The sequence below is a fragment of the Pistacia vera genome, unplaced genomic scaffold (genome assembly GCF_008641045.1).
Source record: "Pistacia vera cultivar Batoury unplaced genomic scaffold, PisVer_v2 Contig1144, whole genome shotgun sequence".
Lineage (NCBI taxonomy): Eukaryota > Viridiplantae > Streptophyta > Magnoliopsida > Sapindales > Anacardiaceae > Pistacia > Pistacia vera.
In genome coordinates, this window is record NW_022195187.1 from 410,238 (window position 1) to 522,731 (window position 112,494).

Below are 112,494 nucleotides of genomic sequence, written 5' to 3' on the forward strand. Positions count from 1 at the left end.
ATTCTTTTTTGAATAATTTTCTTACCCCCCTTTTCAAATTTACAAAAAACACTCTAGCAGCAAAAACTTTTAAACTTAACAAAATAACCCTACCCACCCCAAGTCACTGTCGGAAGCTAGCCACCACTGCTGCGGCTGCAAAATAGTGCCATAGATCTGGCAGTGATGTCGGTAGTGCCATAGATCTGGCCATATCCAAGATGTGGCTGTGAAATAGCCACAGATCTGGCCATTTCACGGCCAGTTGGCCATTTCTGACAGATCCATGGTCGAAAAAGCACCTCATGTGCACTGCCCTATCAGGTCGTCGTACACGTCATTATGGTGACTTTTGGAAGCCTCCAGCTGCTGTCCACGATGGCTAGCGGTGGTGGCTAGTTCTGGGAACAATGACATATCTATAAATATGACAATAACAAGGACAATGTCGTTCAAAATTTTAAAAGTGAGGACAAAAGGATTGCATGAGTAATTGAGTGTGTTTGCAAATCTAACAAATTAAGGCTAATTTGGACCAAATACTCAATTGTTTAGGGACAATATGGGAAACAAAATTAGATTACCTTGGGTAAGTTTTAATAACACCCCCTCCTAAGGTATTAATATTCCCAGCAACTTACCCCCAAATGCCATTGTTTGTCATAAAGATTTCGGAATAATTTTTTACAAATCAACCAACATCATCTTTGCTCTTAAAAAATTACCCTAGTTACTCAATATTACCCCCTCGACATGGGCCCTAAATATTAAATATTTGAATTAAAGCAAAAGTTAACTGACTCAATTTCATAATCCTCCAAGCTCTCCTAATGAGAAAGTATGCACGTATAGCTCGAATCCAATCTTGTGCATAAATAAAGACTCCACCGTCTAAGAGTAACAGAGCTACGAAATGGATGAATACATGACCCGCGGTACTAAAAGATGAGTCGGATGCAACAGTGAAACAGGTATAGCCAAACATCTCTGCTATCAAGAATTATCTTACTGATTTATCTTCCACCAACTCAAGATATCAAAGTTATGGTTGTTCTCATCTTCAACGTCTCCCGTAAATATTTATCCAACTCATATTTGGGCTCCAGAGCATGTCGTCCAGCCCTTTGTTGATAACATAACCTTCGTAAAGACTTTAGAAGCAACATTTGCATCAGTAACATCAATCCCTCTTGCAACTTGATTGCTTACTTGACTGCCACTAGGACTAGTCCTTACGCAAACTGTATTCCTCAACTAAAGAGAACAAAGTGTCATTCACTTTTTTTTCAGCCTCTCAACATCACACACATCATACGCATATCAATAGCACAATATCATATTCTAACTTGTGCCTAGGATCCAATATCACGGCTGAATATCATTAAGTTGATATTATCACATTTGCCCAATATTATCATGTTTTGCCTTCATCTTAGCTGCCATTAAATGTAAGCCAGGATCATTACTATTACTTGTGTATTTATCTCAACCCAATGTCATATATCACTTCATGTATCCATTAGAGGTAACATAAAGAGAGCCAGACACACGTAGTTTGTATCATAAAAACTTCCAGAAAAGGCAAAAAGTATCGAGCATAATCCCAATCATAGACGTAGCAAACCCCTTTACCTTTCCTCAATAATAGCTCATCTTTATACTTAGGGTCTTGAATTTCCAATAACTCAAATGCTATTTGAAATTTTAAAGCCCCCCCACAGCAAATAAATGAGATTCCATCTTGTTTCTACATCAAGAACTATAAGACTTTTAGTTTCCACTTTTTCTGGCTCCACACACTCCTTAAACCTTTGTAATCTTGTTGAGAAACCTCACATACCCCACTACAAAATGAATTCTAAATATTGAGTCATTCACCTCTTTAACCCCTCTTTAACAGTTGACTCAACAAATGTGCAGAACATCTCATGTGAAGAAATTACAATTCAAGACACTTCCATTCCAACGTTCTAACGATGCTTAAAGATAAGTTATTCCAACCATATTACAACTTGTATGCCAACAGTCTGGTGAACACCTTAGAAATACCCTAATCAATCAAACATTTTCAATTGACTGCCAATTTAAACCTTTATGATTGGTAATTGGACAAAAGTTTAAAACCGTTTGTTCAGTTTCCTATCATCAATAAAGTGAGCCGTAAGACACATGTAATTAAGGTTTTGGCAAGAAGTCCACATGTTAGTGGCCAGACAACACTATGAGAATACTTACTAAATGATTCTTCAACTTTTGTCTCTCATCGTAATAAATTTTCAAACATCTCTAGTCAGAGTTTACAACTAGGTACTTGAAACCTAGGTTGTGCAATACTCTCATTCGACGAAACCCCTCACACTCCATTATCCTAAAGGGCACTCATTAGTAATTATCATTTTAGCTATAGCATCCCTAATCAAATCCTAATCAAGTTCTCAAGCCAAAAGTAAAGCGGAGGCAAGTAGCTGCCAACACCACTTGAGTGCTCACTCGAGTGCTTTGAAAGACTAAGGTTCTTTGTTTCTTGTCCACCACATTAAAGGGTATTTTTACACTTGCTGAGTGTTTACGTAGAGAAGTACGTAGTACTACTTTTGGTTGAACAACACATAGAGACCCACAATAATTACATGTAGTTGTCGTATATCCTTATTCTCACAAGGGTTTTTAGTGAATGTCCCACATTTAGAAGCATTCTTCCTATAGTAGAATTCACTCGTTTGGGAGCTGTAGGGTCATGGAGGCATAACTCACATGAGTTTGGAGTAGGATTTTGACCTTTTGTCACTGAGATTGACATATTTGCCATTGCCAACCAACCCACCCCCACAAGTGTACTAGTATTTTCACCGGTGAGGACATCTGCAATACATACAAAGGTGTCAAAAATATCCATAATTGTGCTTCTTTACTCATTCATCCCTAAATAAAACATACTCTAACAACTCTACTTGGAACATAACAAACAAAACACCCTTAATGGCAGGTTCAACATATTATAAAGCAATAACATCATTTAATTACTCAAAGCAAACATCACCAACTGCTATACAACTGCTATATGGTAACTTTGAACTGGCAATAGCTTATACTTACACTGCCAAACTGCTGTCATGTCAATAAGTTTGTCTTCTTCTTTAGAATGTTATATACTGGGTAGACTTGGATATTATTGGTACATTTAAATAATTTAATATTCTGTCTAGCTATTAACACAATAGCACAAGCATTTATTGGCATATTCTACCATTGGCTAAAAATATCTGACTTGGATGAAAAAGTTGATTAGCATTTCTACCCTTTTGCTAAAAATCAATTCTCTTCTTGACATCTATCAACTTTTATAATTAAAAATAAAACCAAAATCATGAAACTTGTATCTTAAGAGGAAAAATCATTGAAATCGTTTGTTTTAAGAAAATACTTTCATTTAATATTTTTTATTTTAATAATTGTTTGTTTGATAAATACTAATACGAGGAAGTAATCACACGACGAGATGATTTTGAATCTCAAGAAGAAAGAAAGAAAGTTTCAAATTTGAAATCAGCAAAAAGAGTATAAACAAAATCCTAATTAAGAAATTGGGGAAAATTAAAAAAAATAATAATAACACTCTAGTTTAAGTTTGAAATTGGGAAAATGGGTGCAATAAAAAACCCTAATTAATTTGAAATTGGGAGAAATGGTGTAATAAAAACCCTAATTAAGTTTAAATTGGAAGAAAGGGGTGCAATAAAAATTCTAATTAAGCACGTTGTTTGTATATTAGAGATTTTAAAAATGATAACATGTATTTAAACATTGTTTCCCTAGGTCCGTATATACATAAGAAAGTACAGTTCAACCGGTTAAGTTGCCCTAAAGCCCAGCCCACTTAAATAGCGACCCAACCCAACACCCAAGATAATCGGATCATGAATGAACTCCACACTGACCAATCACGTCTACGTTCAACCAATTCACCGTAATTTCTGTATCCTATATAACCTTCCTTTTTCACCCCAACGCGTTCCTCTCTTTTCGTAACTTTTCAATTCCTCGTATTTTATTTCTCTTGACTTGAGAGGTACGCTCAACCCAAACATAGACTTTTTGGTTCTCCTTTGTCTTCTTGTTTCATCTTTATATGTAGAATTGCCTAATTTTTTTTTTTTTTTTTTTAAGTTAATATATCATTCTCTTCTCTTATGGGGGGTGTTTAAATCATATAATGTTTTACTATATAGGGATGTTATATTAACGGAAAGATAAATCACTTTGATGATTATTATGAATGTTTAGAAAATGTGTTTGGTTGGGAGGATAAATGGGTGGATATGTTATATAGATTACTAAATTACCTTCCTTTTTAAATATTAATATAATATTATTTTTTGGCCATAAAAAACTTTAATTTGTAATAAAATCATCTCCACCCACCCCAAGCCATTGCCAGTAGCTAGCCGCCATAACTGTTCGCTACCGGCAATTGACGAAATGATACACAATTGGTCGTATATGGTCGACCGTGCGCCGGCAAAGCCAATTTTGACCATGGATCACAAATCCATAGTTGTTTCACGGCCAGATCTATGGTCATTTCACAGCCAAAGATGTGGCTGTGAAAAGGCTAGATCTTCGGCTATGAGATGACGGCTGTTTCAAGGGCAGATTTGTGGCCATGAAACGACCAGATCTATGACTTTGAAACAACCATAAAAACGACTAGAACTAGCCATTTTCGGCCATGGTCCGAAAAAGGCTTTACCAGCGCACAACTGGCCAAATCCTGCTGGTCATGAATCATTACGGTGACTGAAGTCGACGGTCGACGGTGGTGAGTAACAGCTGGCAATTGTCTTAGATGGCCGAGGATATTTTGTTAACTTTTAAACTTTTTTATACCTGAGGTGTTTTAACTAGGGGGCTAAGCTAATTGTTATTTGGTAGATATTTGAGGGCAATTGTGTCCGATATGGTTTTTAATTAAGGGCAAAATAGGTATAAAAATCAGATTACTCATCAATCTTTTTATAACACCCTTGGGGGAGGGTATCAGATTAGCCTCTACATTACCAACAGTAAACACTATTTGTAATAAAAAATATCCGTAATATTTTATTACGTGCAAATCAAACACCGGAATCTTGTAAAATAAACGAAGATTACCGCCGTGATCTTATATGCTCCTTATCAAAACGCACCCTATGATACATATCCCCCACCATTGTTATTCCTAAAACAAAATTTTAGAAAATAAAATTAAAAGTCCGGAAAAAATTGAAGCTAAAAAAAATCCTTACAAATAATCCTAAGAAAATAATTGAGTCAAACAACATAAAAAATATAGACTAAGATAGCTATCAATACTTAGAAGAAAAACGTAACAATAAATTTATATGTGAGTATAAAGTATAAACAAACTCATATATCAAATTCCATTGTCATAAAACAAATAAAAAATGTGGGAGATAATAGTGGAATGTAAAAGACTTGTAAAGAATAAAAAAAATTAAAGTTAATATTTATAATTTAAAATGGAGACAAATTTGATATTATAGACTTTAATAAAAAGTTTATTAACGGGATCTCATGCTAATTCTAAAAGCCCAAAACACAACCACAACTGAACCTGTATCTCGTTTTATAGCATTCATGATTAAGAACATTTTTATGAAATTCTTGATATAATCTCTTTTTTTTCAGATTTAAAAATGAAAGAACAAATTTATATGCAATTTTATAAATGATATCTATTTGATAACGTTTCAACAACGGCTTTGATGACTTATATAGGAATTTAGTAGTTTTCTTGGTATTCAATTTAATCAATGAATTTTACTTGTAAATTTTCTCTTAATATTGTTATTGATTCTTTCTTTTAAGTCAATCCAAATACGAGAGTGACATAATAACCACTTTCTCTGCTTGGTTGTTCAAAACACTTGAAACAAACCAAACCCCCCTATGTTCTGACTCTGAACCAAACCCATAAATTTCAACTTCCCTCAATGAAGAAGAAGAACAACATCAACAAAACTACAATCCAAACATCAAAATTCCCAAAACCTATCTCACAAAACATTATTGTCCTAACACTACTAATCTCACTCTATTTCTTTCCCATTTCCTCTTCTGCCCTCCAAATACCACCTCCTCTTCCCATTTTACCCATTCCCTCATCGTCCCAGCTCCAATGGCAGCTCTCTTCTATGGCACTCTTCCTCCACTTCGGAACCAACACCTTTACGGACTCGGAGTGGGGTTCGGGTCACGCCGATCCGAGTGTCTTCAACCCTGTTGGACTGAATGCTTCTCAGTGGGTCCAAGTGGCCAAGGAGGCCGGGTTTAACCGTGTCATACTTACTGCGAAACACCATGATGGATTCTGTTTGTGGCCAAGTGAATACACAGAGTACAGTCCGAAGTCTAGTAAGTGGAGAAATGGGAGTGGTGATGTTGTTGCTGAGCTGGCAATGGCTGCTAGAGAGGCTGGTGTTGCGCTTGGGCTGTATCTTTCGCCGTGGGATCGCCATGAACCATGTTATGGCAAGACCTTGGAGTATAACGAGTTCTATATGGGGCAGATGACTGAGTTGTTGACTAGGTGAACTTATCTGAGTTTTATTTGAATTTGGAATGATTGTGGCTGGATTATCGAGTTTTCTACTGAATTTCTTGTTATCTGGTTTATTTGATTTTATCTTTTTTATGTCTGTTTGCAAGTTACTTAAGATCGATCGCGTTTTGGTTAATTTTTGTTCTGCATTGTGATTCTGTAAATTTAATGGATTTTGGTCGACTGGGTTGTTTGATTTTCAGCATTTTGAAGCTTTGCTTCCATTATGAAGATTTGCATTAACTGTATTTCCTAGGAATGGTATTGTCAATTGGTTTGTTTAATTAACGAGAATTTATCAAATTGATGGAGGGTTTAATGATAGGTGAATTTGTTTTGTTTTTTCACATCAGTTGAGTTGACATTTGTATCAGTTGATTGTATTTTCAGATTCTTACAAGTTATTTGGATCAAATTTTGCTTAAGAAGATATGGTTATTTGTTAATTTTGTTAGTTTAGAATAGGCGATTTCTTTTGGGTGACTTCATTCTCTTGGCAGTTCATTAGATTATTCAGAGTTGAGGAGAGTGGTTTATTTATTTATTTATTTTTGACATGGAACAGGTATGGAGAGATCAGGGAGGTATGGTTGGATGGTGCAAAAGGTGAGGGTGAGAAGGACATGGAGTATTTCTTTGATTCTTGGTTTAGTCTCATTCGTCAACTTCAGCCTGGGGCTGTCATATTTTCTGATGCTGGTCCTGATACCAGGTGGATTGGAGATGAGGCTGGTGTTGCTAGCTCCACTTGCTGGTCTCTTTTCAATCGGAGTTCTGCTACGATTGGTGGTACTGATCCTGGGTGAGTTCATTTTCATTGTTCCTAACCTTAGAGTAGTATTAGTTGGGATTTCTAGCTTTTAAATAGATGGCATTTATGCAAGTCATAACTCACTTAAGAGTTCCTATCTTGGTAACAATCCTAATATCTAGTTCAAGAGTCGTTATTTGGTTAAAACCTGATTGCCATCCATGATATGCTAACTACAAGTCAGATAGCCTCCATTCTACCTCATGGAGGACTGAAGGAGAGTGGGGAGGATGTTGGGGACAACCATTATAGGCTTTCTAACTCTGTGTAGAAAATTCTTCTGCTTGCATCCGAGCTTCTGGTTCGGATGTAATCCCCTGGTTCTTATGTTTGATGACTTCTTTGATATACTGATACCCAGAGTTTTACATGTAAACATCTTGTGCACTTCAGAGATTATAATTTATCGACACTTGCACCATGCTATGAAGCAGGCTTATTGTTTCAGCAATGTTAATTCTGATTAAGAACTTATAGCATACAGAGATGATATGGGGCGCTATGCTGCAATAAAAGAAAGGTTGATCTTAGTGATCAGCTTTTAATGGTGGTGTTATTTTCTTAAAATAATCATCAATTTTGAAAGATCAGTTGAGACTGCCATAAGGCCTTTTCCTTAGTCGTAGAACATTCAGTCTTTGAATGAAGAAACTTTGTGAATTGTTAGGTTCCTTCAGAAATTTTTTCTTCTTGCCTTCTTTTTAAGAATGGAACAAAGTATTAGAGGTTCATTTTCTTTTTGTTTGGCATACTAACAGATACTCTCAGGGGGGAGACCCACAGGGTCATGACTGGGTACCTGCTGAGTGTGATGTTTCCATCAGACCTGGCTGGTTTTGGCATGCATCAGAAGCTCCGAAGTCAGCACTGAAGCTTCTTGACATATACTACAAATCAGTCGGAAGAAACTGTCTGTTATTGCTAAATGTACCTCCAAATTCTTCAGGCCTCATCTCAGCTGAAGATATACAAATACTTAAAGAGTTCAGTGAGCTTCAGAGATCCATATTTTCCCATAATCTTGCTGAGAATGCTCTTGTTAGTGCTAGCAGTACAAGAGGAGGAAGTAACCAATCTCGGTTTAACCCTCACAATGTCCTGAAAGAAGGTATCTACTCCTACTGGGCTCCTGAAGAAAATAAATGTAAATGGGTGTTGTCCTTAGACCTTCAGGAACCGGTATCTTTTAATGTTTTACAAATTCAAGAGCCGATTCACATGGGACAGCGTGTTATTGAGTTTCATCTGGATATCTTGAATGAAAAAGGGAAATGGAAGAAGCTGATTAATGGCACAACAGTTGGATATCAGAGACTGTTGCAATTTCCTACCATTAAAACTCAGCGGTTGAGGCTTGTAGTTGACAAGTCTCGGGCTGATCCTCTCATTTCTTATTTGGGACTTTTTATAGATCCATTCTGTGTTGTGAGCAACATGTCTGATACAAGCTCACCAACATATGATACTCACATTATTCGGCAAACTGTTGCCACAATGTGGCAATATTTAGCTTCTTCATGGAATTCACTCTCCATGATCTCTGTGTAAAAATTACAATTTATAAATTATAATTGATTTCCCCAAATGTTGTGATCAAGAGTATGTCATCTCTTGGGGATTTGTGGCATTTACTTTAAACTTCTTTTAATCAGAAAGGGTGGAAATATTTTGTTTCCATTACTGGACTGTGTTTATGGCAGATTGAAACATGGCTCAAGCCCAACGTGGTTGTGTTATGTGATTGAGTACAGTGATCATATTGTATGGGCAGATAATTATGCAGTGGATTACGAAATAAAATGGCTACCTTCTGTGAGATCCCAAAAGTTGTGGGTATTATAACTTGTATATACTAGTTAATTTGTCATATCGTTTGTTATTTTATTTCATTATTATGTGACAGTAGTCAATTAATACCATATCATTTAGGATCTGAAAATTGGATACATCTTATTACTCTTACAAATATTTCAATCGAATGGATTAGACAGAAAAATCATCTCCAGAGCTCCAAGTACAAAATAGGAACAAAATCTCTCTAGTGTGATAGCCGACCAAACATAATTCACAGGATCAACAGCTTAAAATGTTTACTTCACACATACAAGATAATAAAAATCTACCATTTCTAAAACTATCTATCACCTTATAAAATTTGAGCATGATAAACAGATAAAGTCAAATTCTGGGATGCCAATAGATATTCAAGTTACAATAAGCTATTAAGTGGTGACAATAGGTACTTCAGATATTACCATCAATCTCAAACATATTGAAAAGGCAGCTTTTGATTTTTGATTTTTTTTTTTTTTTTTTTTTTGGTTTTTTCACCAGGTGGTTTTTTGTGATATCACCTTGCTGGTCACACTGCATTGAGGTTTGGCAATCACTTTATTAATGTAGCACATTTACCCACCTCTTCATGTACCATTTTTTGCGGTTCAATGGATAGAAGGCAGCTTTTGTCTCTCATATCAGTCATGTATTGACATTATGAAATAAATAATGCATTGCCTATCAAGTCAGCACCAGAAAGTAGAATTCCTGCAGAAAAAAGGCAGCAGCAGCACAGTTTATTTGGGAAAAAGGGAGATGACCATACTACTCTTCAATGAAAATAAGTAATGCATCCAGATTCCCACTACGAGAAACGCATATAATACCATAGAAATATATTCAACTTACCAACCAGAAACTTCAAGTTATCTTGACATCTCGAAGGAGCCGAGCAGCCATTGAGCCGTATCTTCTAACTTCCCAATCACTAAGCTTCCCATTTGGCAGTTTTGTTACCAGAACAGAATCTTTCTCGTTTTCACCACCAAAACTAACCATCTTATCCACCACATTACTACTTTCACCAATCATGTCCTCGTGTTTTGTTTCTTTTGTCCCAACTTCAATTTGCTGATTAATTTTCTGAGCTGCACTTTCACTGTTCCCACCTGCAGACTTCACTCCCATAATGTAGAGTTGAATACTTGGATGCTGGTACTCACTGTGCATCTGCACGGTGTGAAGTAGTTAGCCCAAAACCAAAGAATAATGGACACAAATATGATCAACCAGCTAAGTTCTCATTTCTTATGATCTCGTCTTAGCTCAGATCTAAGGGCTGTTCCAGAACATCAAAATTGGGTACCTGGTTCGTTTTCAAAAATGCAGGGTACACCACTAAGTTGAAAATTTTCTATTTATAAGTTAGGGAGGATCAATTATGGCTGTCTACGCTCTTACTGAACCACCAAACAATCTTTCAATTCTATTAGATATCTTCCATTATACCCACTTGTTTTCCCCTAATCAGTTATTTGAAAGCCAAACACACCCAAAATAAGAGAGTTTGAAGGGGACAAAAGAAAAGGACCTTGGTCTTTGGAACAACTTTCACATCAAAGTTGCTTTTCCACATGTTAAGCATTTGCTCATGGACACTTGTAGAGCGAATCTCGTACCCCAACTAGAAAAATAAAATTATTATAGCATCGAATGAATTTATTGACAATAATTCTTTCAAAAAAAAAAAAAAAAATGCAGAAAATACATTTACTTCAAACATTATACCAGAATTGTGGTTTTGGGTCCTGATAAAGCGAATATTGTCTGTAAAAGTGGTTCCAAGAGATGCTCTGCATAAACCTTAGACAAAAGAAAGTTTGAAATCACTGGCTTGGTTGAAATGGTAATAAGTAAAGAGTATCAAATCATATTTATTTGTTTATTTATCTTTTGCTCTGCACAAAAACACGTTTGTACAAAATGCAAACATCCAAAAGAACTTACAACATCAGTGCCAATGATATAGTCAAAAGGTGGAGTGACAGCCCTTATATGATCGTCGTTTCCCCAATCCAATTCTGCAACCTGGATTGAACCAAACGAATCTACAGGGCACAAAATTTCCAAGTAAGATTCAAGGTAAAAAATAATTTGGTAGCTCCAAGTATAACTCACTATATCATAGCTACTAATCCCACTGCAAATTTTAATTCAACATTAATATAATTATAGTGAAACAAACATTTTTTTTCAACAAAGTACAGCAGCATCCCAGAATTTTTTAAAAGATGACGAAAACATAATAAAATACAGACGTGACATGAGAAAAGTGAAATTTCATCCACACCTGAACCAGGATTCATCTGGCTGATTCTTGAAGTATTACGTTCGATGTTTCTCTTTAGCAATGGCAAAACCTCAATTTGGTCTGTTGCAACAACGTCACATCCTAACAATGCCATCCCTGGAAAGCCAAATCCATGTCAAACAAACACCATCCTGCCTAATGGAGCTAACTATGCCCATTTCAAGCAGAGAGAGCATATATATATTGAGTAAGAAATGCCTAAATACAGCAATATAGAAACTCACCAAATCCAGCAACTCCACAACCTGCCCCAAGTTCGAGGACACGTTTTCCTTTAAGTTTAGATGGGCAAAACCTTCCCTTTCGGCAGTTCTTTTCCTGCATGACCAAATAAGAGAAGGTTCACAATTACAAACTCAGCAAAATTGCAAAGAAACACAGAGAGGTTTGTAACAAATGAGTTATATATTTAACAAGTTAATTCATTAAAATCATTATACAGGATCTAATAGATGAACAAATTCCAAAGATTTAATGTTACGACCACCTTGTCATTATGCTTCCTGCTTCCCATACAAAAAAATTTAAAACTAAGGAAAAAGACAACATCAATAGTACCTTATTAAGCATAGTTGGGATCCTTGGGGTGACTTTCACCATGCCATTGCACTCATTTACCAAAGTTTAAGAAACCCACAACTTACCTTATCTCATGTGACTAAATTCACCTACATATATAATTAAATTGAAAAAGCCCAACAGCCAGAATTGCATAGAATTTAGTAAGTGCGCAGTGAATATTAAGTAAAATGATCATACAAAAGAAAAGAAAAATTACCAGAAATTTGGCAAACACCACTGATGCATCCCAAACTGTAGTTCCTAAATGCCTGGAATTCGGATTCTACCCACATTCACAAAAAGAAATTGCCGCTGTCAGAGAAGTAACTAATAGATATACATAAACATTAATATAAACTAAACTGTGAAGTTGATTCTTGGGAAGCAACTGAAAAGCAGGTAAATTTACAAAATTGTCTCAAAACTCATCCAATATTCCAAACATAAAACAACTCTTTTAATTGAGAAAACAGCTTTTGACTTATACTAGTAAACAAATTTACAAACTACTAATATAGAAAATTTAAGTTGAACTAAGGGAAAAAAAATTACCTGAGAAAAGTGAAGTTGGTGGCCCAAGACTTCAAGGGTAACTTCAGATGTGGTAGGAGAATTCAACCTGATGCAGCAAAATTAGAAAGCAATTAATTGAGCGATGGCGCATAAATGTATATAAACCGTGAATCAATGAATGTATATAAACCGTGAATCAGTGAAAATCTACAAAGTCAGTCAGAAATTATAATTATGAGTAGGCATGATAATGAATTATACCTGTCTGCCTCCATTTGGTACTGAAAGAAAGGCTTGTGATTATGTTGATCTCTCTGGTTTTGTGCTTTCAACACTGTAGCTCTGCTTCTGCAGCTGCTTCAGTTTTAATGAAATAACGATTAACAAAGAGTTTGGCTTTAATGTACTATTTCAAATAGTACTGACTACTGAGTCTGCTCCGGGTATAACCCGCTTAAAAAAGGGGTTGTGTTTGTGTAGAGTTAAAAGCCCATTTATTCCAGTTTAAAATTTAAAAATCAATAATTAAAATCTCTTAATCTATACGTAAAGGAAAATAATATAGCCACCGACGATAATGCACCGAATGACGTGATAAAATCTTGACCATTGATTAATTTTAACTTAATATTAATTAACGATCAGAATTTTGTCATATCATTCGATGCACTATCGTCGGTGACTGTAGCATTACTCATATATAAAACTCTTATCTTTGTATAACAAATATTTATTATTTGCATTAAAATCTATAATTATTATAATCCCTTGAAATTGGTAAAAATTATATAAATGTGTTATAAACAAATTGAACAAAGTAAATTAGTTAAATGAATGATTGATTTTTACTTGTTTATTAAAATTATTATAAAAATCATTTCATATCACCCGTTAATAATTGTCTCATATAAAAATTTAAAGCAAGGATATAATTAAATAAGTGAGATGAGTTGCCTTTGTTTATAACCGTGACACAAATACATCTAAGGCTATGCAAAACCGGGTATCTGAACCAGTTTTGCCCGAAAAACTAGGTACCCGAATATTCGGGTACCCCTAAAAAGGTACTCGAAAACCAAACTGCTTTTTAAGGTACTTGGTTTTCCGAGTACCTGAATATTCAAGTCGGTTTTTGGTAACCCAGGTTATGACCCGAATTTGCATAACCTTCATTCAATTTTTATTTTTTACATTGCAATTTGCAGATACAATTCCTTCCATATATTACATCAACTTTTAATTTAATACCTTAATATACTTAAGATTTAATATACATTAAACATCAAATTTTTTGCAAACAAATATAATTCATAATTTGCAAAAAAAAAAAAAAAATAAATGGAGAAGAAGAAGAAGATGATGAGTAATTAAAGTCTTTTTACACTTGTTTCACCAAAAAGTGAATAGAAAATAAGAAATGAAAAATCTCTTTTGCATCTAATCCACCAAACATAATACTACAACAACAAAAACTTGTAAAAAATGGCAAAATGCCCCAGAATCACACCAGCAAAGAGCAAACTTTCAGGATCACTACCACCCAAAAACCAGCATCACTACCATCAAAATCAACCCTGCAATTCACACTTTACTGATCATTATAAGCATAACCCAACAAACTTTACTCATCATTATAAGCAATTCAATTAAAGTAAAAGGGTTAATTTGTCATTTGAAAAAGGAAAAAGGTAATGAGATTGCATATTCTACCTTCCAAAGGCTGCACCAATACAAAATGTCATAGAGATGGTTTGAATCATCAATCATGTAGATGACCATGACTGCGAGTATTCTCCAATGTCGTAGACGAAAATTCTACGTAAAGATAAGAAATAACATAATATAAGTAATGGTACAAAAGGGAGTCAATAAGTAAGATATAAGTTATAAATAAGGGGGCGTTTGGATTTTATAATGTTTTATTATAGGGGGATCTTATATTAACGGAATAAAAAATCACCTTAAAGATTACTGGGAATATTTATAAAATATGTTTGGTTAGTTCGAATAAATTGGTGAATAATATGTTTGGTTGGGAGGATAAATGGGTGGGTATGTTATATAGATTATTAAATTGCCCTCATTTTAAATATTAATATAATAGTATTTTTTATTATTCTTTTTTGAATAATTTTCTTAACCCCCAACTTTTCAAATTTAACAAAAACACTCTAGCAGGCAAAAACGTTTTAAACTTAACAAAAATACCCCTACCCACCCCAAGTCACTGTCGGAAGCTAGCCACCACTGCTGGCGGCTGCAAATAGTGCCATAGATCTGGCAGTGATGTCGGTAGTGCCATAGATCTGGCCATAGCCAAAGATGTGGCTGTGAAATAGCCACAGATCTGGCCATTTCACGGCCAGATTTGGCCATTTCTGACAGATCCATGGTCGAAAAAAGCCTCATCGGTGCATGACTGGCCATATACAGTCGGTCGTACACCATTATGGTGACTTTTGGAAGCCTCCAGCTGCTGTCCACGATGGCTAGCGGTGGTGGCTAGTTCTGGGAACAATGACATATCTATAAATAATGACAATAACAAGGACAATGTCGTTCAGAAATTTTAAAAAGTGAGGACAAAAGGATTTGCATGAGTGAATTGAGTGTTTTGCAAATCCTAACAAATATAAGGCTAATTTGGACCAAATACTCAATTGTTTAGGGACAATATGGGAAACAAAATTAGATTACCTTGGGTAAGTTTTAATAACAGCCCCTCCTAAGGTATTAATATTCCCAGCAACTTAACCCCCAAATGCCATTGTTTGTCATAAAAGATTTCGGGAATAATTTTTTTACAAATCAACCAAACATCATCATTTGCTCAATTTAAAAAATATTACCCTAGTTATCTAATATTACCCCCATCGACATGGGCCCTAAATATTAAATATTTGAAATTAAAGCAAAAGTTAACTTGACTCAATTTCCAATAATTCCTCCAAGCTCTCCTTAATGAGAAATTATGCACGTATAGCTCGAATCCAATCTTGTGCATAAATAAGAGACTCCACCGTCTTAAGAGTAACAGAGCTACGAAATGGATGTAATACATGACCCGCGGTACTAAAAGATGAGTCGGATGCAACAGTAGAAACAGGTATAGCCAAACAGCTCGTGCTATCAAAGAATTATCTTACTGAATTTATCTTCCACCAACTCAAGATATCAAAGTTATGGTTGTTCTCATCTTCAACGTTCTCCCGTAAATATTTATCCAACTCATATTTGGGCTCCAGAGCATGTCGTCCAGCCCTTTGTTGATTAAACATAACCTTCGTAAAGACTTTAGAAGCAACATTTGCATCAGTAACATCAATCCCTCTTGCAACTTGAGATTGCTTACTTGACTGCGCACTAGGACTAGTCTTACGCAAACTGTATTCCTCAACTAAAGAGAACAAAGTGTCATTCACTTTTTTTTCAGCCTCTCAACATCAACAACATCATACGCATTATCAATAGCACAATATGCATATTCTAACTTGTGCCTAGGATCCAATATCACTGCATGAATATCATTAAGTTGATATTATCAACATTTGCCCAATATTTATCATGTTTTGCCTTCATCTTAGCTGCCATTAAATGTAAGCCAGGATCATTACTATTACGTTGTGTATTTATCTTCAACCCAATGTCATATATCACTTCCATGTATCCATTAGAGGTAACATAAAGAGAGCCAGACACACGTAGAGTTGTATCATAAAAAACTTCCAGAAAAGGCAAAAAGTATCGAGCATAATCCCAATCAGTAGACGTAGGCAAACCCCTTTACCTTTCCTCAATAATAAGCTCATCTTTATACTTAGGGTCTTGAATTTCCAATAACTCAAATGCTATTTGAAATTTTAAAGCCACCTCCAGCATCAAATAAATGAGATTCCATCTTGTTTCTACATCAAGAACTATAAGACTTTTAGTTTCCAACTTTTCTGGCTCCACACACTCCTTAAACCTTTGTAATCTTGTTGGAGAAGACCTCACATACCCCACTACAAAATGAATTCTAAATATTGAGTCATTCACCTCTTTTAACCCCTCTTTAACAGTTAGACTCAACAAATGTGCAGAACATCTCATGTGAAGAAAGTTACAATTCAAGACACTTCCATTCCAACGTTCTAACCGATGCTTAAAATAAGTTATTCCAACATTATTACAACTTGTATTGCCAACAGTCATGGTGAACACCTTAGAAATACCCTAATCAATCAAACATTTATCAATTGACTTGCCAATAGTTAAACCTTTATGATTGGTAATTGGACAAAAGTTTAAAATCCGTTTGTTCAGTTTCCAATTATCATCAATAAAGTGAGCCGTAAGACACATGTAATTAAGGTTTTTGCAAGAAGTCCACATGTTAGTGGCCAGACAAACACTATGAGAATACTTACTAAAATGATTCTTCAACTTTTGTCTCTCATCGTAATAAATTTTCAAACAATCTCTAGTCAGAGTTGTACAACTAGGTACTTGAAACCTAGGTTGTGCAATACTCATCATTCGACGAAACCCCTCACACTCCATTATCCTAAAGGGCAACTCATTAGTAATTATCATTTTAGCTATAGCATCCCTAATCAAATCCTAATCAAGTTTCCAAGCCAAAAGTAAAGCGGAGGCAGAAGTAGCTGCAACACCACTTGAGTGCTCACTCGAGTGCTATTGAAAGACTAAGGTTCTTTGTTTCTTGTCCACCACATTAAAAGGGTATTTTTTACACTTAGCTGAGTGGTTACGTAGAGAAGTACGTAGTACTACTTTTGGTTGAACAAGCAAGCATAGACCCACAATAATTACATGTAGTTGTCGTATTATCCTTATTCTCACAAGGGTTTTTAGTGAAATGGTCCCACATTTATGAAGCATTCTTCCTAGTAGTAGAATTCACTCGTTTGGGAGCTGTAGTTGGTCATGGAGGCATAGAACTCACATGAGTTGGAGTAGGATTTTGACCTTTTGTCACTGAGATTGACATATTAGTGCCATTGCCAACCAACCCAACCCCACAAGTAGTACTAGTATTTTCACCGGTGGAGGACATCTGCAATACATACAAAGGTGTCAAAAATATCCATAATTTGTGCTTCTTTACTCATTCATCCCTAAATAAAACATACTCTAACAAACTCTACTTGGAACATAACAGAACAAAACACCCTTATAATGGCAGGTTACAACAGTATTATAAAGCAATCAACATCATTTAATTACTCAAAAGCCAAACATCACCAACTGCTATCAAACTGCTATAATGTGTAACTTTGAACTGGCAATAGCTTATACTTTACACTGCCAAACTGCTGTCAAATGTCAATAAGGTTTGTCTTCTTCTTTAGAATGTTATATACTGGGTAGACTTGGATAATTATTGGTACATTTAAAATAATTTAATATTCATGTCTAGCTATTAACACAATAGCACAAGCAAATTTATTGGCATATCTACCATTGGGCTAAAAATATCTGACTTGGATGAAAAAGTTGATTAGCATTTCTACCCGTTTTGCTAAAAATCAATTCTCTTCTTGACATCTATGCAACTTATTATAATTAAAAGTAAAACCAAAATCATGAAACTTGTATCTTAGAAGAGGAAAAATCATTGAAATCGTTTGTTTTAAGAAAATATACTTTTTAAATAATTTTTTTATTTTAAATAATTGTTTGTTTGATAAAAATACTAATACTATGAGGAAAGTAATCACACGACGAGATGATTTTGAATCTCAAGAAGAAAGAAAGAAAGTTTCAAATTTGAAATCAGCAAAAAGAGTATAAACAAAATCCTAATTAAGAAATTGGGGAAAATTAAAAAAAATAAATAAATAACACTCTAGTTAAGTTTGAAATTGGGAAAATGGGTGCAATAAAAAACCCTAATTAAGTTTGAAATTGGGGAGAAATGGTGTAATAAAAAACCCTAATTAAGTTTAAAATTGGAAGAAAAGGGGTGCAATAAAAACTCTAATTAAGCATGGTTGTTTTGTATATTAAAGAGATTTCAAAAATATAATAAAAATGTATTTAACAATGATCAATTTGATGGTCCTTAGTTAGAAAGCTCAAATTAATCAGCAAAGCCCGTATATACATAAGAAAGTACAGTTCAACCGGTTAAAGTTGCCCCAAAGCCCAGCCCACCTAAAACAGCAACCCAACCCAACACCAAGATAATCGGATCATGAATGAACTCCAACACTAACCAAAATCACGTCTACGTTCAACCAATTTACCGTAATTTCTGTATCCTATATAACCTTCCTTTTTCACCCCCAACTCATTCTCTCTCTTTTCGTAACTTTTCAATTCCTCGTATTTTATTTCTCTTGACTTGAGAGGTACGCTCAACCCAAACAATAGACTTTTTGGTTCTCCCTTGTCTTCTTGTTTCATCTTTATATGTAGAATTGCCTAATATTTTTATGTGTAGTGTTGTTTGCTTCAATTCTGTGATCATGTTTTGTTGGGGTTTTTGTAATCTTGTTTCTTTATTAATCTATAACTGGGGTTTCATGTTTATTGTATTGTTAAATAGAATACATTTGCTTTCTTTTTGTCCTACTCGCATTCTTTTGTGGCACCTGGCAGTGGCATTGATGTTTGATGCTATATATTTGTTGCTCACAAATTTAGGTTTTAGCAATTTGGTACATGTTAGAGCCTTAACAACAATTTTAGCGTGTTTTGTCTGCTTATTGTCAAATTTGCTTGGTGTGTGTAAGCTTGCACATTGCACATTTTTTTCTTCAATTGAAGTGGGTTCGGATTTTATAAACTGGAATTAGGTGTTGGCTTTGTATAAGAAGAGAGGGTTCTCAAGTAAATTTTGTTGCTTTATGCTTGTGAAAGGTGTCTGAAGCTTAGGTGATTAATTTTAACCGTTTGAAGGAGAACTTGAGTGTTCTACTTTAAGAACTAGTTGGATTTCGGATTTCTCCATCCACATATGTTGTGACAGTTTTATATTTCGTTTTGAGAATGATTGATTTTCATTGAAACTTTGATTTTGTAAGTGTAGAGAACTGACATTAAAATGTGATGTTCTGTTTGAAGCTTAGTGATGGAGACTTTTCTCTTCACCTCTGAATCTGTCAATGAAGGGCACCCTGATAAGCTTTGTGATCAAGTTTCTGATGCAATCCTAGATGCTTGTCTCGAAAAGGATCCTGAGAGTAAAGTTGCTTGTGAGACCTGTACCAAGACAAATATGGTTATGGTCTTTGGTGAGATCACCACCAAGGCCAAGGTGGATTATGAGAAGATTGTCCGTGACACTTGCAGAGGTATTGGATTTCTGTCCGCTGATGTTGGCCTTGATGCTGATAAGTGCAAGGTGCTTGTCAATATTGAAGAACAGAGCCCTGAAATTGCTGAAGTTGTTCATGGCCACCTGAGCAAGAGGCCTGAGGAAATTGGTGCTGGTGACCAAGGTCACATGTTTGGATATGCAACTGATGAAACACCTGAGCTAATGCCGCTGACTCATGTTCTCGCTACCAAACTTGGAGCCAAACTTACTGAGGTGAGAAAGAATAAAACTTGCCCATGGCTGAGGCCTGATGGGAAAACCCAAGTGACTGTTGAGTATCGGAATGAAGGTGGAGCCATGGTACCACTGAGGGTCCATACTATACTCATTTCAACTCAACATGATGAAACTGTCACCAATGAGCAGATTGCAGCAGACCTCAAGGAGCATGTGATTAAGCCTGTGATTCCAGCTCAATACCTTGATGACAGCACAATCTTCCACCTCAACCCATCAGGACGTTTTGTCATTGGTGGACCACATGGGGATGCAGGGCTTACTGGTAGGAAGATCATCATTGACACTTACGGCGGCTGGGGTGCTCATGGTGGTGGTGCCTTCTCGGGCAAGGATCCTACCAAGGTGGATCGCAGTGGTGCTTATATTGTCAGGCAGGCTGCAAAGAGTGTGGTTGCTTCAGGCCTTGCACGACGTTGTATTGTGCAGGTTTCTTATGCAATTGGTGTGCCAGAACCGTTGTCTGTGTTTGTGGATACTTACAGTACAGGAAAGATTCCAGATAAGGATATATTGGCTCTGATTAAGGAGGACTTTGATTTCAGGCCAGGGATGATCTCAATCAATCTTGATCTGAAGAGGGGAGGCAACTTCAGGTATCAGAAGACTGCTGCCTATGGGCATTTTGGCCGTGATGATCCGGATTTCACCTGGGAGACTGTGAAACTTCTCAAACCTAGCAACGCTTAGAGCCTACTTACTGAGTTAAATGCTTTTCTGTGACAAGTTTTGTTCTGTTCCATTTCTTTCTTTTTCCAGACGAGGGAAGCATTTATTTTAATGGGGTTTAAATTTTATTTCTTTTCTGGCCAGGAATTGAGTAATGATTAGAGTTTAGAATTGCAGCTGAAATTGAGGTTTTCAGAGGCCATAGTATATTAGGGATTTGTTTATCTTTTGTCATTAGCCTTCACTTGACAGAAGCAACAATTCCTGACAAGCTAGTTCTCTTTTTCTCTGCTGATATATTTTACATTTTATTTGAGAATATAACGTTAGGATATTTGCTGTTACTGTGGTTATTTCCATAAAAGCTTAAGCCTCATACGACTCATACCAAACGGTTAATTCCCTAGACGACATAGAAAAATAACCAGTGTTTTGAGAGGATTTTTTGATATTTTTTTTCAGCATGAATAAACGTATATAATAATATAAACTCCTTTTAAAGATATATATATATATATATAAATTGGGGGTATTTTATTTTTTTAATTTCTAAAATTTCAATATGGTTATTTTTAACCCCGTCCTTAATTTAGGGATAATTGAATTGATCCTCACCAAATAATCAAAGATTTTGGCGGGCTATTTCGAATAGAGCGGGTAAAGTAGAAGAATGAATCGATCAGTAGATTTACAGTAGCTTCAACCCTTCAACAGTTGAACGGAATTGGGTCATTTGTTTCTGTGGATTAATTTAGAGTAAGCAAAGGCAACAAAGCCCCGAAGATCAGAAAATGGAAGATAATAAAGCATTAACAGTTGTGTGTTCAGTTTTAGGCATGGACCACACAAATTTCTGCTACAGGGTTTGTTCAGTGTGTGAGAGGACTCTCCCCGAAAACCCGTCTTCTCTCTGCAAATTTTGCAACTGCAATAACAACAATTCTGTCTCCTCTTCCAAACGTCTCTTCCGTCTCCTTGTAAGTATCCTTCTTCTTGGATAGATAATTAAATGTTTATTTGGTTTAAGTAATGATAGGCTTTTTGTTGGGCTGATTTTGACAGATTTCTATAGCAACTGACACAAAAGTGAAGGTGGTGATATGTTTTGATCGGGCTGCTAGGGTTTTGTTCGGTTGCTCTGCTGATCACTTCTTTGATTTTGCCAAGCTTCACCCCTTTGCTGGTAATTTCTATTTGATTTTTTTAATATTTGTTGAGAATTACATTCAGAGTGTTTTATAACTCTTGGGCATGAATAATAATCTCTCTTTTTTGTTGTTTCTTCATTTAATTAAGATTTCCTTATAACAAACAATAATCACTTTGGATATGAGCAACTAGAAGTTTGAATTTAAAAGGTTGTATTTATATAAAACTAATTCCAGAATTAAAGAAACAAAAGGCAAATTTGCATTGTGGATATTAAGTGAGTGGAATAGAAATCGAAAGCAGGGAAAGGAGACAACGAATTGGGGTTAAGCGTTTCAATTTTCAGTTGATGATATGGTGAAATAAATTTTGTTTTTGTTTGAATTTGAATAAAAAAAAAAAAATAATAGAAAAAAAAAATAAAAAAAATTTAAATTTAAATATATCAAAATAAAAATTTTTTTTTTTTTTTTAAAATATTTAGTTAATTAAACACAAACTACTTTTTGTTGCATTATGTTAGAATCTATCTTTCGATTTAATAATAGATTCTAACCCTAGAAAACCATGGGACTGTTGTCTGGTATCAAGATCTCTAATAGAATTATCAAAGTTATGTTTTACTGATATGATATTACAGATTCTCAATAATATTTATCAAGGGAATACTACTCTCTGTTTCTGTCATAATAACAGCTTCTCATAAAAACATCATCAGAAGATGGATTTCAACACAGTGCAACAAAAAAATAAGGTTTTGTGCTGAATTGAGTATGACAAATAACATTACGGAGAAGATAAATCAAGTGTCTAAGTCATTAGAGTTGTAGAACTTAATACCAAAATTGTCTAATTCGCAAAAATGCAGTTTGTTTGACCATTCAATGATCAAGTTAAAAATTGAAACCCTGTTCCTAATTTATTTTTGCAGCTACCTCTCCCCACTTTCTTTTCTCTTTGTTCTCTGTTTTACTTCGCTTGTGTAACAATGCACTTGCCTTTTTCTTTCTTTTATTTTGGTGTGGGGTCACTTTTGACACTTGGCAGACCTGACATTACCAATCTTTAATCCATCGACTTTGGAGATGGTTATATAGCTAAAAGGTCTGATTACAAATCTTCCGTTTGTACATGTTTTAAGTGTCTTTTTAACAAAGGTTCTATGAGGAGTCGCTTTCATTGTCATTTCAAAGCCAATTGTGATGCAATGTTATAGTTTTCAAAGCTTGCATTCTAATCTCAAGACTTTTGAGTGTTCCATATGAGAATATTGACATTGCGCAGTTGGGGCTTCTCTAGTTTTGACCCTTTTCTCATGGAATTCCTTATGCAGCTGTGACAGCCAGTAAAGTTCTGCAGGGAGAGATGTTTAAAATGACGTTCACCAAACCAAAGAATGGCAATGCACAGCATCTGCGTGTCACAACAGTTGTTCCTTTGAGTTCGGGTTTCAGGCCAGCAATTGAGATATTGAGAGAAAAGTATGGGGTAAGAGTTGGTCCTTGATTATTGCTGTGAAATATTGAATGGATATGTCGATTATTAAGTACTCTTGTAATACATTTTGTTGATACTGGTTATTGCAATTTCTAGTCTCAGTTGTTAATTAAGCAAATTTTAATCAGTCTTTGGTACTGAACGTTTCCATTGAAATGAGAATTTATGATGTGAATGCTCATAAGTAAAAGCATATTCAGTAAATGTCAGTCATTGGCTGTAGATAATGAATTGGATTCCTCATAAATATCGATAGCATCTTGAATTGCTCTTTGTTATGGTGGGAAATATGATAAAAGATTTGTTTTATTATATCAGGGATTAAGAAAAATCTTTCTGTAGCATCTATCATTTTACATGAGATTCGAATAAAAGAGATAAAGTTGTTCTGTAAAGTCATTACGGGAAAAACGGTTATGCTAAAGTTTGATGCAATAAGCTGAAATTTGTAGTTAATGACACTCGTTTAGATAGGTTCACTGTGCAATCTTTTATACTCATCTACTCAGGAAGCACGAAGATTTACATTTAAATTGAATACACCGGAGACAAATACAAGAAATTAACATGTATAAAATGATTGCTGTGAATAAATATTAAAAAAACCAATTCCAGCCAAGGAACTTTGGAAGTATTGCTGGCAGCAAATTCTTTTAGGTCAGCAGGTGGCAACCATAGTAGACCTATTCATTGCCTGGACTTACCATTCGAAAACCTTGTATGTAAGGACAGGTGAATTGAGGCTATCATGTTCGATAAATACCGTGTTGTGTCTTTGGCATGGCGAGTTGTCCTTGCATCCAGCTCCTTAGCATGTGTAGTGAAGCTTTTGGCTGATCCATGGGAACCATGTGGCCGGCATCGTGAACCTTGAGGAAAGAGAGAGGGCCATGGCTTTTCATTTGCCCTGCATCTGCGCCATCAACTTTGAATGGAAGAGTGGGAGCTGCTCCGAAATCTTTTTGCCCAGACCATTCCATTGCATGAACCCACTTTGAATTTCCTGTCAAAATTAAAATAGATTATGATCATAGATGCTCTAAATGTTGTTAAATGACTCCAGGGACTTCTGGTAAAACGGTAATGCTTACCAAGCCAGTTGCATATAAGGTCATACTCTCCAGCATAAATAAGCGCCCTGATGCCATCCTCAAGAAGGGCTGGAATTCCAACTTCAAGATTCCTCATCCAGTCCACCAGCATTGCTTCATATACCCTACTGCTGCAGGAAACAAAGTCTATGTTTCCGACTCCGAGGGCTTCCCTAACTGATTCCTGGTTCAAGAATGTCTCCATGTTCGAGAAGTCGTAGCACAAGTCTCTGTCACATTTCCTTCTAATATCATAATACTGCAAATCAAAGAAATAAAAAGATCTCATCGGAATTGAACTTGTTTTAAAATAAGGTTTCAAGAAGAAAAATTAAGTATATCTTTTGTTCTTTCTTACATTCACATCTCCTGCTATCCTCATGATCCTGTTAAATATATTGTTACAAACAACATATGAAGCAGAGCAAGCATCTCCCCCCTCAGATTCTGACAAGGTAGATCGAAATGATTTACTAAATGAAAAGGGAGAATAATGCAATGGAATTGAACTTGAACTTAGAGAGGGAGAGGAATTCATACCACAAGTTTTTATTGCCTTTTCACAGGTTGGAATCACCTTCAGGAGGCTCTCATAATCAGATTGGTTAATCAACCTCATGTTCAAAGCATAATCCGGGTATGCTTTGTACTGGATTTCAGGATTAGTCAAGCCATTGCCAATAGCAAATCCCTGATTCAACAATTTAGGGTTAAATCCAACCCTCAAAACTCAAAAGGGCAAATACAGCAACGAAGTATAAATGCTACACAAAAATTTGAGAGATACCTTCAGGTTAATATGAATCCCCTCCTTCGCTTTGTTTCCTCTGTGAACCCGAGCAGCAAAAGCAGGAATGTAATGCCCAGCATAGGATTCTCCAGTAATGAAAAAGTCATTCATAGCATACTGAGGACGCTCTTTGAAGAAAGCCTAATGTTGAAGAAATAACTAATTAAGTTAAGAGTGTTGTAAATTTGAAGTTAAAGATCCCGTTAAAATAGTACTTAAAAAGTCTGGAGATGAAATGGACCTGCAAGAAGTCATACAAATCGTTGCTAACACCATCTTCATCGTGACGAATGTCGCTCTCGTCTGAAGTATAGCTGAAACCAGTTCCAATTGGCTGGTCCACAAACAGAAGATTTGATACCTGCCAACATCAAATGTTTATATATTCACTTTTGGCACCAAAAAAACTTCTTCTTTTACCATGTCCATAAAGGAAGACATGCTAGCAGAGGTTTGTATTACAGAAGACTATCCAGATAATCTTATTAAAATTTTACCGTGTCCCAGCCATAGTCATTCCACACAAGAGACATATTGTTTGCAATATGGTAAGGACCATTTTCGTAAAACAAAGCCAGTTCACTGCTACATCCTGGACCGCCTGTAAGCCATATAACCACAGGGTCTTTTGTGCTATTTCGTGACTCAAAGAAAAAGTAAAACATCCTGCAAATGATCAGATTTTGAGGGAAAGAAGACAAAAGGTCAGGGTCACCTGTAAAATACATATTTCATTAGTTATATGACAGCATTAATTATATGACAATTTTCAGCAAAATTGTTATGTTGAAGCTATTTCATTGACACATACAAAACAAGCCAAAAATCCGTTTAATGGAAGAAACAAAATGACATTTGGGAACTCCTTAACTTTTTAAACTGCAGAAAAATTGTTAAATGCAGCGACTTTTTAATTCCTCTTTTTTATCTTTATACAAAGTTTTAAGTTAAAAAACAAACACTAATACACATTACCCCCAAAAAATATTTATAACCAACTGGTTTCTTTGATTGATTATGCTTTCATAGTCTCAAAACCAATTTATATTTTGATAAAAAGCTGAGGCCATACCTTGCAGCTTGAGTGTGAGGAAGCTTGTAATACCCAGCATGGTGACCAAACTCTTGAACAGAAGGCTTTGGATCACCAAGAGGATTCAAACTGAATTGCTTTTCAACAATCTTTGGAGCCATAACTGAAGTATCAGCTAAAGCAGTGTTGATATCATTTTTGGGAAACAAGTTCAGCCCTCTTATGAGCTTTTCCGCCTGGAGTTTTGGTAAGTAGGGAGTTGAGAATTGTGCTGCATATGAGAATGATAAAATGAGGCAAAAAGTAAAGAAGGAAAAGAGTAAATGAGAGAAAGAAGAAGATGATGCCATTGTTGCAGGCTTCATTTTGGCTATGGAACCAACTCCAGTTTATTTGGGAATATATAGACTTTGAACCTGATAAAAGGGAAGGGGAGAGAGAGGGGGGAAGAAAGTTAACCGTCAAGTTGTTTATCTACACTTAAATTATTATTATTCATTATAATTTATAATTATGGTTTTGTTTTCTTTTTAACTTTTTCTTTTTCTGCTTTAGCTCAACTACTAACAAAGCAAATCTTTCATTATGATTTTGAATCATGAATTTTGCTTGAAAATTAAATTCATAAAAATTCCCCTGCCTTGGAATTGTGAATAGTGTGAAAATAATCATAAGCAAGGACTTTTACAGTAACTTTATTATTAACTATGGAAGTTTCAGTAACCACTCTCCCCCACTAACTGGATTACCTCTCTCTTTTCACCTCTCTTCCCACCAATTCAGAGTTATTTCTTTTACAAATAAATATCAATTAGAATTGATACGCAAGAAACAGTTCGATAGTTTTATTTATTTCTTTCTTTCTTTTGCTCTCAAAATTTTGGTACTATTCCAAGATCTCATCTTACAAGTCAATTTAGTAGGTAAACACAATAATTTAACTACCCCATTCATGATTAAAGAATGTCAATACCAAAGTGCTTTTCTTATTTTTCATTTCAGTTTTGTTTTAAGAAAACTGATTTCACACAGAATCTACAGAACTTGAAATGAAGCATTCATGAATCATGATGCATATCTGCATTATATTTAGAAATTTTTTTTAAGTTTATTCTTTGAAAGCAAGGTTAAGGTTTATACTTTATACTAGTAGCAACCTTATCCAGCAATAGGAAACTATTCCTTAAACTCAATCCAAACATTTTATTACAGAAATAACTTGACTTCAAAGGTTAGACATCAATGCTAGACATTGATTCACTGTCTCGTAATTCTTACATTTTTCATTGATTTAAATATAGAAATAAGAAAAACATTGTCTTTTAAGAAATTAATAAGCTTAGCATTAATGGTATTAATTTTTGTGTAAAATAAAGCCATTGTCATTTCTGTTTTTTCCTCTTCATCGAAAACTCTACATTTATAAAGCAAGGGACATGAACTGATGGACATTGTTTCATCAAGCATATAAAAGACTTCCAGTAAATAGAAGGTTCCTCATTTTATTTATTATTTCAACGTCATTTTGTTCTGCATAAATGTATAGACAAACATTAACCTATAATTGTTGTTTTCAAAACAATATATTGAAAAAAAAAAGAACCAAAGATTAAAAGAGAAAGGTAGGTGGTTTAGATATGGAGGAAGTGTTTGGCGTGCAAGACATGAATTCTTTAAAACATTCAGACGCAAATGATGGAAGTGAAAATTAATCAAAAGCTATAAGTGCTTATGAAATGGAACCCACATGAAGGAAACTATCAAAACCACTTGTCTTTACTCAAAATACTGGAACAGTTACTTCGGAACAAACTAGATCATCCCTGTCACCACTCCCTCTGGACCCACTAATCAACTCTTCAACAAACCAAATACCTCTAAAATTTTTTACATTAGAGAAAAAAAAACCGAGAAGCATGAAAATATTGTCTAAACCTCTTGATAGTTTTAAAAGCAGTCACTAAATCATAAGACTGTCGAGAAAAAACTCTCATGAAAATGCAGTTTTTCTAGTAATGAATCTCATTCTTCTTTTGGTATCGAGGGTGTCTGAGTCAGTTTGTACACACTTCAACTAGTCTCCCAAGATCCTGAAGTTAACGGCCAAATAAGCCTCAAATGATTATCCCTTATTAGTAGTTGTGGGGATTCGAAATTTACAAAAAGATTGGGAGATTAATGATCCCCTTACATCAATCCTCTAGTGCTACCAAAGAAGCCCACAAGTTCTCCATTGATAACCACCGAAAATTTGAGAGAAGTAATACAACTAGCAATCCAAGAGATCAAAGTAATAGGGAAGCCAAAATGATTGAGGATTTCAAGAAGAAAACTCCAATTAATTGAGTCATAGGCCTTCACCAAGTCAACTTTAACAGGGCACCTTTTCTCCTTGGTCAAGAGTCTATTACACAAATTTAAAAAAAAAAATTCTCATTCTTCCAGTTTACAATATATTTCTCTTTATTTGATTTAGTAAACTTAAAATATGAAAATTTGGCTGGCAGAAAATTCAGAGGCTGATAGATGATGTCAAATTGTTAGATGTCAATGACCAACAAATGTGCAAAGTTATGGACGGTGTATATTTTATGTTTATCCCATGAAGAGACATTAAGCTCTGAACCAATAAATAACGTATAGAGTTAAAAAGAAGGAGATTGTCTAAATCTATCTTTTACATAAAAAAATCAAACACTTTTAAAAGGATTTATCGTTATCAATATCAATCAACCCATGCATCTTTGTATAACTTCCTTGTTAAATCTCTAAAACAGAGAAAGTAAAATCTTTTGATATTCAAATGCGAGAACAAATGATAGTTAAACTGAAAATCTTTCCTCGTACTTGGCAACGTATATATAAGGAAATAACAACTTTTGTTTTGCTCTTTGCTAAAGCAAAACTTTAGGTGTCCGAGAAGCAGCTAAAGTGGGTATATTATTTAGAAATCAAGGAGTGATAAATGCACAAAAATATATTGCGGCTTTATGTGTATTTAAAAACCAACGAGAAAATTAACAAAATGAAATGATGCATGAGACAACAATGCAACGTGAAAATTACTCATGCTTGTTATAAAACGTGAAGAAAGAATGATAACGTTTAAATTTTGTAAAAGTAAATTGTTCTTTTGTAAGCAATTTCCCTTTTGATGTTCTTTATGATGAAAATGGTTTCACACCAAATGTAAATGTACGAAGAAACTTAAAATTTTAAGTTGAAATTGTGCAGAAACAAATGTTGTGTTAGTTCGCGTCTTGTGTATTATAAACAATTAAAATGAGTTATTTTTACAGAATATTTTGGGTCGATTCTGTGATTGTTGTACCTTTTGCAACCAAGGATGCAAAGGGCATCAACAAAATCTTTCTGGAGATTATGAGCTTCTTAACTGAAAATAAGTTGGAGTCTAGGATGTTTGCTGCTTTTAAAGAAAATTTAATATTCAGAATATGAATCAAGAGGCGAAGGGTGGCGCGGAAATATTAAGTTTTTAAGTTTAGCGAAGGTGCTTAGACTTTGAAGTTTGAACGCCGTAAATGCTTTTGAGATGTGATTTGATTTTAGTCTTGGAAGCAAGACGTTTCAAAAAGAAATCTAAAGTTGGATATTTTGTAAAGGCATTTTGCCCAAATCTAGTTGAGCAGATTCTTGTCGTCTAGCAGAATTGAATTAGAATTAGGTAATAGGTATTGACATAGATGAAAACACAAAAGCCACGTAATCTAAATTCCAATGGATAAATATAGACCAAACACACAGATTACATTGTTACAAGAAACCCCAAAAAAAAGTAGAGAATAATACTACACAAATAACCCTCTCTCACAATCTAACATGACAGTTCGTAATTGATCAGTTTATAATGAATCCCACATGAGTCTGGCATGAATCCCACATGAGTCTGGCATGAATCCCATTACTTAATTACAAACTGACCAATTGTGAACTGCCACATCATAGTTATGAAAGAAAATTTGTAAGAAATGGTTATTGGTGTAATATTACTCAAAAGTAAGTGAGACACCAAACGTGTTTAGGTCTAATATGATTAAAACCCAAATAAGCTTGGCCCCGCACGCCATACTAAGCTTATCCTCCGCCAGCCCTGGAGCTTAAACGGACCAGAGTCCTAGATAGATCCAACAGGACCGTGTTGAGTTTATATATGTCACTTAACTACTAATAATAAGAAAAATAACACTCTTAAGTTTATATATGTCACTGAACTACTAATAATTAGAAAAATAACAAGCGACAATTCACTAATATGGTTAATTTCCACTCAATCATTAAGAATAGAAGGAAGACACAACATGTCTAATCTTATTACTATGTTACAAATCACCATCAGATGATTACTTAATGATCGATCAATATTACACGGATAGCAGCTAGCTAGTTTGTTAAATGCTGCTTTGCACATACAAAAATATTTTCTCAGTGTTCTTTCTTGGTGTTAGACTGGAAATTATAACCTTTATCATGAGGATATATGCACATTAATGTACTCACATTTTTCTACACTCTGACGGACAAATGAGACAAGACAGAGTTTAGTTATGACCTAACTTTGGCAAGTCGGGCCCTTATTGCTTCTAGTTCTTCCTCGTCATCAACACCCTCAGCAATGGCTTCCTCCTGCGATAGTCAATTAAAGTTCAACAATCATGAGCTTCCTTAGAAAGTAGAAAGGAAAACAAATGGGGAACTCACAATATGACAGTTGTGTCACACATACCTCTTGTGCAGTTCCTGCTGTCTGAGGAGGCTGCTTCGCCTTTTCCTTTCTGACTGCTTCAGGTAGCTGTGCAGCAGTCTCACCTGCAATTGCTGTCAAGACCTGATCAACTTCTTCTTCTATCTCTTCTTCTATATCATCAAAATCTAGTGCTGAATCAACAGCATCATTCACAAACTCCTCAATCACCCCAGCCTAAAAGATGAACAATGATAAATATAAGCCATCAGTGTCCAATTAAAATACTAGATGGAACAGTCAAAGAAATTTTATGTTATTTCTTTTTAAACTATGAAAGTAAAGGGTTCATTCTTATTCTTATCAAAATTTGAACTTCATACTTAAGCCAGTGGTACAGATGCTGATAGTCCTATGTCATTCATCCAAGTCAAAATTAGCAGAAGGTTTTGGTTTCTGGAATCAATTACTATCGCTCAATACTGGTACTTAGGAGAGGAAATATAAATTTCAGTGACTAGCAAATACACAAGAGATGATGGTCTGAGCACAACAATATTGCTCTGATTTATACTGATAAAAACATATACTCAGTTAACACAATAACACAAGAGCACTTGACTTGTGGGAAGCATAGGAGTTTCTTGCTGTAGATCTTGTGGAGCTTAAATGACAGGAAACATCTTATCACAAGCAAAGAAAGCAAGAAGACAAGAATTTTGCAGAAGACAAGTAAACCATATAGACATTGAATAAACTTGAGAAAAACAATAAGTCCTCAAAGTATTTTAGACAAGGCACTGGATGTTGAATATCTAAAAAAGTATGGCCATTTCAGAAATAAAAAAAGTTCAATTCTTCAGAGCTATACAGATTAGAGAAACTGAAATTTAAGTGGTTGCATGTGCCAGTAAGGTTAGATAAATAGTTTATATGCTTTCTTTTCTCTTCTTCTTTTCCTACACAAAAGCCAAGATAGAAGGGCCTGGGTATCAAAAAAATAAAATATAAACTGGCAGGCTAGGGTGGAGAAAGCATAATCAATGGTCACATCTAACATATACATAGCAAGCTTAAGCACACAGCAGAGGCCATAATGCAATCCAAGAATCTATAGCCTCTGTAGCATTACTCCTAAATGCTTCGACTAATGGAAAACAACCTAACAATGGTAATTAAACTTCCGATACAAACTTTAAACGTATCCACATGTGAATGATTGAATAACAACATATCAAACTAAAGGATCAACTTACTCCACATCATCTTTCAATTAATTAAAATGAGGGAATACAAGAACAAAACCTCTGGGACAACCCAGCTTCGATACCAATTAGAAATACCATTAATTCCAAAAACATAAGTGATAGGAAATAACCCTATAATAGATTAAAACTATAACTCAGACCTAACAGTATAGTCCAAACAAAAATTCTTGAGATAATCCGTCCATTCTTCGCTGTAATATAAAACATCAGTAAGAAAAGGTACCTTGGTCATTTCTTTGCTAAACTCTTGCATTGTGACAGCTACTTCTGGAGCCTTCATAAGGTTATTGACAAGCTTCATAACTTCAGCACTTTTTTCCAAATGCCCCACAGTTCGGGCAATTGCTGCAATAGTAACCAAAAACTAAGAACATTAAAAGTTTAGGGAAAGTTTGAACAGACCAACAAAATCACCCTGAAGAAACAGGTTAGGAAGGAAGTTGGCAACAAATTTAAAATTATTGAACAAAAAAGAAATAGGATTTAATTTGCACAGAAAAATATATTTTAGTTGCTAAAGTGTTACATGAACTATTGTGGCTGCAACAATACGCATCATCAAATTAAGTAAGAAAACAATAAGATAACAGATGATACAACTCTTTTAGGTTTTCAATTCGTCAATCTAAGCATACTTAGCTGCTATAAGTTGAAGATAGGCAACGTTAAAGATACAACTACACTAGAGTTCTGAATAATATGACATATATAAGTAACTTAAATTTGATTTTGGTATTAGAAGTCTCCATCCATACAATACAACTAGCCACAAAATTGATCCCTCCAAGATATAAACAAGAAGAACAATATCATTGTGATTTAATACGGACAATATAATCTCAGTAGAGGTGCCAAGGTAGATCCTATCTGTCACAGGTAAAATTTCTTTAGAGCAAAAAGTAAAACATCAACATAGATGAGTGAAGCAACATACCGACACTTTCCCCAAGGTGCATTGATATTGAGTTCATTTGGGCCTTATTTTCATAAAGACGGTTCACTGTTCTTTTAGAATGCACAAGTTCCTTTGCAAGTGCCTGAAATAGGCAATGCAACAAAAAGAAATTCAAAACATCAGAAGGCAAGAAAGATGATGCAAATGTACTTTTCCCATTTAACAATAATAATATAAACACAATTCTAGCAATGAGTTAAAACTGAACAGCCAGTTGCACAAATATGAATTGTTGTCTTAATCAGTAAAAATATCTACTTCATAACACGACATGAAAATTTTGCTTAGAACTATAGAGAAAAACATCCAAATCCACAAATCTTAGCCTAACACTGTAAATGTAAATTGTGTGTGTTTGTGGCAATCCTACCTAGATCATTCGGTCTAAGTTTTATCCCAAAACATTATTTGAACTTTTTCGTATATATAACATTTCAGTTCCTTTTTTATGCTTTTAGTAATCAAACTATGTTATTAACTAGGCATAATGTTTAAACATGGTGAAAAATAAGTTAAAATTAACAAAATTTATCCATTCTCTAAAGAAATGAAGTAAATAGTACCTTGGCAGAGACCATGTCGTTTCTCTTAGCAGCATCTTTAATAGCTTTCTGTACATTTCTCTCTTCTCTCTGTATATCTAAACAGAAAATTACCCGTTAATAAAAAGCCTAAACTAACCCTACCCAAAAACCCACATTCTCGATCCAGTACCACCTCCACAACAACCCCCACAACCCACCCCCCACCCCCACCCCCCCGCCAAACAACAAAAAAAAAAAAGCCCAGAAAAGAAGAACTTTTATTTTAAAAAAAAAAAAAAAAGAACTAGATTATAGAAACTATTAATTACCTCGAATTTGGCGCTCAATGTGTCGGCACTCCTGACGAAGCTTACGTTGCCAATCTCTCAATTGCTGTTGCGGGTTTGGCTTTGGCTTTATTATGTTCATCACTTTCTCCATTCCTCTCTTTCTCTTTGTTTATCAGATCTTTCGAAATTCAAAGTCCTCCTTTTCTTTCTCGTAAATATTTTGACAACGGGTTCTGGTTCAGCTGTGTTAAGATTAAATTTCTTTAAAACCAAAAACGAGATCAATCAGATTTTTAATTGTTCAATATAGTCGAAGGATGAATACTTGAATGCACTCCAATATATTTTAAGTATACATCAATCAGATTAAATTTCTTTCCTGATTTGGACCTTTTGGGCTTTATTTTTTCTTTAAAAAAAAAAAAATTAAACGGGCCTGTAGGCATTTGATTGGGCTTAGGCTTGATCTATAATTAATTATGCTAAGATGATTTTTATACAGTAGAACATTATGATTATGAGCCTTTTTATAACCATAATGTTAAGAGAAATTAAATTTATTATTATAAGGAGGTTATAATTTAATAGAGGTATAGTTACAAGAATTATTGTTTTAATTTCTTATTTTATAATTCATATTTTAGTAGAATTAGGATTTCAATTCATTGTTTTAGTAGTATTAGAATAACACGGAATGGATATCAAAGAATCATTGTAAAATTGAGCGATCAGATTCGACAACTTTACTATACTAATCAAATAGATATTAATGTCTTCCTCAATAATCCAAATGAGTAACTAGTCATGTATGTTTTAACTGAAAAATAAATCATTACTAGATTTAGACAATAAGAGAAAGTAGATAATCTTGAAGATGATAGTACGAAAATACCTAAAAATTCATGCCAAGAAGCTCTAAACATGCTTGGGAGCTAGAAATATTTTGGTTTCAATAAGAAGGTGTCCATTCTGATGACTTATTATGTACCCGTAAGATAAAAGATGTGGTAACAACTCTAAAGTATAAATCATTGTCTCAAATAACTTTAAATAAATATTTTATTTCATCATAAACCTTTAATGTAATATAGTATATATTTTTTGCAATATGTATATAATTATTACTATGTAGAGGCAAGTTCCTTACAACAGGACCTAAAAAAATTATAACTTATTACAATGTGAAATTTATTTTTATTTATAACTAGCTCAAGTTGAGACCAAAAGTTTTTATGACTACATAGAAATTATTCTTATATAGAGTATTATTATATAGAGATTCTACCGTAGTTTTAATTTAGGGCATATGCACATATTAATTCATTTTAGGAAAGTAATTAGCAGTTGATGATAATTTATAGAGTGATAGATACCAAATATTATAAAAGTAAAGAAATGTTTGTCATCTAAAAACATTGAATCAAGTGACAAAATTGACAAGTTGTAGGNTAGTCGAAGGATGAATACTTGAATGCACCCCACTATATTTTAAGTATACATCAATCAGATTAAATTTCTTTCCTGATTTGGACCTTTTGGGCTTTCTTTTTTCTTAAAAAAAAAAAAATTGAACGGGCCTGTAGGCATTTGATTGGGCTGAGGCTTGATCTATAATTAATTATGCCAAGATGATTTTTATTCCGTAGAACATTTCTATAATTCAATTAAATTTATTATTATAAGGAGGTTATAATTTAATAGAGATATAGTTGCAAGAATTATTGTTTTAATTTCTTATTTTATAATTCATGTTTTAGTAGTATTATGATTTCAATTAATTGTTTTAGTAGCATTAGGATAGCACAGAAATGGATATCAACGAATCACTGTAAAATTGAGTGATCAGATTCGACAACTTCACTACACTAATCAAATAGATATTAATGTCTTCTTCAATAATCCAAATAAGCAACTAGTCATGTATGTTTTAACTGAAAAAGAAATCATTACTGGAATTAGACAAGAAGAGAAAGGAGATAATCTTGAAGACGATAGTACGAAAATACCAAAAAATTTATGCCAAGAAGCTCTAAACAAGTAAACATGCTTGAGAGCTAGAAATATTTTGGTTTCAACAAGAAGGTGTCCATTCTGATAACTTATTATGTACTCGCAAGATAAAAAATATGGTAACAACTCTAAAACATAAATCATTGTCTCAAACAACTTTAAATAAATATTTTATTTCATGATAAACCTTTACTGTAATATAATATATATTTTTTGCAATATGCATATAATTATTACTATATAGAAGCAAGTTCCTTACGACGGGACCTAAAAAAATTATAACTTATTACAATGTGAAGTTTATTTTTATTTATAACTAGCCCAAGTTGAGACCAATAGTTTTTATGACTATATAGAAGTTATTCCTATATAGAGTATTACTATAGAGATGTTCTACTGTAGTTTTAATTTAGGGCATATGCAAATATTAATTCATTTTAGGAAAGTAATTACCAGTTGATAATTTATAGAGTGATAGATACCAAACATTATAAAAGTAAAGAAATGTTTGTCATCTAAAAACATTGAATCAAGTGACAAAATTGACAAGTTGTTGGCCATGGCCTTTGATATTTTTTTTTTTTTTTTTTTTTTTTTTTTTGAAAGTGGAGTGTCGACCAGTTTATGCTACCTTAATTTATCAACATAGTCAATTAAACACTCTATAAACTCAAAGGACCAAGGAAGTATAATGTTATTAGAAATGTGTGTGCTTGACACTTGCAAAAATTCTTGCAGAAGTTTCAATTTTATCTCTGCAACTGCTATTACTGGAAAAGAGATGCTCCAGAACGATTCAGGTATGCAAATGGATATATTATAATGACGTTGTGTTTATTGTTTCTTCATCTGTAAGCTCACTGCTGATAAGGTACTTGACCTAAAACATAAACTATCCTAATCCCTCAATAATTTACAAGGAATCTATGGACACCCAACTAATTTCCAAAACTCCATGTCCGCCCTGTACCTAAACCTTCATCTAAAGCCATAGCATAATTTATTTATTCCTGGATTAGAAATTTAATTACATCAATGATACGTTTTCTAAAGTGGAAAGGCCTACATTAAAAAAGTGTCCTCTTTCTACTTTTCAAATAAGGTCAGTATCAAGATGTCGTAGGGTTAGCTTTCTTCTTTTTGATTCAAAGGCCAACATCAGATTGTCAATCGCAACTGATATTTACTCACTAAACATACAGTAATTATTGTTGCTTTAAATTTCTCGGTACGTAAAAAGAGTAAACGATTTTTTTCCACCAAGTTATGCCTTAATGACATTTTTCTATTCAAAAAGTTTCAAAATATTACTTTTTCATCCAAAATTTATATTCCATTAAATTAAACTCAAGTAAAATACAGAGCCAAATTTAATCATTTAAAACCATAAATTGATATCACTCGAGTTTTAAAAATCAGCAGCACATGCATGCGCGCTGTTTGTCCTATAACGTTTGCAAATTGAAAATCTTTTGCTTATGCAATAACTTTGTTGTTATTAATAAATAAACTCTGAATATAATGTATGCTTTTGTTAATAGTTTGAAAATACGTGACTGAAAGTAGTTTTCAAAAAATCTTGATAAAAGATTTCATGAAAGCAATGTTTTTGTTAGGCCAATTAATCAACCATGAAAGAACCCATCTTGATTAATTAAGCATCAATATTGTCACACTTGAATATAATTAAAGTGATGGAGATGCTTTGCTTGGGTAAAGGGTAATTAAGCATTTAAGCAAAGTGTGAATTATATTTTAATATATTGGTGACCATTAAGGTTGTATTATTAAAGAAAATGGGCCCCGAGAATCTGTTTTAAGAATTTCATTTACCTTCACAGAGTCTCCCAATATGATTAGATTAGGCTTTTATTGGACAAAATGATTTACTTAATTATCACTATTATTTCAACTTTTTAATTAGTATTGCAAAATGATTTTACAAGTAAAGTAATATCCATTGTATATAACCTAAGAGATTGTTATGACGGTTTGCTCATTTCATTGAGTTCTTGGGTTCGAATTTTAAGGTCACCTACCAAATTATGATTTACCTGATCCTTTGGACTCGTAAAGTGTTCAACAGACTATGAGAATTAGTTGAAATATATACAAGCATGCCCAAATATATATATATATATGGTCTTTTGGGCTCATAAGATGTTCAATAGACTATGAGAATTAGTTGAGATGTGCACAAGCATGCCCAGATATATATATATACACACACACACACATTGTATACATTCTTGCTTTTTCTCTCATCATAATCACACAAATTAAGCACAGATGAAGGAGTCATTCAATGAGAGAATTCAATCTAAATAGCATTAATTTTGCTCAATCTTTTATTCTTATATATGATCTTATCCCTATTATCACTATTAAATCAACTTTAAAATGTCTTTTTCACGGAATGAAGGGAGTTTAAGGGAATCGTATATGATCTAAAACAATCCTAATCAAGCTTAGAATAAGAATAAGAGATAATTAGTCTCAATATAAATCATAAGAATGCTAATTAATTTGAACATGTTTGATTTTACAAGTAGAATAACATAAGTTGTATATGTTGTTGCTATCATAATCGTATATATATTCTTTTAAAAATACGGGAATTAGGTATAGAGAAAATTAAGCACAAATCAAGGAGTCATTTAATGAGAGATTAACATATAAATTGCATTAATTTTGCTCAATCTTTTATTTTTATGATCTTATTTCCCTATCAATACAAACAAGTCATAGAAAGATCTTCGCTGGGCTATCCCGTATCTTGTCATTTTCTGTGGAGACCTTACTCTAAACAGAATTAAATACTAATCTGAAATGGAAATATAATTGTTTTGTAACGTCTCAACCACCATACTGTATAACTTCAATATTTTATATATGCAGCGTGGAACCTCATTATCAGTTCGTTGATGACATTAAATTACTTTGTAATATACAAGGTGGTTGAATGGAAGACAGTGATAAATGCATTAAAGAGGTAACCTCCATTAACGAGTAATGAAAAAATTAAGAGGGCATTTTCATGTACATCCAAAAGATTGATCTCAATAACTAGGATGCAAGTTAGAGTGATTTTTAATTACAATCTGGATTCAATCTGGTTGTGGTTTATAGCAATCAACATATTGTTGTATGTGTTTTATTTTTCATGCAAAAAAATTGTATGAAATCCGACATTTTCACTCTCTTTCTACAAATTATGCCGACAATGTCATGTTCTTTTCTCAAACTTCAATGTTCTAATTTTCTGTTTATAGGATGGTTGAAATAATTCGTACGTATTTGCAAATGTTAATGTGAACATTAATAAAAAATATTTTGGGGCCATGTATTCCATAAAGGTGGGCGATAACATGTATTTTCTTGCTTGAGAGTGCCTCTTTTGTAGACTAGTTGCTATGGAAAATAGAAAACAAAAAAGGGTTGTGTTGGACTTTGGACGGCCATGGGCGATGTCCTACGTGATGGGGCCACTTGGCCGACACTGATGCTTACATATTGATTGACCTTTCATAAACCCTACAATTTATTGGAAGAACCCTTACCGGTTATTCTTATCAGAGTGTGAAACCAGATATGATGTAGTCATGCAGAGGCAATCTTAATCATATATATCGACAACGCCTTGCTACTTTCAATCTTTATTTATTTATATTGATTTAAAAGCTTAAGCTCATATACATCTTCATGTACTAGCAAAGCTAAAACAGTAAACGTGGCCTATTGAACTCTCGACAATTCCAAATTATTAACCAATTTGTATTATAGGTATGTTGTGTGAAAGAAACTTGGCGACGATTATTCTTTTTTAAAAGTAGTTGTTGATGAGACAAAACAAAACACAAATAATTATGTCTTGAATATAAAACAGATGATTATATCTAATATATGAGGCATTTTATGTCACCATTTAATTAACCCAATAAATAAAGACTAATGATGTCATATATCTCATATTGTGTGAACATGAATTTAGATTAATTTATGAGTTTCGATCACACCTCAACAAAGTATATTTATTTTGTGGGAAGAACAATTTTTTTTTTATTTATTTTTTTTTTTATGACTAGGGGTATTCGGGACAGTGTATGTGCATCTCAACTAATCCTTTAGGATACTGGCCGAGTAAAAATCTCTAATGGTTTCCTCTATTAGCAACCGAAGAGGCTAAGGACTTGAACTCAAGATCTCTTAAATAATATACATAAAAGTCTCTTTCGATTACCCAGAGGTAATTGGAAGAACAATTTTTCATCAAACTAAAAATAAATTCGAGAGGTTATTATATGTGTGTGTGTGTGTTATATTCAGGGAGTAGTAAACTTAAGTAAGCTTTCCCTTAAAAAAGCAAGGAAAGATTTCATAGTGTGAGAATCTTTGAAGGGTGCACAGTTTCCATTAATTTCTTAAAAATATGTGAACATTCTTTTAGCCAGTCGGTGTATTTTGGTCAACAACTCCACAAACTGATCTAACATATATAAATTATCTGTACGAAGCACTGGGTCTAAAATCCGGCAATATCACATGGTACAATTATTTGGAGCAGAGAAATAAATTAAATTTCATTTTCTACTGCCATAACCCATAAGCAATCCCATTCTGGATCGGTTAATTTCAAGCACTTGGAAGTGCAAATGTTTTTGAAATTGATCTCAATATCTCATATTGTACGCCGCACAGTACTGGTATTTGAGTATCATAAATCCAACAGCACCAGCCACCAAGAAGCCAAATTGTCAATGACTTCCCCAATTGAAAATTATTCTTTATCTTTTCTTATCATAAAAAGCATAATTAGGTGACTTAATGATGTTTCTTTATAGTTATCCATTGTACGTTGTCATAAAATTATATCTTGTTGATGCTTTGAAGCAACCATGGTTGCCGACCGAGCAGCAACGCACCCCATCTTTTCAGGCTAAATGTCCTGATTGATAGCTCTGGAGAAAATATGGTAGATGCCATTTTTACGCCTTCAAGAATTCCCTTCCAATTGACTGCTTAACTTACTTCAAATTTTTTTTGGCTTCTTTCTTATTCAAAACTTTTAGTCAAACTTAAAAGGTGTAGTTGTTTAGTAGGTTTCATTTTGCTGTTTAAATTATCGACAGAGAATGAGAAAATTAACAAAGTATTTGACTCTGAAATCTGAACCCACGGTCATTGTCGCCGTATAATAGAGACTTGATCAGAAGTTGCCACATACTTTAGAAGCCCGTACGATTATATGGCAGCAGCATTTGGTCAAGAGGCATGCGCAGTTTATTCTTAATTCACAAGCAGTTGAACAAGTTTGATTCATGTAAATCTTGATTCAACTGCTTAATTTGTCCACGCATATATGGTCCCTTTTGAAAATTAAGTGAAGAGACAAAAGCTCGATAAATTCTATGATGGAGTTAAATTAACGATATGCATGATGGGCAGATTGCGTTTATTAATGAGAGCGTCTCTTCATTGTAAACTATATATGAATTATGACATTCCATTCCAAGTGGGCATCTTAATGAATACAGAATTCAAACGAAGAATAACAGAGGCTTTTGGTGGATACTGGATAGGATTTGGGTCCATCTGTTTATTAGAGGTTTGACTACAGTATTTTATATTTCAAAAACATATTAGAAAAAAAAAAAAATTTGATAGTATGGTCAATGTAATCTTAATTGGTTCTTTTATAAGCATGCTTAATTAGCAAATAGTTGTAAAGTAAGGTACAAACACCACAACAATAGTGAGCTATTTAGACCATCTTGTATTTGGTGTATTCTAATATTGTCTTTAGAAACCACCCCTAGGTGATCCGGTAAGATGATAGTCAATTTTGGGTGTATTATTCAAAAAAACTTGAGTTTGATTTATTTCAATTGTTAACAGAGATGAACACTAGAGGGTATACCTAATTATTAATTTCAAGACTTAAAAGATTAATCGATGTGCATGTAAGTTAGCCTGAATACCCTTTGTCACAAATATATATAATGTTTACCAACACTAAAATGTCTTTGTTATTTCATGGTTAATTGTGTTTTAGTCCTTTTGGATCACGAGGCTATTTTATGGCATAACAACGAATGTTTCTATTTACTTTTAGTGTAAAACAGTTTTCTATAAGAATAAAAATAGGTTTAACAAATACTTCTCACAAACGCTGACGTGGTAGTTCGTAATTGATGAACTCGTATTTAGATAGATCAAATCACCTATTACGAGCTGACACATCACGTTCATAAAAAAAAAATTAATGAGAAAAGTTTGTGAGTATAATATTAGTGTTTCTATGATACTCTAGCCATCTTCATTTATAGTGATTTGACATGAACGATCATTTCGATTACACCAAGTAAAGAAGAAACCAAACCCATTAAATATCTCTCCATAAAATTTTTTCTTTGCTTCTCCAAATGAGCAAACTATTAACTAATAAAATTTCCCACAGTAAGGATTAAAAAAAAAGGCAAAAAAGGATAAAATATAACCACAAGTTGAGCAATCTTTCCCCTAATTTATCAACAATATTTCAGCGTTTTGTCACCAAGTATAACTCCCCATCAACTAACTTATCACCTTATTTCTTGAGTGGGGCCTCAGGCCTCCTATTTATACCAAGTGTATCGCCATGCTTTTCTTTCATAAACACATACCTAGCTTCAATTCTTTTGCCTCCAATAGTTCAATGCGTAATAAACATATGGCCCTTCACTTCACTATCTATCATCATTTCTCCTTCCACTGTTTCATGGCCCCCGTTCTCTATCTCATTCTCACTCTCATTCTCACAGTTTCTTCTTCAAGTAGCACTGTTCACGGACAACCTTCACCGGGCTACTACCCTAGCTCCAAAATCAATTCTTTAAGTTTTGATCAAGGATTTAGGAACCGCTGGGGTCCTCAGCATCAAAGAGTAGACCAGGGCGAGTTAACAATCTGGCTTGACAGAAGCTCAGGTCTTACTAATTTGTCCTGTGTTCTACTTTAATCTTATTCTATTTTATCCTTTTGTTCAATAAGTACAGTAGTTGATGTTCTTATTTGCTACATTTTGTAAACAGGAAGTGGGTTCAAGTCACTTCGTCAGTACCGTTCTGGTTACTTTGGAGCTGCTATCAAGCTCCAACCCGGTTACACTGCTGGAGTTATCACATCTCTCTATGTGAGAAGGATCATTAACATGTTCAATTTATGATAAATGAATATAACTCAGTAATAATTTTTATCTAATTAATTGAATTTCCATGGTGCTATGTGGTAGCTTTCGAACAACGAAGATCACCCGGGGAACCACGATGAAGTTGATATTGAGTTCCTTGGAACAATACCTGGAAAGCCCTATACTTTGCAGACTAACGTATACATAAGAGGAAGTGGTGATGGAAATATTATTGGACGAGAAATGCAGTTCCATCTCTGGTTTGATCCTACTCAAGACTTTCATAACTACGCTATCCTATGGACCCCAAGTGAAATCATGTTAGTATCACTTTTACTAATTAATAATTCACTCTTTTCAACACACTTAATTACGCTATTATATATTTCTATTCTCTGTGTATCTCTACATGCATAACTCTTTCACTTTAAATGCATGAATGTGTATTTGGTATGATTATCATAATAAAAATAATAACATACAACTAATAAAATGTCGTATTATATATGGGCATCTTTTCTTGCCCAAGATGAAAGTCAAAGGGAAACTTTTTTACAAATCATTAATAAATCATTTAAAAGGAAGTGATTAAATAAAAAATCTTGTTGGTTTCTAAATTTGGCTGGGTTTCTTCTTTTACAAACTTGTCCACAATGTGTCAAAACAGATTCCTGGTGGATGATGTGCCAATTAGAAGGTATCCAAGGAAGAGCGATGCCACATTTCCTCTAAGGCCAATGTATCTGTATGGTTCAATATGGGATGCGTCATCATGGGCCACTGAGAATGGAAGGTACAAAGCCAATTATCAATACCAACCCTTCGTTGGTAGGTACAAAAATTTCAAACTAGCTGGTTGCACCGCCGATGGACCTGCCACCTGCAGCCCACCCTCAGCCTCGCCATCCTCGTCCAGTGACCTCAGTCAACAACAACTCTCCGCAATGGCTTGGGTCCAGAGGAACTACCTGGCTTATAACTATTGCCATGACCCCAACAGAGACCATACCCAAATTCCTGAGTGTTAGGGTCTATTATAATTATTTATGGGTTCACGGCTTTTTATATTTGTACAAGCAAAGTTACATTATGTTTTGGAGGTTCTTGAGATGGGTTCCACTTGCCAAGAAAAGGTGCAAGAGTAGTTGAGCGTCCGAGACTCCAAAAAGTTGAAGGTTTTGTCGTTTTTGTTATCGTACTGGTCATCTTATTGTATTGTTTGGTTTGCTGTAACTGTAATAAATAATAAAAATTTTAAGTGGTTTTATAATGGTTCCTACAAGTATTTGATACGAGAAAGAGAGCTATAGTTTGAGAAAGATGGCTCTTAAATGTTTGTACTTTGTATTGTATTCGCCGCTAATAAATGCAAACAAGTTATGGGCAAAGGGACCAAGAATGTTTTTGTTTCTGATTGTAATTTCCTAATTATTAGAAGACACACCCGTGAATTTTGGTTGGAGCATTATAACCTGGGATGCTTTCTGCTTCATATATGACTTTTATGAAATCCCACAGGACTCTTTTTACGGGCATAATAAGATGAGTTAAGAATGAATAATTAAAGGTATATGTAATTAGGCCAGAAGAGGACAATAAAATAATTGTCAGTAAACAGGAAAATGGCATCCCCACATATCCTATATAAGAATCTAATCAATTGTACCTTTAATAAGGCAATTAAATTGAGATAAAAGAGTGTTGGATTTGAAGAAGATTTTGAGCGGCATTTCGCTTGCCATCTGGAAAATTAGACATTTTGTGAATTTGACGTTATATTTGTCTTCTATAAGCATGAAGGTGTAGCTAGAAACCCATATATATTTATAAAGAAAGGGACGGAATAACAAGATTGTGCTATATATCAGAAGGTACCCCCCCAAAAAAAAAAAAAAAAAAAAAAATCCTTGATTCTATTATTAAATATTAACCCCAAATGTATTATGTCTTTATTTGAATTTTTTTAAACAGATATTTCTTCTAACCACAAAAAAAATTATTCTGTTTTAGAGTAGTTGAGAATTTAAGTTAGGTACAATTTATTCTTAAGAATCATAAAAATTTTGTTGTTCTGTTGAAATTCCAGAAAAGAAAGAAATTCTCATAGGTATTTAATTCTTGTAAATAGGAAAATATTTATTTATAAAACGAAAATACATGACTTTATAGCATTCAGTTATTCTTAAGGCAGGCCCATAATATTTTGGTTTGGGCCTTTTCGATAAGTTTGGTAGAAAAGCAACGGGCTATGATGATAATTTACGTCTCCTTAGTCCAGTTCCCTTCCACCTTTAGTGCTAGTAAATGCAATTCGTTTCTCAGTTCAACGCCAATTAGGATAATTAAAATGATGATCAAGTAGAAGCATTATGAAAGATCAACGAGTATGTAGGGTGAACTCCCACAACATCACAATTTCACCATAAATTTTTTAACTCAACTACTCTTTTTTACAACTAATTATTTCCACCACTGAATTACCCTAGTCCCAAACTGTCAATGACCAAACCAATTTGTTTAAGAAATTATTGCAATCTACAAAGAATACGATTATAAAAAACAATCCAACAACGTTTCACAAACCGACCTTAGCTCAGTTGGTAGAGCGGAGGACTGTAGTAGGTTATCCATCAGCATATCCTTAGGTCGCTGGTTCGAATCCGGCAGGTCGGATTTTTTCAAAATCCTGTTTTTTCTACTTTTTTTTTTTTAAATATTAATTTTTCAGATCTCTTTTACTGCTTTTTTCATTAATTTTTCAAAATTCTTATTTTCTTCATTCCAATACAATATATGGTTGTGAATTGAAGTCTTAATATTTTTGTTACATTTTAAAGCTGTAGGGGGAGTGCCACATTGAGATAAAATGATTACTTGCAAAAAAAAAAGCTTTTTCTTTTTTTTTTTGGCAAGGAGCGGAGTGTCACATTAATATCTGACCTCTTTTCAATTGAATTAGAGGATAATATCTTTCATCCAATTTCTTTTCATTTTTACCTTGTTCACTTTAGTAGCTAAAGAAAACCACTCTCACGCTCGAGTCACTGGAGTCCAGTCAAATCTAGAGCCAGAGTCCAATTGACTCTAGCACTAGAGTAAAATTTTGTTTTCTGTTGACGCTTGATTTTGGACGCCAACGATTCGCACGTGGGAAACACTGAGTTGACTTAGGAGACACACGTGATGGATCCATGAGATTTGAATATGGAGCTGAGATTATATATTTTGCAGATTATATAAGTAAAAGATTGGCAAGATGGGGTTTTTATAGTGGTTCGGATGCTCAACGAGCGACTCCTACATCCACTGTTATTTTATTGATCTCTCACTATTTCTATGAATTTGCCCGTAAGGCATACAAAGATGAAGAAATACAGCGTTTTTACAGAGAGAAATAATTGAAGCTCAATCTCAGCCCAGCCACCAGCCTCCCTTCTTCGGGAAGAGAAAAATCCATTTATTCACATTTGCACTCAATGCAATAAGAGATTTTGCAAACTGCCTTGACACATGGAAGGCTCTCGTCCATTCATCTCTTTGAAATGAGATAAAGTTGGTGAGAATATCTTTGGAGATATGGGCTTGGCAGCTGGTACAGAGAGACATTAATTGTGCTGACATAGGCTTGACTTTTTGAGGCATAACATTTTCATTTCTTAATTTTAGAAAATTAAAATAACTCTTGTAAGCATTTACTGCGTTTTCTTTTCTTTTCTTTTTTGCATTAAAGTTGTGGAGAGGTAAAATGGAATAAAAGTAGATGAATGTCTTATCTACTAAACCAATTAAAAAAATATGATATTATAATTAGTAAAAAGCAAAAGGATCTTTTAAGATGTTTTTTTCATAAAGATACATTTTATATATATATATTCAAAATGTTTTAAATATATATAGAAGTTTTGTATGTTTACTTTTAGTTAGACTGTTAAAACTTAAAACAAGGACAAGAAATATCGTTCATTATCATATATTATATCTATAATTTTATTCCTTTTGTAAGATGCATGTAGGAAGTCTCTTATGAAAATAAAAGCATTTGAAAACAGTGTTTTTCATAAGAACAGTAAGATGCATTTTCTATATTATGCAAAACGTTTATAAAAAAAAAATAAAAAATATTGAATTTTTAGTAGTTGGTTGAAACAAACCATAGTGTTTTTGAAGAATAAAAGAAGAGTTGGAACATTCTTATATATGGTTTAAAACGTATAAGTCAAGGAAACATGTTTTCACGTATTTATGTAATTATTTGAAACACATTTTAAAATCAAACAACACTTAATACTTACTTTTAATTGATTAATGAGTGTTAGGGACATTGTTTTTTTCACCTTCTCATTGTGATACATATTTATAAGAGACAAAAAGAATTTATATACTGATACTATACATAACACATGTTTTTTCTGTTGTACATCCTTGAGAAAAAACTTGTTTTATATTTATATGACATTTTAATTTGATAATAATAAAATACAAAAATTATTTTTAGGTAAATTACTTAACAACAATGATACGGACTAGGGGTGTTCAAAAGAACCGGTTGGAATCGAAACCGGCGGGTACCCAAGGTTTGGTTCCGGTTCCTACCTAGAACCAATCATCAACGGGTAGGTTTCAGTTCCAAATTTTTTGAACCGTTACTATGCGGTTCTGGTTCCGGTTCCTATACGTAGGAACCGAAACCGGAAACAAGAACCGAGACTAATATAAAATAAAATTAAAATTAGGGAGGTTAATAAAAACTTTTGTAGAAAAAGTAATGTGAATACATTTATATTTATATTTCATAACATTTAAAGTAAGTTGGTTTGACTTTTGAGAATCTACCTTTACAAAGTAATGGAGTTTGTAATTTTGAATTTGTAATTTGTAATTTTATTGTTGTTAAGAAGTGCCAGGTGGGGGGTATTTGTAAGTTTTTAGGGGTTTTTTTGCCATTTTAAAAACTTTTGGGGGGTCATGGTAATTTTACCGGGTACCCAGAATCAAAACCGGAACCATTGTTACAGGTTATGGTTCTAGGTATCTAGGAACCGGAACCATTGGTTCCGGTTCTGGTTCCAAATTTTAAGGAACCGTCGGTTCAGGTTCCGATTCTGGTTGCTTCAAAAAGTGCAGGGTACCCAGAACCGAACAACCCTACTACGGACACCGACATTGTACACCGAATTGTTAGACCAAATGACGTATCCCGTGACTCAGACCAGCCACGTATCCCATGAACCAATATTTTGCAAGTAAACGGTCGTTCATCAACTATTAGACGAGAGTCCATTTACTATGGATAGGAGTCCACATAAAATAGATGCCTGTCCATACTTTAAAAAATAAAATTTTAAATACAATTAAGGGACGGCCGTTCACCATTTCTGGATGGCCGCCCCTTAATTTTGGACCCCCGTCCACATAGTATGGACACCTGTCCATACTGTAAATTTAAAAAAAAAAATTAAAAAACTTATGGACACCCGTCCATTATACAGTGGACGGGCGTCCCTCAGTGATGGACGCCCGTCAACATATAATGGACGCCCGTCAATTGTTTCAATTAAATACTATTTAATTTACAAAATTCAGGGACGCCCGTTCATCATTTATGGATGCCCGTCCCTGAGTTTTGGACGGACGTCCATTATATGTGGACGCCCGTCCAATACTGTAAATTAAAAAAAAAAAGTAAAAAAATTATCGACGCCCGTCCATTATTCAGTGGACGGGCGTCCTTAACTGATAGACGGTTGATGCCCATCCATCGTTTAATGAGTACTTTTAATTTAGGTCAAATCAATTTGGGGGAAATTTTAAAATCAGTTTGGGCCGCTCTTCTTCTTCGTCTTCATTCCTCATGGCCGCTCTTCTTCAAAGTTCTCATGTGCCGCTCTTCTTCTTTGTTGAAGTTCCTCATCTGCCGTAATTCTTCTTCAAGTTGCTCATCTGCCATTATTATTGTAAGTGTTTTAGTCTATTTGATTTCAGTTAATCACATTTTTTTTATTGGTTTTGATTGATGATTGAGCTTGTTTTACAACGTTCACTTCTTTGTCTTGGTTCCTCATCTGCCGCTCCAAACGTCGAAGCCATCTGCCATTTTTCGAGTAAGTGTTTCAGTTAATTTTGTTTGTGTTCATCATCTGTTATTGGGTTTGATTGATGATTGAGGTTGAGTGGCTAAGTTATGAAGTATTGGTTGATGAATGTGATTATAGTGAAGTGTTTCTTATTTGTTTGTGTTCATCAAATTTTTGTTTTAATTGAAATAATTGACGGGCGTCTATTATATGTTGACGCCCGTCCATCACTGAGGGACACCCGTCCACTGAATAATGGACGGGCATCCATAAGTTTTTTTAATTTTTTTTTAAATTTACAGTATGGATGGGGGTCCAAAATTAAGGGACGACCGTCTAGAAATGATGAACGACCATTCCTTAATTTTATTTTTTAAAGTATGGACGGCCGTCTATTTTATGTAGACTTCCGTCCAATAATAGTGAACAACAGTTAGTAGTTGATGAACTGCTGTTCACTCACAAAATATTGGTTTATGAAATACGTGACTGGTCTAAGTCATAGAACATGTTATTCGGTATAACAATTTGGTGCACAAAATCGGTATCCGTAGCATTGTTGGTTACTTAAAGATCCACATAAGTCAATGAGTCCATGAATGTATGAAGCAAATCAACAAACCCAACAGTTACCGGCCCACCGCCTCCACTAAACAGAAAAAAACTACCTTTGGCTAACATAACCAATTAAAAAAAGTCAGTGTGGGCACTGTGGTTGGTTTTCTTTCGATACGGTGTCCGTGACCACTGACAAACTCTTCACTACCGTCCCACGCTACTCCACCCTATATTTAAAGCTCTGACACTTCTCAGCTGTCACTATGTCTTGTCTTTTAAATTGTTTTAATCTTCTCTTTGTTTTTTCAGAACAAAAGTTTCTACCTTTTTCTAATTTCAATGAATCTACTCTTTCCTTTACTTTTCACCAGGTCATTCTCAAGAGTCAAGACTCATGCTACTGTGTTTGGTATTGTTATGTCCATGACATCAATCTACATCCATAAAATATGATAAAAAGTTCCCTAAAACCATTGCCCCAGTCACATTTATACATACCCAAATCGTAACCCAATTAATCAAAATTCTTTCTGTTTGTTTTATTCTTTTTCTTTTCATAAAAGATACTTTTTGCTTTCAAAAAAGAAATTTTAAAACTCTAATTAAAATTCTCTTTACAACTTAGAATATTAAATAACAATATGTGCAGTACAATAATTCTAGAGCCCCGCATGACAGCATCAGCCAACCATATGTGTATGTATTATTTTATTAGTATTTAAATTATCAAAAAAATAATCAAAAAATTTATCTTCCACATGTACAAGGCTGTAGCGCAAAGTTTCTCGTCTTGACCGCACCGTCAACCAATAACACCACGCCACATCAGCAAGTATTCACGTGCCAACCTAAATCTCCCAAAAAAATCTAACCTCCCATCACACTGGTCCCCACCACCACGCCGTATAAAATTCTCATCCCTCCCTCCTCTCATATACAACTGATAAATCCAGCTGTCCTCCATTATTTTCCATCCACGTGGGGAGAGGAGCATCTTAGCTGGCAACTCCAGCCTCCAATGGATCCAATCCTATGTGTCAGATTCTTATTGGGTTGAAACCCTTGACCTCCTGTACGACCTGTCCAGCTTTTGAGACAAAGCATGTAGGACCTGCCAAGTGGCATCCCCTTCCTGGATCTGATCATTGAAAAGTAGAGCCCGTCTGACATTCGGGTCCCATAGGTTCCTCTGAATGCTACTCAAATTGGTAGAAGCCACGCGTTCCAGTATCATTCCCAAGTTTGCCACGTCCTTTTCAGCCACCGTTAAAGATATCTCCGGCCAGTTAACGGCGTCCGAGAAGGGCAACTGGATGCCATCCGCTATAATTACCGGCACACATCCTAATACAACTGATTCTACAAGCCTGGGACTCCACGGAGCCCATCCAAGCGGACACAAACAGAACACTGACCGTACAATTTCTGACTGGTAACCAGCAAATCTGTGCCTTTGTAAGTAAAACCTTTGGTCACCATTATATTTTCTCCATATGACCGTTCTAACCTTCCTGTAATATAAAAAACCAAGGTTAATTACGTAATTACAAATCGTAAACAAATCAAAAACTATGATTATAAGTTTGATTAGCAACAATAAGATTTGATAAATGATGATTACTTGCTGTAAAAACGCCCACTGACGTTCTTAGGGTGAACTTCCATTTTACCCCTAAAGAACACCCAAATATCACGTTGCCCGGTCACCGTAGCTTTCTCCAGAGTTTTCCGTACACTTCCCGGCGAAATATAGGGTGGGATTACTACATTTTCAACCTCTTGACATGGGTGTTTATACTTAACACCAAATGTTTGCAGTATTATAGATTTCTTTAAAAATTCTGGTATCCCATCAGCGATAGCTCTGTGCTCCTATAATACAGAAACACAAAAATATAAATCAAGCAAAAAACAAATAAATGTTTTTAACAAGTATCGAAAGTGTTTTCAATGTTTTCAATTTTCAAATGATGTCTTGGTCTTACCATGGCATGGAAGCAAGCGCCGTAATCGTGGGAGGCGACGAAGACGTGATCGGAGCCCTGGGTCCGGTTCCAAAACGGGTAGTGAGATGAGATAAATTGGATAGCGGAGAATATGAGAGAGCGAGCGTGACCAATGGCAGGGAACCCGTTAACGGTGCTAAAGTTGCAGGATACATAAACGGGTACGAAGTAGAAGTCCGCTTCATACGGGTCAAACGTTCGTCCGTCGCTGTTTAAGAGTGCCCTGTGGATTGCTACCTCCGAAGCAAATAAATGGTTGCTGCACCGCTCATTTGATAGCCAATCCGTGTTGTATTTTGACGGCAACTCGTAAACATATATTTTCAAATCGTTCAATGACCCTGTAAAAAAGAAAGAAAAAAAAAAGTCTACGTGATTAACCACGAGCAAGAAATTGATCGGAATGTGAAGTTGATAATATGAAATGATCTTAAATTTAATACCTTTGTTACTGTTCGTTGGTTGCTGCAGAAATGATGTGTTGATCGATTCGATGAGAGCACGAGAAGGAAGGTTAGATTTTGAGTTAGCAAAATGAGTTTTAGACAAAGGTATAGGCTTGTGGCTGATAAAGTAAGAAGTGAGGAAATAAAGAGTTAGAGAAAACCAAAGAACCCATTTGTAATATTTGAAGCACAAGTTTTTCTCCTGTTGCCTTCCATGTTTGTGCAGTAACCTCATTTTGACATAGAACCCTCGCCTCTTGATGGGTCTTTTGAGCTCCTCCATTTCATTTAAAACGCATAAAGATGAAAGATTTTTCTTTCGGAAGGTGATAGGTTGAAGTCACAGTTGAGATGGGCCTTTCAGTTTCTGGTTTGTGTAGAAGTGAAGACGAAGATAGAGTGATGGAAGATATGGGTTTGTTGGTCCTTCAATTCTTAATCTTTCACACCAAAATAAACAAATAAAAAAGAATTAAAACTTTGCAAGTCACAGCTGAGATGGGCCTTTCAGTTTCTGGTTTCTGTAGAAGTGAAGACGAAGATAGAGTGATGGAAGATAAGGTTTTGTTGGTCCTTCAATTCTTAATCTTTCACACCAAAATAAACAAAAAAAAAAAGAATTAAAACTTTGCATCAACTTTGCTCGTCTTCTTTATTCTCTTCTCTCATGGTCATGGGTCTGGGTTTGGTTAAGTTCTGGTAGTTCAAATTTAATCATATAAAAATGAAAAATAATAAATAAAATTTAAGAGGGTTGCAGAGAGACAACAGAGAGGATAGCAGAGAGTTCACATGGCGATAGAGCTGAACAGAGCCGGGTAAAAGAAGTTCTCGGTTTCTATGCTGGTAATGGTTACCATCAATTGAGTTTTCAAGGTCCAAATAACTAAAATACCCTTGCTGGTCTTAAAATATTGTCTAAGATAATGGTATTTTTTCGTCAAATAGATAACTTTTTGGGTGTTGAATTAAACGATAAGGTTATCTTAAACATAGATATAATCAACTTGACATCATGATTAACAAGTGTCTGTTGGGTTTTATGTAAGTTGCAAGTATTGCCAGATTGAGGTACAGGTCATTAAAATTGAGCTGCAGCCGTAGATTTTGTTCGATGAACGGTCCAGATTGGTTCAGAGGCTGACAACACAATTTATTGTAGGACATTGGTTGGAGGCAAAGTTTGGTGATATTTAATTCTGTCATAAATATGGATATTACAGGCATACAGCTGTAAGTACAAATTTCTTGGAAATATTTAGCATAAAGTTCTTTAATCGCTTTTGTAAGTGTTAAATTGAAAAAGAAAGGTAGGATTAATTATAAAGTTATACTTTAATTAGAATAATGTAGAAACCATTAAATGTTTGGGATGTAGTTTAGTGATTAAATATTTAAAACGATCACGAGAATAAAGTTTATTCAAATTATAGATCATGTTTGATCTCGATCCCATTTATTTTGATTCCTCTTGTTTCTACTATGGAGTTTAAATCATATAAAAATAATGCCCTTCTTAGACTCATAATATTAGTAATTTAATCAATTAATTTATTAAAAATCATTATAATAACTAATCTCGTAATAATGTTTACCATAAATTTGTTTATTTAATTAACTTTTTAGGTTCAAATCACTTTGAGGTTACATATCATATTTATAGTTTATTTAAAATATTAAATTTGTTAGGTGTTTAATGCACTTCGAAGATTAGTTAATGTATGTACAAGTTAACCCCAAAACCTCGTGATAAAAAAAAAAAAAAATTGTTTACTTATTTTTTAATTGTGGATACAATGGCATTTGTAGTTGGCAAAGAAAAGGACTCACTTGTCCTATTTAATAAAATGGTTTTTTTTTTTTTTTTTCTTGAAAAAATCAATTTAATGGGAAAAAACCTAAGACTATTCTTGTGTCTTAATGCAAACATGTGAATAAGATGGATGAACATTGATAGTGGAGTTAATTTGTTAATGTCAATATTTTTACAAGTCACAAAGAGGAATTGGTCCACTTGGTATCGATACCACATGTAAAGAATAAATTGTTGACTTTCGACAGCTTAAAAGATTAAAAGAATACAAAAGCCTTCCATTTTTGAATGTTCGTCGCCAGAACCAGTTCTCCACCATCCGCCCTTCAATTATTTTCCTAATATTAAAAAAACCAACCATTCACAGTAATAAAAATATTTAAATTAATTAACAGTTTTTCTTCTCTTTTTTCTATTTCCACTTGATACAAAGTTGGAAATTGATTACATTTTAAATTATTATTATAAGTTTTATTTTATTTTATTTAATAACTAAGTCCTAAACACTGCTTCATTGAATCTTGACCAAAGACAGGAGACTCGAGTCGACCATTGATTTTATTGGGAAGTCTCGTATACGGCAAGATGTATATTTCTCGTGATTGTTACGTAAACTAAAGGGGATAATAACCATTTTGTACCCTAGATTTGATTTTACTACACTTTAGTCTTGTAGAAATTTTTAATGACGATTTGGTATTTTTCTGTAACATTTTGGCTCTTGAGATTATACAGGGACCAAAACACTGCTAAAAAATTCTATAAGACTAAATTTACATAAGCGAAAGATACTGTATATGCCCTTTTAGCCTTCACCAATCAACACCCTAATTTCAGTTCAAAATTCAGATGCTTTACACATTGTTTTTGTATCAGCATGCCTTCAATATAAAAATATAAAGCATGTTGCTCGACTTAAATTTGGTGATCTCTAATCCAATAGATTATTAATTAATTTTGTATAATATTGATTCTGTAAAATGAAGGGAATTAAATTATTAAAAATTCTATATTTAAGAGTTAACTCGACTCAATACGTGTTTAAATATAAAACGCTATCTCAATTAATGTTTATTCTCAGTTAGTTGATACCTTTTATAATCAAATTAATTATCTCAGTGTATTAGTTATTTGCTTAAGTCAGGAAGAAATTAATTAATAGTGGTCCTTGTTGGTTAATATCTAGCCTGAATTTTCTAGATAAAAATTGAATTTTTGTTTAGAGAAATTAGCAATAGATTTGGTCACAAGTAGTTATCATGAAGTTGCTTGCGTACGTGAGTAGCCAAAAAAGACCATAAATATATAATGCGTTGCGGTGCACTGCTTGGGTTGGGCCCGAAGTTGTAATCATGATTAATTAATTTGTGATTAGTGGCACACGTGTAAGAATAAGTGGGTGGAAAATAGTGCAGTATAATAAAGATGGGACCCGAAGACCGAAGTACTGCCTTGTGAAGAAATCCTCATGCGTTGGCCACAGCAACTCACAACTGAAACTAAAATTACCAATCTCAAATTCTATTAATTGTTTTATTTTAATATAATAATTTAAATAAGAAAAGTATTTACAAATCCTCTAACAACAGTTCATAATTATTCAAGTAAGTTGTTATCAATTTATATGAAAAAAAAAGTTGTTTATATTATTAATAAGTTTATAATAAGTTATATTGACATGTTTCTTTTCTTTATGGGAATAAAATATATATTATGATGGGTAATTTCCCTTCAATGTTTTTTTTATTTTTTGTCCGAGCTAATTTGTGCATATTTTAACTAATCTTTTGAGGTTTTGAAACTGCCAGTCAGATAAAAGTTCATACTTTCATGGTCACCTCTATTAGTATCTGTGTGTTCTTTTACTATCAAGTCAATCAATGGTGGTTTGATAAAATCTGCATTCCCTTTAATTTTTTTTAGTAACTGAGATGTTTGAGTCAATTTACACGTATCTCAACTAATTATTGGGATCAATTAAACACTCTACAAACCAAACGGATCAAGTAAACCACAATGTTGTTGTAATAGGTGACCTCAATGTTTGAACAAAAAAATTCACGAAATTAAGCAAATCTCTTCGACCGTCAGGCTAACCTCTTGGGTTTATTCCTTTCAATGTTAGTTATACTTTAGTTTGATAAAAATCTGTATTCTTGATATGTTAGTGAGGGAAGGAATATGAAAGTGATAACTGAGTATTGAAATTAAAGAGTTTGGTAAGAGTCAAAATTGATATACTAATTATCGCAGGGAAAGTGGTATTGTTGCGTGCCCGTAATGCCAAGCAACTCAATAGTCTGAGACAGATCGAATCACAAACATTCCTATCAGCATTCATCGCCTGTTATATGCTTTTTCCTCACAGTAATTAATGTTGATCATTCCTATACCCGACCCGACCATAAAACTAAAATTAAGCTTAATCTAAATATGGGCAATGGGTTAAAGGCCATTACTTTACACAATAAAACAATCCCCAAATGACCATGCACAATTTTCCTGGATAATGAACAAAGGAATGGGATGTTTGCATGATGGGTACTATTTGGTTTGATGAGGACCACATGGAATTCACAGGCTGTGCTTTTGCTTTCAATTTCATTCTGTGGGCAACAACTTGTGCCCAAAAAGGAGAAGCATTCACATCAAACTGAAACTCACATTTTGAAATCAATTTTCCAGGTCCCACTATCTNATCAGCATTCATCGCCTGTTATATGCTTTTTCCTCACAGTAATTAATGTTGATCATTCCTATACCCGACCCGACCATAAAACTAAAATTAAGCTTAATCTAAATATGGGCAATGGGTTAAAGGCCATTACTTTACACAATAAAACAATCCCCAAATGACCATGCACAATTTTCCTGGGATGTTTGCATGATGGGTACTATTTGGTTTGATGAGGACCACATGGAATTCACAGGCTGTGCTTTTGCTTTCAATTTCATTCTGTGGGCAACAACTTGTGCCCAAAAAGGAGAAGCATTCACATCAAACTGAAACTCACATTTTGAAATCAATTTTCCAGGTCCCACTAACTATCTTATTACCTTGACCAAACTCATCTCATCTCTTTCAATTGATTTATTGCATTTGTTTAGCCAATCAAAGGGCATGGAGCGGTGCTGGTTCATACTCTCATCATGGCTGTAATTATGTTATGTATCTTTATTTTTAGATTAGATACGACTCATCATTCTGATATATCAAAATCATTGCCCTTGATTAATCTACACACCTTTTTTTGAAGCCTTTTTTAAGTGAGTAAAACAATTAAAGGTGTCAAAAACTCACGGGACTTTAGGTTCAAGATTTAACATAAAAATTGGCATTATAATTTATACTCCTTAATCGAATAATTGTTAATTATTTTCAGTCTAGGGGGGTCATATATTATGCTTGTGATGAAATTGAAGGTCCTACGTCTTTGACTTTGATACAGGTTTTCCTATAATTTTGGTTAGACTTTAAGGTTTTTTGTTTGAGAGATTGATAGGGAAAATGAGAGAAAGTTGAAGAAAGGCAATGAGTCTTAAGTCTTCAATAAAATTACAATTTACATATACCCGTCTCTATTTACAGGCCACTTGGGTGTTGGAGGAAAAAAAAAAAATCTAAAATTAATTATAATTACTATAATGTTTTTCTCACCTACTTGGTGTCTTTTTTATCGGTATCTATCATCTTATCTTTCTTTTGTGGTTTCTTTCTGACTTTTTTTTATCTTCTCATCGGTTTTAATCTATAAAATTATAAATATAAGTACAAACCAAATTCTGTTTTTACAGAGATAATTAGGATCAACTTCGCCGCAAGACATAATTAATATTTTCAGTCCAGCTGCAAAAGGTTCAATTTAGAGATGACCCAAATGCTCTACCAATCTAAAGCACTCCTGCCCTGGCCATATTGCACTATAGGAACAAGAGAAGAACAATGAATGAGCACCGTTTATAAAAGCTGAGCCACAGCAATTGCCTATACATTCCATCAAAATACACAACGAAATGGTTGTTATCCTGTCACAATTAGGCTTGTCTTTATAACTTTTTTGTCACAAGATTTCTTTGCTCCACACTCAACATTTTCTGAAAAAACAAAAGTGTAGGATCCACACTGTCTGAGATTTTTCTGTGTTTGTTTTTATCTTAGAAAATCTAAACATATTCAAAATTCAATTATGCACCTTAAAGAAAGAAAATGCCCGATTCTCTTTACAAGGTATCTCGTGAATACTTCAAACTGATTGTAAATAGATCAAAATTTAACAGGATGAGGAGAATCTGGTCATTGGAGATCAGATAAAGACAAGTTTAAATGAAGGCAATTATGATAACAAATCGTTAAAGAGATGTAGGAATTCATTAATGTAGACAGAAAAAGTAGTTGAAGACAAAAGTTGCTACAATTTGCGGTGAAAGGACTCTGATTATGATGGTTTTAAAGCATAGCTACCATTGCTATAGTCAAATGCTATGTCTAAAAAGTGTTTTAAGGTAAGATTTGTTGTATTCTTTGATTTCAAAAGCTAAACAGGGCCTTAATCTTTGAAAAAGAAAATGTGGGTCTTCTGGTTGGAAGCAGGATGAATTTTTGCCTATATTTTCCATTGCAATTAAGGACTACATACCAACTTCACTTTGTTTAGCTATAAATTGAGTATTTTGAGGGGGCTTAGATCCTCTGATTCTATTGCTGCTTTTTTTTTTTTTTTTTTTTTATAATTATGGTACCATTATTGCAATTAACCCAACAAAAAGATGGAACAAGAAGGTCCATGGCACATTAACATTCAACAAAAAATACTAACTTCAGCCAATTATATACTTGTCAAATGTGGGGCTATGCCCCTACCCTATAAGTTTGAAGAAAAGGGCCATAAGATCCTCCATTAAATCTGAAAGGGCGAAACATTTTAGGGCACTGACCCTACAGCTTTGAAGTATTAGCTGTCAAGTCACATGCTATGCCTTATAACTCTGTATTAGAAAAGCCAGAAAAGCATGTGGTGAATTATTGGTAAAATGAATTGTACAAGAAGCTGCCTTTTGTCTTGAGGGGACAATTATAAAGCATACTGCAATGTTTCCATGTGCATGCAAGAGTGAACAAACTCAGAATAAAAAAATGCAAATATATTGAAATAGCACTATAAATCCCTTTTCAATGAGTAAAAGGAGCTTATTTAGCCTCTAAAGTTTATGATTATAGATCACAAAAGTTTTTGTAAGAGATTATTGAATGGATATAGTGTATACAGTAGATCAAATTACAACAAAACAGATGAAAAAAATCCTACCTCATTGTGAAACTCAATCCTTTAATTTTAGGTGTTTAATGATAAGCAATGTTGTCAACTTTATAATACTTCAAATTAAAAGGGAGAATTGTCTTCAAAAGAAGAGGAAATTTTTAGTGAGAAACTTGTAGTTTGGAAAAATAAAAACTTAAGATTATTAACAACTTATAGTAACATAAAATTTATACCCAAGTAAAAGGCTGATATTAACAAGATACATATAAATAATATATAATTGAGAAGATATAAGATGTGGAGTGAAAATATAAATATATAAGGGCGGTTTTGGAAATATATGGGGTTTATTTAGATATTCATGTTTACTTAAAAAATTTGATGGGGTAAATTTAGAAATGGGGTCTGTAAAGAAAAAAAGTGGGGGCCAATAGCACTACTCAATATAATATAATAAAATACAGAATGCAGGATTTTCTTCTAAAATTAAACTACATAAATAAAAGTGCAGATAAAATATCTGGATGAAAAATCAAATTTTTGACAAAAAAATCTCAATTAGAAAATAATAACAAAAATTATATAACTCAATAACTTGTATGAGTATCGAGTGAGAGTCGAAAGCGAACCATGAAGTTCAAGAAAATATTTGTTCTTTTAAATATATATTTTTATTTATTTTCCCTGATAACACAACTTTCAAAATCTAAATAAATAAAATAACTTTTGGTCCTATTTAGTAATATGGTTTTTTCTCCCAACACAATAATATAATTGTTATAATGAAGATTGAAATGGTCAAGATATACATAATACAATACAAAGATTAACTGCTCAGAAAGAAAGGATAAACAAAAGAAAATGAAAAACACTATGCTTACTCACCACTTGTACTAACTGCCATACAACCTTTGTTAAAATTTTACATGGTACCCGTACTATGCGTATAGTACCAGTACTATGCGTTATATTTGTAAAGGATAGTAAGATGGTTAGTAAGATGGTGAGTAAGTATAGTATGGTTCAAAGAAAATTATGCTCATCAATGTCTTCAACCCGGATGGTAGGTGTGGCACATGTCATGAAATGAAGGGTAAAACGAAGTTAATGACATTTTTATCCCTGAGGTTTGGCAAAAATATTAATCAGGTATAGTAAAATAAAATAAATACTTTAGTCCTTGGTATTATTAGTGGTGGACAAATGCGGTACAATCATGTTTTTTGGTTGAACCGAACTGTACCAAACCGAAAAAATTGGTACAATACGGTTCAGTTTATCGGTTTTTCATTGGAGGCTTTTTAATATTTTTAATGGTCTTTTTGATATTTATAAGGGATTTATGAGTGTTTTTGGGTGTTTTATGTTTTATTTTTTGCAAGGGTATGTTGAAAAAAACTAAAAGATAAACAATTCGGTATGGTACGGTTCAGTTAGACTAAAGCAAGAACCGAAACCATACCATACGGTTCTTAGAAAAAAAATAACGGATTTTTTGTACTAAAGACCCCTACCATACGTCCGTACCATACCGAATTGTATGGTTTTACAGATTTTTTGTCCACCCTTGCTGTTGCATTTTCCGTTTGTCCTGTACAAAAGATATATGAAAATTTTAACTATAATTCTTAAAATCAATAAAAAAAATTAAAATAATAAGATAAAAGTTAAAAATACTATAAAAAAAAAAATCCAACAAATGATTTCCCTACTCCTGCTACATCATTAAGTTATTTGTATATAATGACAAAAATACCCTTGCATCATTTTATGGAATTTAATTTGACAGGAACTGAAATGGCTTTTCCTGATTTTACTGGACCTAATTGATACTTTCATCAAACCTCAAGAAAAAAAAATTTTCATTAACTCAGGGTAAAGAGTAATGCTATGTACACTAACCAATTTGTATTAATCTAAATACTAACATTAAAAATTTAAATTTTTTTGAGAAAAATTTTAAATTTTTAATGTTAGTACTTGAATTAGTACACATTGGTTAGTGCACCAAGTTTTACTCCAAGCTAAAACAGATTCAAAACGATTCATTACTGCCAAGGGCCATAGGCGACGTTGGGCCAAATTGAGCTACACATATGGGCTGTAGTTTGTTTGGATTAAATTCTACTAAATTTGGTCCAACGTTATATTTCTTTGGACATAGACCTTGGTTGTCACTGCCATTAGATTATAAACCAATGGGCTTCTAGCCCAAGTTAATGTGTTCACAAAATTCAATTGTTCTTCATCTCCTCGACAATTAAGAAAAAGCTTATGGTATAATATTATTACCTACCAAAATATCAAGAAAAATATAACAATAATGTTAGATATATAAACTAATCCCACGGCTTGTAAAACTTATCATATTCACTTTTTTATTCATTTTTTGTTATATTAGTTTGTATATTAATAAAAATAAAAAACAGTTTTAATTTAGAGTAACACTACACTTATAATTTTTTATACAATTTTGATGTAACAGCTCGTGATTAGTCAGTTTGTAATAAGTCATATCTTACTCAAATGCAAATTAACTCTGTTAGTCACAATTGTATGCAAAAATTATAAGTGTAATATTATTCTTTAATTAATTGGTTAAGTAGCTCTACTTTCCAACATATAAAACAAACTCGTCACTATTGTACTATCACCTTCGTCTTCCACATTTTTTAGTGGTGAAATCCATATACTGTTCATGAAGAGAGCCACACAGGTGAGTGGAGATCGCTTTTAATTGATGTCTAAGAAATGGGAGGACCCAATCACTTTCGATGAATAGCTTGACAAAGATTAGCTAAAAGAGCAGAAAAACAAAAGAATCACAAGAAGTTTTGTATGAATAACGTTTGTGATTAGTTGCTCTTTATTCTTTGATGTATGCGTTAGCGAGGAAGGTTATATTAACAAGCATGCATAAAATGGTTTCAATTTCCTTCTGGAGAGACTTGAGAGAGGGCAAGAAGGTGAAGAAAATATGACCATTTCTCAATTTTTTATTCACATTATTATTGAGCAGATGTGGTCATCTTCTCTCTAAACCATTCCACTCCAATAAGCTGAAGTGCTTTATCTTAGTATGAGACTCAAAATCCAATCCAATAACACAACCATATAATCTATAGTAGAATGAACACATCAACTGAAACTGGCCCTCAAAGGATCAATACTATATCTTATCTAAAATGATTTTTAATAAAAATCCAGCTAAAAGACAACAGTATGTTGTTTGACAGCAAATTCTTTTTACAGTCTACAAACCAAGTAGAACTTCAAGGAAAATTTTTCATTTTATTCGATGTCGATGATCCACTTTTAGTTAAACTCTTTCAGTTTCAGGTGCTGCTCTGGACACCAACATGAATTCTGAAATTCGAGCAGAAGTTAAAAATGAAGCGTTATAGGAAAGAACAGAAAAAACCCAGAAAGAGAAAAAAAAAAATTTGGACCATTTCTCGATTTGTGCGTGTCATCCTTGCGCAGGGGCCATGCTAATCTTCTCTGTATCGTTCCAATTTTATCGGATGTCTCCGAAGAGACGATAAATGGGATGCTTCTATCTGTATATAAACAATTGTATTATTCCTTAACTAAAGAATGTGGGATAGTTTGATTCTAACTAGATGACTCAGTGAGTCACTGTGCTGACTCTTTAGTCTTTAAATGAATGCCTGATTATGAAACGATTCGTACCCGGCTGTTGTTAATTTTGGGCCCCGAGCCCAACAAAGCTACACCATGGGCCTTATGTATAAGCTCGTAATTGTTAATTTTATAAATTAAATATATTAAATTGTTGATTTCAGAGAATTTGTATCTGTAGTCACTATTATAACTACATAAAAACTATGCCCTTTTTTTTTTTTAAGTTTTCTCCAATAACTCAATTTTATATAATAATAATAATAATATTTCTAGCTCACAAATAAAACCATATTTATTATTTTCAACCTCCATTATAAATTAACTCCATGTCATTCATCTGAGATAAACCTCTAATTTCTACAAGAGAAGAGAGGTCATTGATATTTGATCATTACAAGAGAAATTAGATATTTTTTTTATTTAAAAAAAAATAAAAATTTCAAAGGTTGTATTTAAAATTGCAACAAACTGTGGTTAACATGTATAATATTGGTTGTATCAAATATGTTTTATATAGTTGTGCAATCACAACAACATTTATAAATTAAACTACACAAAAAAGTCATTGATCAAAATACTATCTCTGTAAACATCCGTATATTGTATATAAATCACAAGCACATAGTGTTCCAAAACCAACAATCTCCTATGAAATTTAATTAATTATATATTCAAAAAGAAAAAAGAAAATACAAAATCAACTAATATATAAATCCTATGTTTACCACTAAACAGAAGAGGAAAAAAAAATAATTCTAAAAAGTTTTTCCACGTCTTAATCATCCTAATTCCTAATAATCTAGTGGGCATACAACATATCTTCGATAGGTAAATCGTTAATCGGAGAAAAGAGCTTTCAACCATCCGACTCTTGTGCAAAATTGGGCTTAATTCCTACCATTCGCCTTGGATGATGCCGCAGGCCCCTCTTGCTTTTGATTAACTTTAGGAGTACTCAAATTTTTCTGTGATTGCGCCGGCATTTTGGTATCCTTTGTTGTGGAAGGGACAGAGGTTTTGATCACTGGTTTCTGGCTCAAGCATCCCGCACAGAACACATCAAATAAAATGAACATCGAATTCATGGTTTCTGAGACAACAAAGTTTAGAAATTAATAGATATGTATTAGAGAGACTAGAGAAAGTTTCAACAGAGACTTGAATGAGGAAAATACAATATGTGCTTTTGAGACCTTTATTTATATTAATCTCAAACCTTAAATTATGAGGAAAACTATTACTATTAGAAAACTAGGTAGATTTCTTATTCTAGTAGTATTAGGAGTCTTATTTTGTTATTTTTTTTTTTGGGAAATGTATTAATCTTAGTCAGTCTATAAATTATCTAAAGTTTGATAAGTCTTATGACTTATCTAATTAGGTTTAGGATTATTACTTTAAGTGGAATTCTGATTTATAATTAATATTATACTTGGAGAATAATTTCTATTTAGAATAAAAGGAAAACTAATTAAAAAAAAAAAAAATAGGATTCCGAATCAATTGAGGAAAATGTCCTATTTTATTTTCTTGCAGAAGATGAGAAGAAAACTTTAACTTGGTCTAGATTAGGATTTAGGAGTTGCCTATTACTTTATGGAAGAGAAAATAAGGTATGTAGTTTATACTTTATACTAATCTTGGAGACATGAAAAAGTATAAGGAAAATATTATTATTTTAATTATATATAATAAAGTAATAATTAATTGTAACATAAGGTAAAGTAAACAACCAAAGTTAAAAAATAGTATGCCAAATCTACTAAGAAAGCTACTCTATGCTTATTTTTGTGTAGAAGATTAATGGAAGAACTCAGCTTTCTAGTAATTTAAAATTTAAGAATGAAAATATAAATAAATTGCATAAATGCCAAAGAAGTTATAAAATTTAATTTGAATAAAGTCGAAAAGCCACGATCAAGACAAGAACACCTAAGGCTGTTCACGAGCCGAGTTTTCGGCTAAACGAGCTCGACTCGTGAAAGGGGAGGAAAAAACGAGCTGAGCTGAGCCTCAGATTTTTGACTCGGCTCGGCTCGTTAGAGATGGAGAGGATTTTGAGCTTGGCTCTCGAGCCGGCTAAACGAGCTGAGTTCGAGCCGGCTCCAAAAAAAGCAATTTTATTTTATTTTTATTTTTTTAAATAAAGGGCGGATTCCAATTTTTTTTATATTCCTGACCTGAAACATTACCCAACAACTACACTTACTTAAAAAATTAAACATCAAAAGAAAATGCAATGCAAAGAAAATCAATACAAACAACGCAAATTGCTTAGAAGCAAGATATACGTTTGCAGAGAAGACCTCAGACCCAATGTCAACATGCCTTGCAATAAGTTATAAGCTTCTGACAGCTGGTGCACCTTAAGGAAAGCACTAAGCAAGGAACTGCAAGTGGGCACATTAGGGATACCCGCATGGAGCATGGCCTGATACCACTCCCAATCCTTTCTAACATTACCAGTCTTTCCCCACAAATCTACTAAAAGCCCATAAACTGGTTCATCCGACACCCAGTTTTTCCTTCTCATCTCAACAAAAACTGTTTCAGGTTCTTCAAGATAGCCACAATGTCCAAGAACCTACATCACTATGCTATAAGCAAATTTGTTTGGCTCAAATGGGGTTCACGGTGACACCACGCCGGTCAACGACAACAACACAATCAATACACAGTTAGTTTCACTGGAAAAAACCAGCTGTTACAAAAGAGAGTTCACAAAAATCATGAGAAGCTAATGGGTTTCACAAAAATCAATCATACACAAGTAACAACAACTCAACAAGATTCAAAGCAATCAAACTTACTGCGAACAAGACGATGGTCGACGGCGGAGCAACTGGGTTTTACGGCAAGGACAGAAAAGGAAAACAAGCAGATTTCAGTGTTTCACAACGAGAGTTAAAGGGGTAGATGGGTTCGACGGCTGCGAGTCTGCGACAACACTGTGGCGAAGCAGATGGTATTGAGTCTATTGACAACGACGAGGTACATCGGAGATGGCTGGAAAATGTGTTGACAATTTTTGGATTTGGTTTGATTTTTAAGGCAAATAGTTAATGTCGACGATTTTAGGGATTTTAAAATCAGGGGGGTCTTTTCATTTTTGAAAACTTTTTGTTTTGAAAATGTCAGTGTAATCCCCCATATTTCAGTAAACCCCCAAAAAACCCCCCACTTATTTGAGCCAGGGTCGGCTCGCGAGCCTATCGAGCCGAGCTGAGGCAGGCTTGAACTCGGCTCATTCTTTCTCACTCACCGAGCTGAGTCAGCTTGAAACCATACGAACCGAGCCGTTAACGAGCCAGACTCGAGCTGAGCTGGCTCGCGAGCGGCTCGGTTCGTTAACCAGCCCTAAGAACACCAATTGTTTGGTAAAATATGACAATGGTCAATTAATGGTCTACCATCAAGTAATTTTTTAGTGAATTAAAATAATTGGGTTGGACAAAAGGTAGATTTGCTCCCCACCAAGTAGTTTTTTAGTGAATTATGAACTGTTCAAATTAAATTTTATGTTTACAGAGGCTAAACAGAAGTTTGTCAAAGTTGGTTGATAAGATTTCTTGTAATTAAGAACTGAAATCATATATCTCCTTGACTCCTTCAGACAAGCTAGGTTTGGGGGGTGGTTTTTTTGGTTCGTTTTGTCATGGAATCAAAATTAACAAATAGAATAACATATAAAAGGTGCTTTCAAATAAAGGATATTAGTTGAAAACCAAGAAATTAAATACTTATCATGATATCTACTAATTGATCAATTAATTAAAGCAAGTCTTTACAACAAATTAAAATCATTAATCAATAAATGAATAAAATAGCAGAAAAAAATTCAAAAAAGATTTTCTATATATCTAATCATTTACTTTTTCCGTACATAAATTATGTATAGAAGACAAGGGTTTCAAAACAGTGTAGTCCATCCAACTCTGGTGAAAACATGGGCTTCCCACGACTCGTCTTCGATGATGTGTGACCCTCTTTTTTCTTATTCAAGTTAAGATCACTACTTGAATAATCCTGTGATTGAACTTGCATATTGTTACTCTCCTTGGTTGCACAAATCAAAAAGGCTCGTTCTCGTTTCGAGCTCAAGCAACTAGCACAGAACGTATCAAATAAACTGAACATCAAATTCATCCTTTGTATTTCTAGTTGGTGTTTGTGTGTTTTGATTTGTAAGCTGTGAGTGAGAGTTAGAGAACAAAAAGATGAGAAGAAAATCAAATAATGTCCCTTATTTATACTATTCTCTACAACCTTAAAACATAAGGAAAATATTGTTGTTTTCATTTATAACATAATTTTGCTAACATAAGGTAATTTGGATAAGAAAATTAACCAAAAATTAAAAAGGATTTCCAAGTAGTTTGTTTGAAGGATTAGGATGTCTCCTCAAACTTGTAATAGGAAAAGTGGTTTAAATTAAAAAGGATTTCCAACTAGTTTCTTTGTTTGAAGTAGGATTAGGAGTTGCGTGGCATAAAAGAAAGTGAGGATGTCTTCTCATTTCTCAAACTTGTAATAGAATTACAATTTATTTGGTATTTATTTTAGGGATTGATTTTTTAAGAATTAATGAATTCAAAAAGTTCATTACTAGTCAAACTTTTTTTAATTACCTTATCGGGATGGGTTTCTATTATAAAAAAAAAAAAAAGTTGTTTGAGTTCATTATATTAAACTCAAAAGTATAGGTGTTTATTGATTCTGATTTCCTAATATATGTGATTGTTGCTAACAAGGGCATATTAATCTTGATAACATTGTCGAAATTTATATTATATAATGATATTAGATATTCTAGATATTTATACTGAAAAATCGTAAGTATTATCTTATTAGAAACAGCTTAGTCAGTGCCTCAATTTTGTGACTGACAATACTAAATAAATCTTGATTAAAAATGTTTTAAAGAATGAAACATAAATTTATATTGGGAAAGATGAAAGATTGGGGTAACAATGGTAATAGCAGATGTAAAACAGACTTTGTATTTACTGTTTTTTATTATTATATTATTACAATTTTATTGAAGTATTGGGAACTGCTGATACGCGGGGCTCAAAAATCACTCCCTTTCATATAATTATGCGCTAGCGCCCAACATGGCTCATGCGGTGTCCAAGAGTCTTGGTCAGGCTGACAATTGGGCCTTTATTTTTAATTAGAGTGGATTAAAAAATCCTCACTTTTTAATAAATTTTATAATGATAAATTTGTCCTTATATTAAATTTCAATTTCCTTCTGGAGAGACTTGAGAGAGGGCAAGAAGGTGAAGAAAATATGACCATTTCTCAATTTTTTATTCACATTATTATTGAGCAGATGTGGTCATCTTCTCTCTAAACCATTCCACTCCAATAAGCTGAAGTGCTTTATCTTAGTATGAGACTCAAAATCCAATCCAATAACACAACCATATAATCTATAGTAGAATGAACACATCAACTGAAACTGGCCCTGAAAGGATCAATACTATATCTTATCTAAAATGATTTTTAATAAAAATCCAGCTAAAAGACAACAGTATGTTGTTTGACAGCAAATTCTTTTTACAGTCTACAAACCAAGTAGAACTTCAAGGAAAATTTTTCATTTTATTCGATGTCGATGATCCACTTTTAGTTAAACTCTTTCAGTTTCAGGTGCTGCTCTGGACACCAACATGAATTCTGAAATTCGAGCAGAAGTTAAAAATGAAGCGTTATAGGAAAGAACAGAAAAAACCCAGAAAGAGAAAAAAAAAAATTTGGACCATTTCTCGATTTGTGCGTGTCATCCTTGCGCAGGGGCCATGCTAATCTTCTCTGTATCGTTCCAATTTTATCGGATGTCTCCGAAGAGACGATAAATGGGATGCTTCTATCTGTATATAAACAATTGTATTATTCCTTAACTAAAGAATGTGGGATAGTTTGATTCTAACTAGATGACTCAGTGAGTCACTGTGCTGACTCTTTAGTCTTTAAATGAATGCCTGATTATGAAACGATTCGTACCCGGCTGTTGTTAATTTTGGGCCCCGAGCCCAACAAAGCTACACCATGGGCCTTATGTATAAGCTCGTAATTGTTAATAGCAGATGTAAAACAGACTTTGAATTTACTCTAATTATTATTATTATTTCTTATATTAAATTATTAAAATTAATTTTAATTTCTTATTTTTAAAAAATATTTTCGACACCTCACTATTATCTCGTAAACTCTAATTATTATTATTATTATTATTTTGTTACTCATGTTATTCCAGAATTGTAAGTTTTTAATCGCTTAACATTTAAATTTATTGTTATTTGTTCTTCATAGTATTGGTAGTCACATTTTTTATTTATTTTTGGGTAATTTTAGCTTTAATTTTTTTCTGAAATTTTATCTAATTATTTAAAATATTATTTTAGAAATAATGATAATAGGGTATAAAGCATAAGTGAAGGGAATGAAATGTTAGTTCTTTTAAAAAATATATTAAAAAAAAAAAAAAAATGAAGAGCATTCATGGAATTTAAAGATGACTTGAGCAAAAGATTTAATTTTAAAAATTTAAAATAAGGTTTCTTCAGAAATGGGACTTCTTAATCGATTAATAGGGTGCTAATAACTTCACACTTTTAAATAAATTTTAATTGTGTTATTGGGAAATGATATTTATTCATCATCTTTCAATAGATTGGTAGGTGGAGATTACTTTTCAAGTGCTTAAAAAATGGACCACCCATTTATTAAAGAGCAATGCTACAGTCACCGAAGTAGTGCACCGAATGACGTGGCAAAATCCTGACCGTTAATTAATATTAAATTAAAATTAATCAATAGTCAGGATTTTGTCACGTCATTCGGTGAACAAAATCGGTGCACTACCGTCGGTAGCTGTATAATTTTTCTTTATTAAAGTATGGCCACTCTCCATCATTAGCATCCCAAATATGTTATGATAGCAGAAAACTATAATTTAGGTTTTATAATATTTTATATTTAGTTAATAATTATTAATTATAAATGAACTGTTTCAAAGATAAAATGGAAAAATAAAAATAAAAATACAGGCATAAAGAGAATTTTATCAATATTCATACCATTGAAATATTATAGTGCGTGTAAACTGGTTTGGACATTTTTGGAAACAAAATAATAATAATAATGATAAAAATACTACTTTCAAATTTGAATAGAAATCTTAAAATGATAAGATTAACATAAGCTGAAATACACGAAAGTAAAAGAAAATATTTGTTAGTTATTCATTTTTTGTTTCCCCCAATAACTCATATTTCAAAATAAAAAAATAAAAAGAATCAAATTTTGACGTACTTTATCTTCTCCCAACATAATGTAGTAGTAAATAGTTTTCATCTCAATGTGCTAACGTTGATCATAAGTTGCAAAACTATTCAAGTAAAATATCATGCTATCTTTACCAACCTTCGTCACACCAAAATTATGATATGTACCACTTTACACGCACCAGACCAATCTATGAAGTGTAGTGGTAAGATGGAAGACTTGGTCTAATTTGTTTGTTAGTCATTGTTTGTTGAGTCCGTTACGTGGGTGCTATTCTTTAGCATTGTTGTTATTTTCCCGACTAGTTGTATGGCTATATATATAGCCTGAATGAGTCAATAAAGATATGCAGTTTATTCTCAAACAATCACTTTCTTCTTCTATTCCTTTCTTATTCTAAATTCCTTCGTATCAGTGGTATCAGAGCACGGTTTCGACCATGGACACTCGCGGCAAAATGAATGCAGAATTCTGCAACGAAGTCAACGAAACATTAGCACGGCATGAATCAAGCTTCGATCAAGTGAACGCTGCCTTACAAGCAGTGTTAATTGAGCTTCAAGCTCTTCGAGCCTCACGTACCCCAAACACTAGCTCTTCCGAAACCAACTCATTACTTCTCGTCCTAATCCCATCAATGACCACCATCACTAACCCCTCAAATTGTCCTTTCCTAAGTTTAATGGAGATGACCCCACAGGTTGGATTTACAAGGCATAACAATACTTTGATTTAAAAAATGTAGGACCAGACCAACAAGTTCAGCAATCCTCCTTCCATTTAGAAGGCATCGCTCTACAATGGCATAGATGGTTGACGAAATTTCGTGGACCACTCACATGGGATGAATTTACCACTGCTGTACAACTTCGATTTGGTCCAAAGGACTATGAGGACTCGTCGAAAGCTCTGACTCGCCTCAAACAAACCACAACCGTGGCTGCTTATCAAGAGGCTTTCGAAAAACTCTTCCACCAAGCTGACGGCCTACCCAAAAATTTTCTAATTGGTTGTTTTATTGCAAGACTTCGAGATGACATTTGCATCAACATAAAAATCAAACAACCCAGAACCTTGGCAGATACGATAGGAGTGGCTCGACTAATTGAGGAACAAAACTAGCTGCAAAGGAAACCAGTCCAGCAAATTCGTTCCTAACCAGCTTTAGCGACACCGAGAGCGACACCCAACCCAACAGCTGATGTACTAGGACCTCCACCAACCCAGCGCATAAACCAAAGTTCCAATACTCAACCAGTAACCTTCCGTCGAATCACCAATCAAGAGGCACGAGAACGTCGAGAGAAAGGTTATGCTATTATTGTGACGAGAAGTTCGTTCTAGGCCATTGTTGCGAACAACTGCAATTGTTTATGATCGAGGATTCACCCCATACGGGCACCGAGGATGTTGAGGGCGATCAACCAAAACCTGAACCTCATGAAGCTCTACTTGAAATTTCTTTTCATGCAATTGCAGGTACCGAACACCCACAAACCATACAAGTCTTTGGCAAGTTGAAAAACAAGCATGTAACGGTGCTAATTGATGGTGGCAGCACTCATTCATTGATCATGCTACAGTCTTTAAGTTCGGGTTACCAGTAATCCAGGATAAGAAATTCCAAGTCATGGTTGCTAACCGAGAGAAGATAGAATGTGCTGGACAATGTCGGGCGCTCACCCTCACCATTTAAGGACTTCCCGTCATGGTTGACTACTACATTCTTCATGTCGCAGCATGCCAGTTGGTATTGGGAATGCAATGGCTTGCAACTCTCGGACCCATCAAGAATGACTACAAGCAGCTCATCATGAACTTCAATATGGCAGGAACTTCCCATACATTCTAGGGATTGGGATGAACTAGCATTGAAGCCTTAACTGACAAAAAATTCAATGGATTACAAGGCACTGGGCTATTTTTTCAAATAATTCCTTCCAACAGTGGCAGCCAACCAACTTCCTACCCATCTGCGATGGGCCACCTCCTAGCAAAATTCTCTCAAGTATTTGAAACACCTACCAGCTTACCTCCACGGTGGTCACATGATCATCACATTCCATTGCATCCGACTGCGGGACCAGTTAGTGTGAGGCCTTATCGATACCCTTATTTCCAAAAAATTGAGATAGAGAAAATGGTAAAAGAGCTTTTGCAATCTGGTTTGATACGGCCAAGCCATAGCCCATTCTCATCCCCAGTTCTGTTGGTAAAGAAAGCAGATGGCGCTTGGCGATTTTGTGTGGATTACCAAGCTCTAAACAACATCATAGTTAAAGATAAGTATCCAATTCCTATCATCGATGAACTATTAGATGAGCTCCACGGTGCCAAATTTTACTCCGAATTGGATTTACGGTTTGGATATCATCAAATCCGTGTGCAAGAAGACGACATTCCTAAAATCGCATTCTAGACGCACGAAGGGCATTACAAGTTTATTGTGAGGCCATTTGGTCTCAGTAACGCTCCAGTAACCTTCCAAAGTCTCATGAATGATATCTTCCATCCCTATCTCCTGCAATTTATTTTGGTTTTCTTTGATGACATTCTAGTGTATCCGAAATCATGGGAAGACCATCTCACACATTTGCAAATTGTTCTACAGATCTTATCAACTAACAGTTTATTTGCAAAAGAGTCAAAATGTCGATTCGGAGTTTTACAGGTCGACTACTTGGGTCACGTCATTTCAGAGTAGGAGGTATCGGTTGATCCAACCAAAATACAAGCTGTCATTGAGTGGCCAACACCAACAATAGCCAAAAGGGTCCGTGGGTTCCTTGGTTTAGCAAGATACTACAAGAAATTTATCCTTCATTTCAGATGTATAACGACTCCTCTGACTCGTCTCTTGAGCAAGGATGGATTTCAATGGACTGAGGCAGCATAGATGGCCTTCAAACAATTAAAAGAGGCATTGATGTCACCACTAGTCTTACGCCTTCATGATTTTACTCAATGACTCGTAATTGAATGTGATGCTAGCGGAATCGGACTCGGTGCAATTCTTACCCAACAAAATCAACCAGTGGTGTATTTTAGCGAAGCATTGAAAGGCTCGGCCTTGGCATTGTCCACCTACGAGAAAGAAATGTTGGCTATCGTCAAAGCAATCAAGAAATGGCGTCCATATTTGCTGGGGAAACCATTTACCATCCGCATTGACCAAAAAAGTCTCAAGTACCTGTTTGAGCAATGAATTACTACACCAGCAAAAACACGATGGCTGCCAAAAATCCTTGGTTATGATTACGAAATTGAGTATAAACGTGTGCCTAAAAATCAAGGTGCAGATTCTTTGTCACGTGTAGTTGAATTCCAATTTTTATCCATTTCTCAACCACGTTCAGATTAGTGGCCAATGCTTCAAAAGGAAGTCCAACAGGACTCATTTTATGTAGACTTATTACAGAAACACCCCTCTCAAGCCGCCCACAAGCTGCTCCAACGTGATGGCATGTGGTTCAAAAGAGACAAAGTCTATTTGAGCCCTACCTCACCCTTGCTTCCGAAGATAATGGCTGACTACCATTCGTCACCCATAGGTGGGCACTTTGGGTTTCATAAAACTCTCTCCCGTATCAAACAGAGTTTCTTTTGGTCTAATATGCACCATACGGTGAAGGATTTTTTGCAACAATGTGATGTCTATCAACAGTTCAAAATCGATTGTATGAAGCCGGTGGGGTTGCTTCAGTCGTTACCCATCCCTACTCAAATGTGGACTGATGTCTCGATGGACTTTATTGAGGGGTTACCATCTTTTACTGGATATACTGCTATCATGGTCGTCGTCGACTGATTGACAAAATATGCTGAATTCGTAGCCTTGAAACACCCATTTACTGCTGTAATTGTTGCCAAGGCATTTGTTGCCAACGTGGTTCGCCTGCATGGTATTCTGACATCAATCGTTAGTGACTAGGACAAGGTGTTCATCAGCTCCTTTTGGCGCACATTGTTCCAACTGCAGGGAACCAAGTTGTGTATGAGCTCAAGTTACCATCCCCAATCTGACGGCCAAACGGAAGTTGTCAATCAAACTTTGGAGCAATATTTATGCTGTTTTGCAGGGGACCAGCTGCGGAAATGGCTCGAAGGGATTCCCTGGGCTGAGTTCAACTACAACACTTCTACTCACTCCTTTACCAAGATGACACCCTTCGAAGCCGTTTACGACATTCCGCCTCCAAGTCTACTGGCTTATGTACCAAGCACTTCTTGCGTCCAAGAAGTCGATGAGTACTTGCGTGACTGAGATGCTATCCTACGTGAGCTGCGACATAACCTTCTGTTGGCTCAGGTTCGGATGAAATGTCAAGCGGACCAACACCGACGCGAGGTATCGTTCCTAGTGGGAGATTATGTGTATTTGAAACTCCAGCCCTATAGACATACTTCTGTGGCTTTTCGGGTCTCCATGAAGCTCACCCCACGTTTCTTTGGTCCATAAAAAGTCATTGAGAAGGTTGGTCTGGTGGCTTATAAACTGGCTTTGCCTCCTGGTTCTCAAATTCATGATGTGTTTCATGTCAGTTTATTAAGGAAGCATTTGGGTCCAGTTACTCCAACCTCTACCCAACTTCCCCCTGTCTCGGATACTTCGACTGTCCTTCCACAACCCAAAGTTGTCTTAGATCGACGTGTGATCCGCAAGGTTAAATACCACCAAAATCTGAAATCCTGGTGAAATGGGTCGGTGCACTAGCAGAAGACGCAACCTGGGAGAATGAGTGGTGTTTCACCAAGTCATATCCTGATTTCATCCTTGTGGACAAGGATCCTTAAGCGGTGGGGAATGATATATGCCACTTTACACCCACCAGACCAGTCCACGAAGTGCAGTGGCAAGATGGAAACCAGACCAATCCACGAAGTGTAGTGGCAAGATGGAAGACTTGGTCTAATTTGTTTGTTAGTCATTGTTTGGTGAGTCTGTTACGTGGGTGCTATTCTTTAGTATTGTTGAGTCTGTTATGTGGGTGCTATTCTTTAGCGTTGTTGTTATTTTCCCTACTAGTTGTATGGCTATCTATATATATAGATCGAATGAGTCAATAAAGATATGCAGTTTATTCTCAAACAATCCCTTCCTTCTTCTATTCCCTTCTTATTCTAAATTCCTTCGTATCAAATTAATTGCCGAATTAAAAAAGAGAAAATAAAGAAGTGTCATGAATGTCTTCAACCCATTTTTACTAATTTGTGTAAAATATTATCTTTTATTTTATTGCTTAAATAATTTTTAAGAAGGTAGTATCATACAAAACAGATGCAACACGATTTGTTATTGTCATGGCCTATGGTGACATTGGGCCATATCGAGCTCCACACATAGGCTGTAATATGTTTTGAGTATTTTTAGCCTCCACACTTTTGAATATATTTTTGCTTTGACAATTTTAATCTAAATTAAAATTATTAAAAATTATATAATATTAAAAACTTTAACTCTAAATCTTTTGAATCATCGAAACAATTTTTTTTTTTTTAAATATTTCTTATGAAAATATATTACTAAGACTATGAAGAAAATAATCATACAAAATGATGAATTTAAATCTGAAGAAGAAAAAATAAGTTTCGAATTTGAAAGTGGGAAAAAAGGGTATGAACAAAAAAAACTAATTAAGAAATTGGGAAAACTCAATTTCACAATTGAGAAGAATAGGGAAAAACTGTATTAGAAGCTTATTCTTTAGTTATATCATGATAGTATGATGAATTAAAAGCTGCAACATTAGCATTCCAATTTTTACCTACCTTATAATGAATCTCGCTTGACTATCTTTATTGTTAATAATAATCCACTTGTTGTGGCCTAAATAATGTTTAGTTCTGAGTTGTAGGGCCATGTAAGTGGTGGGCTTGGTTCGGCTTTTTCAATTCTGTTCCCATATAAGTTCACACTAAACTCAATAATGGGAAAAGGGGAAATCAGTCCTTAAATCATTGCACAAAAATAGGACCCCTGTACATGCTGATATTAATTGGGTGAGCTGGATTGGAATGGTTGGTAATCACTAATAATTTACCATTTCTCACCAGTAGGAATGACCCTCACCTTAATAAAATTCTAAATTTGATTCAATTCAGTTTGAATGGTATTCATCGTCAGAGATGCTCTTTTCCAGATTCTGTTGGAGTTCTTAGAAATCCATAATTATGTGCACATGTTTATCAAAAATATCGGTCGTTAACAATCAAGTGGGAATTTTAATTAATAATCATTAACTCTCAAACAATGGAATCATATTGAATAATGCTCCATATATTTTTGGGCCAGAAAGAGGGGTCACAATATTATATGATAATCTACTCTTTATGGGGAGTGAACTTAGTCAATACTCAATCTAGGCAGTTAAATTATTACATTTCTTCCTTCACATTAGCCAGATTTTCAACTCTCCAGTCTACATCATTGTGCACAGCTATCACTCGCTCTTCCCACAGTAACAGGGGAATTTTTCTTAATTTCAGGCACATTAAATTTCACCATTTGTAATATCTCCACTTGCGAATGTAGAAATCTTTGTCATATTGGGTCTTAGCCTTGGACCAGAAAAAAACTTATTATAGAGGGATAAATAATGACCAATCTTTGACCCATTGAAAAATTCTTATTATAGAGAGATAAGTAATGACCAATCTTTGACCCATTGAAAAAATAAAGGGGAACGGAGAGAGATTTATGAGCTGCCTAACTAAAGCTGTCCAAGCCAATTAGCCATGGCAACTTACAGTCGAATTTAATTCTGTTACGTTTCTTTGTTTTGTCAGTAAGGTTAATGATAAAATTCAGTGACAGTTCTAAGTTTCAACCGATCTCTCAACTGTTGATGTTCATAATATTTTTATGACTCATGTACCAATTATAGAAAATGAATAATTCTTTTATTAGGGTCGACTTGGACTACACAATTACACAGCTTCCCCACAAAGCAAATAACTTACTGCATAATATGATGTGCCCCGCAAATTATCTTTGATATATTTATATCCTCGTTCTTGAAACCAAACATTCATTCTTCAGTTAAAGATTGTTGGTGTTTCTCTTCCAATTCATTTCCTCAAACCCAACTACCCCTTCTTCCCCCTCTCCCCTCAATTTCTCTTCCATCACCAATCTAATCATTGGAAGACAAATAATGGGTGAAGGCGGAGGCGGTGGTACAGAATGGTTCCGTTTCACGGTTTATCTGCTCAGAGGAAGATGGTTTCAAGTATTTGCCTCGTTCTTGATCATGGCTGGAGCTGGTGCAACTTATCTCTTTGGTACTTATTCCAAAGAGATAAAGGCCTCTCTTGGATATGACCAAACAACGCTCAATCTTTTGGGCTTCTTCAAAGACTTTGGAGCAAATGTTGGGGTGCTTTCCGGCCTACTCGCCGAGGTAACACCGACATGGTTTGTACTTCTTGTTGGTTCTGCCATGAATTTTACAGGCTATTTCATGATCTGGTTGGCTGTCACCGCTAGAATTCCCAAGCCTCGAGTGTGGCATATGTGTCTTTATATTTGCATGGGAGCCAATTCTCAAAACTTCGCGAACACAGGAGCTCTTGTCACTTGTGTTAAGAACTTCCCGGAAAGCAGAGGAATCATGTTGGGTTTGTTGAAGGGTTTTACTGGGCTTAGTGGAGCTATCTTCACACAAATTTACTTGGCCATTTATGGTAATGACTCAAAATCTCTTATTCTTCTTATTGGTTGGCTCCCGGCTGCATTGTCTGTGGTGTTTGTGTACACAATCCGGACGGTTAAGGTTGTTAGGCAGCAGCCGAATGAAGTCCAAGTCTTTTACCATTTCCTTTATGCATCCATAGTTTTAGCATTATTTCTCATGGTCATGACGATTGTTCAAAAACTTGTGTCATTTTCAAGAGCAGCCTATGCAGGAAGTGCCACTGTGGCATGTGTCCTTCTCTTTGTCCCTCTTTTTATTGCCATTAGAGAAGAGTTAGTCCCCTGGAACGAAAAGAAACAACCTCCTACTATGATAGCCATTGAAAAACCACCAGAAGTTGAACTGAAAAAAGAACCATCATCTCCTCAATCTGAGAAAGAGCCACAAAAAGAAGAGGAGCCAAATACTAAATGTTGTTTCCTCACCATTTTTGATAAGCCACCAAGGGGAGAAGACTATACAATCTTGCAAGCGCTTCTCAGCATTGACATGTTGATCTTATTTGTTGCAACGCTTGGTGGACTTGGATCAAGTTTAACAGCCGTGGACAACTTGGGTCAAATTGGTGAATCACTTGGCTACCCACAAAAAACCATCAAGACCTTTGTATCTCTGGTCAGCATTTGGAATTACTTTGGAAGAGTCTTTTCAGGATTTGTCTCTGAAAGTTTGCTTGCAAAGTATAAAACGCCGCGCCCATTGATGATGACACTAGTCCTTTTGTTATCATGCGTTGGCCATCTCTTGATAGCCTTTCCAGTCCCTGGGTCAGTGTATGTAGCTTCTGTGATCATTGGATTCTCATTCGGTGCCACTGCCATTGCTTTCGCTATCATTTCTGAGCTCTTTGGTCTAAGTACTACTCCACATTGTTCAATTGTGGGCAAGTGCAAGTCCTATTGGCTCTTATATACTCAATGTGGGTCACTGGGATGCTTTATGATAATCAAGCATTAAAGAGCTCGCGAGGAAGGGGATTAAAAGATCAGAAGTGAACGAATTGACATGCATTGGAACTCAGTGTTATAGGATGCCTTTTATTATGTCCAGCTGTTACATTCTTTGAGCTCTAGTTTCATTCATATTGGTGATTAGGACCCGGAAATTTTACAAGAGTGACATATACAAGAAATATAGGAACTTTGAGTAGTATTTCATTTTTTTTTTTTTTTTTTTTTTTTTTTTTTTTTTTTTTTTTTTTTTTGTAACTAGAAGGAGATATAGATAATAGTGAAGGGATGTGTATAAAATAATAGTGATGCTGATGTCGATTAGATGGTGCCAAAGCGGTCTAAAGGGCACTATTCATCTTCACTTTTAGTCACATTTATTACTTGAGAATCTGTATTTGCTCTCAAAAATTAATGCGAAGGCAAAACACAAAAGAAAACACAACCGAGAACTTGATTAATTTAGGTTGCTTTACTTTTTGACTTGGTGATGCATTGTTTCTCTCCCTTTTTTCTGCTTTTGTTAGGATTATGTGAGTAAACAACATTGGCAAACCTGAAAAATAGTTTAATGACATTTTCCTACCTCAGACTTTTAAAATATCAATTTAGAATATAAAACAACAATTCCATTTAGTTTTCATTAAACCAATGATATTCATTGTAAAGATGAAATACCCCTAGTAGTACAAATTTATTTATTTTTATTATATTGAAGTTAATATATCATACATTATACCCCACTTCTTATATGAAATACCTTAATACCCCAACAATATGTAATAATTAAAGACAAATTTGTCCCTAATGTTTATGAATAACGTTTGAGAATTGAAATTTTAGCATGTGCAATTACCATTTTGTCCTTGCAAGTGTTGCAAACTAAGCTAAAATTATATTACATTAATTCTATCTATTTTAACCCAAATATCAAAATGCTTTTACTACATAGAAAGCAAATGAAATTTGTGATTCTATACAATTCTTCAAATGCGCAATTAAAACTAGCAGTTTAAAAGGGGTAAAAAAAATCTGGGGGAAAACATTATTGACATTGTTAGAATTTGGATTCAAACAATGTTTTAATAACTAACCCGAGGTGAAACCTGGTAAATTCATTCCTTTGGATTGACAGTGAAGATGGATTGAGTAAGCGTGCTAAGAGTGATTCACGAAAGAATGCTTGAAAGGTTCTGAAAAAAAGCCCTTACCTTGGGTAATATATAGGAATGATTCGGAAGATAGGTAGATTCACTGGATCTAGATTGAGATTCAAGAATTCTTTTATGTAAGCATAGGATGCATAGAATAGAATATCAGTCCTGGAGTCGTTCACAAGAACTGACTATTGTTGTCTAAACTTAGAGCAGAAGAGAAGTGCTCAACGAAGACTTAAAAAGTTTAGTTATATAAGCACTGTTGTCATTTCCTTGGCTACCAGCTTCTTTCAATCCTAAATTCAATCAAGAGTGTAAGTAAACTCGATCTTCTTTGCGGCTTAATCGAACTTCTCACCTAGTATGTCATGTACCTACCAGAGGATCCTGGTTATTGAAGGATATTCTGATTCAATACCTACTAGATGGTGAACAAGAGCTAAAACATGTGAAAGCTCAAAGCTACTGGTTCTGTCGTACTCTATCATAGGTCTTTCACTCTCGAGTTACCTTTTGAGCAGACTCAGAAAAAAAGGAAGACCACGAAGTGGTACAGCTACTTCTTTTGCTTCTTCAATTGTTGCCCCTAATTAGCTACGATCAATGAATAATCGTAAGATAGAGAGGATATGCCATGAACAGCGCTAGTTTAACCGACCGATCAAACCAGGTCACAAATTTTAAAATTTAGCAAATACACCCTAAATTCGTTAAGTCCCTATAGGTTTGAAATTTAGTGAACAAACCCAAATACAAATCGAAGGTCGCTGGTTGGTGTGACAACACCCCAAATGCAATCCCAATCATCCCTTGAGCCCATTCCTGGAAAATCTACCCAAGATCTGATGAAATTGGTCGGATCTCACCGACGCAACATCAACATTTCAGCAGATCTCACTAATGTTGGCGTCGACAACCCTCTCCATCACCCCAAAAATACCCCCCCTGCTCTCGACCAAAACCCATCTCACCCTACCCTCGTTAGCCTCGCCAATCACTGGCAAAGCCGACTATTGTTGCTACCTGTTTTTTTCAATTTCTGGTCGATTCACTCACCAGAAATCAACTCTATCGCCATCTTGCACTCACTACTCGTAGGGTGAGCATGGGTAGCAGGTGAACTGGAACCGGGGAGTAGAACTGGAACCAAAACTGGACTACCCGAACTGGACTGTGCGGGTAGGTTCCGGTTCTAATTTTTTGGAACCGTACTGTGTGGTTCCGGTTCCGGTTCCTCTGTGTGAGGAACGACAACCGGAACCTGTAAAAAGGGTACCCTGTTTGAAACCTGTAGGGGGTACCCGGTTGGAACCTGTTTGAACCTGTTTTGGAACCTGGACTAAATGAAATATTTGTGAAATGTGAATAATGGAGGTTTCATGTTTTATAAAAAAAATTAAGTAGAAAAAGTTAAATTTTTAATTACACTTAATTAAATAACGAATACAATATACTTATTACATAAATTACACCATATTAAAGCTTTAATATATTATAATACATTAATATTAAAGATTGTGATTAAGTGATAATTGGAATTATGATCCAATTAAAAGTGTTTTACATTTTTAATGTTATTAAAAGAATTTTTTTGAATAAAATAGTAATTTGTTGAGTACTAATATATTTATTTATTTACTTCATTATCAAGTTCTAAGTTGTAATAGCTGCTTTATACTACATACTCATCAAAACACATATTTATTAAAAGAATTATTTTTGATGTTAATAGTATATTTGATTGTTATATATATTTAGTTATTTACTTCATTATCAAGTTTTAAGTATGCAATAACTGTTTTATACTACTATACTCATCAAACACATATATAAAATACGGTACATTAATAAAATAGTTGGGCCCAAAATTTTTCTTTCATTTAATAACATATTCTTTTACAAAGTCGTACCCTTTACAAAGTTCTCAAAAGTGTGGTGGACAGTGTAACTACTCCCCCTCGCCCGCTGACGTCCATACCGACTGCGACTCACCTGGAACCTGCAAAAGCATAGAAAACAACGGGGTGAGCACAACTAATGCTCAGTAAGCAATCTCTACTTGTCATCCCCGTAACTCTTTCTCTTAATTCTTTCCTTACCCTATTCTTTCTCATTTCTGTCTCTTTCTGTTTTTGTTTCTCATACTCTTTCTATACACTCTCTGGTGTATGTCACGGCCTTTCTTACCCGAGGCACGGCTAAGGCTCTCAACCCACTCTTCGGTACCTATTCATTTCTCTTTCTGTTCTTTCTTTCTTTGTTTCCCTCTACTCATGGGAATTTCACGGCCTCATCTTACCGGAGGCACGGCCAGAACTCTCCTGCTCTACCGTGACGTCTACTCATTTCTGTACCGATCGGATTCGAAATCTTTGGCCATGTGAGTGTACATGCTTTCTCTCTATCTCTCAAATGTCAGACCCCTTCTTACACCGAAGACATGGCTGGAACCTCATGTTCCACTTTGCGTGATAGTCACGGCCTCATCTGACTGAGGCACGACTGGGATCACAAGCACCCACTCTCGTACTTTACTCACACCACGGATTCCCCATCGCACAACCTACTCTATATCTCTTTAGCCTTAGAGTAGTTAAGCACAAAGTTCTCTACTCTTTCTCTAACCAATAAGCATCATGTAGCTTAACTCTAGGTAGTCTATTCACAAAGTTCTCTACTCTTCTCAAGCTACTCTTAAGACAATTAATGCATATGGTGGTTCATGCTCATTAATGCACTTAGGAAATGCCACTATGCAATGTGCAAGAATTAAAGTTCATAATTCATTCTCATGCTTCTCTTAAGCATTTCATCAAACAACTCATGTGCATACAAAAACTCTTCTCTAACTACAACTCTATTTCTCCTTTTTAACCATCCAAAATGGGAGTAAGCTCCTTCCATAGGCATAACCCTATCAAAAAGAACACTCCCAAAATATTACTCAATCTCACCATTTCATATCAACTCATCACACATTACACTTCTTATAAAGGAAATGTATCCAATAAACATAACATGACTCTTTCTCACCTCAATTTCTCAACAAGTGAGATATATCTCAACTCAATGTCTCAACAAGCACATATATACATGCATAATTAACTCTACTCAAGAATTTCTTAAACTTTGTGATGGTATGATTCCACTTGCACTTCTCTTTTCCTTTGGTAGATGCCTTTTCTTTACACTTTTAAACAACAATACATAGACTTTAACACCTTTAAGCTAAGAATTACATTTAGAGTAAAGGTCCTTACCTTAGAATGCCTTAGATCACCTCTCTACCCACAAACTACTCAAAAGCCCTTTAGAATCCTTAAAGGATTGGATGGAAGGTTGAGAGAAAATGATGAATGAGTATGGCGGTGGAAGAAGAGAATGAAGGGTTTCTAAAGTTAACCCCTTAATATCTCATATTTTCCCACTCTTCCCATTTTACCCTTATCATTCTTAGGAATTCCACATTTGCCCTTTAGTTCTTTGCAAATGCACCCCCCATTTAAACTATTCTTCATGCAATTCCTTGCATTTCATCCCCATTTTTCCTGCTAATTAGGGTAAATTGTCATTGCCCCCAAGGAAGAATTCTCTAGAAACTCAATACACATTTTGTTAGGCCTCTTGCCGCGGCGAAGACTATTCTTCGCCCCCGAACACATCACAACCTACACCGGGGGTTGCAGGACCTCATCGCCACGACGAAGATTCTTCTTCACCCCGGCGCTTTAACACCAAAATTTCACAAAATCTCTACAATTTCAGGCAACCACTCAACCAAACCAATACATCCATTCAACCAGGCCAACCAAACCATATTAACAATATTCCAATTCAAATAAGAGCAAAATAAGAAACATTAGTTACGTACCTCGAGTGGGTGTTGCAAAGTATATCTATAATAATTAGTATATTAATTATACATGATAATTGATAAACATTAATAAATTTAATTACTAGTTAAATATCATACTTAATCAATTATAACATTACATTATAGTTAAATGATTACTTATAATTAAATTTTTATAACATTACTTAATTGATTTATAGTATAATTAATTATAGCATTACATTAATTGATTATTAACTTAATTAATTGACTTATAGTTATAACATTTAGTATATTCTTAATTAAATAATTAGAAATTTAATTAATTATAGCATTACATTATAGATTTATAGTATAATTACTTAGCCAATTATAACATTTTATTATAAACATTAATACAAACTTAATTAATGATTAAAATTTAATTATTATAATATTACATTAAAAATTTATAGTATGTTACTATAGTTAATTCACTATACATTACATTATAGTATGATATATAATAATTATAACATTACAGATTAATGATTACTTATTGATTATGACTTATTATAAATATTAGTAATTACTAATTACTACTACATACATTAGCATATACTTAATTAAATGATTGAAATTAATTAATTACAACATTCATTATAAATTATAGTACGATTATGTAATTAATTGTAACTTATATCATAATTAAATGATTACTTAATTAATTATAATATTCTATTTAAACAAATTATTATAATATTATATTAAAGACTTATAGTATGATTACTTAATTCATTGTAACATTTCACTATTTCATTATAGTATGATTAGTTGTTACATAATTAATTATAACATTACATAATTAGATGATTATTTAATCGATTATGCATTATATTAACATTAATTATAACATTACGTTATAAACAAATGATTAATTAATTAAATGATTAGAAATTTATTAATTAAATATACATTATAGTTAATAATTACTTAATTAATTATTACATTATTACATTACATTATATTATGATCACTAATTATTATAGTATTACATAGTTAATGATTACTTAATTATATAAATTTATAACATCACATTATAAACTTAGTAATTTACTACATTATTATTTATTACTATTACTTAATTAAGATAAAATTTTAATTAATTATAATATAACATTAAGATCTTAATCTGATTATTTAATTCATATAACATTACATTATGTAGTCACAAATTAATTATAACATTACATTGTATGATCACATAATTAATTATAACATTATATAATTAATGATTACTTAATTGATTATGAGTTATGATATTATGTTTTAAACTTGTATTACAATTACTACATAGACATTAGCACAATACTTAATTAAATGATTAGAAATTTAATTATTATAATATTACCTTATAAACATTTCATTATACCATTAATTAAGCATTACATTTAATTAAATAATTACTCAATTAAATTATAACATTATTATATTATATTTATATTATATGATACACTTACTTAATTATAGCATTACATAGTTAGATTACATAATTAATTATGAATTTAAACATTTATTATAAACATTAGTAATTTACTATATTATTACATTATTTAATTAAACGATTAAAACTTTAATTAATTATAACATTACCTTATATATTTATAATATGATTACTTAATCAATTATAACATTCCATTATAAACATTAGTATATTAATTAAATGATTTAAATTTAATTAATTATAATATTAAATTATAGTTTATAGTATGATTATTTAATTCATTATAACATTATATTATATTATTATAGTATGATCTATATTAATATACATTACATAATTAAATGATTACTTAATTGATTATGACATAGAATAATTTACTAATTTACAGAAACTTAATTAAATTATTAGAATTTTATTAATTATAACTTACATTATAAATTTATAGTATAATTACTTATCAATATAACATTCTATTATAAACAATATTCCAATACTTAATTAAATGATTAACAATTTAATTAATTATAATTAAACCTTAAACCCAAATAGTATATTTGTTAGGTGTATTTGTAAACTTTTAAGGTATTTGTCATTTTTAAACTAATAGGGGGTAATTGATTTTTTACTACCCTCGAAAGGAACCGAAACCTACATTTTAGTTTCGGTTCCTTGAATTGAAGAACCTGCACTATGCGGTTCTAATTCCGGTTTCTTTTTTGGGAACCTGCCGTGCAATTCCGGTTCTGATTCCCCGAAAATGAGGGTACCCGGAACTGCTCACCCCTACCCACTGGCACTTTCTCTCAAACCCTAACATCTACCTTCAATGGTTCGCCGATCAATATCCCAAATAAGGTGGAAAAGCAACCCGACCGGCCCGGCCCGACCCACCCAGGTTGCTGCAAATGGCGGGTCGTCCTGACCCGCCCGGCAACATTGCAGGCCAGGTTAGGCCCGCAACATTAGAGAATTGGCTGGCCCAACCCGGATCGCCACCCTAACCCGCCGGGTTAGGCGCGGTTGGGCCGGGTTAACCCGCTTTTGACTTTTTTTATTTTGTTTCGTTTTATTTTATTTAAGTTTAAATATTAATTACTTTTCAAGAATATAACAATTTATAAATGTAATTGTTTTTAGTTATTGTTATTTCTTTTCAAATATCAATAATTAAATTAAATTAATTTTTTTTGTTAACATTCCAAAATTAATCAATTTTAATACATTAAAATTGTAATATAAATAATTAAATTTATTCATTTATTAAAAAATAAAATAAGAAATTACGATAATTATTGACTCGTTTAAAAACCTCACCAAGAAAAAACCCAATAGGACAAAAACTTGTAAGGAAAAAAGAATGCAAATTGACAATTAATTTACAAGTTACAATTTACAAAATAACTAATTTTGGTTTCACTAATCTCCCTCATCCGTATCATCTATATTATAAAATTGAAATGATTCTATTAAAAAAAAATTGATATAGAAGAAATAAAATTAAGAAGGAAATTGTAGTATGGAAATTGGAATTTGGAAAATTGGAAATATGAATTAAAATTGCAAAAACTAATAAAAATTAAAATATGAGCAAATTGCAAAAACTAATAGATGATTAATTGAGAGATTAGAGATTAGAGAATATGAGAGAATGAGTAATTTGAGTTGTGAGAAAAATGTGAAGTTTAGGGCCAATTTATAAGAAAAAAATGGGAAAGAAAAATGACGAAAAAACCCCTCCAACGGCTTATTTCAAGGGTAAATGGGTAATTTGAAAAATAAAATAAAAATTTTTATTTTATTTTTATTTTTTTCGGCCAACCTACCAGGTTGCACACAGCCAACCTGCGTTGCCGGGTCTCTTGCAAAAGAGACAAATTTGCAACTCACCGGGTTGCGGGTTGCCATTGTGCACACCGCCTGCCCGGGGTTGCTGCCGGGTTTAACTCGCATTTTTCCGGGTCGGGTTGGTTGACTCGCCTAACCCGGCCCAAAATTTCCACCTCTACTCAAATTCTAGGGTTTTTGAATAAGGAAATTGTTAACCCAACCTGGTAAAGCCCAGGTACCATTAAATCGGTTTAACTGGCTGGGTCGGCTAGGTTTTAAATACTGTTCAATATACTAGACCAAATGTCTAGAACCATATACAAACAAATTCATATTGTATACGAGTTGTCCTAGAGAACAAGATGGTAAAATTGCTAGTAAAACGTTTGCTTCCTACAATAAGGCTATTTCTTGACAAAAGTTGAGGATCTCCAAGTTTGTGTATGACCTGAAACAAAATTTTACAATAACCTGCAGCCAAATTAAAAATTAATCAATTCAACAACAACAAAAAAGACAGCCAAAAGAAACAACACTATAATATCACACCAGTATATTGCTTCCATTAGTCAACCAAACCATGCAACAATAACAACCAAACGCAAGAAAGAAGCAAAAAGATAAAAAACAACTAATAATAACCAGCACAGACATTAATTTATTAATTTGACACCCAACTAGTTAGTAAATAATATGATAAAAAAATAACATCAAAACACTAACAATAGCATAGTGATAATAGTAACAATATAATATAACACGTTTTAGCCGTTGGAGATCCTCACCAAGCTAAGGAGATACCATTTCCAAAAAAACCAATGGCTTGAATTGTTTCACACAGAAACATTTTCTATCAAAAGGAGAAAAAAATTATGATATGATTTTTTTTTTTTCCTTTGCCACAAAAATAAACTTCAGTAATACTTTTTTTCTCGGAGTAAATAAATGTTTCTTAATCAAAGTAAACACATACCCAAGTATAGTTATTTAGAACAATTTTTCTTTAGGAGATAAAGATTGTTACATGATACAAAAAGGTATTATCATGCAAACCAAGGGACAATTCACATAACAGCAACACTTTCTGATATCAAAAACTATAATTAGTATTCATATTGAAGCAAGATTATAAAGGACCTTAAAGTATGACATTTAAGTTGCCAAAAGCACAAATAGTACACAAAAATATACCAAAATTTCTTCACAATTGGCAATAAAGTAGTTTTCAGATAATTTTGCATTCTCAAGGAAATGCTACTGCAAACACACAAGACACACCAAAACAAATGCAAAAAAATTTGAAAATTCATCTTATTAACACCCTAAATTGGCTAAATTCTAGAGGGGGTAATAGGAATCAATAAAATATTCACGAAATAAAAACTTATCAATAAATCAGGCAAATGATGAGTTTATCAAAACAATGTTCAATGACTAAACTCAACAAACCAATATGATAGAGATAAAGTTAATGCAATGAGCATAAATGAACTCAAAAGAGAACAATAATGCAACAACTTGTAGCAATAAATATGAACAAAAATGCATGAACAAGTAAATAAATGATGTTCAACAAACAACTATGCAAGGAATGATAAAAGGTAGAGAGAGAGAATGTTCAAGGGTTTTATAGTGTTCAAAGTATATCCACAAGCCTCCTACATCCACTTCTTCAAGGAACCTCCTTAATTTCACTATAATCGGGTTTGCCAATAGATGCAAAAATCACCTTTAGAAAGTAGGACTGATCTCGTGAGGTGAGGCCACTAGCGATCTGTGATCTGCACACGCAAGAAAACAAACGTGAAGCGACGAAAAACATCGGGGTGTGGTTTGCTAGGCACTCCGATGCTCAAGCCAGCAAGGTTGAGTGAGGCTAATTTAGTAGGTTAGGAGAGAAAAGTTGCCGAAGTCTAGTCGGAGATTGTAATTACGTCGTAACACAAAGTTTCAAGAGTAGAACTTCGGGGTCTGAAGGTATATGTGTACGTCCTTGTGGAAGGTTGGCCTCCGTTTAAATAGTGACTATAGAGTCTTCAATCCGGGGGATTGGAGTCCTTGCAATTGGCTTTGTGAAAGAGTGAGCCTTTGGTTCCCTTACCTAGTAGGAAAGGGAATCCCCGTGCCTAGATAAGATCTTTGATGAATCAGGGTATGATTGACCTCTTTAGTAGAGTTCAATAGTATTAGAGCACATAGGTGACCATGGCTCTAAGTTGATCTAGTCCAGAAGGTGTTCTGGAGCAGAAGGCTAGGTCAATAAGCTGGCAAGAGCCTAAACGAACTGCCTCTACTGATTGATCCAAATGTTGAGTAATTGGGAAGGCTAACCGATGCTCATTGTAGAACTTTGTTGTGGGCCTAATGAAATTGGGCCCTAGCTTCAGCTTTGTTAAGGTGTTTTCGTTTTGGGCCTATTTGGGCCGAGACATTTTTTGGCCCAACATTTGCCCCCCATTCTCTGAGTTACGAGTACTTACTTAGAGTAGGCTTGTGTGGAGCTGTATCTAGTGCCCTCTCGACCGACGTTGAACTTGTAATGTTTTGCTTCTCCGTTCCTGGAACGAATAGTATAGCTTTTGTTGTCGTAAGACTTGTACCAGACGGGCGATGAGGTGAAACGGTCATGAAGCACTTGGTGCATCTGACCAGTGGTGAGTGAAGTTGACCTTGTTAGACTCGTTGGTGTATCGGGTCGAGGGGGAGCAAAAAAGAATCTGCTCGAAATATCCCACTTGATGCCCTCCCAAGCGGAAGGTATGGAAGCCCCCATGAAGGTGTTTCACTCGGTGTATCGAGACGAATGGTTGGGTGTGTGAGTTCCCCATAAGGTGTCGTCGTCGGTGTATCAAGCCGAGTGAGTGGTGTGCGGATGGTTCCCATGAGTGTCCTCGCTAGGTAACAAGCCGAGTGAGAGGTGTGGCGAACTATCCCAGAGGTGTGCTCACTTGGTATTTCAACCGTGAGTAATATGTTAGGCTAATTTAGTGGTGGTGCCTTAGGCTGACTGGTTGAATCGAACGAATAGGGTATGTGCACTTCCAATCAGCGTTAGTTCATCGTCGGTGACCGAGAGGGCAAAGTTGTGTTTGCTTAAGAGTGTTTGCCAGAGGTGGGAGAGCGGATTGGTAGTCGTATGTCTGATGGTAATTCGGTTGGTCGGTGGACCACAAGTGGTTAACATGAGAGAGTAACTAAGCTAGATATCCATCTCTACACGTTACGATCAGACGTCTTCTGTTTGGCAGAAACTGAAATCACATATTCGATGACAAATCGTAGGCCCACACGTAGGCTACAGTTTTATCGAAACGATGGGAGCTGTTCTTCATCTACTCCCATTGCTCTTTTTCGTGTTCATCTGTGCTCTAGTGAAGATTCCTAACTTTGGCCATTTTTAGTAAACACTGCTCTTTGTACTCTTTTTCTTTTCTTTCTTCTTTCTTTGTTTGCGGTATTTTTAAGAGATTTCAGTATGTTTGGAGAGATTTGAGTAGAGTTTGGTGGATTTTTTATTTGGAGGAGTTTGACAAAGGTGGTGTGCTTTTGTTGGTCAAGCGAGTGATTTTGAACCTTAGGTTTAGCGTTTGGAGATTTTGTGTTTTAGGTTTGATTTGGTATGCCAGCATGTGGGATTTTGAGTTTTTGTTTTTTTTTGTTTTTTTTGTGTTTTCTGTTCTAGAAGATGAAGTCATCTTATGTAGGTTTCCCATTCTCGCGTTTCAGTCTGCCTGCCGAGTCGAGTGGGTGTTTTCGGTGAAAAGTTTTGGTAAACTGGCTAGTTGTCGCCTCCAGCCGAGTGGTAGGAGGTCTGCACAGGTAAACTAAGTTAAGTAGGTATTCGATCGTCTGGGCTGAGCAATGCATAGGGTTAGAAGATTCATGTTTGAGGATGCCATTCGTGGCTAGGCGAGTGAGGCATCAGAGCAGGGTTGATTTTTAATTGAGAGTCGTCGGTCGCCTGGGTCGATGACAGAGTATTCGATGCCGAGGTGGTCAGTACTCAGTGGGTGAGGCAAAGGTTGAGATGAGATATGCCTTACATGGTGATGATGCTTAAAGGTAGGGGCTTGTATCAACACAAAAGGGGTAACGTGGCCACCCTAGGTCGAGCGGACTCCGAGTGATGTGAGTCGAAGGCGATGGAGGAGTGGGGAAACTCCGGTGAGATACTAGAGTTCCCTCCACCAGCGGTGGCTCGAGGACTAGCCAAGTCGGCCTGGCAAGGTTCTTGAGTAGGATTACCGCAGGATTACCTCCTTTGTTAGGATAGCGATGTGTGGCAGATCCAGATGTATCACATTCAGAGTTGTCAGATAAGCGCCAGGTCATACAGTGGGTCGACTGGAGAGCGAAAGTTGGTGAGCGCCATGAGAAATGGCTCACGACTGCTAGGCTTCCCATTCTGCGTCTTTTGGGAGGTCTTGAACCATTTCATGATACGCCGACCTAGATTTTGCCGAATAGGTGGAGTTACTGATGGCTCTAAGGACCTCTGGTGCGGAACAGGTGATGTTTGGGCTGACAGTTGTTATACTCTTATTCCTAAAGGAGAAGACAAGGATAAAGGTCATACTTGATAACCTACTTATGCTGAGGCTCACCTCGTGACGACCTCCGTCGAGTGACAAAAATTGAAGGATCGTACTTTTTCATGAGGGGTGAGGCAGTCTTCGGGGAGAGAGGCCAGGGAGATTCGCACACCTGGCGAGGACTGGTGAGAAATTTATCTTTACTTGGATTTTGATTACTAAAATCTTATTGTGTTTCTTCTTTGCAGATCTTGAATTCAACCGAGCAACAGAGTGGGGACGCTTGAGATTGCAGACCCAAAAGATTCTTGCATTCCAAAGCGCAAGGGATTGGCGGTTGTGTTGGAGGAAGCAAACCTTAGGATGAGTTCATCTTTGGGCCGAGTGGTGTGATCCAGGAGTATCCCCTTCCTTCTGAAGAAAACTGGAGTGTGCTGCTTATCCCCTACTGCAATCATATTTCTGGTAAGTCGAGCTAGACCCACTACTGTTGAGAGTTTGCGATTAGAGAAGCTAATGAAGAAGCTGACTGTCCACGCGCAAGTGAGTCTATCGCGAGATGTCGAGAAGTGGAAGAGGGACTCTCGGCCAAGAGGAGAAGAGGGCGAGATGTGGTGTTGACTCCACAGTGTTGTCAACCTGGCCAGAGCTGGTCACTAAGACCATGGTCTTGGATAAAGAGCACTAAGATGCTACTTTTAGCATCCCTCTTCCGCAGCGACCTCTATGAACTCGGACACTGCCTTCCAGTATGAGCCAGATTTTTACCTTAGTGGGTTTATTGTGGTTTGTATATGATCAAGGTGTTTTGTCATGCACATTCACTACACCTATACCTGAGGAAGTCCATCGTGTTCAGAGAGAAGAGATAGTATCCAAATCCAATGCCAATCTATGCAAGAGGAGGCAACGCTAAGCCAAACGAGAGCCATGCGTCTGAGGAGGTGAGGCGACTGGAACGATGGAAGAGAGATGGCTGAGAAGAATGAGGTCAAGTTCCTAGAGGAGCAATGCCTCAGTATCGCTAATGACCCACATCAGGGCTAGGGGAGAGTGTTGTTGGAGTACAGGTCAAGAACACCTCCCATTGGAAACCGGATAGAGACATCCGCTTTTGCGAGAGATGGAGAGAGGAGGCTTGGTCGCACGGAGAGAGTCAAGATTAGATATTCACCTTGCTAGCCAGCAGGGGATTGGTAAGAGGTGTGGGTGACAAGGCTATGGGCGAGGCTGGTCGGTGATAGTGCTGAGTCAGAGATGGGTGAAGACCCACCGATGATATAGCCATGATGCCCCTTAGGTTTATTTTTACTCTCCTCATGTATTTTTGGGGCTGTGAGCCCTTTCCTCTGGTGTGTGCCTTTTTTGTACTTGATACATAGCCGTTTGAGCTCTTATATCTTATACTTAGCCGTTCGAGGCTTTATGTTTCTATTGTGTTTTCTGTTTTGTTGTTTTCCTTGGATGAATGAGTTGGTTCTTGATTGCTTGTAGATGCATTCATGGGGTTGAACCAACTACTTATGTTGCGATTTCAGAGGCCGTGGCTGAGTCGTCGTTGTTGTGCGATGTGTCGGTATGGTCAGTCGGAGTGTAGCCATTGAGTTGCTAGGTGGTCTGACTCTGCGGGGGGGTGATGGATTTTCAATTGAAGGTGTAGTGGTATCGGTCTGGTGTAAGGTGTAGTTATAAATCGATTGGGCCGATTGAAGGTGTAAGTCTATAAATGGTCTAGGCGATTAAAGGTGTAAGTCTATAAATGGTTGGGCCGTTCAAGGTAAATGTTCTTCAATAGTATTTTACTGAATTGGGCTTTGAGACGTTGATGGTGAAGAGGTGGATAGCCCACTCATCCTTTTAAAAAACGAAACAAGAAACGAAATGTCATGAAAGTTAGACAGTTTAATGTTTGGATGGATTGCATTCCAACGTTTTGATGTTTTCCTTCGGGGGTTTGGATTTGTAGGCACCCTTCCCTACTTCCTTGTGATCTTGTAGGGACCCCCAGATAACCGGCTTCCAGAGTTGATCTCCCTAGTGTTTTGAAAGACTTGGGAAGCCCCAATCGCCTGTTGGTTCTATGCTTAGTCGTTGCGGTTGTAGTGTTTGCAGGTCTGCTCGCGTAGTTCGTGAGGTGTCCAGTTGTGACAAAGTTCTGGCTGTTGGTTTTCTCGTCACCCATTAGTCTGTGTGGAAGGGACCGATACTTCGTTGGGATGACTGTTTCAATCCATATGTGAGGGATAAAGAGTTTTGCTTGTGGCCGAGCAGTTGTGGTCTAGTAGACAGAAGACCCTAGGTAGTTCATCTGCCCATGCCCCCTTGGCTTTCTGTAGGTGCTTTTTGAAGTCTGCATGATGGTTTTATTCGATGATGGCGTGCCATTGGATTGGGGTTGTAGGGGGTAAGAGAGCTAAGCGCTTGATCCTCACATGTCAAGAAGTCTCTGAAGCCTGAATTGATAAATTGGGATCCATTGTCGTGAAATTCCTTTGTATCCCAACCAGCAGATGACTGTTTTTCCAGATGAAAGCTTTTACCTCTTGTCTCTGACTTGTGCGAGTGTTTCATTTCGATCCACTTAGTAAAGTAGTCATGACGCCAACATAAGACCTGCCCATGCGCGGTCGAAGTTTTCGACTATATTCATTCCCCACTTCATGAACGCCAAGGTGTGGAGTGGAGTTATTGCTCAGTGGGAGTGTGAGACATGAGCGAACCTCTGACAACTGTTGCTTTCTTCACATAGGCTTATCATGTCGTATTGTTGGCCAATATAACCATGATCGCCCGATGGCAAGGCTGCGTCCTCCTGCATGGTTTCCACATTCCGCCTTCATGGAGTTCAGGAGAACCCGTTTGGCTTCTTCTAGGCTTATGCACTTAGGGTAAGGGGCAGAGAACGACTTCTAAGGGTTGGCCTTCGTATATGGTGAACCTTGCGACTTTCCTCTCAGCCGCATGCTTCCCTCTTTCAGTGGGAGCTCATTATGTTCCAATATTTTAGTATCGGGGTCATCAGGTCGCTGGTTCAATGTCCATTCTGCTTCTACGACTTGTTAGTTGGGTGTTCCTTCTAGTTGCCAGCCATTGGAGGAATAACAGAGGATGGACTACTAGGAGGAACCCTGAAGTTAAGTCAAGGTTAACAAGGGCGTCAGCTGGGTGTTCTTCGCTTTTGGGACTTGGGCGATGGATAATTCTTCAAAGTGGCCTTAATTCTTTGCCCAAGTTCAAGTGAGCTATCATCTTGGAGCGTGGCGGTTGGATGCCTTGTAGCTGGTTGACACGAGTTTGATGTCGGATTTTACCTCCAGCTTTCTTCCCGATCTCTTTGGCTAGGAGAGTTCAGCGATGAAGAGCCTCTTATTCGGATTGTTGTTGGTGCACTTGACACCTATTGTATGGCCCGTTGGATGATATCTCCTTCTAGTGTAGTAAGTACAACACCGAGCCCGCTCCATTCACGGTGCTCGAGTCCCTCCACTGAGAGAGCCACTTTGAAGGTGATCCGTATTCCCATGCATCATAACTTTTTTTCCGCGGGTGGGTGTTCGGGTGAAATCAATAATTAAAGTCTGCTAGTGCTTTGGATTTGTGACGGCGATGCATGGTTGAAACGAAGATTGTCGAACTCACTAAGCTCTACTGTCCCTTTGTGTGAGTCGGCCCTGATAACTCTGCTTATAGTTTCTTCTTGCAGGGAAGGAGGTGATGTACGAACTATTGAGTGGCCTGCAAATATGGTTTGAGCTTCCAGACGCGTGCACAAGGGCGAGTGCTATGTCTCTAGCTGATTGTATCTGTCTCTGCATCAAAAAGTGATTTGTTTACATAATACCGGTAGCTGCTTCGTATATCTTTCCCAAACTACTACATTGAGATTGCTGTCTCTAGACTCACCAGGTAGTTATAACGCTTTCTCCGACCACAAGGCTTTGAAAGGATGGGGGAGAGATTAGGTATTCTTTAAATGTTGCAAGGCCTCCTCGCAGGTGAGTCTATTCAAACTTCTTAGATTTCTTTAGTGTGAGAAAGAAATGGTGGCACTTATTGTCAATCTGGAGATGAAACGGCTCAAGGCAGCTACTCGCACCGTGGGCGCTAGACATCTTGATGCAGCTGGTGAGGTATGTTGAGGATCGCCTAGTCTTGGTCAGGGTTGTTCTATCCCTGCTGAGTTACCAGTATCCCAAGAATTTTCCTCAATGAGACCCCAACAACATTTGGCTAGATTCAGCTTCAGTTATACTTCTTAGGGATGGCGAACGGTTGGTCTGAGTGGTTAAGGTACTGCTCTGCCATGAGGAACTTGACAAGTATGTCGTCGTGTATACTTCCATGGTGTTCCCAAGGTGTTGGTGATATTCTTTGATTAGCTGCTGATCAATACCATGACGTTCTTGAACTGGGGGTGAAAAATCCGGTAACAGATTCTTGAACTGACCGAAAATTTCGTTCAGTTAACCGGTTTTTAAACCGGTTATAAAATTAATATGGGCTGCCTTTTTCGGCCCAATTCACACACTCCACTTATGCCCATAAGTTATGGGCTGCCTTTTTGGCCCCAATTCGCACACTCCACTTTGCACTTTTTTTTTTTCCAGGTTTTTATTTTTTTTTAACATGACTTAAAGTTATAACTTATATCTACTGTAATTCAATTACGTTAATAAACTTATATCTATTGTAATTGAATTTGAATTCATATAATTTGAATGTACATCAAAATCAATATTAATAATTTAAAATTACAAATCAAAGATTACAAAACAAGATATATATACAAACTCATTACAGACTAAAAATATACAAACTATACAAAAAAAAATAGTCCCTGTTGCCAATTAGTTTCCACAAAATCCACAATCAAACATAATAAACACATTTCCACATCCTAAAATTACAACAAACACACTGAAATGATAAAATAAGACTAAGAGTGAGAGTGAAATGACTAATCTTATAACGTATAAGTTTCAGACCTCCATTTTTATGTATTTTTATGGCATGACCCTCTAGTTTTGTTTTCCTGTTTGATAACAAGTTTAAACCTCAAACCTTGTGGCACACCAAGGAAACCACTTGTTACCACTTATGAGTTAAAAACTTTGATTTCATTTACTTTCATACCAGAAGCAACAGAAAAAGGAAGAATGTGACCGACGCGACTGGTGACTGCCGACCGTTAAGCAACATACTAGTGAGCAAGAAGGCGGCAGGACAAAGATGGTGGCTTGAGCAACGTGGAAATTTGTGTGGCACTGGCTGAGGTGTGATCGCGTGACTCCAACGTGAGAACTGAGATGGAAACAGAGATTGAGATGTGAGAGACATGAGAGTCCGAGAGAGAGTGATTCATGTGAGAGACAGGACTGGTCACGAGACGCTGAGAGTGGGAAGACTGATAGTTACTGAGGTGAGTGTTGATGTACCTGGCGCTGGCGAGTGAGGCTGACTGAGTAGTGAGTACTACCATATTGGAGCAGTGGAGCTCCGACTGGAGACTGGAGTATGAAGACTTAGACTGAAGACTGAAGACTGAGTGAAGTGAATAGGTGTGAGACGTGAGCGTGAGAGATTGAGAGTGTTAGGATATTGCAAAATGCAAATGCAAATAAAACGTTAAAATAATTTTTTTTAAATTTCGGTTTAGAACCAGTTCCGAGTAACCGTTTTCTTTTTTTCAAAAACCGAAACTGAACCTGATTTTGATTTTTTTAATATCCGAACCGAAACCAAATAAAATCGAATTTCGGTCTAGTTCAATCTGGTTTCATGGTTCAGTTCGTGTTCTGGGTTTTTTTTTCCACCCTATTGAGACCAACGACATTCTTGTAAACGTAGGTTCCCCTCTCGGTGATGAAAGTTGTTTCTCATGGTCATTCAGTGTATCAAAATCTGGTTTACCCTGAGAAGATATCCATGAAGCTTAGGAGTTCGTGATCTGCTGTTCACTCGACATCATGTCGAATGTGGGAGCGGGAAAGAATCTTAGAACTGCTTTGTTTAATCTGTGAAGTCTATGCTACGCTCCATTTTTGTTCTTCTTCTTCACACCACAACGTTTGCCAGGCAGTCGGGATAGTGGACTTCTTTGATCAGCCTGTTATTCAGTAGTATATAATTTCCTCATTGACAATCGATGCGTTCTGGTGCGAATTTCCTTCACCTTTCCTTACTAGGGTGATCATCTACCGAAGTGGTATACGATTGTCTCGGGGTTGACTCATTTCAGTCTGCATGGGACCAGGCGAAGCAGTCCTGGTTTTGTTGAGAAATTCTATGGTCGCTCTTTTATCTCGGGCCCGGAGCAGAGCCTATTGGGTCTTTCGTCGGGGTGGTCCGGTTATCTTCACTCATCTAACTCTTCATGGATGGTTGATCTGGCTTGGTTGGAGGGTTTGATGAGACTTGCAGTTGCTATGAAGCATGACTTTGCTTTTGAAGGCATTTTGTAGTAGTCTCTGGAAGCCTTAGATTGCCTTTGATTTCTCTTACTCCATTTTGGTTGGAAACCTTATATTTGGTGAGTGGATGGAACAACTCAATGTCATGGATCCAAGGTCAATCCAAGATAACTTGTACGGTGAGGGCAATTGAGCACTAGGAAAATGGTTTGCTTGTTGACTCTGCTGGTGTAAACAGGCAGGCGTTTCTCCGATGGTGTACTTCTACTCAAACTAAACTCGACTAATATGGTTGGTCGTTTGCTAATGTTTGTTTTCTCCAGTCTCATGGCCTTCAATCTTCAAGAAGAGAATTTTGTCAGGATCTCCCGTCTATGATACTCTCTGACTAGGATGTTGGTGATCCGAGAGAATGACTAAGCATCAGTGATGAGGGGCGGCAAGGGTAACTGACTCGTCATCTTCAACTGAATTACCTGGTGGTGTGCGACCGAGAAGCGGATGGATGATTGGACTTCAAGGTGATGGTGCTTGGGCATAGCGCTTGACTGAGGAATAGCTTACCCCACTGATCTTCCAGCCCTCTAGAGTAATGGAGCAACCCTTTGCGTATAGTTTCTCGTGGAGGAGGAGATGTTCCTTCGAGCTTCTCTAGTTGATTATATTTTTCCCTTTATCTTAATAGATCTCGAAGATATGTCCCTCTTCAGTAGTGTTGCGACTCCAACCGTAGGGCGATATCTGTGGTGTTATGACTATGGTCACCATGGAATTCACCCCAGTGTCGTGTCCCCTCGCTTCGGATTGAGCTGTTCGGCCACTTAACGGTAGGTCTAGCCATCCCTTTCATGATTGCCACGACCTGGGCTGGTTCGACATTAAGTGTTGTACTCTGGAACTGGTATGGTTCGATACGGGTGGTGGCTGTTGTCACTCTAGCTAGCTGGGGTCATCAAGTTTTTTACTTTGTTCAATTGCATAGAGGGGTTGATAACGAGCTCAATCGATCTTGACTCTGACCTTTTATCATTTTCCTTTGGTGAGGTCGCATCTATCTTGGTGCCTATCCGATTCATCTCATCTTCCTCCACCTTATTTGAATCACTAGCTCTGGCTAGGGCGTCTTTCCTTGCGTGCACCGAGCTTCATCAGTCTTGTATAGTTCTCCATCTAGGAGAGACCCTTTCGAAAGAGTCTACTTCGCCTCTGGTTGCAAGAGGAGATGAGATTTTTCTCTTGTTAAATCTGCTGACTATTCTCTCAATGGCTCCCTCCTCTATGGTAACTCATATAGGTCGGCCAATAGCTTCTTGAGTTTCTGAGCTGTGTAATTGTTCAATGAAGTGTCGTGAGTTAGGTGAATGAGCTGATTGAATTGTTTGGAGGTTAGTGTACCACTAAAGAGCTGGGTCGGAGAGGCTTGAACCAAAGCTCTTTAACATGAGGTTTCCCTTAGTGTTCAGTTATCGAGAGGCAAACATCCTGTTGCTTATATGAGGTCATGTGGTCATCTGGTTGGTTGTGCCTCGTAGGGTTTCATACTAGGGATATTGATTTGGTGGGCATCTCGCTGCGCGATTGCACCACAAATGGTGAATCAGCATAGTAGTGAGGTGGGTTCTTTTTGGTCGGAACGCACTCCAGGTATCGCCTCATCACTCTTTTTGCAACCAGTCTTTTGGCCAATAACTGCTCCATGGAGAGGCGAAGACCACTAGTCTTCCTGTTGACTCGTTGGTCACATGATTCGCACTCGATGTATTTGTTGGGTAATCCACGTGGTGTAGCCTGAACGGATCATTCGTTGTGTGCCGCTTGGTAGCTAGATCTCCATTCATTCCCTCGGGTTAGGTGGCTCCCATTGTGACGATCAGGTGTTTCACCCAATGGATGGTAAAAGGGTTATTTGGGATTTGCTTGTTGTTGGGATGGATAGACTCGAGCGGATGGTTTGAAGGAGAGGGAGCCCGCTGACTGCGAGGGTGAGTCGAGCGAGCCGAGTGAGTTTGGGTAGGGATGGTTGACTGAAGGTGAGCGAGATGGCAAGGATGGGTTGGCTCTTTGTTGTGGGGCGGTTTCTGTCACCTCGATACCTTAATATCGCACTTAAAGCAATCGACCGAGAGTGGGTTCTATTGGCAGCCCCGGTTCACTATGATTCAGGGCTGAATTGTCCACTAATGACGAACATAGTTGGCGTGACCTCGATCCGAGATCGTTGTCTGTGCTCTAGAGTTTAAAAGAGGTTGCTTAGATGGAACTGAGCGCAAACCGTTAGGTTGTACCAACAAGGCAGAAGTTCAGATCATAAAACTGACTTCCTCCTTTTAGAGCCTAGTTTTCGGCCTTGATGAGTTGTTTTGGTCGGATGGCAGTGTTCTCAGTTTCCAGTATGGTCACCTTGTCGATGCTGTTGCATAAGGGCAGTTAGAGTTCCTGTCTGGCCTCGAGGCTAGGATTAGTGTTATTAGAATTTTCAGCCATAGAGAGTTCTTTATGTAGCAAGGTCTGTAGACCATGATTGCCAAGGCCCCACAGGGTGTCCAAACTGTAGATGCAAAAATCTCATTTACGAAAGTAGGGACTGAATCCGTGAGGTTAAGGCACACTATCTGTTGCACCTGCACCCAAGAAAACAAGCGTGAAGCGAACGGAAAACACCGAGTGGTGTGTCCGTAGGCATCCAACGCTCAAGTCAGCAAGGCTGAGTAGGCTAATTTAGTGAGGTTAGGAGAAAAAAGTTTACAGAAAGTCTAGTTGGAGATTGTAATTACACTATAACGCGAATTTTCTCAAGAGTGGGAACTTTGGGGTCTAAAGTGTAATGGTTTGTCCTTGTAGAGGATTGGCCTCTGTTTAAAGTGACTAAGTCTTCGAATCCAGTGGGACTTGGGAGTCCTTGCGTTATGGCTTTGTGAAAGAGTGGAGCCTTTGGTTCCTTACCTCAGTAGGAATGGAATCCCAACTGTGCCTAATATGGGTCTTAGATGAATGGTGGTTGACCTCTTTAGTAGAGTTCAGATGTACTAGAGCACGTAGCGACCCTGGGCTCTAAGTTATCGTAAGTCCAGAAGGTGTCTGGGATCAGAAGGCCTGGGTCCAGATAAGCTGTAACGAGGCCTAAACGAATCGGGCCTCTACTGATTGGATCCAAATGGTGAGCAACTGGGAAGGCATACCAACAGCCTTATCGCAGATATGCTCTGTGTGTCTAATCGGAATTGGGCCCTAGCTTTTAGCTTTGTTGAAGGTGTCTTCGTCTTTGGGCCTATTTGGGCTGAGGACATTTTTGGCCCTAACCCAATACAATAGTTTTCACAAGGATTTTTGCCTCACACACTTAGATTTACAGGATTATACCTAGTTTTCAGGATTTTGGCACTAAAAATATTATCAAATTTGTTTGTGATACCTCTTCAATTAGGCTTATACACCACAATAAGAACAAGGGAACTCTAAAGTTTACAAGATGAGACAAGTAGAGTATTTGATTTGGATCTTGAGCCTAGGAAGTATATATGAAATTTTTTTTTTTTTTGATTTTTGACTCTCTCTCTCATATTACCTAAAAACGTTGAGCTTTATAACCATAAAAAATTTTCCTTTGCACATTTAATGTAGTTCTAAAAAGTCTGTAACCCAAAGGAACGGTCATTCCATAATCGCGAAACGTATTTTCCTCAAATCAGGTTAACAGAATGGTCGTCCACCATGTTGTATGATCATGCAAGAACACTGCACAGTCATTCCACTAGGCAAATATGTCACACTAGTTGCTCTTCTAATCCACTAAATATCTAGAAAGCTAAGATTTTGGAACAATGTCGTGCAAACTCTTTATATAGATGGTCATTCCACCATAAGGAACATTGTTCCAATTTTGAACTTTGAATTTTTTGACCTTTGAGACAAAGTCAGACGTAAAGCATTCTAAATTTGAATTATCTGACTTTTTACTTGAGCACACGATTGGTGCAAGCTGGTCTGTATGTAGGTCGTGCAAGTTGCCACTCAACTTGGCAGAATGTGAACATCATAAGGAAGTGTCGTGCAAAATTGCATGTTCATTTGGGCAACTTTCTCTTATGAACGTCGTGCCTTGCTTCGCACAATTGTACCAATAAATTCTTTTGCACAATCCACCACCTAATATACCTGTTTTGGTTTGGTTGGACTTGTTTCATACCTTGAGCATGTTTGGTTAGTGTTCAATCAACATTTTGGATAGTTTTGGTAATCAGACCATGAAAGTCGCACCTAGACGCACTACTAGACCACTATTAACCAGTAAAGAAATGACATAAGTTCAATACTATTATGCAGAAATTCCAATAAGAGTGTCTACTATTCAGAGCAGATAAGAGGTTCAATAAAATAGGACAATATAGAACGAGAATATTACATAATTGGCTATATTATGTGACTCTAACACTCACTCAATGAGAAAGATTTTTAGTCTGATTGCCATAAAGTGCAAACAGTAGCTTTGATCCTTCTTACCATATTATACTTTCCTTACATGCAAGGATTGAGTTCTTATAACTTATTGTTTTTTTTATTTTTGCATTACATGCATGTTCACTATAACCATTAATAATTTTCCCAACAGTGCAAAAAACATGACAGATCATTTGTCGTCAGAACTTTAGTTTAGATCACTGCCGCGATCTCTCAGGCACACTGTACACCACCCCACCTGCAATGTCTATCATTCTTAAATGCTTAAGTAAATAAAGTAATCAAGGACAACAAGGATTACAAATATCTAGATGGATAACAAAAGATACACAATATAAAGAAATATAGACAGTATAAATAACTTACTATATTTCATGGAGGCCACTTTTTGATGTAAACGGATACATGTAAATGATAAAGGTAGGAAAAGTCCAGCACATAGCAAAGGAAAGTTAGTAGATTTAATAAAGAAGTTAACTTAGTCGTGATGTAAGGACTATCAAATCTACAAGTTCATATATTTTGTTGACAAACTCGATTACAATATATAGAACTTTCAAAGATTTTCGACAGAACGTGTGGAATCACACCTTATCTATACGAAAATAAAACAGATTTCTTGCATAACCCATTCGTAAAACACAACACAATACAATTCATTCTTTATCCATGCTTAACTAAACTACAACAGACAACTACCTCCAAATGGAAAAGTCGCAACTTAACCCTCTCTTAAACAACCTCAATGATGAACAAAGTCAAATCTTGTGACTCAACGTCCACTCGTGAGTTTGAAATCACTTCAAAGCTCCTGGATCACCGAAAAAACTCCACGACAACAACCCTAAAACCTTGTGACAACATTTTACACCAACCCAAAACTCCACAACTCGCCAACCCTAGTCCAACTTTACTGTAGTCCTGTCACACTAAACATCATCGAAAACAGCAACCAAAATTGCCAAAATCGCCCAAAGAATCGCAAACTCGCACATGAAAACACAGACTTTAGTGATTCAAAAACCGAAATTCGAATGACTTTCGTGTTTCCCTTTCCTAACTAAAGTCAACTTCCCTACCATGTGTTTCGTCCGCAGCCCTCTGATTCCTAAATTTTATTTCAAATTTTTGATATCAATGTAAATTTTTGGAGTTGACTTCCTTCGATCACTTGCACACTGCCTTTTTACCATCTTGTCTTCCTTCCTCCAAACATAATTACTAATGGAATTGCTTTGGTTACTAAATTGATATTTTAGAATGCTGTAAGGTGAAAATTGACGTTAAACCATTTTTTCAGGTGGGAAACAATGTTACTCGATTATGTAAGAAAAGAGGTTACGAACTCTCAATTTAAGAATAGTTTATTGTATACTTGAAACCCTATGTTCGAATCACGAGTGAGTTAAGGGTTGGTGCATTTGTCTGCTATATATTCTCACAATCCTATTTATCACACTCAACTCAATAATGGGAAAAGGGGCAATCATTCCTTAAATCTTTTGCACAAAAATAGGACCCTTGTACATGTTGATATTAATCCATGAGCTAGATTTGAATGGTTGGTGTTGAGCGTGATTTTGACCACCACAACTACGCATGGCAAAGTGCTAAAAGTTACACGTGAGTTATTATGAGATGTTTTGGTAGTGTGATGTTTGTTAGTTAGTACTAAATAACAAGTTGCAAGAGAGTTTTAGAGTGGTTCGATGCTATGAGCAAGTCCTCATCCACTAGTTTGTATTATGGTTTCTTTTGTGATCAGCTAATAAGATACAAAAGAAATCTCTCAAGTGATCTCTCAAGGTTACAGGTGTTTAAGGTGTTCTTAGAGAATGATAAGCATCTCTTTCTAGTATGTGTCTTTGCTATTTTTTCTGTAAAACAAGTGTGTGAATATAATAATGATCCGTTGTGAGGAGTGAAGCTGCCTATTTATATTCTTTTCAGCTCAAGAATGTGTTTTTGCAAGTTGCCTTGATTGGTAAGAATTCGACTGGAGCTTTCATCTATATCCTTAATTTAAATAAATTTCGACGGTGGCTGCGCATAATATCTTCTGAGTCGTTTAAGAATCAGCAACTATTATACTTGGTCTTATACACTTGTTGAATCCTAGTTGGTTGAGATAATGCTAAGAACTGTTGGTGGAAATCTGCTAAGAGCTGATTGGTTGAGGATGATCAGCATATATTTTAAGGCATAACATTTGGCAATCACTATAATTTACATCTCATCATCCTCATCTCTCCTATCATTATGTTTATCTGCAGTAGGAATGATCTCACCTAATAAAATTCTAAATTTGATTCATGTATATCAATTTCAATTTGAATGATATACTTGTCAACTACCTTGGGTGATCGAGTGGTTCAATAGACTCGTGTGTGTATATCAGAGGTTCTTATTCAATATCTTTCCAATTACTAAAGGATAGCTTAAGTTCTTATCCAGTCGATGATTTCAGGTTTCAGAAGATCAGTTACAATTGCACGTAAGCTGGTTTGAAACCCGCTCGTACAAAAAAATAAAAATAATAAATAATAAATAAATTCATTGTTAAAGATACCTTTTCAATTCTGTTGAGTTCTTAGAAATCCACAATAATGTGCACACTTTATCAAGAATATCGGTCCTTAACATCAAGTGGGAATAAGTTAATATCATTAACTCTCAACAATGATCATATGATAATGCTCCATATATTTTTGGGCCCGAAAGAGGGGTCACAAAATAATGATAATCCATGGAGTGAAACTTAGTCAATACTCAATCTAGGCAGTTAAATTATTCCCAGGCTTGCAACTCTCCAGTCTCCATTGTGCACAGCTATCACTCACTCTTCCCACAGTAACAGGGAATAGTTTTGATTTTCTTATTTCAGCACATTATATTTCACCATTTGTAATATCTCCACTTGCGAATATATAATCTTCTTCCATATTGGTTCTTGGCCTTGCCCAGACGATACACTATATCGAAGCAAACTTATTATAGAGAGATAAATAATGACCTTCTTGACCATTAAAAAATTCTATTATAGATAGATAATAATGACCAATCTTTGACCCATTGCAAAAATCGAGGGCACGGACAGAGATTAATGAGCTGCCTAACAAAGCTGTCCAGACAATTAGCCATGGCACTTACAGTCGAAGTTAATTCTGTTGCGTTTCTTCGTTTGTCAGTAGGTTAATGATAAAGTTCAGTGACAGTTCTAAGTTTCAATCGATCTCTGAACTGTTGATGTGGTGGAGATGATAATTTAAGAAAATTATACATGAATTCTACCAGCATTAATCATCAATAAGCCTAATTCAATCATATTATCAAAAAAATCAACACATAAATTTTAGAATAAAATCAATATTAAAGTTGTAGACAAACATGTTTGTATCAAAATTTCTAATTCTTAAATTCTTTATAAAGAACGGTAGTTTTTACAAAGGTGTAAAAGTGTATCTTCCTTTCTAATATACACTGAATGATGATTTACATGGATAAATTATTTTAAATTTCTAATGTTGGAAAGTGACCTAATGAATTTTAATTTTGGTTAATGTAGTCTAACATAAAATGTTAAAAACCCTAAAACCCGTGAAAGACCCAGCCGACACTATCTTCTACCCTGATTATTATAACATTGTATTGAGTAACTCTGAACGACAATATAAGGCCCATCTAAATATTAATCATTATTATAATTAACGTTTAGCCCAATCTTAGAAATTGCTACATTTTGTACTCATGTAGAAAATGAATAATTCTTTTACTAGGGTCGACTGGACTACCCAATTACACACTTCCCCACACGGCAAATATTACTGCATCATATGATGTGACCCGCACATTATATATTTATATATAATAATATATATAATATATATATATATAGATATATCCCCGTTCTTGACACCAACAATCATTCTTCAGTTAGTTAAGATTGTGGTGGTTTCTCTTCTGTAATTTTCTCTTCCAATTCAATTCCTCAAACCTAACACCCCCTTCTTCCCCTCTCCCCTCACATTTCTCTTCCATTTCACCAATCAAATCATTGGAAGGCAAATAATGGGTGAAGGCGGAGGCGGAGGTACAGAATGGTTCCGTTTCACGGTTTATCTGCTCAGAGGAAGATGGTTTCAAGTATTTGCCTCGTTTTTGATCATGGCTGGAGCTGGTGCAACTTATCTCTTTGGTACTTATTCCAAAGAGATAAAGGCTTCTCTTGGATATGACCAAACAACACTCAATCTTTTGGGCTTCTTCAAAGACTTAGGAGGAAATGTTGGGGTGCTTTCCGGCCTACTCGCCGAGGTAACACCGACATGGTTTGTACTTCTTGTTGGTTCTGCCATGAATTTTACAGGCTATTTCATGATCTGGTTGGCTGTCACCGCTAGAATTCCCAAGCCTCGAGTGTGGCATATGTGTCTTTATATTTGCATGGGAGCCAATTCTCAGAACTTTGCAAACACAGGAGCTCTTGTCACTTGTGTTAAGAACTTCCCGGAAAGCAGAGGAATCAAGTTGGGTTTGTTGAAGGGTTTTACTGGGCTTAGTGGAGCTATCTTCACACAAATTTACTTGGCCGTTTATGGTAATGACTCAAAATCTCTTATTCTTCTTATTGGGTGGCTCCCGGCTGCACTGTCTGTGGTGTTTGTGTACACAATCCGGACGGTTAAGGTTGTCAGGCAGCAGCCGAATGAAGTCCAAGTCTTTTACCATTTCCTTTATGCATCCATAGTTTTAGCATTATTTCTCATGGTCATGACGATTGTTCAAAAACTAGTGTCATTTTCAAGAGCAGCCTATGCAGGAAGTGCCACTGTGGCATGTGTCCTTCTTTTTGTCCCTCTTTTTATTGCCATTAGAGAAGAGTTAGTCCTCTGGAACGAAAAGAAACAACCTCCTACAATGATAGCCATTGAAAAACCACCAGAAGTTGACCTGAAAAAAGAACCATCATCTCCTCAATCTGAAAAAGAGCCACAAAAGGAAGAGGAGCCAAATACTAAATCTTGTTTCCTCACCATTTTTGATAAGCCACCAAGGGGAGAAGACTATACAATCTTGCAAGCGCTTCTCAGCATTGACATGTTGATCTTATTTGTTGCAACGCTTGGTGGACTTGGATCAAGTTTAACAGCCGTGGACAACTTGGGTCAAATTGGTGAATCACTTGGCTACCCACAAAAAACCATCAAGACCTTTGTATCTCTGGTCAGCATTTGGAATTACTTTGGAAGAGTCTTTTCAGGATTTGTCTCTGAAAGTTTGCTTGCAAAGTATAAAACGCCGCGCCCATTGATGATGACACTAGTCCTTTTGTTATCATGCGTTGGCCATCTCTTGATAGCCTTTCCAGTCCCTGGGTCAGTGTATGTAGCTTCTGTGATCATTGGATTCTCATTAGGTGCTCAATTTCCATTGCTTTACGCTATCATTTCTGAGCTCTTTGGTCTAAAGTACTACTCCACATTGTTCAATTGTGGGCAATTGGCAAGTCCTATTGGCTCTTATATACTCAATGTGAAGGTCACTGGGATGCTTTATGATAATCAAGCATTAAAAGAGCTCGCGAGGAAGGGGATTAAAAGATCAGAAGTGAACGAATTGACATGCATTGGAACTCAGTGTTATAGGATGCCTTTTATAATATTGGCAGCTGTTACATTCTTTGGAGCTCTAGTTTCATTCATATTGGTGATTAGGACCCGGAAATTTTACAAGAGTGACATGTACAAGAAATATAGGGAAACTTTGAGTTAGTATTTCATTTTTTTTTTTTTTTTTTTGTAACTAGAAGGTAGATATAGATAATAGTGAAGGGATGTGTATAAAAATAATAGTGATGCTGATGTAGATTAGATGGTGCCAAAGCGGTCTAAAGGGCACCATTCATCTTCACTTTTAGTTCACATTTAGTACTTGAGAATCTGTATTTGCTTTCAAAAATTAATGCAAAGGCAAAACACAAAAGAAAACAAAACCGAAGAACTTGATTAATTTAGGTTGCTTTACTTTTTGACTTGATGATGCATTGTTTCTCTCCCTTTTTCTGCTTTTGTTAGGATTATCTGGAGTAAACAACTTTGGCCAACCGGAAAAATGGTTTAATGACATTTTCCCACTCTCAGACTTTTAAAATATTAATTTAGCATCTAAAGCAATAATTTCATTAATAGTTTCCATTAAAAACAGTGATATTTATTGTAAAGATGAAAATGCCCCTAATAGTACAAATTTATTTATTTTTATTATATGTGAAGTTAATATAGTCAATTACCTGTATACCCCACTTCTTATTACAAAATTACCTTTATATCCCCAACAATATGTAATAATTAAATGACAAATTTGTCCCTAATGTTTGTAATGAATAACGTTTGAGAATTTGAAATTTTAAGACATGTGCAATTACCATTTTTTCCTTGCAAGTGTTGCAAACTAAGCTAAAATTATATTACATTAATTCTATCTATTTTAACCCAAATATCAAAATGCACAAAATGCATTTTACTCAATAGAAAGCAAATGAAATTTGTGATTCTATACAAATTTCTTCAATAATGCGCAATTAAAACTAGCAGTTTAAAAAGGGGTAAAAAAAATTTGGGGGAAAACATTATTGACATTGTCAGAATTTGGATTCAATATCAATGTTTTAATAACTAACCCGAGGTGAAGCCAGGTAAATTCATTCCTTTGGATTGAGAGTGAAGATGGACTGAGTAAGCATGCTAAGAGTGATTCACGAAAGAATGCTTGAAAGGTTCTAAAAGAAAAGAGCCATTACCTTGGGTGAATAGAATAAGGGAACGATTCGGAAGATAGGTAAGTTCATCTGGATCTAGATTGAGATTCAAGAATTTCTTTTATGTAAAGCATAGGATGCATAGAATAGAATATCAGTCCCGAAGTCATTCACAAGAACTGACTATTCTCTTTCGAAACCTAGAAAGCGAGAAAGAGAAGTGCTTTAATTAAGCAGAAGTGATCAACAAAGACCTAAAAGAAGTTATGTTATATAAAGCATTGTTGTCATTTCCTTTGCTACCGGCTTCTTTCAGTCCTAAAGTCAATCAAGAGGGTAAAGTAAACTCGATCTATCTTTGCGGCTTAATCGAACTTCTCACCTAGTATGTCATGTATGCCCTACCAAAGGAATCCTGGAGTTATTGAAGGATATTCTGATTCAATACCTACTAGATTGTGAACAAGAGCTAAAACATGTGAAAGCTCAAAGCTACTGATTCTGTCGTACTCTATCCTAGGTCTTTCTACTCTCAAGTTACCTTTTGAGCAAACTCAAAAAAAGAGGAAGACCACGAAGCAGTAGCAGCTACTTCTTTTGCTTCTTCAGTTGTTGTCGCTAATTAGCTACGATCAATGAAAATATTGTAAGATAAGAGAGATATGCCACAAACAGCGCTAGTTTAACTGACCGATCAAACTAGGTCACAAAAATTTTAAAATTTAGCAAATACACCCTCAATTATGTTAAGTCCCTATAGGTTTGAAATTTAGCGAACAAACCCCAAATACAAATCAAGGTCGACTGGTTGGTGGTGACAACACCCCAAATGCAATCCCAATCCCAATCATCCCTTGAGCCCATTCCTGGCAAATCTACCCAAGATCTGATCGAAATCGGTCGGATCTCACCGACGCAAACATCAACATTCCAGGCCGGATCTCACCGACGTTGGCGTCAACAACCCTCTCCATCACCCCAAAAATACCCACCTCACCCCACCCCCGTTAGCATCGCCAATCACTGGCAAAAGACGGCTATTGTTGCCACCTGTTTTTTTCAATTTCTGGTCAATTCACTCGCCAGAAATCAACTCTATTGCCATCATTGCACTCACTGGCACTTTCTCTCAAAACCCTAACATCTAGACCTTCAATTGTTCGTCGATTAATATCTCAAATTCTAGGGTTTTGGGTGAATAAGGAAATTGTTAACCGAACCTAGTAAAGCTCTCGGGTACCAGTTAAACCGGTTTAACTGGCTGGGCCGGGCTGGGTTTTAAAATACTGTTCAATATACATAGACCAAAATGTCATTAGAACCATATATATAAAGCAAAATTCATATTGTATACAAGAACAAGATGGTAAAATTGCTAGTAAAACGGTTGCTTCCTGTAATAAGGCTATTTCCCGTGATACAAAAGTTGAGGATCTCCAAGTTGTGTTATGACCTGAAACAGAATTTACAATAACCTGCAGCCAAATTAAAAATTAATCAATTCAACACAACACAAAAAAGACAGCCAAAAGAAACAACAACTAATTAATATCACACCAGCTATATTGCTTCCATTAGTCAACCAAACCAATGCAACAATAACAACCAACAGCCAAGAAAAGAAGCAAAAAGATAAAAAAAACAAATAATAATAACACAGCACATACATTAATTTATTAATCTGACACCCAACTAGTTAGTAAATTAATAATGATAAAAAAATGACATCAAGAACACTAACAATAGCAGTAGTGATAATAGTAACAATATAATAATAAACACGTTTTAGCCACTGGAGATCCTGCACCAAGCTAAGGAGATACCATTTCCAAAAAAACCAATGCTTGAATTGTTTCACACAGAAACAATGTTCTATCAAAAGGAGAAAAAAAATTATGATATGATTTTTTTTTTTCCTTTGCCACAAAAATAAACTTCAGTAAATACTTTTTTTCTCGGAGTAAATAAATGTTTCTTCATCAAAGTAAAACAGCATAGGCCAAGTATAAGTTGTTATTTAGAACAATTTTCTTTTAGGAGATAAAGATTGTTACATGATACAAAAAAGGTATTTATCATGCAAACCAAGGGACAATTCATCGATAACAGCAGCAACTTTCTGATATCAAAAACTATAATTAGTATTCATATTGAAAGCAAAGATTATACAAGAACCTTAAAGTATGACATTTATAGTTGCCAAAAGCACAAAATAGTACACAAAAATATACCAAAATTTCTTCACAATTGGCAATAAAGTAGTTTTCAGATAATTTTGCATTCTCAAGGAAATGCTACTGCAAACACACACAGACACACCAAAACAAATGTCAGAAAAAATTTGAAAATTCATCTTATTAAACCCTAAATATGGCTAATATTTCTAGAGAGGGGTGAATAGGAATCAATAAAAATATTCACGAAATAAAACTTATCAATAAAAGTCAAGGCAAATGATGAGTTTATCAAAACAATGTTCAATGACTAAACTCAACAACCAAAGTATGATAGAGATAAAGTTAATGCAAATGAGCAATAAATGAACTCAAAAGAGAACAATAAATGCAACCAACTTGTAGGCAATAAATATGAACAATAAATGCATGAACAAGTGAAATAAATGATGTTCAACAAACAACTATGCAAGGAATGATAAAGAGGTGAGAGAGAGAGAAATGCTCAAGGGTTTATAATGGTTCAAAGTTATATCCACAAGCCTCCTACATCCACTTCTTCAAGGAAACCTCCTTAAAGTTTCACTATAATCGGGTTTCGCCAATTGTAGATGCAAAAATCTACATTTATGAAAGTAGGGACTGATCTCGTGAGGTTGAGGCCACTAGCGATCTGTTGTATCTGCACACGCAAGAAAACAAACGTGAAGCAGCCGAAAAACATCGGGGTGGTGTTTGCCGTAGGCACTCCGATGCTCAAGCCAGCAAGGCTGAGTGAGGCTAATTTAGTGAGGTTAGGGAG

At 35.3% G+C, this 112,494-nt stretch overlaps 10 protein-coding genes, 3 non-coding genes and 1 pseudogene across 20 annotated transcripts; 7 read left to right on the forward strand and 7 right to left on the reverse strand.

The window, feature by feature from the left end:
* Positions 1-5,880: 5,880 nt before the first annotated feature.
* On the forward strand, positions 5,881-9,026 carry LOC116145090 (alpha-L-fucosidase 1-like). Its single transcript, XM_031430538.1, has 3 exons — positions 5,881-6,568; positions 7,146-7,382; positions 8,150-9,026. The coding sequence occupies exons 1-3, from the start codon at positions 5,973-5,975 to the stop codon at positions 8,937-8,939; spliced, it is 1,623 nt and encodes a 540-aa protein (XP_031286398.1). The 5' UTR covers positions 5,881-5,972; the 3' UTR covers positions 8,940-9,026.
* A 666-nt stretch (positions 9,027-9,692) lies between these two features.
* On the reverse strand, positions 9,693-13,001 carry LOC116145102 (protein-lysine methyltransferase METTL21D). Of its 2 annotated transcripts, XM_031430548.1 has the most exons (10): positions 12,874-13,001; positions 12,652-12,718; positions 12,317-12,382; positions 11,763-11,856; positions 11,518-11,634; positions 11,175-11,275; positions 10,956-11,030; positions 10,759-10,851; positions 10,077-10,397; positions 9,693-9,935 (listed from the first exon to the last, which is right to left on the reverse strand). In XM_031430548.1, the coding sequence occupies exons 1-9, from the start codon at positions 12,885-12,887 to the stop codon at positions 10,089-10,091; spliced, it is 936 nt and encodes a 311-aa protein (XP_031286408.1). In that variant the 5' UTR covers positions 12,888-13,001; the 3' UTR covers positions 9,693-9,935; positions 10,077-10,088. The 2 variants fall into 2 exon arrangements, with proteins under 2 accessions (XP_031286408.1, XP_031286413.1); XM_031430553.1 differs by lacking the exons at positions 12,317-12,382; positions 12,652-12,718; positions 12,874-13,001 and adding an exon at positions 12,097-12,250.
* Positions 13,002-18,877: 5,876 nt separating this feature from the next.
* On the forward strand, positions 18,878-21,189 carry LOC116145678 (S-adenosylmethionine synthase 1-like). Of its 2 annotated transcripts, none has more exons than XM_031431131.1 (2): positions 18,878-18,968; positions 19,684-21,189. In XM_031431131.1, the coding sequence occupies exon 2, from the start codon at positions 19,691-19,693 to the stop codon at positions 20,864-20,866; it is 1,176 nt and encodes a 391-aa protein (XP_031286991.1). In that variant the 5' UTR covers positions 18,878-18,968; positions 19,684-19,690; the 3' UTR covers positions 20,867-21,189. The 2 variants fall into 2 exon arrangements, with proteins under 2 accessions (XP_031286991.1, XP_031287000.1); XM_031431140.1 differs by having other exon boundaries at positions 18,912-18,968; positions 19,689-21,189.
* Positions 21,190-21,449: 260 nt separating this feature from the next.
* LOC116145692 lies at positions 21,450-23,702 on the forward strand. The gene is made up of 3 exons (XM_031431151.1): positions 21,450-21,822; positions 21,908-22,028; positions 23,328-23,702. Exons 1-3 carry the CDS (start codon positions 21,637-21,639, stop codon positions 23,498-23,500), a joined length of 480 nt encoding a protein of 159 aa, XP_031287011.1. The 5' UTR covers positions 21,450-21,636; the 3' UTR covers positions 23,501-23,702.
* A 260-nt stretch (positions 23,703-23,962) lies between these two features.
* On the reverse strand, positions 23,963-26,833 carry LOC116145660 (serine carboxypeptidase-like 48). Of its 2 annotated transcripts, none has more exons than XM_031431113.1 (8): positions 26,445-26,833; positions 25,870-26,038; positions 25,614-25,733; positions 25,370-25,513; positions 25,123-25,273; positions 24,941-25,029; positions 24,583-24,841; positions 23,963-24,494 (listed from the first exon to the last, which is right to left on the reverse strand). In XM_031431113.1, exons 1-8 carry the CDS (start codon positions 26,768-26,770, stop codon positions 24,238-24,240), a joined length of 1,515 nt encoding a protein of 504 aa, XP_031286973.1. In that variant the 5' UTR covers positions 26,771-26,833; the 3' UTR covers positions 23,963-24,237. The 2 variants fall into 2 exon arrangements, with proteins under 2 accessions (XP_031286973.1, XP_031286980.1); XM_031431120.1 differs by having other exon boundaries at positions 25,870-26,087; positions 26,445-26,607.
* Positions 26,834-30,743: 3,910 nt separating this feature from the next.
* On the reverse strand, positions 30,744-34,473 carry LOC116145500 (vacuolar protein sorting-associated protein 24 homolog 1). 2 transcript variants are annotated; one of them, XM_031430966.1, is made up of 6 exons: positions 34,184-34,473; positions 33,894-33,962; positions 33,310-33,412; positions 32,599-32,720; positions 31,150-31,344; positions 30,744-31,049 (listed from the first exon to the last, which is right to left on the reverse strand). In XM_031430966.1, exons 2-6 carry the CDS (start codon positions 33,906-33,908, stop codon positions 30,969-30,971), a joined length of 516 nt encoding a protein of 171 aa, XP_031286826.1. In that variant the 5' UTR covers positions 33,909-33,962; positions 34,184-34,473; the 3' UTR covers positions 30,744-30,968. The 2 variants fall into 2 exon arrangements, with proteins under 2 accessions (XP_031286826.1, XP_031286821.1); XM_031430961.1 differs by having other exon boundaries at positions 33,894-33,970.
* Positions 34,474-42,821: 8,348 nt separating this feature from the next.
* On the forward strand, positions 42,822-44,589 carry LOC116145140 (xyloglucan endotransglucosylase/hydrolase protein 31-like). Its single transcript, XM_031430574.1, has 4 exons — positions 42,822-43,119; positions 43,225-43,325; positions 43,425-43,642; positions 43,990-44,589. Exons 1-4 carry the CDS (start codon positions 42,849-42,851, stop codon positions 44,348-44,350), a joined length of 951 nt encoding a protein of 316 aa, XP_031286434.1. The 5' UTR covers positions 42,822-42,848; the 3' UTR covers positions 44,351-44,589.
* Positions 44,590-45,904: 1,315 nt separating this feature from the next.
* TRNAY-GUA lies at positions 45,905-45,995 on the forward strand. Its single transcript is given in 2 exon segments — positions 45,905-45,941; positions 45,960-45,995. It is a non-coding gene; the product is annotated as a tRNA-Tyr (tRNA).
* Positions 45,996-50,538: 4,543 nt separating this feature from the next.
* Positions 50,539-52,884, reverse strand: LOC116145190 (probable glucuronoxylan glucuronosyltransferase IRX7). The gene is made up of 4 exons (XM_031430622.1): positions 52,404-52,884; positions 51,940-52,301; positions 51,576-51,826; positions 50,539-51,465 (listed from the first exon to the last, which is right to left on the reverse strand). Exons 1-4 carry the CDS (start codon positions 52,687-52,689, stop codon positions 51,000-51,002), a joined length of 1,365 nt encoding a protein of 454 aa, XP_031286482.1. The 5' UTR covers positions 52,690-52,884; the 3' UTR covers positions 50,539-50,999.
* Positions 52,885-62,917: 10,033 nt separating this feature from the next.
* On the reverse strand, positions 62,918-63,020 carry LOC116145714. The gene has a single exon (XR_004130417.1). It is a non-coding gene; the product is annotated as a U6 spliceosomal RNA (small nuclear RNA).
* A 704-nt stretch (positions 63,021-63,724) lies between these two features.
* Positions 63,725-66,184, reverse strand: LOC116145170 (pentatricopeptide repeat-containing protein At1g74750-like). 4 transcript variants are annotated; one of them, XR_004130361.1, is made up of 3 exons: positions 65,936-66,184; positions 65,417-65,742; positions 63,725-64,215 (listed from the first exon to the last, which is right to left on the reverse strand). XR_004130361.1 is itself a non-coding variant. In XM_031430606.1 (2 exons), the coding sequence occupies exons 1-2, from the start codon at positions 65,656-65,658 to the stop codon at positions 64,013-64,015; spliced, it is 408 nt and encodes a 135-aa protein (XP_031286466.1). In that variant the 5' UTR covers positions 65,659-66,184; the 3' UTR covers positions 63,725-64,012. The 4 variants fall into 4 exon arrangements, 1 of the variants encoding a protein (XP_031286466.1); XR_004130362.1 differs by having other exon boundaries at positions 65,491-65,826; XR_004130360.1 differs by having other exon boundaries at positions 65,417-65,826.
* Positions 66,185-68,878: 2,694 nt separating this feature from the next.
* LOC116145721 lies at positions 68,879-68,981 on the reverse strand. Its single transcript, XR_004130418.1, has one exon. It is a non-coding gene; the product is annotated as a U6 spliceosomal RNA (small nuclear RNA).
* Positions 68,982-77,268: 8,287 nt separating this feature from the next.
* On the forward strand, positions 77,269-79,300 carry LOC116145357 (annotated as a pseudogene).
* A 27,494-nt stretch (positions 79,301-106,794) lies between these two features.
* LOC116145400 lies at positions 106,795-108,533 on the forward strand. The gene has a single exon (XM_031430869.1). The coding sequence runs from the start codon at positions 106,830-106,832 to the stop codon at positions 108,531-108,533; it is 1,704 nt and encodes a 567-aa protein (XP_031286729.1). The 5' UTR covers positions 106,795-106,829.
* Positions 108,534-112,494: the final 3,961 nt, after the last annotated feature.

Coding starts and splice junctions, on each gene's coding strand:
- LOC116145090 (XM_031430538.1), top strand. CDS start 5,973: ATGAAGAAGAAGAACAACATCAACAAAACTACAATCCAAACATCAAAA. Junction 6,569..7,145: donor ATGACTGAGTTGTTGACTAG/GTGAACTTATCT, acceptor GACATGGAACAG/GTATGGAGAGATCAGGGAGG. Junction 7,383..8,149: donor ATTGGTGGTACTGATCCTGG/GTGAGTTCATTT, acceptor GCATACTAACAG/ATACTCTCAGGGGGGAGACC.
- LOC116145102 (XM_031430548.1), bottom strand. Junction 12,383..12,651: donor ACCAACTTCACTTTTCTCAG/GTAATTTTTTTT, acceptor GAATGTGGGTAG/AATCCGAATTCCAGGCATTT. Junction 10,852..10,955: donor GACCCAAAACCACAATTCTG/GTATAATGTTTG, acceptor TTATTTTTCTAG/TTGGGGTACGAGATTCGCTC.
- LOC116145678 (XM_031431131.1), top strand. CDS start 19,691: ATGGAGACTTTTCTCTTCACCTCTGAATCTGTCAATGAAGGGCACCCT.
- LOC116145692 (XM_031431151.1), top strand. CDS start 21,637: ATGGAAGATAATAAAGCATTAACAGTTGTGTGTTCAGTTTTAGGCATG. Junction 21,823..21,907: donor AACGTCTCTTCCGTCTCCTT/GTAAGTATCCTT, acceptor TGATTTTGACAG/ATTTCTATAGCAACTGACAC. Junction 22,029..23,327: donor CAAGCTTCACCCCTTTGCTG/GTAATTTCTATT, acceptor TTCCTTATGCAG/CTGTGACAGCCAGTAAAGTT.
- LOC116145660 (XM_031431113.1), bottom strand. CDS start 26,770: ATGAAGCCTGCAACAATGGCATCATCTTCTTCTTTCTCTCATTTACTC. Junction 25,734..25,869: donor ATGACTATGGCTGGGACACG/GTAAAATTTTAA, acceptor TGATGTTGGCAG/GTATCAAATCTTCTGTTTGT. Junction 24,495..24,582: donor CCTTATATGCAACTGGCTTG/GTAAGCATTACC, acceptor TAATTTTGACAG/GAAATTCAAAGTGGGTTCAT.
- LOC116145500 (XM_031430961.1), bottom strand. CDS start 34,295: ATGGAGAAAGTGATGAACATAATAAAGCCAAAGCCAAACCCGCAACAG. Junction 33,971..34,183: donor CATTGAGCGCCAAATTCGAG/GTAATTAATAGT, acceptor TTTTCTGTTTAG/ATATACAGAGAGAAGAGAGA. Junction 31,345..32,598: donor TTAGCAAAGAAATGACCAAG/GTACCTTTTCTT, acceptor TTCATCTTTTAG/GCTGGGGTGATTGAGGAGTT.
- LOC116145140 (XM_031430574.1), top strand. CDS start 42,849: ATGCGTAATAAACATATGGCCCTTCACTTCACTATCTATCATCATTTC. Junction 43,120..43,224: donor CTGGCTTGACAGAAGCTCAG/GTCTTACTAATT, acceptor TTTTGTAAACAG/GAAGTGGGTTCAAGTCACTT. Junction 43,643..43,989: donor TGGACCCCAAGTGAAATCAT/GTTAGTATCACT, acceptor GTGTCAAAACAG/ATTCCTGGTGGATGATGTGC.
- LOC116145190 (XM_031430622.1), bottom strand. CDS start 52,689: ATGGAGGAGCTCAAAAGACCCATCAAGAGGCGAGGGTTCTATGTCAAA. Junction 52,302..52,403: donor ACCAACGAACAGTAACAAAG/GTATTAAATTTA, acceptor TCTTTTTTACAG/GGTCATTGAACGATTTGAAA. Junction 51,466..51,575: donor AGTGGGCGTTTTTACAGCAA/GTAATCATCATT, acceptor TTTATATTACAG/GAAGGTTAGAACGGTCATAT.
- LOC116145170 (XM_031430606.1), bottom strand. CDS start 65,658: ATGAGAAGGAAAAACTGGGTGTCGGATGAACCAGTTTATGGGCTTTTA. Junction 64,216..65,453: donor AGCTTATAACTTATTGCAAG/GCATGTTGACAT, acceptor TTGTTGTCTCAG/AAACCATGAATTCGATGTTC.
- LOC116145400 (XM_031430869.1), top strand. CDS start 106,830: ATGGGTGAAGGCGGAGGCGGAGGTACAGAATGGTTCCGTTTCACGGTT.